Here is a 121,896-nt window from a genome sequence, read left to right on the forward strand (position 1 = left end):
AATCGCCTTTTAGCTTTCCAATCACCTTTTTATCTCACATATATCACATCACAAAAAGTGTTACAGTAATTATCTCAAATAAATCATCCAAATAAACTTCTATCCAAACAAACTCTCATAAATTTATAATGGTGTAAAATTTCATGTAATAACCATATACTTATTATTCTAATTAATGGGTACATATTGATATATTTAAGCCACATTCAATTTACCTTGAAAATGCACACACTAATAATTAGTATTACCATTCTCCTTTGCATTTATATGTCTTTTCAAATTAATTTTACTTTTCAAAAAATTTAACATGTAAATTACATCAGTCCAATAAGTGTCCAGATCCAATGTTAATTAGAGCATACTTTTTTTTTCTAAGATTAAAAATTTGGGCAATACTAAACTATTTCGATATAGTTGCTTGCTCGACAGCTTGAGGTTAAGATTGAAGATTGTGAAATTCGAGGTACGGATTTGTTTGGGTATAAGGAGTGTGTTTAGATAGAAGATTACTAGAGAAATTTTTTGAATAATTACTATAGTACTTTTTGTGATATTAAATTTTTAAAATAAGCAAGTAGTTAGAAAGATAAAAAGAATATTAGAAATCATATATATGACATTACAAAAAAAAAAAATTTCAAAAAAAAAAAACATTCACCATCTAAACGAACCCAAGATGATCTCAAAATTGGGTTGGGTCACTCCAAGTCAATTACTTAAGTTGGGCAATTATTGATTTGGTGGTTTTTACTAGGTTTAACTAGATTGATCGAAAAAATCGATATAATAGATTGTCATTTTTCTCAAAATTTTTTTATATTTTTCATAAATATATTTTCTAATCACTTTTGATCTCGTATATATACAATTACTACAATACAATTTTTTACAAAATTTTAGAAAATAGTCATCCAAACAGGTACTAAATATGTAAAAGTTTGACCAGGAGTGTAGCTTGTTTGTAGATGTCTATTGTTCATTCGTATAATTTTCAGAGTTTTCTCTCAAGCACAATGCTGAACTAAGAATGATGGCACTTTTCACTTAATTATACATCGTGCAAGATATTAAAAAAAAAAACCTAATCAAACTTCTGGTTAAGTAGTAAGTAATTTTTCGAGGTCGAGGAGGTATTGATCCAATAGTTAAACTCGAGATCTCAAGAACCAGAAATTGTGAATTATAATCTCCTGCCCCTTTTTGGATTTTTACATTGTGCCCTTACCTTATTAGGGAAAATTTTTTTTTTAAAAAAAGTAATTTTTTTGATTTAGTTTGGGAAGAAACAAAAGACACCAACATGATATGTTTCTTTCTAATGAAAGATTGTATGTATCAGTGGACTTATAAGTAGGATTAAAGGAAGTAAATAGTACCTTGTCATCATTATACTGAAGTCAAATGCAAGACCAATTAACATTTAGCAGTCAAAACTACTTGTCATTTTATTCAGCAGTGAGTGCCATCAGTAGAAGAAAACGTATTCGTAAAATCCAGCAATAAGCATTTCTTGTGGTCAAATAAGACATATGTCTTCTCTACACCCAGAGGAAATGGATGAATGATGGAATTCAAGTCAAATACTTTGCCAAAACAATTTGCTTAACCAAGAGTAGTCCATTGTAAGACTTTTTCCGTCTCTAGAATGAGAGCGTCTCTCTCTAGTATGAGAGCTGGGCCTCCTCTGCGGTAGGAGATAGGATATCTTTCCAGAATCAAACACATAAACTTTCTCGGCTCTATCTACTTAGTCTTCAGTAGTACTTGCTAGTCACATTTTATCTTCTCCAGTTCAATCTTTCACCCATTAGGCTTGTTCATTAAACTTGTCGATTTTTATTATATTCTAACCTTCGATATCCTCTGGGCTTTGGATCTAGGATGCATAAGGATAAATCTGAAATTTGATTTCCCTTGTGCAGGTCGGTACAACTGCATACTCATCTAGTGAAAGTTTTGGAATACCATAGAAGCATCTCATCATAATCATGGCTGACAAACTCGTGGAAGTGTTCGATAGATTTGATCTGTCCAACAAGAAAAGTTCAGGAATTATCCTGGACAGAGTAGATGAGGATTTAGGTAAGGAAGAGTACAGGAAAAGTCTCTTTGGTAGAATAATGGGGGAAAGAATTGCTAACTTCACAGGAGTGAAGAACGTTGCCAACCAAGTGTGGTGCTTCCTAAGGAACATGGTGGCGGTTGAACTAGGGGCAAATCTTTTTCAATTCACCTTCGCGGATGTGTCGGACATGGAGAAGGTGTTGAATGGAAGACCATACATGATTGACAACCAACTTCTCAATGTCAAGCCGTGGGTAGAAGGCATAGACCGCGGGATGGAAGCATTCCAGTTGGCGCACATCTAGGTGCAACTATGGAATCTGCCAATCCATTGGCTAACTAAGGAAATAGGAGTGAAGATTGGTAGTAGCTTCGAAGATGTGGAGGATATTATCATCCCAACGGGAGGCAGCAAGGAAAGGAGACACATGAAACTGAAAGTAGTGTTTAATACTTCACTCCCCTTGTTAAGAGGAATCGTGGTGAAACTAAATGGGCAGAGCATCTGGGTGGAATTTCGGTATGAAAAATGTCCAGATTTCTGCTATGGATGTGAATTAATCGCGCACAGTGACAAATCTTGCAGCCTCAAAACAAGGACAACCAGGGGATACTCCAAACCTCAATTTGGGGCATGGATGAGGGCCTAAATCAAAGAAGCGTCCCCCAAAAAGAGAACATAGATTCGGCCGGTTAGTCGGTTGGATGTTTCCAGTGAACCAAAAGAGATGATGAACCCTGTTGCCCAAAGACTCCTTTTTGAAGGGGACTACATAATCAATCCGACGAAGGGTTTGAGCACTAGCAGACCTGACAAGGGCAGATTGGAAGGAAACAGGCAAGAGCGGGAAGATGACACTGTATTGTCAGGAAAAAAGAGGGAACGAAAGACACAAATTCAATTTTCAATTACGGGCGGGAAGGATAACAGGTCAGTAAAACCCACTTCTGAAAACATAAAAAAACAAGAAGAATGCACAAGGAGGAGGAGGGAAGTCAAGGATAATATAAGCCCAGGCCCAATAAACAGTGTGGACCAACAAAACTTCCAAAACAAAGAAGAGTTGAACCAGGACTCGATGGAACACATGGACATAACAGAGGAAACCGTCGGGGAAGTAGGAGAACAAAACCTCTCTTTCCAGAACACAGACATAAAGTTTTCAGCAGTAAGCCAAGGTAGGACCAACCACCAACCCGCAAACATAGAAGTGGAAAACAAAGGAAGAAAGCAGATCAAGGTAACAAGGAGAGACGGGAAAGGTCAACAAGTGCGGATGGATAGGAATCCCTTATCAATGATTGACATGAACAAGCAGGGTTCAATGTCAGCTGCCAAAAGAAGATTAACATTGGAAGAGGAAGAGGAGAAGCACATGCAAATTGATAAGGTCATGGCCAAGAAATGTAAACGGAAGCAGACGAGTGAAAATGGGTCAGAAGTTGAGGTCATGGAGGCCAGTCTAAATTGGCCTCCCAAGCTCACATGAAGGTGGTGGCGTGGAATTGTCGAGGCACAGGGAGCTCCTTGACTATTCCCTGTCTTAAGGAGGTAATTCACCTCCACTCCCCTAGTATTATCTTTTTATGAGAAACAAAAAATCAAAAAAAAATTTTGAAAGGCTTTAAAAGGAAAATAGGATATGAGGAGATGGTTTTAGTTGACCCCATTGGTAAAGCTGGGGGTCTGGCAGTTTTTTGGAATAATCATACTAAGATAGTTAATATTTTGTCTACCCAGTTTACCATAGAACTACTTTTGAATTCTGATAATGAAACTGGAAATTGGTGGTGCATTTTTGTTTATGCTAGTACTGATGATAAAATCAGGAAAAATTAGTGGGACTTTTTGTGTAGCAGGAACAAAATCTGGGGTAATAATAAAGTGCTAATTGGGGACTTTAATGACATTACCTCTAATAAAGAAAAATGGGGGGGGGGTAGAACTAGGCCTAATTGGACTTTCATTAATTTCAAAAACTTCACAAACAATATTGAGCCGCTGGATATTGGCTTTGAAGGCCTTCCATGGACTTGGAGTAACCTATGGGAAGGGGAGGATGAGATTAAACAAAGGTTGGACAGAGCTCTTGCAAGTGTAGAATGGTGTGAAAAATTCAAAGATGCTAGGGTGATACATATTGACAATAAAGCGTCTGATCACAATGTTATCCTACTGGATACAGAGCCTAAGTTTAGGAAACCAAAAAGAAGATTTCATTTTGACCCGAGGTGGCTCCAATATAGGAAAGTGGAGGGGGTAATCAAAGAGGCATGGGGTAAACACCAAGTGGGGTCTAGAGGCTTTAGAATTAGTAAGAAGATTAAGCAATGCAGAATGGCACTTTCAGCATGGAGCAAAACGATAAATCTGAACAGCCAAAAGGAAATTAAAAGGATCAAAGAAGAGATGCAAGCAGCAAAGACCGGGGATGGGATTAATAGGAAAGTATCCCTCAATTTACTCTGGAAGTAACTGTCTAAGGCCTATAAGCACAAGGAACTGATTTGGAGCCAAAGAACAAGAACCAGTTGGCTTCAAAATGGGGACAAGAATACAGCATACTTCCATGCCTGTGTGGGTAACAGAAGGAAAAGGAACATAATAACTAGACTTGAGAAGGATTAGGAAGGATGGTGCACAACTGATGATGAAATAGGAACGGAAATTGCTCAATTCTACGACCAGCTCTTCACGTCTTCACAGCCTTCAAATTTTAAGGAGATTCTAAATGGTATTCCTAGGACTATCACTGAGCAGATGAATATGCAACTTACCAGACCTGTAACCAGCCACGGATTTAAGGGGGGGCTGGTGGGGGCTTAAGCCCCCCCAAGCTGCTTGAAAACCCCCTATATATAGGGGATTCCGGTGGCCAGCCCAGCCCAGCCCAGCCCCCCCACGGTGATCCAGATCTACCATCCTCCATGGCTCCATGAATGCTGCAGAGGAAGTGAAGAAAAGCTGGAAAGCCGCTGCCGTGCTGACTGCTGAGGAAGAAGATGACCCATTTCATTTTGAATTTTTTTTTTTGCCCTCTAAATACAAAACGACGTCGTTTCACTTTTAGTGGAATGATGTCGTTTTGTATAATGAGGGGAAAAAAAATACATCAGATGAAGCCCTAAGGCTTCATCTGATGCAAAAGCACGCCGCCAGTGCCAAAGGGCAAACAAGACTCCAACTCCAAGAAGAAGACGCCAGGCTCCAAGAACTCCAAGAAGCTTCAGTTGAGATTCTACCATCCTGCTTCAAGCCTTCAATTCAAGGCTCCAAGACTCCAACTCTCCACCATTCCATTCACATAAATCTTTTAGGTTAGTTTTTTGGTTTAAATTACAATATTCATCTTTATATTTTTGTTAATTATATGTTTAAATTATTTTTAAATTTTGAGTATCTTGATATTAATTTGATTAAGATTAATTTTTATTTAGTTTATGTTAATGTAATTTAAGAATTTGAAAGATTACATTAAAAAATTTAATGATATTAAATTTAAATTAGAAATTAGTTTAGAAATTGTATAGATTTTAGGTTGTATTTAGTTTTTAAAATTTTGATAGTTTTATATTTGAAATTTTAAGAATTAATTATGTGAATTAGAAATTTTGAATGTAAATATAAATTCAAAAATTTATGAGATTGAATTAGAGATTATATGGGTATTTAGTTGTACCTTATTTTAACTTTTTGATAATTTTATATAATGAATTTTATAAATTGAGAAATATAAGTAATATGAATTTATTATTAAATTAAAGAATTATTTATATGAATTTTAAATTAATTGATTATTGAATTGCATAATTTTATTGAATTTAACCACAATTATTTAATTGTGACAGAAAATGGAGAGATTCTTTAAACCTAAACGAGTCCGTAGTGGTGAATCTTCTTTAAACCTAAATGAGCCTAATATTAGTGAACCAGTTCAAAATCAATCTTGTGTGGAATTGAATTTAAATGATATTGTTAGTGATCCGAAATTACGAAAATCAGTTGAGAAATTTGATATTTCTCTTCGAGACCATATCCGAAGAGAGTATTTGACTAGGGGACCTTGCCAACCGATTGGCCATATGTATCCAAAAACATCATTTGGTAAACAACATAGAAGTTTCCAAGATAGTTGGTATCAAAAGTTTGTATGGTTAGAGTATAGCATATCGAAAGATGCGGCGTTTTGCTTTTGGTGCTTTCTTTTCAAAACACAAAATAAGGGAGGTCGATATGCAGAGGATGCCTTTACAAAAACGGGATTCAATAATTGGAAAAAGGCAATGGAAAGATTTAATGAACATATTGGAGCTGTGAATAGTTGCCATAATGATGCTAGAATACAGTTTGAAAGTTTTCAAGATCAAATGCATAGTGTGTCAAATGTGCTACGATCTTGTGGGCGCGAAATAGATATTGCATATCGCACCCGTTTAACTGCTGCTCTGGATGTGACCCGCTTTCTTTTGAAGCAAGGATTGGCTTTTCGTGGAAATGATGAGTCAACTAGTTCTTCAAATAGAGGCAATTTTCTTGAATTGTTTGAGTGGTATAGCCAGCGAAATACTGAGATTTTTGAGGTTGTAAATCAAAATGCTCCTGCAAATAATCAACTAACTTCTCCAATGATTCAAAAAGATCTGGCACATGCTTGTGCCTCAGAGATCACAAGTGTTATAATCAATGATATTGGAGACAATTATTTTTCCCTAATAGTTGATGAGTCTCGAGACAGTTCAGTGAAAGAGCAAATGGGAGTTGTTTTGAGATATGTGAACAAAGAAGGGCGTGTGATTGAACGTTTCCTTGCAATTGTACATGTGTCTGACACCACATCTCTTTGTTTGAAAGATGCAATTGATTCTTTATTCGCGCAACATGGATTATCATTATCCAAATTGAGAGGTCAAGGATATGATGGAGCTTCAAATATGCGAGGTGAGTTCAATGGTTTGAAGGCCCTTATATTACAAGAAAATCCCTATGCGATGTATATTCACTGTTTTGCTCACCAACTCCAGTTAGTTATTGTTGTTGTTGCTAAGGGAAATATCATTGTCAGTGAATTCTTTGTCTATGTCTCTATGATTGTCAATTTAACTGTAGCATCATGTAAAAGGAGAGATCAATTAAGACAAATAGAACATGATAAAATTGTTACACTTTTAGACAGTGGAGATATTATTAGTGAAAAAGGCAAAAATCAAGAAACTAGTTTAGCAAGACCAGGGGATACTCGTTGGGGATCACACTATCTAACATTACTTCGTCTATCCTCTATGTGGGTTTCGGTGATTGGAATATTGGGAAATATACAAGATGATGCCACCACTTCTGACAATAGAGGCATGGCCAGGGGTTTGATTGATAGAATGAATGATTATGAGTTTGTTTTTGCATTGCACCTGATGAAGTATTTATTGGGAATCACAAATGACTTGTCACTTGTTTTGCAACAAAGGGATCAAAATATTGTCCAACCCATGAGTTTGATTGATACTATGAAATCTCAATTGCAAGACTTTAGGGAAGAGGGATGGCAAATAATTTTAGATGAAGTCAACAATTTTTGTGAGTTGAATATGATTCCCGTGATTGATATGGAAGACAGTATAGCAATCCGTGGCAATGCCAGGCGCAGTAGCAGAGGTCAAACCATCACTAATTTTCATCATTATCGCGTGGAAATTTTTTGTGAGGTATTATTTTTGAAATTATTATTTCATTACATTTGTTACTTGTTAACAGATTTTCTTAGTTATTAATTTTATTATTGTTGTGATGTCAGGTTGTTGATTTAATTATACAAGAGATGAATAATCGTTTCTCGGAAGTTAGCACGGAATTGCTTAGTTGCATAGCATGTCTTGATCCAAAAAGTTCTTTCTCTCAATTCAATGTGCAGAAACTACTCCGTCTTGCTGATTTATATCCTGAAGACTTCTCAAGTAACGATTATTTATATCTTGAGTCTCAACTTCGAAATTATATTTATAATGTGCAACGCGATCCTCAATTTTCAGAAGTTGGAGATTTGGGAAGTCTTGCTCAACAAATGGTTAAAACTGGTAAAAATACAGTTTTTCCATTGGTTTATCGTCTGATCCAGTTGGCATTAGTTCTACCAGTTGCGACTGCTTCTGTTGAAAGAGTATTTTCTGCAATGAATATTGTCAAGACTGATTTGCGCAACAAAATGGGAGACGAGTGGATGAATGACTGTCTGGTTGTATACATCGAGAAGGATATTTTTGCAACAATTGAAAATGAGCAAATATTGCAGCGTTTTCAACGGATGAAGACTCGCAGAATGCAATTGCCTCATCTTCGTTATTCAAGTGCAACAACTACCAATACTTCAAGTGTTAATCAATAACAAATTTTTGGGTATGTATAATTATATGTTTTTATTATTTTTATAATTATTGATTCTAAATTTTACTTATTAAATATATTTATTTCGTCACAAAAAAATTTTTTAATACATTTCACCCCCCCAAAAATAAATTTCTGGCTCCGTCCCTGCCTGTAACAAAGAAGGAAGTCAAAATTGCAGTTTTCTCCATGCATCCAAACAAATCTCCTGACCCGGCGGTATGTCCCCTATTTTCTTTCAAAGATTATCGAATATCGTTAAAATAGATGTAATGAACACTATACAAAGTTTCTTGCACACTGGCTTCCTTTCAAAAGCTATCAATGAGACCCTGGTCACACTTATTCCTAAAATAGACACCTCCCTGAACATTGGCTACTTTATGCCCATCAGCTTATGCAATGTTTTATACAAAATCATCTAGAAGATTCTTGTGAATAGGCTCAAACCTCTTCTTAGCTCCTGCATTAGTTATTCCCAAGCAGCTTTTGTTCCCAATAGGCAAATTCTAGACAATGTCATGGTGAGTCATGAGTACATGCATTGGCTGAATTCAAAAAGGGAGGGGAGGGATGGGTACATGGCTATAAAACTTGATTTGTCTAGAGTCTATGATAGAGTCGAATAGAAATTTCTTTATGTCATCCTCTATAAAATGGGTTTCGCCCCTCTATGGATTAGATGGATTCATGGCTGTCTTTCCACTGTGTCTTTTTCTTTCAATGTTAATGGAGTCAAACGTGGATATGTAAGACCAGCTAGAGGGATTAGACAAGGAGATCCCCTTTCCCCTTACCTTTTTCTGTTCTGTGCTGAAGGCCTTTCTAACCTACTAAATAACGTAGTCAGAAACAACCAAATTACAGGAGTTAAAATCTCAAGGCAGGGCCCCTATGTTTCTCATCTATTCTTCGCTGATGATTCTCTAATTTTTTGTAAGGCTAATGGTAATGAAGCAGGACACATAAAGGAAATCTTGGATTGCTACGGAAAAGCTTCTGGACAGCAAGTTAATATCAACAAATCAGCAGTCTTCTTTAGCAAAAATTCAAGCGAGAGAGAAAAGGCTGAGGTGATGCAGAAACTAGGAGGAATCCTACAGGTGTCGCAAGAGAAGTACTTGGGCCTACCATTAGTTGTTGGTAGGTCCAAAATAGTGTGTTCAAGTTTGTTAAAGAAAATATGATGTCAAGGATTCAGAACTAGAAAGGCAAACTACTGAGTAATGCAAGGAAAGAGGTGCTACTCAAATCTGTTGCTTTGGCACTCCCCTCTTATGCTATGTCAGTTTTCAGACTGTCAAAGAGCCTATGCAAAGAGTTAAACGGGATGATGGCCAGATTCTGGTGGAAAAATGACCAAGGGGAAAAAAGAATGCACTGGAAGAAATGAACTGATATAGTGGAAAGGAAAAAGAATGGGGGACTTGGGTTTAGGGATTTACTTTGCTTTAATGAAGCTTTGCTAGCCAAACAAGCATGGAGGCTATTTACTTGTCCCAACTTGTTGGTGAGTAAGGTGATGAAAAACAAGTATTTTCCTAAACCTAATATTTTTTAGTCCAAAGTAAAGGCTGGAGCTTCTTGGATTTGGCAAAGTTTGCATAGCTCATTAGAGTTACTTGAAAGTGGGGTCTGGAAGCATGTAGGCGATGGTGCATCAGTGGATATCTGGGAGGATAGATGGGTAGAATGCTCAAAGACTAGGAAAGTCACCTCTCCAAAGCCAGCGGGATGTCAAACGACCAAGGTCTACAATTTGATCAAGGGGAAGCAATGGAACAAGTACCTCGTCACAGCTCTGTTCTCAAAAGAGGAAGCAGAGGTGATTTTGCAAATACCTCTAAGCTTATTTCAAAAAAAGACAGATACAAGTGGAGATACACCGCAAATGGGTCCTATTCCACTAAATCCGGGTATGCAAGGGCCAAAAACAGAATCAAGGAGATGAATGAGATGAATAGAACGCAAACAAACTCCAGTACAAACAAAGAAAGGTCCAAGATATGGAATCAATTGTGGGGACTGAACATCCAGCACAAAATCAAACACTTCCTGTGAAAATGTCTCCATTGCATCCTCCCCACTAACGAGGAAATTTTTAGAAGGATTGGCAAGGGGGATCCTTTATGTAAGTGCTGTGGGGAAGAGCAAGAAACAATTGAACATGCCTTACTGAAGTGCAAGGTAAGAGAGCAAGCTTGGGCAACCTTTCCTATTTCATGGGACAATATCAGAGATCATAGTTGGAACTTTTGGAAATGGTGGGAGCAGATGCAGGAAGCTAGATCAAGGAATGATGGGAATAAACACATTGAAATCACAGCCAACTTCCTCTGGCAAATCTGGAAGACAAGGAATGAGTGAAATTTTAACCAAGCACTGAAGGAGGGGCACCAAGCATCCAAAAAAGCTATGGAGGAATGGATGGAATATGATGAGGCTGGAAGAGATGTTAAGAGGGCCAACGAAGAGATTTCTCAGCTAGGAGATAGGCATTGCATGCTAGTTGGACAGATGGAACAACATAAAAATATCATGTACACGGATGCTGGAATGAGCTAAGGCAAAGCTAAAGTAGGAGTGAGGATTATTGCTAAAGTTAACAATGGCAGGATACTTGTGACTTGGTCTATCCCACACTCAGGAGCCAAAGATGCGACAGAAATGGAGGCTATAGCCATCCGAACAGCATTGGGCAAGGCCATAGAGGAAAACATGACATTTTTATTGATTCTTTCTGATTGCAAAGCTGCTATGGATAGAATCAATACAGGATGTCAAGGCCTAACCTCAATGGACATGCTAATTGAAGACATCAGACAACTGAGTTGCTCCTTTTGGAAATGTACTTTCTTTTACATTAGGAGAGAAATGAATATGTGTAGCCATGGTTTAGCTAAATTAGCTATTAACCTGATTCAAGAAACTAGGTGGAAGCAATCCTTCCTTGTGTGGCTTAATAGAGAAGCCCACAATGACTTCCGGGCAGTTGCCAGTCTTTTGTAATTTTGTTGTGCAAACATAACCGTAATTATTACTCATATATACAAGTTGACATTTAACCAAAAAAAAAAAGTCAAATACTTTGCCAAAATCGTGGAGAAGAAAAGGGAAGAAGGGAGAAAGGATGGAAAACCTCGGATTAATCTCATTGCCCGAGTCAAATAAAACCGTGGACCCTTTGAAGCCATTGGACCTTTGGCGATCGGATTGATTGCAGGTGTCAATATTTTGGCATCAGGGTCCTTCACCGGCGGATCAATGAATCCGGCATACTCTATTGGATGTGCTCTTGTTGAAGGGAGCTTCAAGAATCAGGCAGTTTATTGGATTGGACCCTTGATTGGTGGTGCAGCTATTGCCGGGGTTTTGGATGATATATGTGGCCTTTGCTGCTGGAAACCCTAGGGAACTGCTGAGGGGGCAGTTTAACCCACATGCTACTGACTTGCTTTACGTTTCTATTCTGCTGGAAATGATTGGTAACTAGGGCCTGTGATTTCTGTCGTAGAAATTTGTCACAGATATGGCAATTGCATTCGTGCCCATTGTTATAGGAAAATGTTCTCTAAGAGGTAAGTAAATAAGCACTCATGAATTTCTAACTACAATATAAGTTCCAGTTGATGTTATTGTAACTTCTTCCCATGCTGCCACGTGGCAGCTTCAGAGCTGAAGTTTAGCTTATTTCTCCTCGGTTGACATTGCTTGTTTCATTGGAGGAAGTTTAGTCAACTGCTAAAGTTTAGCTTAATTCTCCTCGGCTGACATTGGTGAAACGTTTTACTAAGTTACTTTTGGTCAAATGCAATGTACTTCAGGGTGGTTGAAAAGTACATCATTCTTTTACTTAATCTATCAAGGAGAAGCTTGCGTCTGGGATTGGCTCGATGGTGACGTGGCACAAGGTGATTGGTGGCAACTTTGCCTTCATTGCAAGTGACTTTTTTGCCCTTTCACCTTTCCTTCTGTGTTTCCCTTCGCCTTTCCTTCCGTTTGCTGTCGACGTTTTTGGCGAAAGTCAGCGAACTGCTCCACCAACTCTGCCCGCTGCAGACCCACTCCAAACTGCCTTCTTGAAGTGATGGACTTGAGATGACCACTCAGTCCCATTCATTCTTTAGCCTCTCTCTCATACATTGTGCATTCCCGAAGATTTGGTCAATGAGATATCTGAAGAGATCCCCATCAAATTCAACTTCCCTGTTCTCCTCTTCTTCCATCTCCCCTTTGTTACGGGAGAATAGATGGTGAAAAAATCAGTTGAGCCATAGTATTCTTGTGCTATAAACATTCTTTGATCTGATCTAATTTAATCAATTTTGCTTGCTTAGGTTTTTGTCCGAGAATAGAACTCCTCTTATTCTCCCTAATTTTTTTCCCTCATGTGTTGGAAGGTGAGAATCATGTACTCACAGGGTTTGTTTTCCCCCTCGATTTTATTATCCTTTTTTTCCCTTGTGCATATTTCTTCCTTATTTTAACCATTCTTGCCATAACCGTTTTGTTCCTTTTTTTTCGCAGGAAATCTTCGTCGCCCTTTAAGGAGAGGAATGGGTTTTATTTTTTCTCTCAGTTTTATTTCCTCTTTTTTCCCCTTATGCATTATTTTTTCCTTACTTTCTTGCCATAACTGTTCTATTTTTTTCTTTTTTCCACAATAAAACTTCGTTGCACTTTAAGATGGGAAATAAAAAATTTATTAATGTTTTGTCTTCTTGTCTTATTGCCTAGGTTGATCTGATTCAAGCATCTTGAAGAGCAATCGTCCAGGAAGAGAAAAGGAAAGAATAGTTTGATGCCGTTGGCTTCAAGTTTTTCTTCATTTTTTTCTGGTATTTTTGGTATCTTTTCTTCGGCCGAGATTGCCACAAGAAGGATACGAAGTGTTGCTTGAGTGCTTAAAATAAATACTAGGCATTGGACCCCGCGGCTATCGCGGGGTGCCCATATTATAGTGTTGTTGAGTGATGAGGAATATAAAATAAAGTAGAAAGAATCATAAATAGAGGGTTATTATTTTGTTGAATATTAGAGTAGTGATTGTAGATTAAGCAAATATGAGATAGTATATGTAAATGTAGAGCGATGTGAAATTGGTATTTATTGTATCTAGTGTAAGAGTGCTAACTGATGGTTTATTTATGAAGAAGATGTTTGTGCAAGAAATAGATTATGAATAGGAAAGCAAAAGGCATGTGTTTTTTTTATATATACATCCTAATTTGAGAGTGTACTTAGGTTAATGTAAGATTTATTTAATAACATAGATTTAGAGTATTTTGTATCATAGAGTTGGAATAGTGGATAGAGAAGTGATAGATTGGATTGATTTATTTATAAATAGATATAGTAAAATTGGTGTGATTTGTATTGTGTTTTTTAAAATTAATACGATCTACAGATTTGATGGATAATATTGGTTTCAAAAAATTTTGTTTTTTTATTTTAATTTAGTGATAAGTAAATATTATTTAAATTAATGGAATATATATTAATTTTTTAAAGTTGATAGGATGGAAAATTAGGCGGAGAATTGCATTGAGAGTGTTATAATTTATTGTACTTTGGGTGTTGGTAGTTTATGTATTCTAGGATGATGATATTTTCATAATTTGGATAGCTAGGATGAGTAAGTGTGCATTGTTGCAGCAGAAAAGTTTATGGAAAGGATATAAAAGAATGGGAAGATTGTTGAAAAATAAATGGATAATAGATATTTTTTGGCCAATTTTGATATAGTTTGGGTGTTGTGTGATGAGATAAATTAATAATTTGGAATAATTTGATACTATAGCTTGGTAAAATATGTGTTTATTCATTAAGTAGGTTTTTTTTTGTATAAGTAAAGATGATATTGATTTAGTTATGAATAAATGTGATTGAAATAGATGGGAGCTGTATTTTTTTAATTAATAGAATCTGAATAAGTAAAGGATAATATTAATTTTGAGAGCTAATAGATTTTATATTAATAGGTTAGTACTAAATGGATATTATTGAAAGTAAGGTGATGCATATAAATTTTTTTTATAAGAAATGGAAATGATTGCACATGAAAATTAAAGAGTTTAATCACTGTAATTTACAGTAGAATTTTTAAATATTTACTGTTTGATGTTTATGCGACTTATTTTATGGTACTCAAAGTTGTAGTGAATTTTGTATTAATATATATATATAGGTATACGATATATTTTGTAATATGTGTGGATATATATATATATATATATGCGTGTGTGTTTAGTATTTTATTTTAGGAGATATAATGGTTTAATTTTTTATTGTTTATATTTTTTGTGGTTTTGTTTGTTTGTTTGTTATATTTTTATTATTTATTTATTTATACACATGTATATATATATATGTATATTTAATATTTTATTTGAGCTTGTAAGATTGTTTAATATTGTTTTATCGTGTCTATCTTTTCTAGTTTTGTTTGTTTGTTATATTTGTGGTGTTACTATTTGTCTTGTGATTCATGTGTCAGTGCGATATTTGTTTTTGAGTTGTATCATGTATATTTTTGCTATATATATAGGAGTTCGGTTTTAAGTATTTGTATGTAAATTTCTAGTTGTTTGGTTATATTTTTTTATAGTTTTAGAGAAAAGTTTGTCTTTTTTATTTTGGTTTTCAGTGCTATATTTTTAAATTTTGAAATATTATCAAAGTAACATTTTTGAAATAGAGGGAAATTATCTTGTATTTTTAAAAACAATTAGTTGTATAATGCAAGCTAATACAAAGTGGCACAATTGATTTATATTTATTAGATACACACAAAATTTTTGTCGATATATATATAATTTTCAGAAAATCAATATTTTTGTCGATATATATATTTTGCTGAAAATAAATATATATAAAAAGGTACACAATTAATCATCACTTTGTATTGACCACATTTATGTTATGTTACTCAATCTTAAAATGCAAAAGCTTTAAATTAATAATTTAGTAGTTAACAAATATTATCGAAGTAACATTTTTGAAATAGAGGAAAATTATCCTATATTTTTAAAAACAATTGGTCGTATTAGTGGAAGCTAATACAAAGTGGCACAATTGATTTATATTTATTAGATATACACAAAATTTTTGTCAATATATATATTTTTCAGAAAATCATTATTTTTGTTGATATATATATTTTGGAGAAAATGAATATATATATATATATATATATATATATATATATATATATAGATAAAGGCACACAAATAGGATGCAATACTATATATAGATTTGTATAGCCCTAAAAATTCGTGCTGCATTAGGGAATGGAAGGTAGCAACTGGAACAAACAAAACCAAAGAAACAATAATTAAGTGAGATGACATCTAAAGACCATAAGGTACAAAATTGATAGGGAAATTACGAAGAGACTAGCACAAAAGAGGACAAATTCAACACCGAAATTACAAAATAACCGGCGTCGAAGGAGAATTGAAGCAGTGGACAAAAGAGGACGTGGAAGGAGAATTGCACCAGCGGACAAAAGAGACAAAATCAACACCAAAATTACAAAATAACCGGCGAAAATCACTGTAGCAAGGCCTTCGGCGCTTTATGTAGTTAGAGATATATTATAAGAAAAGCAAGAGAGGTAGAAAGAGAAGAGAAAATAGAAGACCTGAGCACGAGCGAAATTGAAAGCGAGGTAATTATTGAAATCAGGAAACTTAGAATAGTGCTGGAGTTGCGGCCAAATCTCAGACTTATCGGAAGTCAGAGAAATTTGCTGCTCCAGCCCAACTGATTTGCCCAATTAAAGATGCCACAAATTTCTTACTTAGAACCCAAGTTGTAAATCTTGAATTTTTCTTATACCTTCGATTTAAATAGCCGCAGTCCCAAAAAAGATTGGGCCTTTTAGTCTAAATTACCTGTAAATTTGCTATCTTGGGCATTTATGACTCATTTAATGTCACCTCAGCTTAATACCACCTATCTTTACTAATTGGTATCCTCTATTTTGTTATCATAAACTTCCCAGCCAGCCCTGCAATGGAGTAAAAATTGTAGCATTCCAACTAAGCGTTTTCTTCTGGGGGATAGATCTTGAAGATTAGCTTCAAGATATAAAGATGGTTTTATTTAGTAGTGTACTACATGGGATTGTGTATACGGTTGTCTTTGTTTAGTTATAGCTCCATTTTCGTGTACTCTGAGATTGTAAAAGACATTGGAACAGCCAAAGGCTTTGTATTTGTAGATGGGATTAGTGCCATTGGAGAAATAGATGACGCTTTCATTTGTGCCACCTTGGATTGGTGGCCACCTGAAAAATGTGACTATGGAACCTGTAGTTGGGACCATGCTTCCCTTCTCAATCTGGTACTTTCCATTTTCCTGCATTTGCAGCTATTTCATGTTTCATGTTTATGTCTGTGTGTGTGTGTGTGCCTTTTTTAATGTTACCTGCAAGCTTACTACGTTGGTATGCTGAAGTTGTTGATGGATTTAGTCCACATGAACCAATGCCGTCTTTTATAACAAGGGGATGGTGGCTTGTTTGAGCTGTATATTTCAGCTTCAAATTCATTTCCGATTAAAAAGATGCGATTTTTATGCTTTAGACGGAGTGTCAGAAAAGTTTTTTGATGGCTGCGAATTTCACTCTGATGCTTTCAGCAATGAAGTTGTAAAAGGGGAAGGAGACAATACTTGTCGCTTATCATTTATGCTCTGTTTTGTTTGCCTTCTTTGATTAAAGTCCAAAAGATCTTGATTGTGTTCTGAGAGAGATGTTAACGAATTTCAAATTGTCCAAAATGATTCTGGGCTATTATATGCCGTGGCCAATTTGAATTAAAACATTAGTGTTTAATGGACTGGTTTGATCTGTTTCTTGGTTTATTTGCAGGATCTTAACAACATAATTTTATTAAATGCAGTAAGAGGTATTAACTTTTTCTGGCTTTTTTGATTACTAAAAACGGCATTCTAACGTTATAGTCCTGTTATGGGAGCTCAAGTTGCTATCTTCCCCTCATTTTACAGCTTTTTCACTATTAAAGATTAGACTTGGGGGCACCTTGCAAGATAATGTCGTATATCAAACTCAGAGTAATCAACGCTGCCATTCATTTGTTAAGAATTCTTCAAAGTTGTTTGGCTTCGCTCAAGGGTGGGTGCCTTCCTTCATCTTGACGGGATGAATTAAACTCCTTTTTCAAGAAATCTCTGGGTACGTAAGAAACACCACCTTGGTTAGTTAGACTCAGGGGCGGATTTAAAGGGGGGCACTGGGGGGCCCCTTAAATTCCTATAATAGTTCTATAATTTTGACATAATTTTAAAGGTGTCCCCAGAATTTTTTTTAGAAAAAATGTGAAAGAATGGGTCACAAAATTTATATCATTCACTTTCCTCCTCTGGTCCCCATTTTCCCTCCCAACAGGGCCAAGTACCAATTTTATCAGTCATTACTTTTGATCCCCACTCCCCAAGTTCCATTTACTCCTCTGGTCCCCCATTTCCTTTCACAACCGACGACCCCTCTTCTTTCACACCCCAACTAACAACTTTTTTTATTTATCACTTCATCCAATCATCATTAATCATTTACTTCCTTTGTCCCCACTCCCCAATTTCTCTTTCCTCCTCTGACTCTTGGTTGTCCCCACTCGCCAACATACATACGAGAGCCACTTTTTCTTCCACAACCAAAACTTGTTACTCTTTCTCTTGATCACTTCATTGATTTAGAGATTGCACCAAAATCAATTGATCTTCTGGGACCTGGGTCCGCCACTAATTTGCAGCTCTTTTTACCAACTTTAAGAGACCATCAAAATCAGGTTCTAAACAATTACTTATTATTATTATTATTTTAAATTTGTTTGCAAATATATTTCTAGAGCATGAGACTATTACTATTTTAAAGAAATTTGAAAATTGATTAGTTAACGTAATAACTAATAAATGGGTTATTTGATAAATATTTTAACTTGTAAAATGGTGATTTTATGGATTTATAATTTATTTTTTATTTTCCTTGATTAGTTTCTTATATTGGAGTTAATGTAATGATGAATAGAGGACCATTTGACATATATTTTAACTTTTAAATTATTCTTGTATGGATTCTTTTGTCTAATTAACTTGATTAGGTTCATATGTAGTGATTAATGATTTGATATAGTAATGAATAAATAAGTCATTTAATAAATAACTTTAATGATTTGACATATATTAATGATTTATCTTTTTATGTTTTTCATGGAATATACATATCATTTGTACTTGTTGGTGAATTTATTTTTTTTACTTAAAAATTAAAAAAAGAGTAGATAAAAAATTTTAGTGTCATTTTTACCCTCACTAAGATTTTTTCCTGGCTCCGCCACTGGTTAGACTGGTAATTATTTGTCATTATTCTCATCGATCTGAAATTAATGAATCACTGCCTTCATTCCAGGGCTGAAATTATATTTGGTTTGAATGCTCTGAATGGGGAGGAGAATAAGGTCCGATGGTTCAGCAGTTGGAGCTTGGGATTCCTCAAATGTTGAAGCTTTTATTCGTTACACTGTTGAAAAGGGCTACAACATATATGGTTGGGAACTTGGTAATATCATTTACCTTTCTATGGTTAGCCTACTGCAGAAATGTTTCTTCTCTGTTTTTATATAGTTTTTTCAAATGATTTAGATAGTTTGAGATTAGTTTCGGATGGTAATTTTTCATCATCTATTTTGGCCAGGGAATGAACTTTGCGGCGGTGGAGTTGGGACAAGAGTTGCACCTGATCAGCATGCTTCTGATACAATTGTACTACACAACAAAGTGCAAGAAATCTACAAGGATGTAGCAAACAAGCCAATTGTTTTAGCGCCGGGAGGATTCTTTGATGTCAACTGGTTTACAGATTTTTTGCGTAGGACCAACAATGCTGTAGATTTGTATTGGAATAGATTGCCTTTCTTTTTTTTTTTTTTTTTTTATTTAAATCAGATGGTGAAAATGATTTGCCTCACCTACTTATATGGCTATAATTTGCTGAAGAAAATGACCTTTTGTTTATTCAGGTTAACCCAAGCTTTCGCCTTTCTTGGATTTCTTCCGGAGCTGGAAACAAAAATGGCCACCCGTGAAAAACAACTGGTAAGGGAAAACGGAAGATTTGTTGTATGATTTTGGCAAGTGAATTTATTCTGGCCACCCGCTCTTTTTATACATATCATTCCTGGTTTCCATTTTTTTCTTGTACAACGAATCTTTGCAAATCATAGGCCATTGTTTTACTTCTTTTAACGATTTGTTACGATTAGATGTTTACCATTTACCTAAGAGTTGGGTTGTTCTTTGTATAAATTTTAACAACTTTTTTTTTGTATAAAATTCAACCACTTGATTAATTGTTCTTTGTAATTTCGTTATGCATTCACCATTACATTTGACCATGAATCAATGGAGTGATTTACTTATCATTGACTACATTTTTAGATGAAAATTTTGACAACAACAAGTCAAGTGGCTACATTTGACAAAGTAGATTAAAGCTCAGAAGCTTTTATTCATTTTATTTGTTCTCATAACTTCCTTCCTGGTAATTTTTGTAAAATAGAGATCACAAAGTGTGTAACTTCTTCTTTGAATAACTTATCACCAATAAAACATAATTAAAACCAAAAACGTTCTAAAGTTTGTAGAAATCAATGTATTTTTCCAACAATACACATTTGTATTTACAAGGTAAACAAAAAGAAACAAATGTAAATTTACTTCTATACAATGCAATTACTAATAAATTCCACAAAAACAAATTATTTTATGTGAAAAATATAACTATGACTACTACAAAGCTATTGTTTCATCAATTACTACCGATGAATTCATTCCAATGGGCGCTGGCTGTGCAGAGCACAGCCCACCCCTACTAGTACTCGTACATAAATGAGTTTTACCAAATCCCTCGAGCTCTCAAATCTACAATTACATAGATACCTGACCGGAACCAATTAACGTATCAAAATTACCTTATTTAGAAACTCAAATAATTAGAGGTTGGTCGAGATATATAAACGTAATATGCATTACATTTTAGCCATCTACAATTTAGCACTTTTTTTTACATAACTTTTTTATAATTTCAAAAGCTACACGTGATCCTCCTATGATAAGAAAGGTGAATAATCTTTACTTGCGGCCTCCTATGATTAAAAAAGGTGACTAATCTTCTTACTTGAGAGGAGGGCTTGGAAGTTGTATGTCAAACGATTATTTTGAAGCTCAGACGGACAAACAATGTTGTTAAATTCGGACCGGATAGCGACTCGATTAAATTATAAGGTTAGGGGTCAACTGGTTCAGACCGTTCTCAAAGATCTGCTGACGTCAGTTTGATGTCATAATTATTTTATATTTTTATAAATTTCAGAAATATTGAAATTAGGTTCTTGATTATATTCAACCAATCATATAAAATATTCCAAAATAGCAACCAAATAACCTAAAAATTATATATAGAAATGTAAATCCAATGGGAAGCACGGTCCAATGGGAATCAGAGGAGGAGAATCTGAGAATTTGGAAGCACGGTCCAATGGGAATCGTCGTCATGAAAATTGAAAGCACAATTTAATGGAAGTTGACCGTCCTAATGACTTTGTATTCAGTGCAAAACTACAGTTTCCAGAGCTGCAGATTAAATAAGTTTTGCGACCATAAACAATAGGTGTTACTGTGGTGGTCAATAATGAGATTGAGACCTGTGTAAGTTGGCCGAAGCCACTATTTACTGGCTATATTAGGTGGAGTCTAACTTGTTTGGATATCATATTATTTCAAATAATATTTCGCTTGCATAATAAATACATTTTTCAACTCACCTTTTTATATTTCCAATCACTTTTCTATCTCAGATACATCACATCACAAAAGGTGCTACAGTAATTATTCCAAATAATATTTCAAATAACACTCTATCAAGTACATATTTAGTACTAGTACTGTTAAGTTTACTTGTGACGAGGAGAATGCTCCTTCCATGGGGCTGAATGAATCAAGGGGTTGTGTCCCATGACGAAACAGCTACGTTGAAGATACAGAAATCTGGTAGCTGTCAATTCCAATTTTATGAAGGTGAATTTAAAATGAGTACTAGCGCAGTTAGAGCATTTGGCAGACCGTCTTCCTTATTCAAGATAACCACAGACAAGATCATTGTTCTTGTATGACTTCTAACACGATGTGCTCCTCCATGGTTTTGCAGATTGTTGTACTTTTTGGACTGTTTTGGTTATTTTTTTGTTGGACAGACCCTTGTTAAGTAGGGATGAACTTCTTCATATGACTCATTCTCTGTTCTGGGGTAGTTGAGCATTTTTTTTTGTTACGTGAGGGAGAAACTAAAATTCATACCCTCACGTTAATGAATCCATCTTCAAAAATGAATTTGCTTCCCAAGAGATGTGAGGGTGAAACTTTTCCAAAGTAACTATTCCTAGGTTATACTAATACATACAATAATATTAGGCCCATTTAGCCAAAAGTGACATGCAACCTGCTCCCAGCAGCAGTGAAAAGTTGGCTCCAAATTGGAGCCTTGAGTTATTTTGAAGTCTGGGATTCATAAAATCGGCAGCAAGGAGATCAACAAGTGCCATATAAACTAAAATTCCAGCTGACGCAGAGTTGAAGATGCCCTCCACAATTAGAGCTGTTGTGCTATTCTCATCATAGATGTTTGAAATTCCTAAACCAATCGCAACTCCTATGGGCGTTGTCAGGGCAAAGAAAATTGCCATTACTGTGATAGTCTTAGCCTTGAATGTTGCCTGCAAAATCAACACAGCATCCAGACGGAAACAAGATCAACTCAATGATATGTTAATTGCTCTATTATCCTATCCCTCCTCAAGCAATAATAAGAAGGTAAAAGTGTTTTGCTTCTGTAATCAGCACACCATGATAGCATAGCAAGAATTCCATGTACTATCAAACTGTAAACAGGGCTGTAGGGTGTAGCCAGTCAAATCGCATTATCCACCTTTTATTTTCTCACTGACCATTCAACATTGTGGGCAGAGATGCTTTGACTGTGAAAATGGAATGTGATGGCTTCCAAAATGGAAAAGGACACTTGGTATTAGCAAGCACCATCAGTGACATCAGTGACCCTTCACTGGTTGGCTAAATTAAGCAGGTCCTCTCTTTTTCTCTCTCTCCTTTTTTTTCTTTCCTTTTTCTCTCCCATTTTGGTTGGGGGTGGGGAGTTTAGAGTTTACTAGAGTTATTGCAGAAAGTTCCCAATTGATTATCAGTTGTTTACTTTTGACTAAAGATGGGAAAAAGGGAGTTCTTTGAGAAGATGCATGACCTACAAAAAAAGAGACGCAGAAAGCTTATCACTTATCAACGTGCTAGTGAGGGCTGTATCTAGCTAATTGGGGTCTCAATAATATATAGAACCAAAAGATACAAATAAAGATTGACTTGCCACTTCGATAGATGAACTTGCTAAAGCTTTACAAATGCCTATTCTATCATATGTACGTGCCTGAACAGCATATGAGGCAGCAATGAATAGGGCAGTAGATTACTGTGCAAATTATAGTACCTGAGATATGCAACCTCCCAAGCCCATGCCTTCAAAAAGTTGATGAAAAGTCAATGCTGCTACAAGGGGTTTGATTGTTTTGGGACTCTCTGATGCGCCCAAAGATATGCCAATGACCACAGAATGCACCACAATTCCCATCTCCAAAACCTGTTCAAAGCACAAAGCCCATCATCATATGTATAGTGAACTACAACTCTGATCTCCAAAACATAGTAGTACTTCCTTTGTTTCAATTATTTTGTATGCTTGAGGATTCATTTTTTTAAAAATAATAATTTGATTATAACGTTTGTACTTCTCTTTTTAATCTTATTTTCACACATTCAAAATTTGAATTTGAATGATAATATGCATGTGATTAAAAAAAAAAGGATTGTATTAAAAGAAGAGACTAAAAAGTGTATAATAAACATTTTGGAATGTTCTATCTTGGAAAATATGACGCTTTCAGGTGATAAAAGAGTATTAAGTTGAACTAAAGTGCTCCTCGTTCAATTTAATGATTGGAATGAATCTAGAAAAGTTCACCTTCATCAATGAAATTAAGTTATTACATTAACTAATTCTGTTTCCAACCAATGAATCACAACCGAACTACAACCAATCTGATGATGCTTGATTTGTGCTAGCTTTTCGTTTTTGTATTATTGATTTTAGAATCTCAAACCTCATCAGCAAATAAGGTAAGAAACTTTAGTGGAGCAAAAAGTAGCATTTTGCAATCTCAATGGCTCGTCAAGTCATTTGGGTGGCCTAAGAAACAATCTCGACCGGTTGAACCACTCATTTCTATCGGTCAAATTATTAAACTGAACAATTAAACCGGATTTTGGTCGAGCTCTAATTGAATTACATAACAATCTGCTTGTCCAAAAACGAACTCGCAAGAGAGGCAAATCATAGACCAGAAGTTTAATAAAAAATAAAAAAATAAATTAGAAGAGTTTCCTCAAAATTCGATCGCACGAAACAGATTAAAAAAAGGAATTGGAGAATCTAAACCTCTACAATCAATTCATATATATTCCTCAAAGAACTTTATGAGAGGTAAAACAAGATTACTATATATTTATATATAATATAAAGAAAAAGAAAAAGAAAAGTGACCTGTGAAACAACACGATGCCGAATCAGGGCTGATGAACTGGACTCCTCATTTGATGACAAAGTAGAGCCATGAGCATGGCCATGAGTTGCATGTGTGTGAAGGTGGACATGAGCTTGATGATCACCAACTTTTTCTGCGTCCCCAGAGACTGGGTTGGCCTTACAAAAATGGGACCTCTGGTAATAGCTAGTAGCAAAAGTATCCACCATCAGAGTCCCAATAGCCGAAAGCATGGCTACAAAGCCAGAAAAAGGAAACCCCCAGGGATTTTCATTCAAACATGGACTAGTCAGGCTCTCAAATGCATCTGGTAAAACATGGACCATCCCAGTAGCTAAAATGACCCCTGCAGCAAAAGCCTTAATCATGAAAAAGATATCATTTTCAGGCGAAAAAGATGGGAAGGTTTTGCTCAAAACTGGGACTGACACCCCAATACCACCAGCAATGAGAATTGTAGCTATGGCTACCAATTTGTACTTTAGAGCCTCTGCTCTATTCTTCCCTCCTTCAGCCTCTGATTTGTCACATGTACATTCAGAAAATACAGAAATAGGGAGGAGAAACACTAGAATGACTAGCAAAAGAGTAAAGCTCTTCATGGCTAGGAAAAGTGTGGTAATGAATGGACTGTGAAGTGAACTATATATATACCTAAATTGGTATAAGTTGTGGGACTTTAGAATTGATAAAGAAAAGATGAGAATGTGATTATGGCGACATGCAATGCAGCAGTGTTTTTGGAACTGAGAAAAGAAGGACAAATGTTCGGCGATTTGGGGCTAATGACGACATTGTGTGTTAATTGAGCCAAGTTGATTGTGATGATTAATTGTGCTGACAACTTTAGTGTGATTAAATCTTTACATGTACTTCTACCTACGTATGTCCAACTAATTTCTTGGTATTAGGATCTGGTGCGAAATTGAATCGTATATAACATTAACATGAGCCACTAATTTAATTTGTCTGGTTTATGATTAACTTCCTGTTCGAAACTTAGGCCATGTTTTGGAGGTTACCGAGGACAGTTCAAGGCTTTGGGAGGAAGTAGACTAACTAACACTAACGTTTTTTTGTTTTGACCATATAACAGGCCCTTAACATCTTAAGTAAATATAAAAAGAAGAACATGCACCAGCGATTATATAGTAAGATGTCTCTAACTTTTGCCCAACAACATTCTTTAACATTAGTTTATTCGGATTCTCTAATAAATCAGGTTAGGCCACAGAATCCTGTGTATGTATCTTTCCCAGAACATACACACACACACACACAAAGTCTGATGGGTCTTCACTTTTATTTGGAGGTGGGTGTTCATCAAGACCTTTTAGATCAGTATTATGACCTGGACAACCACTATTTGACCTGCTTTTTCATTTTTAAACATTTTAAAGATTTTCTCTTTGAGATATTATCAGCTGAGTTTTCTGTACCTAGTGTCCTATGACAAAACAAATGATGCAAAGTCTCCATTTACCTTCTTTTTTTTTCTTTTTTTGTCAATCACGTTTTTATCTATAAAATTCTACACTATTCTAATCTAAGGGGGAGACTCAACTGAATCTAGAGAGACCGATGTATACTATCGTACCCTTCTGAATTTTTTAAGAAGTCATTTAATATGGTAATTGATGTGCCTACCCTACCAAATTTTAAATAACTTAGGCTGGTGGTTCTCCATTTACCTTCTACTAGAAGGGATCTCTATTCTATTTTCTGTTTGAGTGACTGAGAAAATCTCTCACAGTTTCAGCGTATATGTCTAATTTACCACTGTGGTAGTGTCACAGTTGCTTACTTTCAGCGAATGGTGGGGTTTCAATTGAATGTGGAATAGACCCTCTAACATTCTAACTCAGGTGCCCACATGCATGAATGAAGCCAATTAATTCATCAGGACCATAAGTGGCCGATATACTTATTTGCCACTTTTTAGGCTGCATTCGATAAATCTGAAAAAAATTGAAGTCTGAAATTTGAATCTATTAAATTACCGGATTGTTAAATACTAAATTTGATATGTTTGAACATATATGATATTAAGTGATGAGTGAATAATTTATTACTTATTTTTTTAAAACAAATTTTGTCTAGAAATTTAGTGTTATTTAATTGATTCATAGATTCTATTTTTATTTATCAAATACGTCTGTATATGTTAATATATATCTGCCCTCATTGGTTACTGTCTCCTGCTTTTGGTTTGCTTTACCTCTTCAGATTTTGTGAAACCAATTAACGTATGGCGGCAGCATATAAGCATCAAGACTAGAAAAACCCTAGGAGCTAGTAATGTCCTTAAGCAGAAATCTGTAACTTGGATCTTTAACATTCATAAATCATAGATGCTAGTTCAAAATATGCCCACTAGAAAGTGCTCTACATCGTTGTTAGAACTACGCAGTCAATTGATACCCCTTGATGTCCATTTTTTTTTTTTTTTTGAGGAATTGATGTCCGGTATTAGCCCGTCAAAATTCTTTATGTATGACTAGATTCCTTTGAAAAAAAGAAGGGTCAGAAACGCTTGACTGAGGTGCCAGTTCACCTTCATCCATTCAAATCAAGCAACTTTATGCTATGCCAAAAAAGACTAGCTAGATCGGAATTCTGTGCTCTTACTCTAGCTTTTGGCCCTTTCCTCCTTAGATTATTTTAGAGAATACATCAATTATGGTAAAGAAAGAAAAGCGGGTATAATAGCACGATCTTGCTTCTATTCTTGACAGTTCGTCCACAGCACCATAGGTAATTAAAAACTTGTGTTGCACTTTTTATGGCTGTGTGTAGTCTGGGCTCAGCCTTAGTTAATTTCTGGTGAAGGAAAGCTGAATTTGACAAAGATCACGGGGATAAGGGTCGTCTCACCATTCCTTTTTTGTGGTCATTTCACTTGTCAAAATATATCGTGTCCTTTGCCCAATCATGCAGCCAAGAAGGAAAAGAATGACACCTTACCGGACAATTATTATTGTGAAGTAGTACAGGAGTAAACGCTAAAGGAACTGTCCTAAAGATCGTCACCTTCATTCTCTGGGAGAAGCTAACAAATAACAACTTGCTGATTAAAGTTATTTTTGTCGTGAAAAAATATCTAGATATTTACATCCTGTGAAGAAGAAAAGAGTTTGGGGAATTTTTTTTTTTTTTTTTTGTATTTCACATTAGTTACAATAATATAGGGCTTGCTTACAATATGATAAGGTACAACGAATCTGGAAAAAAAATAAAATGGTAACTAATATATTCTATCTCTATCAATGGTAACTAAACTATTTTATCAGTATCAAATATGTAATTGACATACAATTTAAAATCCAAAAATGGATATCTATAACTCACTCCAACACTCCCCGATGCATAGATATCATAGACGTCCAACTTCATACTAGTCAAGTGAGTTGTAGAAGTTCTTAATCGATACAACTTTTAGTGAGTATATCAATTAGTTGATCTTCAGATTTTATAAATGGAAGGCGTATCACTATATTTTCAAGATTTTGTTTAATGAAGTGCCGATCAACCTCTACATGTTTAGTTTGGATTTTGAGAAATGTCAATGGTTGTCTTATCATCACAAAACAAATCTATTTCAAAAGTTGGAACAAGATCGATATCGATAAGCAGTTTCTTAAGCCAAAGAAGTTCACATAGCCTTTGGCCATCTCCCTGAACTCCGCTTCTGCACTAGAAAGAGCAACCGCTCTCCGTCTCTTGTTTCTCCTTGTAACTAAATTGCCACCTACACATGTAAAGTAGTCTCAAGTCGATTTTTGATCGGTAGAGTCTCCCGCTTAATCAGCATCTGTATAGCCTCGAATATTGAGGTGATTATTCTCAGAAAACAAAAGGTTTCTTTCAGGTGAATCCTTCAAATATCAAAGTATCCAAATCATGGATTCCATATGCCTTGCTACACCATCAGCATAAGTAATATCAGGACGTGTATGAAAAACATAAATCAACTTACCAACTAATCTATGATATCTTTCGCTATCAGTCGGCTTCACAGTCCACTGTGGTTGTGACATTTGTTATCTAGATTCATAATTCGCCATAATCTAGCATTGGGAACATGTTGGATTCCAACTTCATTAAGCCAATTATTTCTATCTGGGAAAGATAGGTTCCAACTAATTTTTCTGGATCATTGCTAGCTGCCTTTGCATTGGTTGATCATTGCATTACCAGACGTGATTTTAAGGTGAAACAATAATATTAACACTACAATAGCTAATCCATTGAAAAAAGGATCATCTCAAAATATTAACACCACATTAGCATGGAATAAACACAAGAACTTGTGGCATAAAACTATCAATTGAACAAGTTAAACATTAGTAGAGAATAAGAGGTAAAGTACAGTCACAGGGAGACTGTTCCTTTCTTCTTTTAGCTGACTTGAGAACATGACTGATTTATTGCCGCTACGTAGAAAGCTTGTTCCTCGACCTTTTCCATCATAGCAGAGAACTTTTCTTTTGGATCACACATTATACTATGCAACAAACCTCAAGCTTTGACCTGAAAGTCTTGTTGATTTAAAATTCATTGAATATGGAGTGATGGATTCCACTTGGGTATTACTGTTGCTACCCCAATCCAAATGCCTGAGTTGTCTTTGAACAAGACAAATTTTCAAAGGTGCAGAGGGAATCTATTTTTTTTCATGTGATTTTTCACCAATCCTTTTGGATACACCTTTTTCAAAGTTGATATCTGCGAAATGATCACCTTCACCCCATTTTTTTTTTTTAACGAAACAAGAACTAAATTTAATTATTATGTACAGGCTATACAAAACTAACGTGCTTAAATAATGCAGTGACTACTTACCTTGTATACAGAGGTTTTTTTTTTGGTTCTTTCTTTTTGATCATACAAGCATAGAGTTCATTATATTTAAGGGTAGCTAGTTAATTTATTTAAGGCTACCACTAATTATATGGAAACAATAATCTTCTAAAGAGATGATAATTTTTTTTTCAAACTCTAAGAGACCCAAATTGCAAGAATGTATGGAATCAACACCCCTTAGTGTTTAAACATGCAAATCTTCTGTAGAAACTAATGATTAGAAGACTCAGGCAAATTAGTATTTAGGATTAATTCCCTATTCCAAATAGTATATCTGACGATCACTTGGCCCTGGTAATCATTCATTCACATCAAATCATTTCTAGTGTCTATTCTATAGGATAACACGTAGCTTGATAGCCTACTAGTCTTAGAATTATGGAGCAAACCAGATAGACCCACAGGCTTAGGATTCTCCATCAATATTGTTTGGGTGAACTACACAACAAAACCCTCAAAAGATAGATTCCTCATTTTGCCTCATTGTCAGATTGAATTAATCAGCACAATAAGATTTTTAATTTTCATTAATAATAATTTTTAAAATTTTCATTAATCGTACGTATGATCAACTTAGCAACCTCATATTGAATCCAATTTTGGAGTGTGAGGAACCCTTGTATTGTTACACAAGCATAGTATGCCTTTGCTCAAATCTATATCTTTCTCCACAATCATGAACTTCATTTATATCTGTGGAGATATATTTGTGTGTTCATATGTTTCTATCAAAATATTGCTTTTATTGATAGGGCACATATGCTGTGTTTTTGCAATATGTGCATCTAAAATGACAAACAAATTAGGTCCAAATGCAATGCGAGGTTTCCTAGATTCAATTTATTGTATCACTTTCGCAATAATAGAAAATTGTAGGAGTTAGTTTGATCTAGTTTTAGACAACAGGGGGCCTAATCAAGAATTGCATATTTGTTGAGGGTGGAATTTGTCATAAATCATATTTATTGCGATTGCCTCTCAATTTGAAGGAATCTGGTTGACTCCTGTTCGGGAGGCAACAGACAAGGTACATACATTCACAGAGCTGATGAATTTTCTTATAATAATTAATGTGCTCAATGGTCACCACCAGTTCTGGACAAATCCACATTCCTGCTGTACAAATATCCCAAGTACGGAAAAGAAAAAGTGCAGACCATGGAAGTTGGGCAAAGGTTAATAGGGACTGAAAGTGAAAAGGATAGCTTGAGAGGGAGGTAAATTTTTAAACATGCTTTTGCATACCATTATTACACGAGTACTAATGTTACCTTCACCAAATTAAGGTTTTTTATATGGTAGGAATTAGGATTTTAGGATGTCAAAGCCTGTTTATGGGTGATTATAATCACAAGTCTCGAATTTCTAGCATTTCTTTTCAATATCTCTTTGGAATTGAAATTTCCAGGACTCAAAAAATAAATTTAAAACATAGCATGACACATGGGCATACAAATTTTTTCCGTGATACTCTTAACCAAGATAGCTGATTGTCATGATAGGAAGCACACCGTTATTAAAATGATTTTAGGGCGACAAAGTGTTACTCACGCCTAATTTCTGCGAGGTTAGTGTAATTAAATCTATTTTGGAAAAGGTCGGATTGAATGATACGGAGGAGGAAAATTAAGTGAGAAGTTTCAAATTCGAAATCTCTGATTTATACTAAAAAAAGGGCTTATTTTTGAAGGAAAGATTAGGTTGAATGATAACGAGAGAAATGATTGTAATTTGTAAGTAAATTTTTTTTTTTTCACCTAGGGGTGTCGGGCTTGCAGCTCGACTAATCCCCTAGGGCCCGAGGGTAGGCGCCCAACCTGAACTCCGAGCGAGGTACTCCTGAGACTCTAACCGTGATCGACATATCTTAAAAAGGGGCACCAAATCACTCGAGCTATCCCAGAAGGGACGTAATTTGTAAGTAAAGATTATTCCAATTTTGAGTGTATATAATACTTGGAATGGGAAAGCGCACTTGGAATGGTTTTAGAGTATGATGAGGCCATCACAGGAAGAGAAGGACGGAGGAGCACTCACAAAAACAGCAACACATGTGAGGACAAATCAAGTCACCAATTTGACCATGGGACAATTACTACCAAACATCCCTGTTCAAGGTCACCAATTTGACCATCGGACAGTTTGTACCAACATCCATGTTCAGCAGCAACAAAAATCCTCAAACTTCTAGAATAGGCATTACTCCAAGAAGCCAAGCAGGCCAGCTACAAGCAACTCGGGCTATCAGAGAGGAAGACAGGGAATCTAATGCAAGATCATGCAGAAGCAGTGATGGTTGCTCTAATTAAAGCAGCTGAGCAATGATGGTGAAACATACAAATAGAAGTGGAGAACCGGCTGGGATGAAGCTAAAAAAATTTGTGCGGCTCAGATCACGTCTTGTAACTCGATTTTCACGTCGTGTGGGACCTACAAAAATATTGTTGTATTTTACTCGCTGTTGTTCAATTGTTACACATTGTACAAATAATGTTACACCATGTACAAATGGTGTTACACCTTCCGGAGCGGTTGTCAGCCCCGCGTCCGAACCGACCAATAGCTTAGCTGCTTACACACACAGATTCAGCAGCTAAACTCCAAGGCAAGTCGAACAGCAACATTCATTGAAGATATCAAGTCCCACGGTAGCTTACTGTTTTCACAGTGCTCCTTTTGTTTTTGCACACAGATAGATTAGATAATGCTACATCTTTTAGCATCTATAATGCTTTAGGCACATGGATTCGTGAAGATTTGGTTAATCCTGTCCTTCACTACTAACAGCACATCTTATGTAGTTGATTGGACCTTCATCCACAAATCTTTGGACCGTTGTCTAGATTTTGTACATTTTGTCATCATCAATATAGCTATCGTTTTGTGGAAAAGTATTTCGTTTGAATTAATTATTTTTTAAGGTGTTTTGATGATATAGCTATCATTTCGGGGAAAAGTATTTCGTTTGAATTAATTGTGTTTTGAAGGCGTTTTTAAAATATTTTACTGTAATAATATATATGAAAAACTTTTTACTTTTAATGTTTTTAAGGGTGTTTTACCTACCATTAATCCCCAACTTACCACTCTCTATTTATTTTGCCGTTTATGAAACTTGCAAGAAAGCTTTGTCCCATGAGAAAAGAAAACAATCCTCCAGCACATGCGGCCTTAGGCTTAGTTTGGGAGTTTAGGATAGAAAAGAAAGGAAGGGAAAGCGTAAGTTATGAGAGAAGAGAAGAGATTGTTATGTTGTTTGGGAGTTTTGAGAATTAATGAAATAATTTTGGATATGGAAGTTATTAAATATTTGTTCAAGGCATTTTTAATGACAAAATTCGCATTTTAGAAAAATTAACAAGTTTTCTCCAAACTTTCTCTCAATTTCCTTCCAATTTGGGAGGAAACATTTTGGTCACTATTCATCCTCCCATTTCCTTTCTTTTCTTTCCTACTTAAAACTACCAAACAAAAGAAAATAAAGCTTTCTCTTCTTTCCCTTTCTCTTCCGTTCAAATCCTCAACTCCCAAAGGTGCCCTTAGGGTTTGAGGAAGGAGGAGGGGAGAAAAAGGAAGGGGGAGGTGGGTGGTGGTGTGTTAGGTGGAAAGAGAAAATGTGGTAGCTTTTTTTTTTGTATATTTGTAAGTTATTTTTGAGATATTGTATGAATTGTGTTTTTGAAGTTGTTTTTATTTGTCCGTAATATTGTATTTGAAAAACTAGTTTGTGAAAACGGGAGAATCCAAGCAAAGTTATAAAGATTGTCTATCATACTTAAAAGTACATTACATAATTATGACGTAATGAATATGTATAAGTTCAAATAAATAGTAATTGAACAGAAATGTTTTAAAATTATGTAAATAATTTTTAATAAATTATAATCTAGTCAAAAAGTGGTACACCTTTTTTAAAACTCGTTTTTGTAAGCTTCTCCCTTGCTGGCACACTAGTAGGGTTGCAAACGAGTCGGGTCGAGTCTAGTTTTGAGCTAATCAAGCTGAGTCTCGACTGAATTTTACCAAGCTCGAACTCGACGAGCCGGCAATTTTCAAGCTCGAGCTCAACTCGAATCAAGTCGAGTCGAGCTCGAGCTCGAAAAAAATAAAAAATAATTATTTTATTTTTTAAAAAATAAATGAAATAATATTTTTTTTCTTAATAAATAATAAAATATTAAGGATATATACGTAATTTTATTATGAAAATAAAAAATAAATAAATAATATACGTAATTTTATTATTAAATAAAAATAACAATAAAAAAATATATATATATATACTCAAGCTAGCGAGCTAACGAGCTTAATATTCTGAACTCGAGTTTGACTCGAGCCGGCTCGAACTCGACTCGAGCTTGACTCGAGCCGCTCGCGAAAGGCTCGATTCGTTTGCAGCCCTACACACTAATAAAGAAGTCTATCTAGCATTAAAAAGTGGGTTGTTAAAGTGATGAGAAGTTGTTAACTAACAAGTAGCCTATGTTTTGAAAATTGGATCGAATCGATCGATTTGATTGGTTAATTGCAAATCGGTCATGTCTCCAATCCAATTTAGCAGTTGATCCAAAAGTTTAATTAAGCCAATCAAATCTGATTAAGAATGAATAAAAATAAAGAGGTTAATCTGGAATTCACTAATTTTTATTTTTTAAACAAGAATTTCAAATTTATCCAAATTTTTTAATACTAAAATAAATAAAAAAATAATTAAATCTTCGAATCACAGTTAAATAGACAAACCAATTGAACCGTGAATCGGAAGTTTTTTCAGTTTGTTTCCGGGTCCGGATTTGGAAACATTGCAAGCAACCACCATTCCTATCCTATGCTGGCCTCAATCCACCAGCCCACTAATAGTTTTAAGGCGCCACTTGTTGGGTCAACTTTCTTGAGGAAAGCTGTCGGCCAATTTTGGTATGGGTTTTCTTTTCAAGTAGAAAAAGAATTAAAATTTTGTGCAAACTTCACCTTGCGAGCACACTTGTATAGAGGTCTACCAAACATTAAAAGCCGGGCTTTTAAAGTGTTTAATGCCGGGCTGTTAAAGTGGTATGAAGTTGTGAACTTAAAAGAAACAAACCATTCCTAGATGTAAGGGCAACGGGGCTGGGTTGGGGCGTGGCCTACAAATTCCCTCGTTCGGGCTAATAAAAATTTGTTATATAATTTTATTATAGTTAAATTTTAACAAATAATCAAGTACTAAAATATCAACACATCACCAAATTATTATTCATTGTAATTTCACAATTGAAACTTATAAAAACAATCAAACAAAAGTTATTTGAATACAATCCAATATGATGAAATAAATACAACTAAAGTAGTCAAGTTTAGTTCACTTTTTGCACAATTACAATCACTAATTCATTATTGTTCTTGTGCTTTTTTTTGAGAAAAAAATGTTATTGTATTAAGTGTAATTAGAGATTTAGTATAAATGTATTAGTAAATTTAGTATAACCAATTAATAATTTGTGTTAGTAAACATATATAATTATTAGTATAATTGATAATATCAATTATATTACATATACTAATATACATTATATAATACATATAGCTAATAATATCATTATCATAAGTTTGTAACTAATTAAATTATATATTATATATATAGTCATATATATATATATTTATATATTTATTTTTTAAAGCGGGTGGCGGGGTATATATTTATATATTCCCCCCCGCCCCATTGGCTCCCATTGCCATCCTTAGATGTAAGAGCACCTCAACAAGTTGTAATTTCACATAAATAACTTGTAATATATTTTTATAACAGAAATGTTATATACGATTACTGTTCCTGTGAGCCCCGTGAAAATTAGTTATGTCGGAATTACGTAGCGCATTCTAATCCTTACAACTTAAATTTTTGTCTTGCTAGCAAATTTGGATCCATAAATTGTTAGGAACTACAATCATTCCTGCTCTTTGTCCGTTTTGGTATGAGCTTTCCTTTCAAGTTGCATTAAGTCATGTGTTCAAATAAAAAAAAAATTATTTGGGCAATATATGTCTCATTGATTTCATTGAAATTGTGTTTTGTGAAACTATCTTTTAAGTGGGATTAAATGATAAATCCTTAGTTTACAGTGTATTGTTTGGATCCTCTATTTTGTGAATGAATCCAACATAATCACCCATATTCCTCCTTCGGAAACTCTCTGTCAAGTTTGATAAAAATACAACAGATTTTGATGTAGTTTGTGCTAAACGTAGTCAAATAACCATTTCATTGCATCTTATTAAGGATTTTCTTGGACCTTAAAACAATCTATATGGATGCATTATGCCGGAAGGAAAGGCAAAGCTCAGTTTGCAAACCCCTCGAAACCGTTTTATTCATCGTTCAAAGCTAAACTTCCAAGTCCCATTATATAATTCAAAGCTAAATTACATTACTGCTGATGCCATTTCTGGCCACAGAAACAACTGAAGCTTCATACTTTTTATGCCTCTGTACCTTTTTAAATGCCTTACAAAGTCATAATGCAATCTTGTTATACCATACCATGGCATGGAGCAAATTTTCCTCCTGCAAGGGGAATTACCCATGATATTCACTTTCATATTTCCACATTTTCACTTCTTTAGGTTATATATTTACGTATGTGGCTTTCTTAATTGCCTCTACGTTGGGCAAATTTGGTTAATTTTGCATTTCATTTTTGAGAGTGTTGTATCCGTGAAAAGATCATTTCTTTCGATGAAAAGCGACCCACCTTTCCATATTTCTACATTTAAGATTAGGAATGGCAACGGGGACGGGTGGCCGCGGGTACCCGCCCTGCGAGGGGCTAATGGAGTGGGAGATGGGGCCGGGGGGAGGGGCGAATTTTTTCCCCCCATTTAGAAACGGGGCTAAAAAAAATAAATATATATTTATACAATTATATATATACTATTTAATTTAATTAGTTACAAACTTATGATAATGATATTATTAGTTATATGTATTATATAATGTATATTAGTATATGTAATAGAATTGATATTATCAATTATACTAATAATTATATATGTTTACTAATAGAAATTATGAATTAGTTGTACTAAATTTACTAATATATTTATACTAAATTCCTAATTACACTTAATACAATAACACTTTTTCTTAAAAAGAAACAAGCATAGCACAATAATGAATTAGTGATTGTATGTGTGTCAAAAGTGAAAACTTGACTACTTTAATTGTATTTATTTCATCATATTAGATTGTATTCAAATAATTTTGTTTGATTGTTTTTATGAGTTTCAATTATGAAATTATAATGAATAATAACTTGGTGATGTATTGATATTTTAGTACTTAATTATTTATTAAAATTTAACTGTAACAAAATTATATAATAAATTTTTATTAATCTCGCAGGAGAAACCGGGCGGGACGGGAGCGGGGCACGGTCCCCGCGCCGTTTCCACCCTTATCTTTAAGATTCGACTTGTATCATGGATACCAATAAATAAGAACGGAACCATTGTGGCAAGGAAAGTTTGATTCAACGGGAGTAAAACTAAAAGAGGCAGAAGTTGGAACGGAAATATCATTTAATTGATCGATCCTTAAAAAAAAGAAATAAGCAAAGTTCAGTAATTAAACGACAGGAATAAGTAATCAAGAAAAAAAGAAGAAGAAGAAGAAGAAGCAGTAATCAAGTAATGGAACAAATACATTAATTGAAATACCATATAAAAAAAAAAAAGGAAAAAAAATCACATTAGTTCTTCTAGTTTCTCTGTTTCTTTCCCCGTTTTTCTCCCTTGAAATGTTCGAATTTCCTCTCTTCGTCTTCCTCCTCCTCCGCCTTTTTCTTCCATTCCTTGGGATGAAATCTGTACACTATTCGTCCTCTGGCGGGATCATAACGACTTAGTTCAACTTTGACTACGTCTCCGGGCAATATCAATATCCGATTCGTCCGCATCTTCCCTGAACCATAACCTATAATTGGACCCACATTTCTAATCGGAACGAGGGCCTTTCCTAATAGATACCCAAGAACCATGTCTTCTGCTACCCCCGGATCCCTTTTATCCACCAAATTCAGTAAATTGACCCGGAACATGCCATTGGAAAGCGACTCCGCGATTTGACCCAAATGAATCCATTTTAATTCGTCGGGATTCGCCTGATCAGCGGACCAGCCTGTCCTTTCCTTTCTTTTAGCTTCTATTACCAGTCTGCTTCGAGATGTTAGTAGTGTTAATTTGCCCGACCACCCTCCACCGCCACCGCAACTGCGGGTCGGGTCAAATAGTGAAACAGCGTTTGAGAGACGCTTGATGTTTAGGTTTTGAAGGTTTAGTAGTGTTGGCAGTGTAATTTGGTTGGAAACAGGGTACAGAATTGAATGAGTTTTCGGGGGGGCAATTGTACAGAATTCCATGGCTGAAGACAGAAGAAGAAGCCTCTGCCGGGCTTTTGGCGGCTGAGTTTTCCGGCGACTTTGGTATAATAGCGCTACAGGGAGGAATGAAATAAGTAAATAAACACGAAACTGGTTTCAAATCTGGGGTGAGCAATGGAGCCGACTTGATCTCGACCGTCCATCATTGATTTTGAAATGAATGGTCGGGATTGAGTCTTATAGCGCTGGTTTAATCTCGAACCGTCTGCTGAACAGTACGTTTCTCTTGCCAACTGTAGGAGATCCGCATCCGTGAAAAAAATAGAAAAAATTCCGGGTTTGTTTGGATAGTGTATTATTTGAAATATTATTTGGAATAATTAATGTAGCACTTTTTGTGATGTGATGTATGTGAGATAAAAAGTAGTTGGAAATATAAAAAGGTAGGTTGAAAAATGTGTTTGTGATGCAAGCGAAATATTATTTGAGATAATTTTGGTATCCATTTTGCAACCTTTTTTTATTAAATTAAAAAAAAAGAAAACTAAATTGTTAGATATTATTGTCCAGCACGAATTGTTTAATGAAGTTGAGCTGCGAATTCTATAGGATTCCATGAGATGTGAAGTTTTAGCATGAAAAGCGAATTCATCTGCTACCTCATTAGCACATCGAAGAACCCATTTTACACCAACAATATATTTGCTTCTAATATGGTCAGCCAGATATCCTCAGCTATAGGGGCCACTGGTTGATGACACCTCTTCCTCATCATGCAAGAGATTAATAATAATATTAAGTGCATCACCCTTTTCGAACATAATTGGAAATTTTTAATTAGATCAATTGCCTCATGAGTTGCTAATACCTCAGCTATCTCCACTTGTGCTCGAAAATTCTTAGATTTTTAATCAAATCAATTACTTGCCGAATCACTGCTGCCTCAGCTATCTCCACTTGTATCCCATCAAAAAAAATTTTTGTTTTACGGCAACGACATTTCTATAAGGTAATCTATCATAATCTAGACTGTGTATAAGAAACTAGTAGGTATAAGAATTTGAATAGATTAAAGGGATGCTCTGATCCCTCTTCTGAATTTTTTTCACTATAGATGGAGTTCGAACCTCCGACCTATAGCCTAAAAAGTCTCTCTTTGGTGACCATTAAGCGTACCCAATCAAAGTGTATTGGTCAATTCTCACTTTGCACGGCCAACTTCTATGCCCAACACACTAGAATTAAGTCATCAAAAAGTTCCACATTAAACTAACTACATATAATGTAATGCCAATGGAAGTGGAATATGCTTAATTTTTTTGGGCATTCTTAAGCAAGGATGCCAAACTCCACTACTGTAAAAGAAGGATTATCCACGTATATTTGCAAAATGTTTGTATACTTCCTTTACGAATGTCTCGAAGTAAATATACGAATTGAGGTAAATATTGAATGTGTAAAGTGAAAATAGTCTTGATAAATATTTATATATCTGGGCAAGTTTTATCTAACGACGAGTGGGATGTTGGTCACCAAGCTTGGTGACTTGCGAGGACTCTCGCCTTGTAAATATACATATTTTTGTATAATAGGAGTGCGATTATTGGAACAGTTTGTGAAATGAAATGAAAATAAAACTCGTTAAACTTAAAATATTGGACGAAAGAAAAAATGCTTAATACAATCTCTCGATGATCATTATACTGAGAAAATGGTTTTGAAATTTTTATATCCATTGAGGGAGATTAATTGCAGCCTCTTGATGAACATTATAATGAGGAAACTGTTTTAATATTTTTGCTCATTAAAGGAGACCAATGCAGAGGCTCTTGATGATCATTTAAATTGAGAAAATTGTGGCTCTTTAGTTTTGATATCTTTTGGATTGTTTTTTTTTTTCTATATAAATGACAAGTTTTTAACGAACAAACTAACTTAGCTATTTTGATCCTTTTTTATTAAAAGCCCTTTTGGTTTTGCTATAAAAAAATTCTTCATTCTTATTGTTTCTTAGAGGTATATTGCCCTAACCCTGAAGCAAACTACAAGTATAGCGCGGCAATGAACACCTTAAAAATAATGGTCTTGTTTGGCACTTGAGTTTTTTATCAAATTTGTCTGCTACAAATTTTTTTAAAAACTTTAGCTATAGTAATCTCAAAAAACTTCTTAAAGTTTTTAAACTATACACTTCAAAATTTTCAAATTTTTTTTTAAAAACTTCTACAGTAAGCTACAGTAAAGTTTTAGACAAACACCCAAAAAACTCACTTGCCAAACGGGGCCTAATAGTTGTACACGCTTCTAGAATCATCCACGGATCCCCTATATTTTCTAAAATTTATTAATAAAGTTTCTGCACTCTTCAATTGCCTTGTTCTATTTTCCTAACCGCGATAACTATTGACTTATTGTGGAGCAAGTTTTGTCTAGTGTTTCTTGAATGGGTGGTAGGTCCGATCTAGATATGGTCTTATATATACCAATACTAGTGGGGGATTCTGGTATGATTTTTGCATGGTCCGACACATACCACTCACATCACATGTTAATTGATTTTGTAATTGTTAGAGAGTTGAAACTCGAAAGAATTTGAAATCCGAGGAATCTTTCCCGACTTTGCCATGGTTGGAGAAAGCAGTGGTAAAGGAAGAAGCTTGAGAAAACTCGAAAACCTTCCAGATTTCACAAAGAACTCCACTACTGTTTCCGAATTCTCCTGTCCAAACGTTGCACTAGAGAACACCACGAAGATTGGAAGGAGGAATCTTCAAATTTATCAGGCAATTTGAATGTTCCTAGCAGAACTAGAAGCCTTTCTTTTCGAAATGGCCAAAGCAATTGTGAGAAAAAAAGTAGTATTGATACTTGACTTTTTCCTACGATAGGCACATCAAAAAGAGGGGCAGACCTACCTCCACTTTCTAATTTGCTAGTAGCTTTTTGCATGGAACTTTTTTTGCAGATAAAAAATTACACGTGCAGCTCTTAAAGATAACCGGCCCATTGCTCATATTCTATTATTCTGTGTTCTTAGGGCATATCATAGAAGAATCCTGTTGAATACTTTAGCTACATATATTGCCAATAAGAAAGAAAACATGATGGAAATGAAGAAATCATGAGTCACCCCACTTGGCCATCAGTGACATGCAACAAGCTCCCAATAGAAGTGAAAAATTGGCTCCGAATTGGACTCTGAAATCGGTTTGGAGCTTTGGATTCATGAAATCGGCTGCAAGAAGATCAACTAGTGCCATGTAAATCAGAATCCCAGATGATGCTGAATCCAGAACCCCTTGAACAACCAATGCTGTTGGGCTGTACTCATTGTACCGTTTTGATATCAGGATCCCAATGGCTATACCAGCGGGGGTTGTCAGGGAGAAAAACAGCACCATTGTAGTGATTGTTCTAGCCTTGAATTTTGCCTGTGAAAATCAGGAAAAGGGCAAGTATATATTTGCATCGATGCCAAAGGAATGAGCAGGTATAGATAGAAAAGTTACTAAGGAATTGGCTTAACCAAATGGCGTAACATTTCAGAGCAAGAAATTCTGTTCAAGGATGTTCTCCATTTATTTTAGGCACCAGCGGCAGCAAAGTTTGTGGGAAAAAAAAAATATTACTGTTAAGTTGATCAAAACGAAATGTGTACAAATATTTCAACAAAGCCCTTTTGCCTGCTTGATATGTCTCGACAGAATCTCTAATAATACAATCAATAATTCCACTATAATAACAAATGTATCTTGATAAAAAAGATAACAAAGCATGGCCTATTTGGTAAGACGTTCACTTGTAACTAGATATATCGTCACGGACTCGAGCTATTAAAAGGTAAGTGAAGTATGACGATTCTTTTAACAAATTAAAAACAAAATATCTTGACGTCTTCAATAAGTCCACATATATGATTGAGGTCCATCACATTGCGATAAAATAAGTAATTGAGGTCATACATATATCTTTACCAAATAAAAAATAAAGTGAAGGTTATCTGGACCTATACTCTCCAGACATGATGATGAATCCACTTCGCACTTCGCAAGTGCCAATTAGCGTACAAAGCAAAATATCCAAGGCGATGTTCATCCAGAATTGTGTAACTCCACTTCGCAAGTGCCAATTAGCGTACGAAGCAAATACCTAAGGGGATGTTCATCCAGAATTGTGCCAACTTCGCTGATTGTACCTACTTTTTTCTTCTCCAATCTCCTGAAACTACACTTGCTTTTTTTTTTTTTTCTTTCTCTTTGCTGTTTGATTTTTTCTTTTGTTACCTTTCTACCCCAACTGCCAAATCAGAATTTGAGTCATGAACTTGATAAAGAGGAGAACTCTAAAAGTTCTCGCCTAATTACTAGGTCAATTCCAATAATAACCTTATGAGAGAAGGCTTAACTAAGTGTTGAATTTGAATTGAAGTAGTTGCTCAGAAATGTTGATGGAACTGGCAATGCAAAAGGGCTCCCATTTGCTGTGCTCAAAAGTTATAAATCTTGAGCTGTACTTGAAATTAATATTGCGAGTAGATCTACTGGGGTGAGAGCTCAAGGATTCAATCATCCATTCTTGCGCAAAATGACTTTTGGATTTGTTGCTACCGTTTTGCACAGACATTTTGGTATGGTGAATGAATGCAACTCATTCAAGTAAATATACAGATGAAAGAAAAGCTTGACAAAGCGTACCTGAGAAATGCATCCTCCAAGTCCGATGCCCTCAAAAAACTGATGGAAACTCAAAGCTGCTATCAAGGATTTGATAATTTTTGGGTTTTGAGTTGCACCCATCGATACTCCAATTACCATCGAATGAAATACAATGCCTAATTCCAAAACCTGTAACAAGTTAATTAGTACAAATTAAACAAGTTTTAGTACACCGCAAGGGATAATTTAAGTTAGTAGGATTGCATACTAAAGACGAAATTAAGACCATTCTCTACTAAATTAGTCCCTTGCATTTTGAAGCATCAAAAAAAATATTAGATGGCCAAGATCCGCTAATGGTGATCAACTACAACCAACTACACCTCAAAGCAAGTAAGACGAGTCTTTTCTTCTGGCATTAAAATTTGCTAATTATGTGATTAGTATAAATAGTGCTGCAGTTTACCTTTGATTGTATAACTAACTTGCTCATACTTCTAGTTTTCTTTCTAAAGAGGTATTTACATTTTTGGCAGAGCTCAACGAACATGTGTCATTGAAACCTGAATGACGTGGGTACCCTTTACGAAGACTAACATTGATTGAGGACCAATTATTTTCAGAATAGGTTACGAACAATTAATGAGAAATTATGGCAGAACTAGTACATTTTTTTTTGCGTACGGATATAGATGAATAATTACCACTTTCAATAATTTTCCATCTGAATTAGTGCGAGAAGTATTCATAAAAGCCCAAAATTATCCTCAAAATATACAATTTTAAACATTTAAGTATTCTAACTAAATTGTACAAAGGAAAATTTTTTATTAAAAAAAAAAGACTTAGAAATTAAACTTCCCAACAATATGTCAAGATTTCATAGATTGTTTAAGGACTGTTTAGCATTTTTACCTCAACAAAAGGTTCACCTGCATAGATCTTAGGATGATTCTCCACTCTTAGGTGTTTCAGATAAAAAAAAAAATTTTTTGGTCATTTTCTAGTCCATCTTGTATAAGTATTTTCCATTGTCACTTGAACTTTTGAAGTAAAAGAAACGTTGGATATTACCTGTGATACGATTCGATTCCGAATAAGACTTGACGAATTTGATCTTTCCAACAAAATAGCAGGACCATGAACATGGCCAGCATCTGTTGGGTTAGCTTCCTCGTCGCCATCCAGAGGCTGAGGTTTCAGCATCTCTGCTCTTCTATGGTATCCGGTGGCTAGAGCTTCCATCATCAGGGTTACAATAGCAGCCATCATAGCTATAAAACCCGCGAAGGGAAAACCTCCCCATGGATTTTCAGGAAGGCATGGACTAGTCAAACTTGCAAAAGCATCAGGAAGAATGTGGATGAAGCCAGTTGCTAAGATAACACCAGCAGCAAAAGCCTTTATCAAGAAATGAAGGCCCGTTTCAGGTTGTAAAGCTCTCACATTTTTAAGCAATAAAGGAATGCAAACTCCAATTGCACTTGCCAATAAGATTGAACCTATCCCAATAAGTTTGAATTCAAGTGCTTCATGTTCGATTCGATGACCTTGAATCTGGGATTCACAAGTGCACTTTGCAAAGACAAGTTTTGGTAGAAACAACATGGAAAGATGGACCAACATCACGATATTGTATGGAAACATTCTAGTCTATTGCAGTAATTTTTTTTTGTTTCACAAGACAGATGATGATTATAAAGGGCGTAGAATATACGTGGTGAGAAATTGGAAGACTGAATGAGACAGTTGAGTAAACTATGATTTCCTTCTTTAAAGCATTGTTTCGTTTATTTATATTGAAAGTATGGTATGCTCTGTGTAGATGCGTACAAGAGCTAATGCACCATGTATAATATTTTCAGAATGACTTGCGTGGACCATTTCACTTTTTGGCAGACAACCAGCTGCGTGGACCATGGAACTGTAGATTCAGAGTGGGGGAGCATATCATTGAGAGAAAGAAAAATTCAAGAAAGTACAGAAATGCTGTCAATTGGCTAATGCAGAACCTGTGGTTCTAACGTCTAAGCTCCTTCCTTTTCTTTTCTTTTCTTTTCTTTTCCTTTCTTGTCATTGTTTCATACATAAGAGTATTCTTCCCCTACGCTCTTTAACCGTTGAAGTTCTACCTATGATGGTGTCCTCAGAAATTTCATTGCGTATTTATCACAACAAAAGAAAAAAAAAGAATGTAGTGAAATATGTTTAACAGAAGATTATGGCTTACCAATTTGGAGTTGACTTTAATAGCTAGATCTCAATTTCTTGTGGAGTATTGCTGTGGCATGTTTAACTCTGCTCTAGGCGTGCAACTTTCTTGATGTCACTGAAAAAAGATTAAGGGTGCGGAGGGTTATCAGTGACAATCGTTCCAAAAAGTTCATGGTTAAAATTTAGCCGACAAGGTAAAATTCAAGTTATAGGGACGAGATAACAACATGTAACTTTGACTAATTAACTTGTACGAATCCACATAATACTAGTTAAATATAACATCTCTATTCAAAGAATATATAAGTAGTTAATAGTGAGTTACAATCTGTTGAAATACTCTTATGCTGTTCATGAATGATTCTACTGTCGTTCAGGAATGATTTTACGAGGATTGTTTCTGCTCCTTTCCCTTGAAAAATACCTTGTAAGAGTGTCAATCATTACAAATGTAGTAGCCTCCTTGCGATATTCATTCACAAACCCTATAAGCCCCAAAAAAAAAATCTAAAGATGAAAAATAAAATGTTATGAAATGCATTTAGACCACTCCTAATTGATCCTTCACACGCTTAGAATTGGTTTCTTTTTGCTTTTTCCTTTCTTTGGTATCAAGAAACTTTGTTCTGTTGAACTTCAGAAATAGATGAAAACAAATTAAATAGTTTCTCAAGATAGAATATGAAAGCACATGCAATTCACAAATGATAAGGACATGGCAAATTGGTATTTATCTTTTTTTTTTCTTGAAATAAAAAGTCAGCAACAACTTGCAAGTTAGCAGATAACATAGAAGACATAATTCTCAGCACGGATAACAAAAAAAGGAACCTCTTCTCTTTTTGTGTGACCGTAATAAATTGATCCTCCTGCAGGCTCTTTTGTCGGAACTGATGGTTTGTTTAGTTTCATCTCAAAAAGACTGAAAAATTTTCGAAGATTACATTAATTAGAGTGTTTGGATATAAGGATGGCAATGAGGGCAGCGGGGAATAATGGGGCGGGTGTTGGGGCGGGGGCGGGGGAGTGTAACCCCGCCCCATCCCTCGTCCAGCCACCCGCTTTAAAAAAATAAATATATAATATATATGTATATATTTATATATATAATATATAATTTAATTAGTTACAAATTTATGATAATGATATTATTAGTTATATGTATTATATAATGTATATTAATATGTGTAATATAATTGATATTATCAATTATACTAATAATTATATATGTGTACTAATACAAATTATTAAGTGATTATACTAAATTTACTAATACATTTATACTAAATCCCTAATTACACTTAATACAATAACTTTTTTTCTCAAAAAAAAGCACAAGCACAATAATGAATTAGTGATTGTATTTGTGTCAAAGGTAAAAAAAGTTTGACTACTTCAGTTGTATTTATTTCATCATGTTGGATTGTATTCAAATAACTTTTGTTTGATTGTTTTTATAAGTTTTAATTGTGAAATTACAATGAATAATAATTTGGTGATATGTTGATATTTTAGTACTTGATTATTTGCTAAAATTTAATTATATAACAAATTTTTATTAGCCCCGTGGGTGGAAATGGGGCGGGGCGAGGACAGGGCGAGGGGAGCGGGGGACAGGGCGGGGGCAGGGGGAATTTGTAGGACCCGCCCCAACCCCGCCCTGTTGCCATCCTTATTTGGATAGAGTATTATTTGAAATAATTATTATAATACTTTTTGTGATGTGATGTGATACATGTGAGCTAAAATGGTGAATTGAAAAATGTGTTTATAATGTAAATAAAATATTATCCGCAAAAATTTAGCTATCAAAACATTGTTTAAAAATATCTTCCACGACTTCTTTTTTTTTTTTTTTTTGGCTGACGGAGTGGGTGTCCGGGGAGGAGAGGTCCCATTCCCCCGAACACGTTAACCACGAGACTCGAACCCTTGCGGGCACTGGACATCAGCTCCTAAGGAGGCTTGCTGAAACCAACCGAGCTGCCCATGAGGGGCGAACCACAATTGTGGCAAATTGGTGGGAGGCTGTCAGGCTTGTAAGCTAATTTGGGGAAGATTGGAGAAGAATTAGAGGAAGGGAAGAGGGAAAATTGAGAACAGCAAGAAAGAGGGAAAGATAACAGAAAAGAGAGAGAAAGAAATGAATCTTGTTGAATAACCAATGTCTGATCGTAAATCTGTTACAGGGGCTATTTATGCAATTAGCCCATTAACGTGTTCAATGTATTAAAATTGCAATCACCGCCCTTATTTTAATGCAACGGTGTCGTCTTATGGTTCTCTACTAAAACGCACAACATCCTACACCAAACGACCTGCACTTAGTTTCCTTGGTCCTGACAGTCCCTTCCTCTTAACAAAAAGCTTGTCCTCAAGCTTTGAAATCTGGAAATTGCCTATCTATGAAATGTCTGTCTTCCCATGAAGCTTCGGATTCTGGCAGGTTATTCCACTTCACCAGGTACTGGATGATGGCCTGAGCAGCCCTCATGATGACCCGCCTCTGTAACACCTTCTCTGGCCTCAATAAGCACTGATCTGCTGCGTCCAGTTCAGGTAGAGTGGATTCCACGGCCTGTGTCACTCCCACCCTCTTTTTAAGCAGTGAGACATGAAACACTGAGTGAATGCGAGCCCCCTCGGGCAGTTTAAGTTTGTAAGCTACCTCGCCCACTTTTGCAATGACTTGGAAGGGTCCAAAGTATTTGGCAACCAGCTTCACACTCCTACGTATAGCTACGGATTGCTGTCTGTAAGGCTGAAGCTTGAGGAACACCCAGTCTCCCTCTTGAAAGCTCCTCTCAGACCTATGCTTGTCAGCGAATAACTTCATACGACTCTGAGCCTTAGCCAGATTCTCCTTTATAAGAGATATGATCTGTAGCCTTGACTGAACCATATTGCTCGCAGCAGGTATAATACTATCATGGAAAGGCCCCAGAGGAATGTGGTTTGGCTGGTACCCGTACAACGCTTCAAACGGAGTGAGTTGTAAGCTGGTGTGGAAATTAGTGTTGTACCATAACTCAGCTGTAGCAAGCCAACTACTCCATTGGGAAGGGTGCTCACTGCACATACACCTGAGGTAATTTTCCAAACACTGGTTGACTCTTTCACTCTGACCATCTGACTGCGGATGATAAGAGGAACTGTAGTGTAGATTGACCCCAACCAAGCTGAACAACTCTTGCCAGTAATTGCTAAGAAAAACTCGATCCCGGTCAGTGATGATTGTGTCTGGCAGCCCATGCAGCTTGTAAATGTTGTCCAAGAAAAGCTGAGCTATTTGTTGGGCAGAGTACGGATGGGAGAGCTTGATGAAGTGACTAAACTTAGTGAAACGATCCACCACTACCAAAATAGTGTCAAAGCCATGAGAGGGTGGTAATTGTTCAATAAAATCCATGGTGAGGTGTGACCAAGCTTGCTGAGGCACTGGAATAGGTTGCAACAAGCCAGGGTAGGCAACATTCTCATGCTTGTTCCTCTGGCAAACATCACAGGATCGCACATACTGGATAATTTCGTCCTTCATCCCTGGCCAATAAAACAAGGATTGCACCCTTTTAAGACAACCCCTCTGCCCCTCTGCCCTCCAATAGCTGAATCGTGCAAGGCCTTGATCAGGTGGGTTCGGACCCCATTAGCTATGCCCACATACAATTTTCCTTTGAACTTGAGGACTCCATTTTCAACTTGATAGTCTGGATCTGCATTGGGATCCAACACTAGCTCAGACAGCTTCTGTTGAGCCTGTGCGTCCCCCATATAGCTCTCTAATAGCTCTTGTACCTACCGGGGTTGAGCAGAGGATAAGGCACACATCTGGGAGGTCCTCATCTCAGTTGCTCCTTGGTCATCCGTGATGCCTTCCATCCTCCGCCTAGAGAGAGCATCAGCCACACCATTTTCTATGCCTCGCTTATATTGTATCTCGTAGTCTAAACCAAGCAGCTTGGTGAGCCACTTGTGTTGCAGTGGTTGAGTGAGTTTTTGCTCTAACAGATGCTTGAGAGCTTGGTGATCTGTCCGGATGATGAAATGGTGGCCAACCAGATAGTGCCTCCACTTGTTGACAGCCAACACCAAGGCAAGCAACTCCTTCTCGTATACTGACAATCCCAAATTTTGAGTGGATAGGGCCTTGCTAAGAAAAGCTATAGGGTGGCCCTGCTGCATCAAGACTGCTCCCATGCCAACCCCACAAGCATCAGTTTCGATCACAAAAGGGAGGTCGAAATTTGGCATGCTCAGCACTGGGGCTGTGGTCATAGCCCTTTTTAAGTCTTCAAATGCCAGCTGAGCATTATGGTTCCATGCAAAGCCCTCTTTTTTTAACAACAAGGTCAGTGGTTTACTGATCATTCCATACCCCCTGATAAACCTCCTATAATAACCAGTTAGTCCAAGAAAACCTCTCAACTCTTTGACTGATTTCGGAGGGGGCCAGGACTGAATACACTCAATCTTAGCCAAGTCCATGCTTACCCCAGAGGTAGAGATTACATGCCCCAAATACTCAATCGAAGTCTGAGCAAATGAACACTTTGACCTCTTACAGTACAATTGGTTTTCTGCTAACACACTGAGCACCGTCTGCAAGTGTTGTGCATGGGATTCCAGAGAAGGACTATATATTAAAATATCATCAAAGAAGACCAAGACGAACTTTCTTAGGTATGGCTGGAAAATTCTGTTCATCAATGCCTGAAATGTGGCCGGCGCATTTGTCAATCCGAAAGGCATGACCAAGAATTCAAAATGTCCATGATAAATGTCCATGATGTGTTTGGAAAGCCGTTTTGAGAGTGTCAGCTGCCTTTACCCTCAACTGATGATAACCAGCTCTGAGATCCAACTTGGACATATATTTCGTGCCATGTAACTCATCTAATAGCTCGTCTATGTTAGGAATAGGAAACTTGTCCTTTATCGTCAACTCGTTCAACCTTCTGTAATCTATGCACAGTTTTCAAGTATTATCTTTTTTTTTTACTAGCAACACAGGGGAAGCAAAATGACTGGTGCTATGGGTAATAATTCGCCAGGCAGTGCTGATGTAAAACCCCTTCTATAAGCTCAGGCAGTGGTTCCTCCGGCTCCTTCGTTACGTCTGTTCGCCAGGCTGCACAGCACCTCTGTTTCTCCTGTATGAAGGATCTGAGGTCCTTGCCCCTCACTAGTCCCATTGCAGGCTGATTGATAAAACCTTGTAGATGCAGCAAACTTCCCTCTGCACTAAGAGCAATGCTGAGGGAGTGAAAGTCAAATGTGATGGGGCTGAACTGGCACATCCAATCGACTCCCAAAATAATGTCCCACCCTCCTAATTCCATGATCTTCAAGTCAAATTGGAATCTGTATTCCTGGATCAACCAAGTGACCTTGGGACTCATAGCTCCACTAGTTATGTCAGTGCCATCAGCCAAGGTCACAATAAAGGGATCAACCGTTTGATATGGCAGTTGCAACAAATTGACTACCCTGTGGTTGATGAAGCTATCAGAGCTTCCTGTGTCCACTAAAATTTTAACTGGAAGCCCTCCCAGACTGCCCATCAACATGATAGACTTCCTCTTTATAGCCCCGGAGAGAGCATTGAGGGATACTTCTGCCAACTCGCCCGTCCGTCCTGTGAGTTCATCTTGTTCCCCTTCCGCATCTTCAAACTCATTGTCCTCCTCTTCATCCGTGCCTAGGTAGTTTAGATTGCCCTTCTTACACTGATGTCCTATTCCGAATTTTTCCCCACACCTATAACACAAGCTGTTCTTACGCCTAAACTGCAATTCCTCAGCAGAGAGTTTGTTGAACTCTCTGTGTACAGAATCTGTCTTCTGAGGACTAGGAATAACAGCAGGCAACTTGTAGGAGTTTTGACGAGGCTGGTTGTTCGCCGCATTCTTATACATTCCAAATCTAGATTCCACCGCAACTCTTCCTGCAGTTTTATTTTGCTTGGACTGAATTTCTATGGAGGATTCCTGCAGTTCAGCAACCTCAAATGCCTTCATCAGAGTCTGAGGCTTAAACATCTTTACCATAGGTTTGATATCCTCTTTGAGACCACTAATGAAGCTAGAAACAAAGTAGAGTTCATCTAGCCTGGGGTTCTTCATCAACATTAGTGTCTTCAGCTCCTCAAACTTTTCTTCATATTCCTCCACTGAACCTCTCTGTTGCAACTTGTTGAACTCTTCGACAATGTCACGTGAACTACCTCCTGAAAACCTCTCACATAATAGTTCACTGAACTCTCCCCATAGTATCCCAGGCTTCACTAATTTCACTCCCTGAAACCAGTTGTCAGCCTTTCCCTCCAAAAACATCTCTGCTACATCTACCTTATGATTCTCGGCGATCTGATAATTCAGAAAGTACTTTTGACATTTTCGCACCCACTCCCTAGGATTTCCAGAATTGAACATTGGTAATTCCAAGCGAGGTACATTAGGGGTAAATTGCCTACCTCTGTATTCCTGCGAAATCCCCGGTCCTTCGGTGGAAGTTGTCAATCGCAAATGAGCAGGTGGTGTGGGTAAGATTGGCTCAGCTACGCTCCCATCCATGTCGGTCAAACCTTTCTCCTTCATCAGTAACTTCAACACTGAGCTGAACCTTTGTTCCATCTTGTTGAACTTCTGATCCATGCTCCCCGCTATTGCTTCCAATTTCGCATTGTTTTGCTCTACTTCTGACTGGAATTTCTGCCGCCACTCCTCAGCGCCGGCACTCCGCACCGCCACCATGGATTCCATCAATTCCTGAAGTCGATGCTCCTGCTTCTTGAGCTGATCTTCCAAAGTCCTAAATCTCGTGCTCTCTGCCATTCTGGATCTTCGCGGTCAAAGATCGACCGCTCTGATACCAAATGTCAGGCTTGTAAGCTAATTTGGGGAAGATTGGAGAAGAATTAGAGGAAGGGAAGAGGGAAAATTGAGAACAGCAAGAAAGAGGGAAAGATAACAGAAAAGAGAGAGAAAGAAATGAATCTTGTTGAATAACCAATGTCTGATCGTAAATCTGTTACAGGGGCTATTTATGCAATTAGCCCATTAACGTGTTCAATGTATTAAAATTGCAATCACCGCCCTTATTTTAATGCAACGGTGTCGTCTTATGGTTCTCTACTAAAACGCATAACATCCTACACCAAACGACCTGCACTTAGTTTCCTTGGTCCTGACAGAGGCAAGGTTCGAACCCTTGCCTCCCACCCCACCAAAGCCTTAAAGGCTTGGCGTGGCCATCATCTAGCTAGAGTATGGTAACCATATCTTCAAAGTACTATAATTTATAAGCAAGCATGAACTTTTGGACCTCTCACAGGCGAGACCTAGTCAGTCAAAACTCATATTATACCCATATAATATAATATACTTTTCTGTGTACAATTTATAAAAACTTTCATATTTTAAAAGTACTTCAAAAAAATATTCCTACCTCTCATCTAACCATATAAACTATGTAATAAATCTTTTGAGTATTGAACTTCATGAATAATACTTCAATTTTTTGGAAAAAAAAAACTTTATAATTTGTTTGAGAATAGTGTCATAGCTTACAAGTTGCATACAAAATTGCAACAGTGTATATCATGATTTGTATAATTGTTGTGAAAAAGAATGATGATAAAGAAATGAATTTAATATCTCATACATAATGACAAGAATTAAAATTGTTGTTCATATAACATAATTGCTGAAAATCATAGTAAATTTATCCATATTTTTAGTTTCATAATTTACAAATGTATTAATATCATTCACATATGGATTCATATTTATAAAATCAATATTGAGATCCAGTTCCTAAATTCTCAATTATCGGCGAGTTACCAAAATTTATATGTTAATAACATATTATATATATCATATATCCACCAATGTAATTTTTTATACACTAATCTACTAATGAATAGTGTTATGATTGACAACTTATGTTGCTATAAATTTATTCTCGAACTTTAACTTATTTTTATTTATATATAATGTTGGGAGAAAAATCAATATTTTTGGCTTACTTTCAAAACTTTGGACATTACCAAATTATGTTATCCGACTAAAATTCAATTACTGATATCTGATTTACTAAAATAAATTTTAGATAGTAATTTGATGTTGGTTTTATAGAAAAAAAATCAAAAAATTTTAACCAAATCGTTGATCACCCGCCGATGAATGTCCCAAATCAATTTTATATTTTTATTCTTTTTTTTTTTTACAAATAACAATCTATCCATAAAAAAAAAAAATTACTTCTAAACAAACTGCTTTTAGTCTTTGGAACCTTCTTATTGGTTCCATCATTCTTTTCTTGTTAAAGATAATTTAGAAATCTCTAATTCATAGCATCTATGACATTATCGTGACGAGATATACAATCGGGAGAAGAGCATGAATAATCATCAGTGGAATCATTCTTGAATGATGTAATTCTTTTACAACACATTGCAATTCATTATACACTTGTCATGTTATATTCGGATAATGTTCAATTGGACTTGTGCATATAAGATGTATCAGAAACCAATTGACACTAATAATTGTTCCTACCTTTTGTTCATACTTCCTACCTTTCTCTTGAATTCCGTTGATGATATGAAAAACTCTAATTCAACTTTCAAACTATAGCTTTTCAACCAACCGCAAACATTGAAAGGTTATAATACGAAAAGTTGCATAAGTGAGCTTGTCATGCTCTCTTGTCAGTGTTTCGAAAATCGAAATGGATTGATTCGACAAATCGCAAAATGATCGTGACACTAATCCGATTCACTAATACATTTATAAAATTTATTGAAAAACTTGATCAAGAACCGGTCGAACCAGTCAAAATTAGATTTTTGAACTGATTCATACTAAATTTTTTTTAAAAAATCCATCTAAGTTACTTAATAACTAAAAGAATAAGGGTTATTATCACTTTACCCCCTTAACGTTCGGTGCCACTATCAATTTCTTTTGGTCACTTTACCCCAAAGACTAACGGTCAAACTTAACGGAGTTTGTTACTTAAAGTAAAAAGATAAGTTTAGCCCTTAAAGTTATTATCATTTTACCCCCATAAACTATAGTTTCAACATCAATTTACCCCATAGAGTTATTTTTTAGACAATTTATCCTACCATTAAACCAACTTAGCAAATTAGAAAGATCAGAAGGGAAAGGGAGAGGGGGAGAGAGAGATAGAGAGAGAGAGCTCAATTCTTTTTCTAGAAAATACAAATAAGATAGTATTAAATACTTTTATTATTTTAAAATTATTTCACTTTACTGTTTACCACCAGATTTCAATTCTAATCCCAACAACCTTAAATTAATACGATAATGTTAGACTTTTTTTTCTTTGCAAAATCTAATTTTCTGTCTCCTTCTTTCCTATCTTTTTTTCTTTTCATAGTATTAATAAGTGTAAACAAGAAATTTGAGAAAATTCTTTTATTTTTATATTTTTTGATCTCTTAAAGTGAAAAAAAAGAAGAATAATCATTCTAATTTTTTTATTTTTAATTATATATATATAAGGGTAAATATATTTAAAAATTTTTGACCATAGTAGTTAGATTAATGATGAAGTAAAATGCCAAGAAAATATGTTAGGAATTAAATCAATTATATCACTATAAATTAAAGGAATAAAGTAATACTAACAGTGTAGTAATGCTATTGAATAAAAGCGTATTTTTGTCCAAAATTTCTTAATATGTTGAGTTGAATTACTTATGGGGGTAAAGTGACTAAAAGATAACGTTAGGGAGTAAACTGATAGTAGTGATATAGTTTAAAGGGGTAAAGTAATAATAACCAAAAAAAAAAAAATACAAAAACTTTTGAACACGTTGAACCACTGAAGTTTAAAAAACTAGATACTGTAGACAAGATGCCACTCTTCATTTTTTTTTTATTGTCACCTTTCTGCTTGATAAATTCGACATTTTGTTGTGAAACGATCTTACAATTTTCACTTGCATTGTTTAACAATACTGTATTTCTTTTTAAATCCTCAATCTCTTAAAATGTTGATTGGGTATCATGAATTAATTTCTTATTTTGGATTTTCAAACTTCCTTTCAATCTTAAGATTCCTAAACAAAATATACAAATTTATTCATTTATTGTTTCTTTTGGTTTGACTGAAGGGATAATAACTAGACGGCCAAAAAATTGAAGGGAGGAAATTTCATACTACTATTCATTTCGGTTCCTTTGAAAGGTCCATCCTGGTGCCCGATGCCCTGACAGAAGAATCATAAAAGTTAGTTGAATGTAACTACTCAAAGGTCAGTGGAAGGACGAAGCCATTAAATATCCCAACCCCAACTGCCCCTTCTTTGAAGAATTTTGCAAGAGCCCTTTTATAGATAGAGAAATGTACACTGAAATAGCCAACAAATTCAAAATTAAACATAAATTAAAACCCTAGTCTTCTTCCTCACTCACTCACTCCTTGACTTCAACACGCACAACACACACAAGAGTGAGTGGTATGACCACCACCACCACCGCCACCGGCACCACCAGCGGCTAACTTCAATTTCTTCAAAAGTAAAATATGAGTCTCTCCCTCTTTCCCCTCATTTCTTGTTAAATTTTTTTTTTATAATCCTTTTTTTTTGGTGATTTTTTTACTTTGTTTTGTGACTTTGTGGACAATTAGCCAGATAAAATGGAACTGACGAAGCTGTTGATGCTTCATCTCGGATATGGTTTGCTCTGCTTTCTGCTTCAGTTCGGTGCTTCCAATTCAGTGAGTGATTTATCTGTCTCTGTTTTTTTCTTTTTTCTTTTTTCTTGAAGAAAAGTTTACATATTTAACATATTTAATTAAATAACATAAGTTTATGTTGGTTGGAGTTCAGGAAGATGTAAATTTATGTTTTGTTAATTAATTGAGTTGTTTATTTCATATTCTTTTTAGGTCTCAAATAGCTCAGTTGACGTGCCTTTGGTTTCATCATCTTCACAGGAAAAAACGGAAGGTCTGGTTTTCCTTACTCCTTGAATTTTGAAATACTGTGTTCTGGATTTTGAATTGCATTAGTTATTTTCAGATTTTTTGTTTCCCTATTGGTTACCATATCAGATTTAGTTGACTTTTGAGCGGCTGGTTTGGGAGTTATCGATAGAAAAGAAAAAGATAACAAGGGAAGAAATTCTCAACTTGTTCAGGAGTTTAATAAAGAAAATGTAATGATTTTTGGACATGTGGGACATTAGTAATTTGTGAATTGGTATTTGATGGTCGAGTTTGGCATTTTGGGAACTTGGATCTGTGTTACTACAAGTTTTGGCATAAATTTAGGTGTTTGGGACAATTGTGACTTGAGATGAGATATTGTGAACTACATAAGAGAGTTGAAGCCATCGTTTGAAGTTTCTTGACTTCTGCCTGCAAATCATGGAGCAATTTCAGTTTAGGCATAGGTGGACGAGAATTCTGTCACCTCTTTTACTGAATCTTGCAATATTTATTACTCACGTAAGTTGTGTTTAAGTTCTTCATTTTGTTTGCAATCAGCATTCTGCCGTTCAGGCTGGATGGTCTACTGGAGTCAGAGAAAGTGCTTCAACTATTTCGAAAACTCTCAATCATGGGATGAGGCAGAGACCCACTGCATAAGCTATAGTGGACATCTTGCAGCAGTGACTTCATTGCAGGAACTATCATTTGTTCAGAAGTTGTGTAGTCAGGACAACACTGGATGTTGGGTTGGTGGAAGACTTTTTAATACCAGTCTTGGAGCTTGGAAGTGGTCAGACAATGCATCTTACTGGAATGAAACTGTTGCTCCTAGGATTCCTTTGCATTCTAGTCATAATTTGGTGGATTCATGTGCATTGGTAACCAACGGAACAGTGTACCTTATGGCTCAAAGTTGCAATACCACTCATGCCTTCATATGCATGCTGGAAGCAGGTTTGTAATAGCTTTAGAAATCTATAAAAAGTTGTGTCTCATCCTCATCTACAGTTGTGTCACTGTAACTTGCTTTCCTTGCTACTTTGTTCTTTTTGTTTTGACATCTTAGCAACTATATTGCAATTATAAATTTTACTCCTGAAGATCCATCACTAAATTTTTTATCCATTTGTAATTTCAGAGGACAAATGTCACCATTTCCACTGTCACTCAGAATATCTTATTATCCTTGCTGTGGTGAGTGGGTTGATTCTCTGCACTACTTTGGCTGTTGTTGTATGGCTTCTCATATTTCGACGGAGTAAGAAATGGAGAAAATCTCGCAGACTGTCAAATCCGGCTGAAGTGGCATTAGTTCCCCCATCATGGAAAGTGTTTACACGTGATGAATTGAAATCAATTACCAAGAATTTCAGTGAAGGAAATCGTCTTCTTGGTGATGCAAAAACAGGGGGTACATATAGTGGACTTTTACCAGATGGATCAAGGGTGGCTGTTAAAAGGTTGAAAAGGTCTAGCTTCCAGAGAAAGAAGGAGTTCTACTCTGAAATTGGAAGGGTTGCCAGACTTCATCACCCAAATCTGGTGGCTATCAAAGGATGTTGCTATGATCATGGAGATCGGTACATTGTCTATGAGTTTATTGTGAATGGACCTCTGGATAGATGGCTACACCATGTTCCTAAAGGGGGTAGGAGTTTGGACTGGGCCATGAGAATGAAAATTGCCACCACACTTGCTCAAGGAATTGCGTAAGTAAAATTGTTGAAACGTTATTTTTTCCCACTAAAAGCCAAGTTGAATAGAATTTTGCTATTATAGATTTTCAGTTACTGTTTCATCATCAACTCTTTGTACTTGACCTTTGAGGATTTCTTATCCTAGCTTGGGGTCTCCTTATGGTGGTTCTAACCTAATTTAAATCATCGTGTTTTGTAAACTAATCATCTTTACTTGCCTCATTGTGGAATTTCACTGATGTTTCTTCATGTTAACTTTGCAATGGAATCTATCTTGGGTACATTATGTTTACATCTCAAACTTTGTTTGTACTGTTTTTTGTGATTCTAAATTCTTACTTAGGGAATGTAATGTGAGTAGCAGATATTTTTGTTCAAGTTGGTTGCTTGATATTGGTCCTAGTCTCGAGGACTTCAATTGATGCTTTCCTTTCCAGAAAGGGGAACATTTAATAGTTTCAATGTTCTGTTACGTGTTCTTGATAGGGAATTGTGCCAACTGGTTCGACCTTTTGTAGGAATTGTTCAAACTTTCCTGTCCTTCACCCAAATTTCATATCAATTTACATAAACTTTCTATTATCAGTGAATTATTTTTAAAGACAATTGTGAACTCTTTTTCTAATAACTAATACTTAGTTCAGGAATCTGGAAAGGGGAGTTAGTTTTAGCTGGAAAATATTACCAGAAAGGTAATTGCTGTATGATCATGGTAAAATGATGTGTCTAAGTAAAATTTCCAGGAGAGAGATCCTTCAAATTATGGACAACCTCAGAGAGAACAATTAAAGTTGCCTAAAAAGGATTTATCACTGGAATGAGACTTAAATTAGAAGGAAGAAACTCTTAAATTTCATGCTTCTTGTTCTGGAACATAACACCCATTGCGCAAGTTTTACAATTAAATGCCACTGAAAAACAAAGCGCTACTCCCTAGATTTCATTGGAAATTTAGGAATTGTTTGAATCACTTAAAAGCAGCTGGGTGGATTACTGGTAACACATCCTTTAAGTCTTTCCTTCTGTAGGTTAGGCTGCTTCATGTGTTTCGAAAAATAGTTTTCTTCACTTGGGTGTTTATCCCTGTTTAGACACAATGTTGATTAGAGGAAAGCTAAGAATTAGTCTAAATTAGATCATTCTAGTCAAGCCAATTCTGAAGTTTGTGTTTTCTTGATAATCTAAAGATTATGAATCTTTTGTTTGATGGCTAACAAGGATTTTCTACAGTGACAAAAGAATTGTCCTGCATTGGATATTTAGAATCTGTCTAGCTCCCCACCTTTACCAATTTGGAAATGTAGTTTAGGCCTTTACAAGTTGCTTCCCTTTCTAGTTTAGGCATGAATGTTGCGGAAAGAGTACATTTATAAGGTTCTTTTCATCTTGTCAAAACCATTCAAATTGGAGGAAATTTTGACTGTTCAAACTAGGAACCCTTGATAGACTTCATAATTTTGGATTATCTAGTATGCATAGACTTTTAGGTCAAGTAGTATGAATGATCCATGGATCATTATTCTGCCAACCAAATTTTAGAACGAAAGAATATTCTTCCATCCTGAAAAGTAGCCTGCTCTCTTTCAGTACCCAAACTTAATTACCCCATGTTTTATCATTTCATTACTACATAGGCAATCGACCTTTTCAGTCAAGTTAGAAATGTAACTGTATTTTCAGATGAAGAATTGAGGCTTGTTATTGAGCAAAGGGAATGTAGATCAACCAATCCTCCAAGCTTTCGGCCACTTTTCTGTTTGCAAAGATGAGGAAAGAAAATGAAATTGTTGCTTCGCTGAAGTAATATTGGATGTTCTAATCTTGTAGGTTAATGCTCAATGACTACTTTTGTAATTGGATTGTACAATATGTTACACTCACATTGCAAAGCAAGTTATCTTTTTCATTTGCATTAAGTCTTTGTTTTGGCTTATTAGTTTTAATATGATTCATTATCTCAATCATAACAGGTTCCTCCATGACAAGGTGAAGCCCCAAGTTGTGCATCGGGATATCCGTGCAAGTAATGTTCTTCTTGATGAAGAATTTGGTGCTCATTTAATGGGTGTTGGCCTGTCAAAATTCATCCCGTGGGAAGTGATGCATGAAAGAAGGGTTATGGCTGGTGGAACTCATGGATATCTTGCTCCTGAGTTTGTCTATAGAAATGAGCTTACAACTAAGAGTGATGTTTACAGCTTTGGGGTGCTTTTGCTTGAAATTGTTAGTGGACGCAGACCAGCACAAGCCGTTGATTCTGTTGGCTGGCAAAGTATATTTGAGTGGGCCACGCCCCTGGTGCAATCTCATCGGTATCTAGAGTTGTTGGATCCTCTCGTATCATCTTCTTCTTCTCAAATTCCAGAAGCTGGAGTAATTCAGAAAGTAGTCGATCTCGTATATTCTTGCACACAGCATGTTCCCTCAATGCGTCCCAGAATGTCACATGTTGTCCACCAGCTGCAACAGGTGGCCCTGTCTCCCACCTCGAAATAAGGTCAATCACTTATTCATTCTTGTTATATCCTTTTTGGTGATTCTTCGAAATCGGTAGTCCTATGATTTATGAGGGCAAATTTTAGATGAAAAGGGTGCTTCTACTGGTCGCATACTGGAAGCCCTATGCAGATTTGCCTCGGAACTTTTGTTGTAACTCCTGCTAACATAGCTTGCTAGTTGGTGAGAAATTTTACATGTGTTTGTACAATGCAATGAAAATATTAGCGCTGTAGTATTCCTTTGTAAATACTATGTCAGAAAGTGGATGTTGTTAACCGTACTTGTAAGAAGTTCCATGATCCACCACCAAAAAGCTTTAGCATGTTAGTATCCTGGCAAAATGTATGACAGCCCTCAATGTAACAGTGGTCATTGGTCACGAAGGCTGGCTCAATATGGTACATATATTGTCATTGCAGCAGAAGAAAGGTACTTGAGGCTAATCATGTACTATTTACATTACTCACTTGATAATTACATTGGCGCAGTTTATAAGAATATTATCAATAGAAACATTAATTACAACAGGGCAGTCTCCAGAAAGGCAAGGACAGCCGTACTGCTTGCCCATACATCATCATCCAATACATGTTCAGCAGGAGAATGGCTAATCCCGCCGCGACATCGGACAAATAGCATGCCGACCTGTCACAGAGGTAGCTAAACTTTGAATGCAAGCAGGAAAATTTGTTAATAATCACAGCCTAACGGGCCAAAGCACAAACCTTAGTTAGATGTGAAATTGCCATTGCATCCTGCCCAGCACCACTCATTAGTGCAGGCACGTCAATTGCAACCTCACCTTTTATTCTCTGAAGTGCGGCATAAGCTGCAGAGCTTAGCTGCGAACTCAATTCCTTGTCACAAACTACTGCATTTGCATCGTGCTGGAAATGATGGAGGTTAGAATGCCTGAGATTCCCCGTTTGCAGCACAAAGCAACGTACTACTACGAGAAGAAAGCAAACGTATATGAGAAGAAAACTCACCTTACGGTCAATTTTGCAGAAAACCGAACGCCGGTCACAAATTTGACGCATTCTCTTAGATAGTTCATATAGAACAGCTTCTCGACCCATATCATCAATTGCACGAACATCCACAGTGAAGGTTACCTGCAGCCAGAATTTCAAAAAAAATGAGAGCATTACGTCAATGAGCCAGCAACTAGCTTTGACCTGGAAAGCCCAAGAAAACTTTCAATGAGTTCATTTTGACAGGCCCCCTTTACCAGTAGTTTATTTTATAACATAACGTGGTCACAGAAATTCAAATCATCTCCTTGATAGCTTTGACTAATAGGAAGTCAAGTCAGTCTAAGTAGCATGCCTTTTCCCACAAGGGTTTAAAAAAGCGTTACCACAAAAGCTATATCTGTTTAGCAGGGATTAAGTAGGCTTAACAGCTATACGGAAAAGGCTCAAGTTTGAAATCCCCATGATGATTTAGGCTTCATTTAGGGTCATAGATTATGGCCAAAAAATCATTTTCTAATGAAAAGGTACATTCATAAGGAGCTTGTTTCACATTAAGAATCTGGTGTTTGAATAATGCGCTCTAATGAACTTGGTTATATGATTGGAACCAGCCATGATCTTTACATTTTACCAATTATTCATGAGGAACCAAAGCCGCACATAGGGGTCAGTGGGAGGGAGATGAGAAACGATCGTTGCCAACATGACAATGCCAAATGTGTAACTCGATGCAGAGTAATTTCATAATAGTCCACTAGGATACCAAATTACTAAAGCATAAATTGTATTTTTCTCTTGGGATGAATTTTGAGTGTGATTATATGGATTCAGTGGGACAAAGAGGCAAGGACAAGATGAATAAATCTTTTGAAGAGGAAGTCAGGCATGAGCTAAGGCCATTCACGAAGTAGACTATATTGAAGCCTATAAAGGCAAAAAAGCATTGGGAGTTCTCAGACTGAGAAGCCAAAAAATGGGTCTCTTCAAATTGCTGATGGAGTTGGTGTCACCATTACCACCTAAGATGGTGAAATGACAACTTCTCAAGTTGAAACTGGTGCAGGTGAGGGGGAGGGAAGGGTGGAAAATTGGTCCAATAGGAAGGTCTGACAATTTTGGGATACTATTGTTGGATGATCTTATTGGGCTTGTGAAATTAGACTACTTCAACAACAGTTGAACTCTCTTTAAGCACTCAACTAGGACATTAGCAAGTAAAATATTGACTGAGTTCCAAGTTTCAAATGTTCAACCCATCAAAACCAAATTCTTAGCCTTTAATTTCTTAATTTGAATCTGGAAAAGAGCTTCTGTGAGTAGAAATTATAAGATTATGATCAGTACTTGTATCATTTATCATTTCAGAATTTAATTTATCATTTCATTTTTGATGTACACAGTAGAGACTGTTTCTTGAGATGCAGAAGCAGAAAGCTAATGACTGTTTAAGACCCATAGTTCTTTTCTCAAGGAACATGCCATTTGGTTGCTCTTACAGGCTTGGTAATGGATCACTGGAACATTCAATACAGGGCTATTAGATAAAGAGTAGGGTCAAGATATCCAAATTATGGCAACTTCAGTAATGGAGGTATAAATGTAATTTGCACATCTATTCCAAGGACTTAAGCTATGTTGGAAATGGTTCTCAGAGCAATGTTGTGCTCTGACACAAAGATAAACATCTACATGTACAAAGACAAAGACGGAGCAATCTTCGAGCAAAGTGCATTCAAGGTTCAGTATGAGATGAGTAAATGAGTCTACAAAAAAGAGTTTGACAAAGTTGAGGTTTTAGCATCTAATGTTGCCAAGCCTTCTAATAAAAAAATACTTTCTTTCTTTGTTGAGTTTGTTCGGCAAACAAGTCTAAACAGATTTTTTCTGTGCTCTCATAAAAAGGGAGGATTTGTAATAGTTCTATAAAAGATAAAAGGAAGAAAAGTCGGAATCCTTACCTAATTGAAAATAGATTGCCATTAGTCTTTTTTTTTCAGCATAAGATATGGGCTACTTGCCTGGCCTGGAATAACATTACTTGCACTTGGCCAGCTTGAAATTTCTCCAACAGTGCACACAAGAGATCCAGAAAGAGACTGCACCTCAGAAGCTCTACATTCACCATCATAAGAAAGATATTGCTCGGGTTGTTTACAGAGGCCCTCCAACAAAACAATTATTTCAGCAGCAGCAACCATGGGATCCTGGCGCATGTTCATTGGAACCGTCCCTGCATGCCCTTGTGAACCTCTCACAGTCACCTGCAAGTTATGTTACTTTAGGAGAAAATATGCAATGGAAGTGTAGCCTAAATGAAATAGATATGTAAGTAGTGGTTGGTCAGTGTCTTAAGCAGGCTCAAGTTTAACATCTTCAGAATTTAGAAAGGTCCAGGAATGGAAATGAAGCACTTATAGAAACGTAAATCTTAGGAAACATCCGAAATTTCAAGTGTGTTGCGCTAATGCTAGAAATGGACGATCTCCTCCAGTAATGAACCTTCTACATTAAATTTGAAAAGGCAAAAGGAAAGTAAGGTTGCCTCGCTAAACTTTCTAGTCATGCAGTTAAAAACCACGCAGACCAGATGAAGTGCATAGGAAAGAAAAGACAAGAATACCTTCAGTCGTGTCTGTCCAGCAATGCCTTTAACTGAACCAAGAGGAAGACCAATAGTCTCCAGTACAGGTCCTTGTTCAATGTGAACCTGAGATAACAGTAGAAGTAAGAGAAAGATGAACAAACCGGTATTAGATATTGAACACGCAGTTTTACTTTCTTAAAGCTTTATTTCAGGGAAATACGATTGGCCAGTACCTCAATATAGCCCCAAACAGATTCTGGATCATACTTGAGCTCTAAAAGGTTTTCTTCTGTAGTTTCTATAGAGTTTTCTCTTAATGCATCTTGCACTGTCACCCCACTATGATATTTTTGGATCAGTCTAGAAGAACCAACAAATATGTGCAGTAAAATGCACAACTCCACCCTACCTCTTATCATGTACATGTAGTGCTGAGGCTGGTAATACGCCAGCAATAGCTGCACTCCCTAAAAATGTAGACTGGAACCTAACTCCTTCCTCATCACTGAATGCAATAATCTGCAAACTTATAGTAAAACCAAGATGCATCAGGTCAGGTCAAGGGTTGTTGAATGGTAATTAAGTTGATAACTTGAGATGTTGATATGTAACAAAAGAATACGAAACACTACTTAAATTGGAATCAGCTGTCAAAGGAACATTCTATTCCTCAATGATACTTGTTGAGAACTGAGAGAATGGGAGGAGAGCAGAACAATGAGATCATTGTGCATGTTATAAACACGCAATAACAGATCCTTTCTTAAACATTGAAATTAAAGGGGTATGTGCAATGTTTTTCTCATATCATGGCTGCTCAGATGCTCAGGGAAAATACACTTATTGGGCAAAATATTCATCTCTTTTCATTTGATATACAGAACATAACTTTATTCAACAAAACTCTTGGTTTAAGTCACAGAATAAACTTCAGAACATAATGCCAAGTTTCTCTATAGACACCAGTCATATCCAAATTTATCCGTATGTCTGTATGTATGTGTATATTTCTTTTGACATCGGATATTTTATTCCTTTCACTGAATACAAATGCTTAAAGATGACCAAAAGAGGCTAGAACATGAGGCAGTAGAAATGACTTGATATGAGAGTTTTCGACATATAGATGCATAGATTCATGAATAATCATTTAAAATAACTCGTACAAGTTATTCATGTAGTTTGAGTATAAACAACTGAAAACTACTGCAATTAGTAGGTCAATTGTCTCTTAGTCAGTTTTAAATGAGTTTGCATAGCCATGGGTGTTAGCAAGTGTGTTTGCTCATATGTACTCAAGTCTTGAGCATGTCAATCTTTCAGATATGTGCTAGCAAGTGTTAGCAACTGGAAACTACTGCAATTACTAGGTCTATTGTCTGTTAGTCAGTTTTAAATGAGAGTGCGTAGCCATGGGTGTTAGCAAGTGTGTTTGATCATATGTACTTGAGCCTTGAGCATTTCAATCTTTCAGATATGTGCTCACTTTTGTAGCTAATTACAAGCATTGCAAGCATTGTAAAAAATAGATCTTTGCAGCTTGGGTTCTTGAGTGCGAGAATGTATATGAAAATTTTTTTCCTGGTTTATTGGCCATATCTGAAGAGGTGTTCCATAAAAATTTAAACATCCATATTGGCGAAGTGTCTTGTGCACTGCAGATGTCCTTCTTGGACAACAAAGAGAGGAAGCATCTGCTATTTTGAGGCATATCGCTTAAAATCCATTAGTACTGAGTTTTGTTGGCAAAGCGCTGTCCTAGAGGTTCACATTGAACAAGGACCTGTACTGGAGACTATTGGTCTTCCTCTTGGTTCAGTTAAAGGCATTGCTGGACAGACACGACTGAAGGTATTCTTGTCTTTTCTTTCCTATGCACTTCATCTGGTCTGCGTGGTTTTTTAACTGCATGACTAGAAAGTTTAGCGAGGCAACCTTACTGAAGCATTGCAAGCATTGTAAAAAATAGATCTTTGCAGCTTGGGTTCTTGAGTGCGAGAATGTATATGAAAATTTTTTTCCTGGTTTATTGGCCATATCTGAAGAGGTGTTCCATAAATATTTAAACATCCATATTGGCGAAGTGTCATGTGCACTGCAGATGTCCTTCTTGGACAACAAAGAGAGGAAGCATCTGCTATTTTGAGGCATATCGCTTAAAATCCATTAGTACTGAGTTTTGTTGGCAAAGCGCTGTCCTAGAGTTTAGACCTTCTAATTTAATCACCAATGTATGCCTAAATGGAGAAAGTAAAAGTCCAGGATCAAGCATTGTCCTGTTTAGGCATATCAAACTGATTAATCAACAAGGATTGGATACTCTATAGCAATCACTACTATCTATGCCAGAGGTAAATATAAAATATTTTTCTTTTTTTTTTAATTGGATTAGACCAGGTACTCAAAGAATGGTAGAAGAGGAAATGGCAAGTATTGCCAACCAAGCTTTGATTTGATTATGTGAACAAAGAAATTATGGAAAGGAGTAGCTGTTTTCATCACATTAAAAATGTTGGAAGTGGAGTTTAGTCGTGTCTTTCTGTTTTCTATTCAACTTAAATATCGAACAAAATGTAAACTGTTCTCGACTTTGATAATCTACTCACATATCTCCCACTTTCTCCAAGGTACAATCATCAACCAAAGATATCTTGGAAGGAAGTCTTTAAACGGCACCTCAAATGCAATGGCAACAGATGTGGAAGAATAGTATGCATATAAGGATTCCATGAATGATCTATACTGAATCATAAAGCCTAGCCAAAAATGGGTACCAAAATCACAAGACATGAAGCAACTCTTGCTACTTAACTCGCTGAACAGAAAGCAATTATCTATGTTGCAGCTTGTAACTCACCTCAACTGGCCGCCTAAGTCTTCCCATCCTATTGGTCATATTCAACACCTTCAATGCAGATAATGCACAAACTATACCAAGTGAGCCATCAAACTTTCCAGCGTCAATTACAGTATCCTGTGAAAGATAAGATATATCAACCACTAGTTTCCTGTAACAGCCACCAGGAAAAAAAAAATCAATGTAGTATGCCACAAAGCAAACTAGATAGTTGCTTCACCAAATGAGAGCCAATTAATAAAGCCTTTTCACTTGGATTTATTCCTTCTGTTCGACCATGCACATTGCCCATTTTGTCCACCCACCTGAAATTTACAGAAGGTCAAATTCAATTTCTAAAACCTTATGATAAAGGAAAATCAAATAAGGTCTCACGTTTTCAAACCAACATCCTCCATCCACAGACGAATGAGGTTTCCTGCTTTGATTGAAGCTGGGCTCTGAAAAGTCCTCTGTAGATACTCATCCGCATCACTAACCTGCATGGTACTGAACAAGGTTATAGTCCATAGTTAACAACTTTTGGTGCTATAAATGCAGCCATTTGCACAATACATAATTAAGGCAAAATTGCATATTGATATCAGAGTGGAGTGGCGTTTTATGGTCTGAAGCTTTTATGACTTTGCAACAAACAGGTTGATTAAGTTACAACACGCCCCATGAGCCTCCAAAGCTTTAGATATGCATCAAATTTTGTGAGATCCAAAACTTCTAAACACTTAAAACAAAAAGACAGATTCTTATAATTATTACAGAACAGAGAATATCATTCCTTTGATTCTCATAAAGCTACTATTTCACAATCTTGCTGCCGGAAAATAGAAATGCTCAACAGACTAATTGCAGTTCACATAAAAATTTGTGTTTGATAGTTCTTGCCTAGTTTGCACCAAAAAGGGCTGATTGACCATTGAGGTTCTTTTATTTAGTCATTGCAAGTTGAAAGCACTGCAATTTAGACATCTGTATGGAATGTACGTGCATGGTAACCGGAAAGGGGAATAGCAGGTAATATAGGGAAATAGGGCAGAGCTGAGGGGCTCAACATTCATACTTCCTGCCACCCATAATTTCGGGCGAATGACTAATGAGGAAGGGCCCCAAGACAGATTTCCCACTTAGTATATCATGCACTGTAAGTTCTGTTGTTTCCAATGAATTTGCACAGGTATTGCAATATAAAGAAAGTTTATCAACTCAGGAGCATGATACTTATTAAAGCATAAAGTTAAATGTGCAACATTAGCTAACCATTTTACTGGAATATTCCAGCTACATATTTGAGGTAAACTAAAGTACCAAGGTAATGCATCTACCAGAACCCACTTCCCCAGTGATCCAGATTTGCTTTCCAATCTAAGCTTACCCAATTTTTCTTTTCACTAAATACAATGCCTTCTTTTATCTAAAGGGCCTTGCATGTTCTAGTTATGCAACTTTAAAGTAAAATAACCCTGCTGCTACATTATTCTCGTCCTGGTATACAATCACATGAGATAACTCATCCCAAAAGAAAGAAATTAAACCGAAGAATTTATTTCACCTAAACATAATTATCATTTTACTGAGTAATGATAAGAACCTGCATGGGAGCAATTTAAGCAACAGAAAGAAGTTGCAGTTGATACCTCTCCAAGTTCATTTAGTCTTGCCACTGCCTCCTCCATCAAAATTTCTGGAAACAAATCATACTTTCTACCTTTGTCCTCTTCAAAACCTGAACAAATAAAATTCCGCTACCAGTGAATGGTTCGGTTAAATGCATAAGGAGGCGTGTAACCAACCTGACATCATAAGTTGATCGTCTCGAGTCAAAAACAACCAATAAGACCCCCTTGACTTTTGGCAGATGACAAGAAGGAAATGTAAATTCTCAACCACAGTAATTTAAAACTTTTGTCCCCGGTATGAAATGCAGCAGATGACATGAAAAAGCACTTAAAGAAAGTACGTTTCTTCTTAGATTCCAGCTAGTATTATTTACCATTAAAGGGTTAGAAACTTAAGATGCTATTCAATTTCCTTGAATGCAGATTGCAGAATAGTATAAGAAATCCTTCAGCTTGGCAGAGGATTCAACATTGACACGAGTCTACATATAAGGTTATGATAAACAATAGTGAAAAGAGAATGTATTGCATTAGAATCATTTGAAAACCTATTGATAACAGTTGCTGAAATCAAACACAATGAATGGATAATCAATACAGAATTAGCCAAAGTTATATATGTTTTGTGCATCAAACATTAATCAATAGTAATTAGACTTTTATACAAGAATAACATAGTTATCTAACCATTACTACTTACAAATCATTGTAATTTAAATAATTACAACAGAACTTCGCATAGTTATCTAAATATTTTTGTGCCCTAGAGAAAAAGTAACTATACAATGCAAGAAAACAAATCCAAATGTTTTCCAAGAAATAAGATAACTTGACAAAGACTATTAGCACCACAAGCCAATCAATCCTACAAATGATAAGGACTAAAGATAAGAACATCACCACAAAAGTTATATCAATTAGAAACCTGCAGCTCCAATGACCAAAAAAATAGAATAAAATTTTAAAAAAAAAAAAACGGAATACTTGCTACAAACCAGCAAAAAATTCACAGTGGCATCAGCTTCTTGTAAAACTCAACTTGCATTTTCTTTAAAAGGGCTAATAAGACATCCCAAAGGGTCTCTAATTCAGACATAGTTTACTCCTTAAACAGCACAAATGAAAGAGAAGGAAAATTTACCCTGGCGTATATGTGAAAAAGCACAACTTGGCGTCAGTAATAACACCACAAAGAAACAAAAACTCGGTAGCCCTTTCCTAATTATGATCAATGCACGGGGATTTAGGATGGTCTGGCCCAGAAATGTGTGGAAGGGCAAAGAGGCCATGGCTGCTTTCTTTCTTGAAGATTGAAGAAAATCAAGAGAAGCAGAGCAAAGCAGCCGCGGAACTCAGACGTCAGAGTGGGAAAATTGGTGACATTGGGTGGCATGGCAAGAAGGGCAAGATGGGGAAAACGACAAGTGACGTGGCCACTTGTGGTGTTCTGCTGGCATTTCTCTGGACGTCTGTGACTCGTGATATGGAAAGTGGGCTCCATCCTACATTAAAGGATCGAAACCACAAAAAATAATAAGTATAAATTTTTTGTGTTTTATTTGAACATATTGGAAAAATTTTTAAGAAATTGGAAAGAAATTTTTTTTTTTTTTTTAAAAACACTTTTTCCGCTCACATGTATAACACAATAAGAAGTGCTACAGTAACAAATTTTGCTGAAAAACTAATTTAAAGGACTCAATTTTTTGTGGGATATGCAAGAATAATTCTGCTTTTTTAAAATTCCAAGCTTATACAATAATACTCTTATTTCACTAGTATTGGAACTTAATTTATTTTCTTTTCCCAAATTTGTGGAACATTGCAATTTTCTCTGTTATGCACAGGCAAGCGTGTAAAATTTTTTTTTGAGGATTGAGATAATTAACACTAATAAGATCACATTTTGTCAGCAATAGGACTTGATGTTAGAAATCTAGAAAAAAAATGTTCTTGTTGAAGTTAGCATCTTTGGCTTGTTTGGATTGTCATTTTTCTCCATAAAATTTTTACGTTTTCTGTGAACATATTTTTCAATCGTCTTTTTACCTCACACATATCAAATTTCTGCAGTTTCTTTTTTACAAAAAAAAAAAAACAGCAATATTCTCATTGGAGTCAACATCTTTAGTATTTACATATTTTCCTCAAAACCTGTATAATATAGAGCAATTACTTTTCATGAGTCCTCCTTATGCTCCATCCACTCCATCACTCCTTTCCAACCCCCAAAAAAAAGAAAAAAGAAAGAACTAAAGAGGCCTGCACATCACAAACTTGTAAAGTGATGAGTGTCACTAACAAAGTAGTAATCTTTTTCAGTGTATAATATACATTTGGAAAGCATATTTCCCCATGGAGGTTTTTGGCTGGTCTGGTGAGGAAACCTTTTTTGCCTGAATACAGGTCAATTTAGAACTATTTCTGGTAAGTGGCTCCAAAACACCTTCTGATTACTATCAATCGGAAAGTACATGGCATCCACTTGTGATTATGGGTTAATAAATATGCTAATCTCACTCACCCCACATTTGATTAAATGAACTAAGCTAAAATGTCTTAAGCTTTGCTTAGCATAGAATTAGAACATCCCATCCTCCCACTTGGTATTATTTATTTGTTTAGTTGCAACTTGCAAGTGCTTGATACATGCGTATGTACGTAGGGACCATGCAAGTAAATAAACTCAGCAGCAATTATATAGAATAGGGCGAATACCTTATTCAGTTTTAATGGTAAATCTATCGAATACCTTGTAGTTCTGCATTTCTTTCTTTGTGAAGATGTTACTTGATCCTAGTTTTCGTGCTATGAAATTTAAATTGATTCGTTTCTATTGTCTGATTCCATTTTAGTTACATATGTGCAATGTTAACAAATCAATTTTCAATTTTCAATTGTCCGATTGGTTTGACCATGAATCAACCTTCTTCCCTAGATGATCTGTAATAAAATCGTTTTGATAAAAAATTAGTCAAAATCAGTTAAACTAATGACTCGATTCAACTGATTGGCCCGGTTCTCAAACTTTTCTTTCTTAGTGTAATCAAAATTACTCGTTTTCCTAAATGATCTTTAAATCAAGAAATTTGCATCTCTATCATTTTATCAATTTAGTATCAGTGATTCCAACTTGTATTAATTTAGTTTTTCAAGTAGTTTTGAAAAATAAACATATTTTAGTCATGGATTTACATTTTTATATATAATTTTTAGGTGTATATTTGATTGCAAGTCTAATATTTTTGGAATATTTTATATGATTAGTTGAATATAACTAAAAACTTAATTTCAATATTTCTAAAACTTATAAAATTATAAAATAATTATGACATCAAACCGACGTCAGCGGATTTTTGAGAACAGTCCGATCGATCCGATCAGTTGACCCCTAACCTTATAGTTTAATTGAGTCCCTATCCGGTCCGAATTTAACAACATTGCTTGCTAGTATGAGCTTCAAAATAATCGTTTGACATAGGACTTCCAAACCCTCCTCTCAATTAAAGATTAGTAACCTTCTTTAACCATAGGAGGCCGCAAGTAAAGATTATTCACCTTTCTTACCATAGGTGGATCAAGTGTAGCTTTTGAAATTATAAAAAGATTATGTAAAAAAAAGTGCTAAAATGTAATGCATTCTACGCTTTATATATCTTGAACAACCTAATTATTAAATGAGGTAATTTTGATACTTTAATTGGTTCCGGTCGGGTGTCTATGTAATTGTAGATTTGAGAGCTCGAGGGATTTGGTAAAACTCATTTGTGTACGAGTAAATTCATGAGTGCTTATTTACTTACCTCATAGAAACAATTTAATAATCTTAGAGAGCATTTTCCTATAACAATGTGCACGAATGCAGTTGCCAACATATCTATGGCAAATTTCTACGACAGAAACCACATGTCCCAGTTACCAACCTTTCCAGCAGAATATAAAGCGAGTCAGTAGCATGCGGTTAAACTGCCCCCTCAGCAATACCCTACGGCTTCCTGCAGGAAAGACCACATACACCATCCAAAACCCCGGCAATACAATCAGGGGTCCAATCCAATAGACTGCCTGATTCTTGAAGCTCCCTCCAACAAAAGCACATCCAAAGGAGTATGCCGGATTCATTGATCCGCCAGTGAAGGGCCCTGATGCCAAAATAGTGGCACCTGCAATCAATCCGATCGCCAAAGGTCCCCAATGGCCTCAAAGGGTTGTATTTGACTCGGGCAATTAGATTAATCCAGGCGGTTTTCCATCCTTTCTCCCTTCTTCTCCACCTTTTCTTCTCCACCGTTTTGGCAAAGTATTTGACTTGAATTCCATCATTCATCCATTTCCTCTGGGTGGGTGTAGAGAAGACATATTTCTTATTTGACCGCTAGAAATGCTGATTGCTGGATTTTACGAACATGTTTTCTTCTACTGATTGATGGTAGTCACTGCTGGATAAAATTACTAGTGCTGACTGCTAAAATGTTAATTGGCCTTGCATTTGACTTTAGTATAATGATGACAAGGTACTATTTTACTTCCTTTAATCATACTTGCAAGTCCACTGATACATACAATCTTTCATTAGAAAGAAACATATCATGTTGGTGTCTTTTGTTTCTTCCCAACCTGAATCAAAAAAATTACTTTTTTTTTTTTTTTTTAAAAAAATTTCCCTAATAAGGTAAGGGCAGAATGTAAAAATCCAGAAAGGAGCAGGAGATTATAATTCACGATTTCTGGTTCTTGAGATCTCGAGTTTAACTATTAGATCAATACCTCCTCGACCTCGAAAAATTACTCACTACTTAACCAGAAGTTTGATTAAGTTTCGTACAATTAAGTGAAAAGTGCCATCATTCTTAGTTCAGCATTGTGCTTGAGAGAAAACTATAAAAATTATACGAATGAACAATAGACAACCACAAACAAGCTACACCCCTGGTCAAACTTTTACAAATTAAGTACCCGTTTGGATGACTATTTTCTAAAATTTTGTTAAAAATTGTATTGTAGTAATTTGATATATGCGAGATAAAAAAGTGATTAAAAAATATATTCATGAAAAACAGAAAATATTTTGAGAAAAATGACAATCTATTATATCGATTTTTTCGATCAATCTGGTTAAACCTAGTAAAAACCACCAAATCAATGATTGCCCAACTTAAGTAATTAGCTTGGAGTGACCCAACCCAATTTTGAGATCATCTTGGGTTCGTTTAGATGGTGAATGGTTTTTTGAAAAAAAATATTTTGTAATGTCATAAATACGATTTCTAATATTTTTTTTTATCTTTCTAACTACTTCTTTATTTTAGAAATATAATATCACAAAAAGTACTATAGTAATTATTAAAAAAAATTTCTCTAGTAATCTGCTATCTAAACATACTCCTTATACCCAAACAAATCCGTAGCGCGAATTTCACAATCTTCAATCTTAACCTCATGCCGTCAAGCAAGCAACTATATCGAAATAGTTTAGTATTGCCCAAACTTTGAATTTTAGGAAAAAAAAAAGTATGCTCTAATTAACATTGGATCTGGGCACTTATTGGACTGATGTAGTTTACGTGTTAAGTTTTTTGAAAAGTAAAAAGTTAATTTGAAAAGGCATATAAATGCAAAGGGGAATGGTAATACTAATTATTAGTGCGTGTATTTTCGATGTGATTTAAATATGTCAATGGTACCCATTAATTAGAATAACATGTATATGGTTTTTATACGAAATTTTACACCATTATAAATTTATGAGTATGTTTAAAAAAAAAAATTTTAAACAGTTCACCACCTTGAGGGCCATGACCCTGCTCGGACAGAGATTACTGTGGCTTGGACTGTCGTCTCTGAGGAGCTTTCTCGGTCTTCTGCAACAGAAACTTCTGCTTTTTAACTCTGCTCTCGACCCTCCTCACCTTCCAGTTGTTTAACAATTTTCTGTTTCCTCGTATGTTATCTTTTTTCCCAAACAGATGGCCCATTGAAGATCTGGGGCAAATAAAGTTGGAAACATTAGGGATCATAACGGCCTTCCGGCTGGGATTTGCAGTATAATTCTCAGCTTCTCTGAGAAAGAAGAGAAAATCCCACAAAGATTTATGGGTAATACTCTTGCTTTGTCTATTTTTGTCTCTTCCCCCAATCAAGGCTTCCCTTGTTTCCATCCTTGTTTTCAGTGGCCTCCTTTGGAAAAAGAAATTATTAATACTGTGCTCTACTTCCTTAGATGCCTTTCCTTGGGAAAAAGGTATATATGCCTCACCCCATATTGTTGGACGTTATGGTTTAGATATGCTTGGCGATGCGTTGTAGTGTATAATATGTATGCAAAAAAGAAGTTGTCTTTCTCAAAGATGCGACAATATGGCTAACTTAAATACTTTGGATTCTACAGAAAATCCAAGCCAAAAGCGCCTAACTTTGTCAAGTGAAATGGATGCTGGTGCTTCTGTTGATAGGATTAGCAGTTTGCCCGATTCAGTTCTCTGTTACATTCTTTCTTTTTTGCCAACAACAAAATATGCTGTGGGAACAAGTATTTTATCTAAAAGATGGAAATTCCTGTGGACTGGAGTCCCCTACCTTCTTTTCGATGATGATCGCGTTCGTAAAAGCCCAGAAAGAGTGAGAAAATTTGAGCAATTTGTTAATAAGGTTCTGCTTCTAAGTACTGTGCAGAATATACTCAAGTTCCGTCTTTGTTGTGGAAATGAACTCATTGAGCCATTCTATGTCAATGCATGGATCAGCACTGCAATTATCCGGAATGTCCGAGTGCTGAAAGTTGTAGTTTTTTATTATCGTCGTGCTGATGTTGTCATTGAATTGCCTAGTTGCCTATTTACTTGCAGAACATTAGAGGATCTTGAATTGTGGGATAATCTAGACATCAATACACCAAATTTGGTTTGTCTTCCTAGACTAAAACGTCTAACGCTTTCTTACGTTCAATACAGAAATGATGAATCCGTCGGTAAGCTCATATCTGGCTGTCCAATACTAGAATTCCTGGATATTTCCAGATACGGCTTTGATAATGTGACAGTTTTTGTAATATCTTCACCTTCACTGAAACAACTCCGTTTTCGTGGTAACGATGACTTTCCTGAAAATCTTCACTACAAGGTTGCTATAAATACCCCAGCACTAGAGTCCCTTGATTATTCCAATCACATATGGCAGCACATTGACGTCAACTTTCAGAACATTACCTCTTTAGTTAGAGCAAAAATTGATGTTGAGGCTTTTCCTGGTGATGATCCACCTCAAAGTGGTTTTTGCAATTCACTTGTGGAACTGGTTCAGGCACTACACGGTGTAAAGATTCTCACTTTGTCACAGGAGACAATGAAGGTAAGTTACCAGTTCTTTCTCTTAATGTTGAGGACAGTGTACCAGCTTCTGTTGTAAACTTACTGCAAAATTATCGTGTCAGGAGCCTACGCGTTATATTCACTAGGCTTTGATGTTCGTAGTCGTCTATGTTTCCCAATGTCTTGTGATTTATTCGCTAAATTAAATATTGTAGCTAAATGCACAGATCAAGTTAAATAAGCGGGCTAGCTGCGAGCTAAATGATGTTTTATGTAGGCTCTGAGCTATGCCACCACCCGCTTGTCAACAAGGAGATTTGAAGGACTAACCAAATTGGTAGTAAGAGCTGGATGCTGTGAATGGACTTGCCTACAGGATTTGGTTGAAGTGGCAGTAAATTTAGAAGTTCTTGATTTCACAAAGGCAATCAACTTAGATGCTTTTGATATGCATAAGGTTAGTTTGGAATGAGAAAATTACCCCGAGGAAAAGGATGAATCTTTGTTATGCTTTCTTTTTCAAATGTGTATAGATGTTTTGAAGAGTTGCTTTTGTGGTAATTAGAATTGGCATAGAGAACACACTACAGAGTCATGCTGGAGGGATCCCATAGAAGTTCCCAGATGCTTGATAACGAGCCTGAAACAAATTTCATTTGAAGAACTTGAAGGCTTTGAAGATGAGCTTGCAATGATAGGCTACATTCTGAAGCATGGTAGCGTTCTAAACCGAATGCATCTAAGTTCTAAAGTCGGCGGCTTGAGCACAAAATTTCAGCTTACTCAGAAGGTACTACTGTTCCCTAGAAGATCCCCCACATGTCAAATTGCATTTTGCGGCAAGCTGGACCACGGTCCCTTTTCAGCAAGTCATAGTCCAATGGGGGAAACATGAGGTGAAGTTAAATTTTGACTCTTCTGATGCAGAATATTTTTAAATTGGAAGGAATGAGAATTTAAGAAGAAGTTGCATTTTTTTTCAAAGATATTTGTGACAATTTCAAATTTCTAAGCTGGAAACTGCTGCGGGAAATATGTTTTTCATCGAAGATTGTTTCAAATGCTGATATACGAAAATGGGATATCAATGTGCAAATGTAAGATGGACAAAAAGGAAAGTTAATTGGCCAATTTTTACTGTCTTTTTGAACCTAGGAAGCAAAACTTCTTCTTAAGCATGTCCTGAATGGGTTTTAATCTTTGATAGATAGCCATCCTTATTTTCTTTTAATGGTCAAGCTTTACTCTTTCAAAACCGTAAATCTACAAGTCTCTTGAATGGTGCATTCTTCTATATCCAATTCTTTGGTTGCATGTGGCTGAATTAGACAACTGAGAAATTGAACTGGGATTTCTGTTCTTCTTGCCAATGTTCTGAAATCATTCTTGCTTTCATCTCCTAGTCTTATTCGTATGAAGCCAGCATGCGATACCTTTTTTTTTTCTTTGGCAGAAAATGAAGCAACATTGGTTGATTGGTGCAGTAAGGATCATATCCGGTGCTTATAACTTTCACCTACAATGAAAGATTCTGGATGAAGCTGGGTTGGAAGAATGTGGATGAAGCTTTTTGTACAAACTTTTTGCCAATGTTTGGGATATCTTTTTGTAGCAGAAAGTGAGGAGGCTGAAGCAAAACTCTTAACCTTGTCATTGCAGAAAGTATGAATTTTATTATCAGTATGGAAACTCTTAATGGTAGTGTAAAGGCCTAAAACTTAACTTCGGCAACAAAAGTGACCGTTGTTGGCAAGGTGACTGGAATCGAAGCCATCCAAACTTTTTGTAACATTAAAAAAGAAAAAAAATAGTATTGTTGGTTATAAATGCGAATTCCTGTTTTAAATCTTTTCTCATGAAAATAACAAGTTGAAAACAGAAGGGCACATGCAATTCTAAGATTGGAGTCGAAAGAAAATTTTCCACTTTCATCAAAATTATTACTCACTAGTCCAGAAATTCAATAATTTGAGGGGGTGGCATCTTGTTCTATCAATTTGAGACTATTATTTTCCCCATGCCTTAGCATGGTTTATTTATTGTGAATTTGTACAATCATGAATAATTTAAATAAAAAAATTTAGAAATGATCGTACACATTCATTTATATTAATTTAGAAAATTAATGTGTTTTAAATGTTTATCTATCATACTAATTTTTAAAAACTTCTTTACATATTTTACTATAATATAGAAGTATTCATCAAATATTGTAATGCATGTCAAAAAAATCGATAAATATTATTGTTTTTTAATAGACATTCTTTTAGATAATTAAAATTTTTATAATGACCATAAACCTAGAACTACATATTTATACTTAATTAAGTACAAAAGATCCAACAATTTATTTTCTTCATCAACAAATATTTAGTAACCAATAATATTGGTAAATCTATCCATATAACAGTTAAAATTTTTTTATTATGCTAAGCTAATCCATATGATTAAAAACCATACGAGTTCAGCAAAAGAGATGATATTGTGGGAAGAGAGTGGAACTATAACAACAAATAATTCAAATTTATTTAAAAAGATAAAATTATTAGAGGAGTGAGAAGCTGTAATAAAACTAAGAATTAATCTTTTCTATACTGTCAGTGTGTACATATACGGATGGATTTAGATGCGTGTTATATTATCTCATCTTGAATTTGAATATCAAATTTTGCATATATGGTGTGCATCTAGATCAATTAATGTATACACTAACATCGCATAAAAGATTTACTTTAAAACTAATTATAAGAGAGTCGGATACAAATATGGGCAAAACGTATACAAATATGGATAAAACGTCTATTAAATCTTTTCATTTACTTTAAAACTAATTATAAAAGAGTTGGATACAAATATGGGCAAAACGTATACAAATATGGATAAAACATCCATTAAATCTTTTCATTTACTTTAAAACTAATTATAAGAGAGCCGGATACAAATATGGGCAAAATGTATACAAATATGGATAAAACGTTCATTAAATCTTTTCATTTACTTTAAAATTAATTATAAAAGAGTCGGATACAAATATGGATAAAACGTCTATTAAATCTTTTCATTTACTTTAAAACTAATTATAAGAGAGTCGGATACAAATATGGGCAAAACGTATACAAATATGGATAAAACGTCCATTAAATCTTTTCATTTACTTTAAAACTAATTATAAAAGAGTCGGATACAAATATGGACAAAACGTATACAAATATGGATAAAACGTCCATTAAATCTTTTCATTTACTTTAAAACTAATTATAAAAGATAATAATTAAGCAATCCCTTGGCTTTCAACTATAAATTTGCATACAGAACTGAGAGACTCATTCCTGAGTTCACTTGTTGAAAACTCATGGGAGATAAGCAGATGAAAGGTCGGGAAAAAATTGAGATGAAAAAGATAGAAAAGGAGGATGATCTGTATGCTACTTTTTACAAACTAAGAGATGAGCTTTTCATGGAAGCAAGTGAACTTTGCACAACATGCAAAGTTGACATTGGAGTCATAATTTTTTCTCCAACTGGTGAGCCACACTCTTTCTTCCATCCAAATGCAGACAAAGTTTTCAATCGATTTCTGGGGAGAGACATGCCTAGGGACGATGCAGATCAACTTGCTGAGGCCCTTGCTCGAGCTAGAGTTGAACAGCTCGAGCAACAACTTCATGAGCTTGAAGTTCAACAAGAGATTGAAGAAGAACGAGCCAAGAAGTTGGATGAACTTTTTGCCCAGGATGGCATTGTTGGTTGGCCTGGGGTGCCAATTGATCAAATGGACATGGAAATGGTAACAAATCTGGAGGCAAAGATAGACAATCTGCTTCTCCAATTGGAGGAACATGCCAAGAAGTTGACAGAAGAGGCTTCTTCATCAAATGTTCCCCCCAGCAAGATTTGATTCTTAGTCTAATCTTCTGGATACATTTGTGGTGGGATCAAAATAAGCATAGCCACATTTCTTTCCCTTCTGTTGGATCAAAATAAACATAGCCGCATTTCTTTCCCTTCTGTTCACCCCATCATTAGTGTTATTATTATTGCTATTACTATTATTGTTGATGTAGCTTATGCACTTTTTACCGAAAATATATCTGAATGCAGTTTCTGACTCAGCTGCATTTTTCTTGTTACCAGCTTGGCTGCATCATATTTTAAAAGACTTAAAGACACTAGCATCAAAGATATTCACATTTAACCTCTTACAGCAAGCCATTAATAACAGCACAAAAAAAAATTAAAAATCAAAACTTGTGTAGCCAAAAAAAAAAGAACCACCTTCAGATTTTTTACCTGCAACGTATAATTGAAACTTTCCAAGCATTAAGAGAAAAAGGGACAGCAACAAATCCTAATCCAAAACTTAATTCATATTTTTGGACTGGTGTGATATCAAGTGTTCCTCTTTTCATCAATATAATTTCATGGTAGAATTCTTTTTCATAAACTTGAAGAATTCAGAACGAAAAACACAACTCAAGAGGAAGTAAACCGTATCAGAGAAAAAAAGGGCTTTTGATGAAGACTTTGAAGGGATGGATCCGTTAGTGATCTGGGCTTCTAGGAATCTGGATAGCGGTGACAAGAAGTTTGATTGGACGAGGAAGACAGATTCAAAGGCTTATCCTTAATTTCAGTAAAAAGATTCCTAGTTTCTTTCTTTCTTAATGAAAAGACAGGCTATTATTTAGAATAATTACTGTAGCACTTTTTGTGGTATGATGTATGTGAGACAAAAAGGTGATTGAAAATATAAAAAGGTGGGTTGAAAAATGTATTTATGATGCAAGCGAAATATTATTTGAGATAATGAAACTATCCAAACAAACCAATTTTTTCTTTGTGTGGAAGAAAGTAATAAGTTGCTAAAAAGAAAAGAATAACTATTAGCAAATTGGACAAATTCTCCGATTAATTTTCACAAGAGTTTTATCTGCAAGTAATTTATTTATTTATTATTATTATTTTTCAAATATCAACTTCAATATATAGCAAGTAATTTATTTGGTTTGCAGACTTCTTGTAGTTACTAGTTAGGGATAGTTTTTGACCAGTCAAGTCAAATATTTGTACCAAGTTTCTTACGCCAAATGCAAGTAGAGATCAAACTTTTTCTTGCCAACCAAATCTACATAACAGTGACTTTTACTTTTCGTCTTGTTTTGGATAGGTGATGGGAAAGTGTGATGTATATACGAGATAAAAATAGTGATTAAAATATATATTTATGAAAAGAAAGTAAAAAATTTGTAATAGAAAATTGCAATCCAAATACCACCTTACTTTCTCACGTAATTTTCCTTCCATTCAATCATAGCAATGTTTGTTTAAAATTCTGTTCATACAAAAAAAGCTCCAATTATTTTTTTGTGAAATAGAAATAAAATTTTCACTAATTCTTTTTTAAATAAATGACAACATAAAATTCTAACAGAAAGAGAATATACTTGATTAAACCTTATTTTTCCTTTGGAATGTACATGATTTGTTTTTCAAGATCCAATTTTGCCAAAAGGAACCATTACTTGTGTCTATCTTATTTAGTTTGAAGTTAAATATCTTAATTATATTTATCATTCATCCCAAGATTAATTGAATATTTTTTTTAACATTTGATCACATATGTTAGTTATCAACTTCACAAATTTGCTACCATCAATGTTGTAATGCATGTAAATGGCTTCACATATCCAAAAAAAAAAAAAAAAAAATCTTTGTAAATATCAATTAATTAGTTCAATTTTAAGCATTTATTGCTTTTTCCATTATTATCAACATTTTAAATCATTCAGCGGATTGATGAATGTACGTAATTTTCACTTTTTTCGTTAATTATCGAGTGTAACTATATTGCAATTAAGTACAATTTCTTGTATTTTAATTTTAGAATAATAGAGTTATTGTCCTTTTTATATTTAATAGATTTTTGGTTGAATCCAATTTTATTAATTGTATTTTTATTTTGTTGGATAGAAATAGTTTTTTTTTTTCTATATAGTTAAATAATCATACAACAAAACACAAAAGCAAAAACAAAAAGGGCAAAAATAGTCTATATCCAGCCGGCCAGCCCACTTGTCCTTCCCCCGCGGCATCCTTCAGAAACTCAGGAACCCTAACCCCTCCTTCCTGTTCTCCTCTCTCTCTCTCTCTCTCTCGCCTAGAAACCTTAAGACTTCAATTCAGTGGCGTTTAATTTGTCCAATCCATCGATTGAATCGAATTTGAATTGACAGTTGAATGGGGAAGAAGAAGAAGAGAGCTCAGACATCGAAGGTGTGGTGCTATTATTGCGATAGAGAGTTCGAGGACGAGAAGATTTTGGTGCAGCATCAGAAGGCCAAGCATTTCAAGTGCCATGTCTGCCATAAGAAGCTCTCCACCGCCGGCGGTATGCAAATCCACGTCCTCCAGGTCCATAAAGAAAACGTCAGCAAGTATGCATTACTATTCTCTTTATCGATCACAAAACACCGAAGTTGAAATTTGATAGTTGTGATATCTTTGGGCAGAAGTTTATCGCTTTTTACTTGGTGCAGCTTTCAGAAGTGGTTAAATTAGATGCTTTTAGCCAATTTTGTTGCAGTTTTGTAATGATTTTTTTTTTCATGTTTGTGATTTTGATATCTTGGTTGTTAAGGGGTTCGAATGCTGGTTGTTGTTAGTAGCTGATGGGGCTAGGTATGAATTTGAAGATGCTTTTTTTCCCTTTTTGGGCTAATTTTTTCAATTGTCTAAATGTGATTAATTGGAAAAGGATTAGTAAGTTTGAGCATGCCAAAGGCCATGAAAAAAAAAGTTTTAAATATGTGGAGTGGGACTCTAATGCTAGTATGAGCAATCTTGTGCATGGAAGCATTACATTTGTGGAATGTGTGAGAATTATATCAGGAAGTTTAAATTAGTTGCTATGTTTAATTATCTTTAGTGGATATTCTTGTGGTGTTGAAGTATTTGGAATTGCATTGGCCCTTATTCTGCTTGACAGGTTAATGAAGCAAAGTAGTAGATAAATTTTTTTTGTTGGTAAACTAGATAGTTTAAGCTTAAGAGGTGACTGGTTGAATGTCTACAATCTGTTGCAAGTTTATTAATGTAATGACCTCATACACTAATCTGGCTCATTAGGTTGAAATTGGTGGTCATATGTGTATATTGGTTCTTTGTTATGTCACTTGCTGCACTCACCATTTAATTCAGAATTAGTTCTTTTTAGAAGTTACACGTTCAAACCCAGTTTTTGAACCGAGGTTTACTGAATTAGCGATCATTTTTAGTTTAGTGAAGCTTGCAATATAAGCCTAGCTGGAAATATCATGCTTAAGGCCCGTATTTAGTGGATGTAAGATCTAGTATAGTGTTAAACCGGTGAAGTGAGAGATAAGCCAGAAAAATTGTTTTGAGGTGTTTGAAGGTGCGTGTTCTTAGTAATTAGGATGATGGTTGGTAATTTTTGGAAAAGTGAACAGACAAGAAGGTAATTGGCCGTTGTTGCGAAAGATCAGAAGCTTTTGTGCCTTGCATTGAGATCCAATTAAACCAGGTTGACAGTTACAATCACTTGTAACGTTACTATTATCAATTGAACAGGGTTGGAAAAGGTGGAGACAGTTGTGGTCAATAGCTTTTCTGTTAACGGGAGAGAAAAATATTACTTAGGTTCTCAAAAATAGCTACTCAAGCTTGTGTTTTGTTCAATGATATCTGCCTCAGAACAAGAACTATATGATCACCCCTTTCATTCAAGCTTACTTCGGTTCTCAAAAATAGCTACTCAAGCTTGTGTTTTGTTCAATGATATCCGCCTCAGAACAAGAACTATATGATCACCCCTCAGAACAGGAACTATAAAGGAAGATGAAATTGATAAAACATCACTGGGTGGAAAATGATGAGAATATAGGAATATACAAGTGCAAATATAGTGGGAAACAAGCACTTTATCATAGATTCACTCGCTTCTTGAATTTTATGATCACATCTTTCTGATGAAAATTATGGGAACTGCAATGAGATGAAGTGTTAGAAGATGATAGCTTGTGCCTGTATGGTAATCATTATAATCTGCTTCGTATCATGTGTAGAGTTTATTCTTCCTTAGGCAAGTCAGAGAATAGAAAATTCCTGAAATTGAGCAGATGTAGATTATCGAATCAAGAGTGGGATACTAGGTGGTGCACTCCATGCCTGGGTATTGGCATATATTTTTCCACTTTTCAACCGACAAAAAATGAGGAATTAGTTAGTCTAGTTGAAATTTGAATTGAGAGGCAAGCATGTAATATTGATTGCCCAATGCGAATTTCCTTTGCTCATTCATGTTCTCTCTTTGTTTATCACTCATTTATTATATCAATTTTTGGCTCTGCACTCACTTGTAGAGTGAGTACTAACATCACTGTTAAAGATCTAGAACTGAAGTGCTAAAACCTTTTTCTGTTTTTATTGGTGAAAGAATTTTTGCTTACAGCCAACAATATTTTGCAGGGTTCCGAATGCAAAACCTGGTAGGGAATCCACAGATATTGAAATATATGGAATGCAAGGAATTCCACCTGACATTCTGGCAGCTCATTATGGAGAAGAAGGTACTGTTGGTATATGATTAGTTGTAAAATGAATTGATGATTACAAATATGAAAGGGTTATAGTGCCATGGGAGTGTAAGTTAATACAATAATCATATGTACTTTAACTTTGGTAAGGGATGGATTAGTAGCAGACGTGTGTTATGGTTAATTGTAGATGTAGTGAAGATTAGAAACCTTCTTCTTCTTCTTGGTTCCCATTGAAACTTGAAAACAGAAATGCTTGAGGGCATTACATTGTCATAAGGAATTGTTGTTGACTTTTCGTATTCTCAATAAATCTTCAGTTCCTCTAATGTTTTTTGTGGTGGTTTAATGAGTGATTCCCTTACATTCCTTCTTTATATGCATTTTTCATGTTACAAAGCAGAGAATAGCCTTTTATCTTTTGTCATGTACTATGGGCAAATGCTGTTTATTTGGCCCTATGGAAAGATGTTAGGAGAAGCAAAATTGTTATGTTGGTCTTGCAAAAGCCTGCCATTCATCAAGTAGCATTTTCTTTTATTGCTCATTGTGCAGATTATGTTTTTGGTTACTGTTTCTGACTCCTGTTCATCTTGCAGATGATGAGGCACCAGCTAAAACTCCCAAGGTGGAAATTCTACCAACCCAGGTTGGTGGTGTGGTTCAGGGCTCATTAGGCGTGGGTTTTCCTCCTCAGTCTAGTGTTGGAGTGATGCCAACTCTGTATGTTTCTGTTATAACATTCACTGGAGTGTCTGTTGAAATATATGTCTTTGAAATAAATCTTTTAACTATTGTGCTAGAATTTAGTCTTATGTTCCTATATCTTACATAAACCTGTATCCATTCAAAATTATTTGCCGTCTTCTCATCACAGTAAGATTTTGGAGTAACAGCCCAAAGAGAATGGCAGACTGATACACTCGCCCTGCTTATTCTGTAATGACATTCATGTTGACCAAGTGCTGTAATACTGTATTTGTTACACAACATTCAATTGCACACCTACTATGCTTTGTGCTCGAGGAAATGCGATTTGTCCTACTTGTTCTTTTGTGGACAAGCGCTCCTCAACTTGTTTAATTAACTTTGTGCCCCATTGTAGTTAGATGAATCAAATTTATGCTCAACTATAAGCTCATTTTGTAGGCTATGCCAATCTTAAAGCACAGCTTGTTCAGTTAAACTTCTAGAACTTTTTCTTAGTGTTTTTACATACTAGGATAATGTGCAATAGATATACCTGCTAGAGAGGGAGGGAGGGAGGGAGAGAGGGGGAAGGGGAGGGGTAGAGGGAGGGAGGGAGGAAGGGGGGGTGGGAGAGAGAGAGAGAGAGGGAGGGAGGGCATGATTTATAGTAGATATGTGTACATAAATGTACCCACATAAATATAGTCAGCACTGACTTAGCTTTGAACCTGAACTCCAATGTAGAAATATTCGTCTCTTTTATCTAACCATATTAGGCGTCAGGGCTTGTGCTATCAAATTTGAAAATTTTTTATCAAGCCTAGCTTGAACTCCCTTAGATTTTGACAATTATCATTGGAAAATCAAGCCAAGTTTCAGCTTCACTTAGAACTCCATTTGACTACTATGAACGTTTGAGCTAAATAAAAGTTATTTAGATCTTTAACCTACCTCTGAAACTCATTTTCCTCTAGTTTCTAGCTCTATGGCTATCATTTTTCTGTATTTCTGAAATTTTTTCACGTTATGCATTCCATTTCTTACTTGTGTTAACTTTGCTGTATAATGCAGTTACAATCCTGCAGTACCAATCCCTCCTGCTGGTTGGCCAGTTGCACCACGCCCTCAACCTTGGTATCCACAACATTCAGCTGTGTCAGTTCCACCATCAGCACCATTGGGGTTGCCACCACAACCTTTGTTTCCAGTGCAGAATTTAAGGCCTCCCTTGCCGCCCACTGCACCACCAGGGCTTCAAGCATCTGTTCCCGTTGTGCCTCCAGGGCTTCCTGCTCCGCCACCTATTCCTGTATCTCAGCCATTATTCCCTGTTGTTCCAAGTAGCAATGTTCCTGCTCAAAATTCAGCATTTTCTGCACCCATGCTACCAACAAGTCTTCCTTTGAGCACTTTGACCGAAACAAAAAATTCTGTGGATGGATACTTGAACAATAATGCTTCTGTTACAAATACTTTTGCGACCCCTGGGATTCCAGGTTTGAGATAATCTCTATCTGTTTATTGCTCGCATTCGTGTTTATCTGGATTAAATTCTTAGTCAAAATCTACTACAAATACTTTTGCGACCTCTGGGATTCCAGGTTTGAGATAATCTCTTTCTGTTTATGGCTTGCATGCTTGGTTATCTGGATTAAATTCTTAGTCAAAATCTACTATTAGGTCTTCTTCTAAAATTGTTGACGAAATGTTTGTGGTCCTTCTATGTGCTAGCAATATGATATGTTCTTTTAGATTCTGGGATTTTGAGTATTATGGAGATTTTTGGGCATCCATCCTTGCAACTCAGGGAATCTACAATGTACCAGTTGTGCTGGTTTATAGGCTTTATCCTGATTTTTTGGACCATCTGTGGGTGAATTGTTGTGCAACATCTCCATGTAGTAGTTTATTTGTTCTTTCTGATAACGAATTTTGTAAAATAAATATATAATCTTTCTTGTTATTATGGTATTTTTGTTACTTGGCTATGTAGAGTTTTTCCTGGAATTGTGGTGGGTTATGCCAAATGGCTCTTCCGATACTGCGATGGTCATGTTGCCCCTCACTTCTGTCCATAGAAATTCATGCGAAATCTGTGAACAGGTTTTTGGAGTTTTTATTCCGTATTGGGTCTTGCTTCCTTGGTCATTTGTTTAGTTGAATTTCTATATCAAGATGTTTGTCTTTTCTTTCACATTATCTGCAGCATCCATGCCCAGCTGTAATTAGAAAATAAATCATAGATTGTCTTGATAACAGATTTTTGATTTGGATGTATTGATGCTATAATTTTCAGCTTTTTTTTTTTTTTTTTAGGAGAGGAAGGGGGGGGGGGGGGGTCATGCATGTATGCTTTAGGCTATTTTGATGACAGATTTTTTTGTCTTTTTCTGGTCTTTGTGATGCTTTAGGCTGTTTTAATTTGGTGTTTGATTTATTGTTTTTCCTTTGAATTGCAGCTGCAATGCCTGTGAATTCACATTCATATGCTTCTGGTCCAAATACTGGTGGCCCTTCCATTGGACCACCACCGGTAATTGCAAACAAAGCTCCAGCTAGTCAGCCAGCAGGAAATGAGGTCTACTTAGTTTGGGATGATGAAGCTATGTCCATGGTTAGCAGGCTTTGCTGTGCTGCTGTAGTTGTAGAATACACAATTCTCTCTTCTGTTGTTGCTTTGTTGGTGTAAACTCATTGACTTATAAATTTGTGTAGGAGGAAAGAAGGATGTCCTTGCTGAAATATCAGGTGCATGACGAGACTAGCCAGGTAAGTCATAACTACCCTGTACGTCCTTACTAAGATTCTTTCATACAGATGTGGACATGAGTTGCTCCCATATCCTGATGGGTATTTAGTGGTTGTTCAGATTCAGTTGTTAACACATTGTTTTCTAAAGGTATTTTTTTGTACTTCCTGCCCATCTTTATCCCCCTTAAAAATGAGAAAATTGCTGCATATTGGAGCAATTCTGTCGAGTGTGTATTTACTTTTCAATCCCATTGATTCATGGGCTGTATTTACCCTTTTTTGGGTAATTCTGAGCTTGGCAAGCAGTCCTACCAATTTTGTGGTCATCAAAGATTCAAGTAGGTATTTTCAATATCTTTGCTGATAATTAATAACTACCATTCTGACAAGCATGCTGTGATCTACTTGAGGAATCTTCGGCATAGCAGTGTACAACATTAAGAACAGCGTGTATGTATTTGTTCTTTAGAAATTTTAATTTGTTTATTTTATTACTCTCCCTATGCTTGATCATGAAGTGTGGGGTTTGGGTGGAAAGATTACCTCCACCCTACAGAGTTTTGCCCATTCATGTCAATGATACAAAATACTTAAGTGGCCGAACAGTGAATTCAAACTTGGCCCAGGTCAGCTTCTTTTGTAAAGTTCGGTATTCATTGCACCGAAGCTAGCTAAATTTATATGAGTGGTTCAGCATGTAATCTGTTTTGATGATGTTTCTGTACTGATTTTCTTTTTCCGGATAATGTGTTCCAGATGAGCTCAATTGATGCTGCAATTGATAGAAGGATATCAGAAAGCAGGCTTGCTGGTCGTATGGCATTTTAGGTTTGGTGGCCTAGTGTTAGAAGTTGGAGACCTTTCTGGTTGCAGCTCAAGAGTTAATCGAGTCTTAAATTAAGACTTGCTCGAGCACCTCAAGTGATTACTTCCTGCTCGGTCTAAAACTCTTTCTTTTCGTGTTGTATGCTTAGAAGTGAAGTGAGGTAGGATGATTCTTTTAACCTTTAGTTGAAAAGTTTCAAAAGATTCTTGTAACTGAGTTGGAAGGTTTTGTAAGGGGTCGGCGTTGTTTTGTAAATTGAGGATCTCAATATGATTTGAAGCAGATGCGATTTAATGTTATTTGGGGAATTCGTAGATCAGTTATGCTTTCTTTTTCAAATTGTACTATTTTGACCATTTCATTTGGGGTTGCGTATGGGATTCAGAACTGTATGTCGACTATCGGGTAGCTTGTGGCCCTCATCTTCTTCTGATTGAAATGCATCAAGCCTTCAATGCGGGTATAGAGTCAGAAGAATACTACTATCATGCACCAGGCCTTGCATTGCATGAATGATAAAACGATCCTTCCGAACTCTGTATCCACAATGAAGGCCTCTGATGCATCTTAATCAGGTCATGCGAGCGAAAGGGTTATAAACTACTCAGTAGTTTCGACACATGATCGCGTTATGTCATATCTGTAATCACCAACACAAACACACTGATTGCACTACTTTTGTCATATATATGCTTCCCACCAGGCAGCATTGGCAGGCAGCAGGCCCCTTGCTGCTCTCTTTTACAAGTTTAAACTTCTTAAATTATCGTCTTTGTATGAATTAACTATAAGGCAGCTAGCACAAACCATCGAACGTCTCGCCAGTTATAATATGAGAACCATTAAATGGGAAGCAAGGCTATCATCACTGCTCAAGTGGTACGAATAGGAGGAGAATGAATGGTTAGAGTAAGGCAAACGTTCATAGAGAGAAATGAAATCAATTCCTTGCTAGACCAGTTCCACGAGAATACCATAACTTTTGTAGCATTATTTCAGCACGTATCTTTCCACCAGCTTTATGAATGTTAATATTTTTCAACCACAGACGATATTATGAAGTGGCAAATGCAGTACAATAAGAGTAAAGATTTTCGCTGAAATACAAAGTACAAGACGAAGGCATATATATGTACATAACACAGAACACGCGGATACACTACAACATGTTGCAGTTCCTCAACTGCTTGAGGAGGGGCCGAAGTACATACAGATGGGTGGATTAATCCTGAAGATTGATAGGACTGCTGAGGGAATAGTCCAAATACCATCACCACATATCAAACCTGAAGCAACAGCGCCTGCATAATCTTCAGCATCCTTCCTGTTTAGCCTCTCCCAGACAAACAATATTACGGTTCCAACAAACATGTCGATTGCAAAGTAGGCTCCAATATAAAATGGTACGGCCATTGCCATTGGTATAGGGATGAACTGTGACACCCTTTTAGGGGTGACATCCCTCAAGAAGTTTACAGCAACAGCCACAGCAAAGAAAAACAAGCAGAGTTCCAAGCAATGCTTGGGCAGTTCCGAAAAGCCTTGAATCCCCAAAATAGCCATTTCCCTATATATGATGGCATACGGTGCTTTGTATGGACTATCAGGAGAACCTATATCAAAGGCTCTCCAGAACAACCAAAATGTAAGCGGTGCAATGACACAGCCCATGGCTGTTCCAACTAACTGACTGACAAACATAGATCTGGCTGATGACAAAGTTAGATAGCCTGTCTTAAAATCTTGCATCAAATCAGCTGCAGTTGAGACAATGGACATCATAACTCCACAAGCTGCCAGCCCAGCGATAACGCCACCATTACTTCCAACCAGTGAAGCAAAAATGAAAAGGCCAATCTTGCCATATGTTGAAGCCAAGTTCCAATCTGTTAGCCCAGTCCCATAGGAATTGCAGAAGGCAAGGGCAGGAGCAATTATGTATGAGCAAAGGACCAAATACCATTTAAGCGGCGGAAAGATGATTGGAATTGTAGCAGTGGATATTGCAGCCAAGCCAACATATCCAGAGGCAGCAAACCAAAATGGAATCCTGTCCTTCAGGAATACTTCATCCCGCTTCTTCTCCTCTAGTAATCTTTTGGAAGTCTCACTATCTGTTCAAACATTAATACAGCATACAGGTACATAATATAATGGTAGTCAAGGAATGTGAACACACGTATGAATTTAGTACCGAATTGGGTAACCTCAGTGGGGTTTTTAGTCCTCAAAAGGGAAGGATGCAAGGAAAGAGTAGGAAGAATTGTTATTTCTTCAACTTTCTTTTTATACACTTGAACTTGCAATTGCAGAGTTCATTCCACCAAAAATTTAACAGGCAACACAAAAGGGTAGTAATAAATGTCAAAAGAAAATGACACAGCAATATAAATGAGATAAAATAAATAATCATTGACCACCACTCCTTACCTAAAACCTCTTTGAAAATGGGAAGGTCCTTTTGTCTAGTGCTAATTTTGCACGTTTCCTTAAATGTGATGGCAATTATTTTAATTAAATTGTAAAGCCCATCACCCAAAATTAGTGAAATAGCAACGAAGACCTGCAATCATAATACGCGCATGAGATTGTCACACCAAAAAATCCAGTTCAACACGCATGAAAAACAATCTCTCCCAGTTGAGATAGGAAATTCTGCTGCATATCATAATCAAAATGGGCTGTCTGACAATGATGTGAAGTATTAAATAGCTTGATCGCTGGCTTTATCAATAGGAAAAATAAGGGGGTTTTTGAAAATTGAATTTTTGCCTCTGTAAAATTTCATTCTTTCTCCATGGATGAAAGCATAAACAATACCCAACTTCTAATTTTTTTTTTAACAGAACTCCTCTAATGGATCAAAGAAGCTCGTAGTGTCTCACTCTGCCAAGTAAATTTATGTTCACTGCTTTTGTTGTACCATCCCCAAGTCCTCATGAAGCCTTAAGAAGTCAGAGACACATACTTCCCCCATGCAAAGCTACCCATTTGATGCTCTTCACAATTCTAACCAAGGAAGAGAGAAAAATAGGTCTGCTGGGTGCTTTATTAGAAGCAGGGCATGTCAACTATGAAAACTGATCGTTGTAGAGTTACAGATCAAAGAAATTCAGGCTTTTCATGTGTTAACTATGGTGTATAGTGTTGGACTATGTCAGTATGAAGAAAAAGGGTACTCTAAGTTATTTACTAATCAGTTGCTTATGCTTTGATATTATCACAGGAATAGCTATGCTTAAAAACTCAGTATTCGTGATGCCCTTTACACCCACTTATCTTTTGGCTCCTCAAATATGTCCTCAACCTCTTTTCTTATTTTGTAAGCTTCCAAACAATATCATAGCAGAGGCAGAAAAAAAGGAAGCTTTAATTGCATAGAGAACATTTATTAGCTGCAGCTGTTAAAACTGCCTTTACTTGTTAATGTCAGTCTAAACACATAGCTAATCTTTCTTATGGAATTTGTAAAGAAAAATATTTTGAGGTACCTTGTAACCATATAGACCTTTGAAGTCATTGGCGCCAAGATCCGCCGGGTACCAGTCACCAGCATGCCGAGAAACGAAGGGCCAAAGAAAACCCCACGAGATAATGGCCCCCAAGAGAACAGAACAGTTGACAATATGAGGGCAGATCAGACCACATCCTATATAGGTAGGACTAAAGTCAAAATAAAACCTGCAACACAGGAGCAAGACTCAAGCATCAGTAATATGAGCTACGAGTAATCCACACTTGTGATCCAGAGTTTACCCTTCATATGCCCTGTGCAAAGAGTTCTTGTTTTAGAGGTTACCAATAATATCAATCATGAAAACAAAGGTTACAGTTTTTCTAAGATAAAAGCAAGCTGAAGTACAGCATCCCTCTCTATTTCAGTTTTTCTTTTCTTTGCCATTTTCAGCACAGAAAGTTCATAGGATCCTTTCAGCATCATTTGATCAAATCTAAAATTGTACAAGACTACAAGATAGCTCAATACATTTATGAGCAGCTAGTACAGCCCTCTCAGGGTAAATAGTTATCCACTCAACAACCAAGATATATAACATTACCACCACATATCGAGACCAAAACTAACTCACCAAAAGGTTAGCTTGGCTTCCACCCTGATTTGTAGTATCAAGCAACTAAAATGTTGTATGTCTATGCATTTTCAGTCAGAAATATTTATAGCTTGACAACTAGCTCTTGTATAAAAATTGCTTTAGCAGAAAAAGAACATCTCTAAGGCACTTGCACCATGTTATGAATTCAACATCAGGAGAATCGATGAGAATAAGAAATTATGTGTTTCTTACAGGAAAATTACTGCTAGTAATTGCTACACCTCTCAGAACTCACAAAGGAGAGGCAAAGAGTAGAAGTTGTATTCACTTCCTGGTCTAAAAATTGCAGCCATTTGGACTCAAAATCAACTATATCTAATATTGGAGGAAGAGAAACTTACGTGTTTTTGTATAATGCCAACCCCAGGCTGGGAAAATTGTCAAATCCACATGAATCCCCAACGCCACTGAAGAACCATTTGAAGCAGCTCCAGAAGAAGCTAATGCTCAAATATTTTCCAAGACAGCTCACTTGTTTACTGGAAAGCTCAATCCAATTTGCCATTTCAGAAAATAGTACTAGAGATTGAAAAACAAACTTTACAGAAAACAAGGACCATACCACACCATGCCTCAGCCTATCTTCATTACTATAATTTTAATTTGATGACTTCGGTGCACACAAACAAGAAAAAGCTTTTCTCAATGTCTTAGACGTTTTACAAACAAGAACAAAAGGCACCCAAAAACTAAAAATGCAGTTGCTTACCTTGCAAGTTCAGCTCCACTGCTTGTGTGGAAGCTATTGATCAACATTGCCGTGGCAGTTCCACTAGGGTATGTCAACTTATAATCCAAGACCATAACCTGAAATTAGGGCCATAGGAGATTAGAAAGAATGACAGAAAAAACAAGTAACTGGGTGAAGAATTAAGGGCTCCAGTACCAATTGCAAAGAGCACTCTAAATCTAGAATGGCAGTAATAATGATGCAAAATGGAAACACAATTATCAATCCCTAACAAGCATGATTGGGAATAGGAAAGAGGAAAGGACCAACTGATATATCTTCAGGTCATGAAATAAACAAGAAAGCCGTGTCAATTTACACAATTACAGACTGAACCAAAAAAAAAAAGCCTATAAGTTAAACACATAGCCTAGCGGCAAGGGATGATTTGCATTCCTAGAATCGGTGGAGCAAGACAGAATTATCAGCATTGGAAGTCACCTTACGAAGTGGGACAAGACTGAAAAGGCCAAGGAAACTAACAACAAACGTGAAACCCATCATCCACAACAATCCTGGATTTTTAACATCTTCTGCCCGGTTACCAGGATAGTCCTCACCAATCAGCTTGTACGTTTTCTCATCCATTGAGAGCATGTACGACCCAAAACCCCCTGCCATAGCCAAGTAAAAATAAGGAACAATAAATCATGTGGCATGAGCACAATATAGTTAGGGAATTGGACAAATCAAGTAAACAGAGAAAATGGAGAAAAAAAAAACTCCAGTTTTAGATAACCTAGACATGTTCATGACACTAACAATGACATCAGAGAACTAGTTTCATTTTAGTACTAATTCGAAGACTCTCCCAAACACAGGCAGCTGAGGCTAGAAATACCTACACACCAATTCTCAATAACGAGAAGCTAACTTTTGTCACTGCACAGAAATTACTACTCGCATCCAAAAACTGCCAGACAAAGAAAAAGAAAAGGAAAAAAAAAAGAATTATGCAAGTTAAAGATGAGAGCAGTACAGGAAAGTGGGGTTAGTAGTACCACTAAAAGCGAGGCCATAACAAGCAACAACGCAAGTCTGGATAACGGTATTCTCCTGACGGGTGAAGGGGTGAACCGAAAGGCCTAATTTGGAAAGAAGGGCGGTCCAGGACTTGACGAAGAAGAAACCAAGCAAACCGGCGGCGACATTGAGGGAGGGAATGATGCCGACGGTGAGATTGAGCTTGTGGGTGATGATACAAAAAAGAACACCCAACAGGGCACTGACAAGAAGGCCCCGGAAGGTAATCTGATGTTTCCAATCCGGAATGAATTCTTCGTCCGGCAGATCCTTATTCTTGGAATCATCATCATCATCTACCTGCTGCAGCAAAGGCTCTGAAATCTCCACAGAAGCAGCGGCCTTCTCCACCGTCCCCATCTGTTGACTTATTAATCTCTGAACCCTCTACAGTGTAATAGGTTACCAGATCACCCCAACCCACCACTATCACTATTACTATTAGTATTACTACTTGCTGAGCTTTGGATGGAAAAAAAAAAGGGCTACCTTTGACTCTTTTTGGCTAGGTTTTTGTGGGTGGCAGATAAGATGCAGATGAGATTCTTGATACTCCACCTCGTAATATACTATTACTACCTATCCTATCATGATTCTGTTAGTCGGTTTTTTGCCCCCTTATTATTATTATTAGTAGTAATCAAATCAAAGGATAGTACAATGAGATTGGTGGTGGTGGTAAATGGCAATATTGGTAGTTTCTGGGCTGATGGGATGGGTGGCAGGTGGAGGAGAGAGGTGATTGGTGGAGAATTTGGACGCACAAAGAAGAAGGCTCAAGCGTCTGACGTCCTTTGGGCAGTTGCGCTGGCGTGATGCGTGCAATTTGCACGTTCCCGCGTGTTTGGTACCCTTCCATTGCATTTGGAGAGAAATTTTCTTCATTATATCCTAATAAAGTTTAAAATTATTTTTTAAATTTAATGCAATTTGTGATATATTATATTTCATTACTTGTATTAGTTATATCTAAAATTTTGTGTGAAATTGACTAGATTTTACCCTCTAAATTACAAGGGGTATTTGTTATTTGGCTAAACCTCAAGATTTGATTGATGGATTAGTCAAGTTTCAAGAGAGGTACATGTAGTTAATCGTTGAAAATTAGCTGACTTGAAATATGGATATATTTGTGCAATAATGTATGCAAGCCATGCTTGTATTGCTTGTTTTCGTCGGAAAATATTGTCGTTTTCCGTGATCACATTTCCCTATGACCTTTTTCCCTCACATATATCAAATCGCTACAGTAATTTTTCCATGAAAAATGACGGAAAATGCAATCCAAACACGACCTTTATGTTTGGTTGCACTAATCATTTTAACTAATTATTTCTTGTAATAACAGGTGGATAGACGCTTCATTGAGATTTAGATTCTGTTTGATAATCCAATTCAGCACTTAATAAATTTAAATTTTAACATATTATATCATTTGATAATTAAAAAATTGAACATCTGAATTAATTAGGTGATACCGAATATTTTAGGCAAAACTTATTCCCAAAATTAAGTGATAAATTATTCACTTATTAATGAATGTGATATGCACTCAAGTGTATTAAATGTAATATTTAACAATTCAATAATTTAATAAATTTAGATTTCATATTTCAGATTTCAGTTTTATTAAATATACCTTTAGAGCGAGATTTTAGTTCAAATTGTCACAAGCGTGATTTTTTTATGGTACCAAATGGGATACCCACGTGCCAAAACACAGCAACATTATCGTGGGAAAGAGATTGGACTTTTGCAAAATCTTTTGAAAAGAATATTACTTTGACCAAAAAAAAAAAGTTCGCATGAAAAAGATATTAAGGTGTTATTATTTTGCTATTTAGGAGACTAAATGTCCCAAATCACAAATACTACAGACCTAGGGGGCCTCTTGGTAAATATTAATCGAAACCTCGTTTACCTTTTTACTCTCGACTCTCGAGGGGCCATACCTATAAATTTCCATATTTGAACATAGAAAGTAGAAACCACTCCTATTTGTAAAGTTTCAATTTTTATTCGTATCTGCTTCTGCTTCTGCTTCTTCTTTTTCAATATCTCTATCTGGGTATTTTCAGCTTTACAGAACCCCGTTAGAAAATACTGTTCAATATAGAAAACAAAACCTTTAAGATTGTTCAGCGATTGCTGTTAGCTATACAAATCTCCGGTGAGCAATAGATTTAATTTTGGTTCATCGGAAAAGTGTATAGAATTTTGTGGTGCTGCCATAATTTGTATGCAAAGGAGGCTTGATTGACTAACAGGTTATAGTGCTCTAATGTTTTGCTGGCAGGGAAGAAAATTTGACAATATGGTGTGTTGTGCCCTCAGATAACTGTAATGGTCTTCAGGTGTTGGGAAGTTGTGCAACAGGGTTGGAGCAGGTACACTGCTCTATACTGATTGGATTTGATTCTTGATTCCCTGAATTTCCTTTTTTTTTATTTTCTTTTATCTGGAAAATGGAAGTGCAACTTACTGACAGCAGATTTGCAAAACTGTAGAATCACCATTCCTCTAAGGCCATTTAGTTTGAGGGATGTTGTGGAGCTGGGACATGAATCCTCTAAGTCATTATGCTGTTTATGGGGATTGGTTTGTCATGGTTGCTGCTTTTGTTTGATTTCTTAAACTGGGGCTGTCAATTATTCGATGTGTCTCCTTCTTTTGTGAAGTTTTTTCATAATCACTGAGATTTTTCAGACGGGTAATCAATCCAAGAGATAAAAAAAAAGGCTAGTTTGACAGTTATCTTAACTAGTGCTGAATGCACACTCAATGTGTGTGCAGTAAAGAAATACATTATATTTATTGTCATATATTTTATATAAAAATTTCATTGTTGAAACAAACTTTAATCTTTTAAATGTTTTATAAAATAATTTTACATTGGTAGTTATAATATTTAGGAGTGGTTATGTTGAAAATATATGCTTAAATAGGTAAAAGCAAAAAATGCTCATGGGGTAGTTATCTTGAGAACATCTATGTAGGTAGTTAAAGTAAATGTAGCTTTTATTTGGACAAAAATGAAAGTTTATAAAGTGGCAATAAATGTTTACTCGAAACCCCTGTTTTTGTATAGTATAGATATAGATATGTCCCAGGAGGTGAAGGGCATTCCCCCTCCCCTCCCCTCCCCCCCCCCCCCAACCCCCAAAAAAAATGAAGGTGGAGGAATAAGAACAAGATTTATCTTTTTTCCAAAGTTTCCATTTTTTTCCTCTCTTTTCCTAATACCCTGGTTGGTTCCAGGAAAGGGCTGAGGAAATGGAAAGTGATACCCTGAAAACCAATTTCCTGTGTTTGGCAATGAAAGAGAGGGAATTGATATTTGCACACCTCATAGAGAGAAGAAATCTCAGGAAATGGTAGGGAAACTGAAAGCTATTTTTGCCTAAAAATGGTTTCATCACCAAAACATGAGGAAAACGAAGGAAAGGAAACGCAAATGGATAAATACGCGGATCTCAATCTGGGTAAAATTAGATTTCGGGTCAAATAAAGCCAATAAAAAAGAAACAAAGAACACCCTCTCTCATCTCCCACTTCTTGCCGTTCTCACCGATCACTGTCTCCCATCAAATCTCTCAACTGCAATTTTGGCCGTGAGCGGTGGGCTGAATCTCCATTCTCAAGAAAGAGGTACTAAGAAAGTGCTAATGGGAAACCTAAATCAAATCTGAGCTGGTTCAAAGCCCATGGAATTGCCACTAGGATGACCATGCCCCCTCCATATATACAAGTTAGCTCTTTTATTTGGAGCTTTTATGCCTTTATTTACAATGTAAGGTTTGTTGACGTACTTAATATTCCCAGAATGAATGGAAAAATTGTGCAACCATGTTCTAAGATCAAAGAACGTTAATTCACTTCTTCCTGAGATTAGATTTCTTATTCTTCCGACCAGAAGACCACCTATTCTTGTACAAGTTTCTCGGGGTTTCTGGTTGTTTAGAAAAGTTTTTGAATCAATTCATGCTTTGCCAATTCATAAACGGATTTCTACCGGTATTTTACATAAGAGCTCATTATGCAAGTAAAGTTTCAGTGGCATGCATAACCCTCTTTTAATTTTAATGTTCAGGTTGTTTTATGACCATTAATGCCATGCCTTTTGTTTATCATTAGCTAATGAATTCATATGATGCATGATAAAAACTGGGGAATTTGGTTTGGGTTTCTTTTTTTTTGGAACTTTTCTGAGCATTATTTGTTACATTTTCTCATATACTTGGCCATATTGATGTTTTTGTGGTGTCTGATGCTTTTGTCGTTGCAATTATGTTGCCTCTACAGAGGGGAAGTTCTCATTTTTCTCAAGTCTGCAGTGCCATGTTTGGTGTGTTTTGCTGCAGTTATCTTTCTTGTTTAGCAGTGGCAGCCCTGAATACAAGAAAATGTGCTTCCCTTCTTTTGGTTTAGAATAATAAAACACGGCTGCCCATTTTCTTTAAATAAGATAACTTTGTACACTTGGTTGGCACTGTCTTGTAAAATAATTTATTGAATTGGATTTGGGATCCAACTTATAAGATAATTTGTACATCTTGATAGACGGCAATTGTGGTCCTTGGTTATTGATTAAGCTTGCATTGACATTATAGGTTGCCAGCATAATCTATTCTGTTCCTACCCAATAATTAAAACCCAAAAGAAAAATGCAAGGGCGGAAAACTTTGATGGATTTGAGCAGCCATTTTGCAGTCAAGTAGGATGTCGGATTGACGTGTAATTCTTTTTAATGCTATTTTGAAGCCCTAAAACTATAGAACAGGGAAGAGGGATTTGGTTTCATTATTTATCTGCAGCACTTGTATGCTTGTGAACATGTGTTTTGGGTTGGTATTGGTGATATGGGTACTTGCTGGTTTTGCTCATTCTTCTTGACATCTCCCTTCTTGATAAATGTTAATTGAGATTAATGTTAACTAATGAGTTTGAAAGTTGTTGAGGGTGATATGTAATACTTTTAATTTAGCCAACTATGATCAGGTGGTTCAGTTCTGATGAACTCACCAGCCTCTGTAAGAAGTTATACTTGCCCTTTTTACATTTGTATGCAAGAGATCAACACTTTGCATGCTTCATTTTTCTGGCTGTCCAACTACAGATATTTTCTTTTATAGGATTCTGGTAGGGATAGTCAAAATAGCATCAAATCTATAATTAGAATTAGTTTTTTTTTTTGTTTTTTTGGCAGTTTTATATAATTAAATCTCTTGGTATCAGTCTGGTTGTGGAGTCATTGGTGTATAAGATGATGAAGTACCTAAATGATCACCATGATATGCGATCTCTGGGTATCATTCTAAAGCTAGAACAGTGTACTATCTTATTGCCTATGTTTGGTTGTCCTTTATGTGCAATCCTTAAGTCCATCTGTTGGTATTAGTCAGTCATTGGTTTGTTTCAAAAGAATGTTCTGTTTCATTTATGCAGAATTGTGACTTTGCAGCACCTTTTGCATTTTCTTTACACTGCCTTTGCAGTACCTTTGCATTTTCATTTTCTTTTTGTGTGTGCAAGCTATTAGTAGTGAAGCATATAGCGTAATACAGTGTCAATATTACAACGTGGTTCTTGTTGTATTAGGATTTTTGGCTTGTTGCATTCTAGTGTAGAAGACTTGGTAACTGTGAATTATGTTTTTTTTTAATGCTTAGTTTGTGATATTAATGGGCTTCTCTGAGGTTCATATGTGATGGATATTGAGGTTTTATTAAGATATAATAGTTGTAGTTCATTTTAATTTTGCCTAGACTGATTTTTTTCATTTCAATTTCACTTTTCTTCCTTCTTTTGTACTTTTTAGTAGCCGTGGAAATGTTTTTTGGCTGCTGGTGACCCATTTTCTTATAAGAATAATATTGCATTGGTCTATGATGGATACATTTATTGCCAATTAGATGTAGTAATTGTCCTGAAATGAAACTATTTCTTTGTGTGGCAACTGGCAAGTGCTGGAGGCTTAATTGAAAATCACACTAGGTGTTTGGAAAGCTGGGTTTTTTGAAACTATTTCTTTCTGTGGCAACATTTGGAGCCTGAGGTGATCAAACAACCAACGAGTAGTAATTTTTTGAAAGTACACCTCACAACTCAATTTCTAAATGTTTTGTGAACTCAAATGACCAAATATCCGAAGTACAATGTTGTTGAATTTTCAACATAATTGGTTATTGTTTAATTGAAATGCATCTCTTTTTTAGTTTTGTTTTCTACTATCATTTCCTTTTAGAAATCCATGATTCAAACAAAACAATTACTTTCCTTGGAATCTTTTTCCATATCCTTAGCACTTTCCTTTGTTTACCAAACATGAGAAAGTATTAGGGTTTATGAAGGACTTCAATTTCCATTTCCTCACCTCACTGGTTTCCTGGAACCAAACAGGGCCTAACTGTTGGGCTGCAAAAAGTTCATTGTTTTGATGTTTTTGTGAAAAGATAGTCAAGTGGGACTCCTTTTGTACTTTGATTTTGTACTTGTACTCGCATAAATTTGCTTTTGTTTTCCTTGGTGGGCTCTTGATATTCTATTCTTCTTGTTATTTCTTGGAGCTGTCTGCATCTGTAAAAGTCATAATTATGCAGGATTTTTATTTGATTGGTAAATGATCTCCATTAAAGCCTGTGATTGTGTGAATTCATCTTTACCTATTTGTCTGCATTTTCCTGAAAATGTATGCAAAAGTATAATTAGTTGCTTCTGAAATGGATTGAAACATAATCAACTTTGGCTCTATGTGAAAGGGGCTATGCTCAGGAACCTTTATTGTGTAGTTTTTTATGTCATAAACTCATGCAATTAGTCATGTTTTACTGGAATGCAACATAACAGTTTAAATTTAAGATTTGTATCTTTTTTCTGTTGCCGTTATTCTGTTTTTTCTTCAGTTGTATGACTGATTTAATTCCTTTTTCTTTCCGAGGCTAGCTCCCAATGGATGCAGACCTTTTTGATGATATATTAACGGACAATGCTGTCAAGACTGGTAAATATATTTATTTGATTGTTACTGTGAAGTTCTAGTGCTTTCTCTTAGTGTCTTAATAAGACCAGATACTGACTTGGTTGGGAATAATTTGTTCAGCTAGGGCTGGTGGCAAGTTTCAACCTAAGGCCAAGCCATGTGGCCCCCCACGTCCAATAAAAAAAAATTCAGGTCCATCTTCATTACCTTCCTCTGAGCCAGTTCGGACTAATGATGTTTCTGAGAGCACAGCTGATGAATGTCACGAAAAGGAAAAACCAGCTGCTTCAGGTGAGATTTCTTTTCTTGGAGTTGGTTCATCTTTCAAGAATAACAAGCCCTTAATGTTTGTGTGGCATAATTATATTTCTGGAATAAATAGGAAATACTGGTGAAAAGGTTCTTCTCCCAATAATTCTGATACCAACAAATTCAGTAGCTATTAGGAATGAATGTTTTGCCTCAAATAGTTTGCTTTCCAAGAAATTCATTTCAATCGCGTTTGGTAGATAAGTTTCAGCTTTTATTAACCTATTTATTCTACAATCAGATGATGCAAGATTGATTATTTCCAATAACTAGGCTTCTTACAGTTGATGATAGGAGCTTTGGAGTTGTAAATTGTACATCACAACACCTTGACAGTAGTGAGAATGGCAACCCAATTGCTTCTTTGGGTCCTGTTATGGACATTTTCGTGCCTGATAGCAATGAAGATTGGCATTCTTGCTTTGAAAAAACCATGGGAGAGGTGAGTTCTGCAATTTTCTTTCATTTCATCTAGTTGATTTTATTTGCCTGATGTATGGTCTTTAAATTTCAGAATTCCGACATATTCATCGGCTTGGAATCACTTGGTGATTTTCTTCCTGATTCTGCAACTGTTTTGGGTAAGGAAATATGCTTTTGCCTTTGAATACTACAAATAGAATAGAGAGTGAGTTTTTAAACCTTTTTTACCCCCTGTACACTCTGGAGAAAGCTGAAACTGGCCAAACAAGTGTTTAACATGCATCCTACTAATATTTTTTGCAGATAATTCTATTCCTTCTTCTGAGGCACGAAATGTTCATATTTCTGACAGTGAGAATACAGAAGGAGGACTAGCCGATCCCCTCATTCCCAATATTTCATCACAAAGTGAATTTTCAACAGCTCAAGATCCTTTAGCTGGCACTGATCGTATTGTTGGTACTAGTGGCGGTTGTTCAGATGATAGAAACTTGGACACAGAGGTAAGGACCTAAGACTCTCCCTGAACATATGATCTGTTCCTATTATTTGTGACGTAGTCATGCCTATGACTCGTATCTTGCATTATTTCCTGTTTGTATATCGTATGCCACGTCATAGTATATGATTCCACTGTACAGTATTTGGACATAAGGTCTATTGATACGGAAAAGAATTAACCATTTGTAGTATCAGCACTGTATAATGTTTTTTTTTGTTCATGTTTAAGTAGGATTTAGGATGATATTGCATTAACTTGTGTCTTTGTTTATGCTTACTTTCTATTTATTTTGTATCATGTCCTGATCTTAGCTATGCTTCTTTTATGGCTGCTGTTACTGCCAGAGCAACTTCTCCTAAATGGCATAATCATCCTCAAGAACACTTTATTTCCAACTGTTCATGCCACTCCTTTCTCTTTCTCCCAAGTGTAAGCAGATGGATATTCCCTCCACCGCCATCTCTTGAATTTCTGCCTTTTATCTGCCTGTCCTTTCTTCTAGTCCCACACCAAGACACATATAGCGGAATGCAAGTTTCGTATCAATTATCTTTTAAATGTGGAGGAGTCATTTGATTAATTTAGCGTTTGCTTTTCTTGCTTAAATTTGAGATGCTTTCCCTTTATTCTTCTTTGTGACCCTATTATTGTTCATAGTTCCTGTCTTTATTTTTTTTTCCAATTTTTTCCTGATTTTAATTTTCTTCTTTGCTAATTCCTTTTTTTCCCTCTCCTTTTCCGTTTGAGTTCCCAAAAATTAAATTTGTTGGGAATCTTGGGAATTTCACTGGTGAACTTGTGAAAATATTAGTATTATTGTTTGTTTAATTTTTAAGAAAAAAAAAGTCAATAGGATCAAGGAGAAGTGAGTGGCCTGGGTTAATTTTTTACAGGGAAAGAGAGAGTGAACGAGATACAGAGAAAATTGAGTTGAGACTTTTTAGGGCGATTTTGAAATTCAAGACAAAATTGCTTTGGCAGGATATAACTTGCTCTGCCAATGACACCTGCTTTCTCTTACTGAATATCAGTATAGGGGGGGATATTCCCTACTAAATACATATAAGTGAAGGTGGAAAAATGATTTTGCTGTCAATGATAATTATCTGACATTCATAAAATCAAGATAATGATTCTAGAAATGCTAGTAGTAACTATATGCTACTTATTTCTATTTACTTCTATATAGAGAAGCCCAATAGCGTTGTCCTATTCCTTTTGCTTTTTATATTTTATTTTTTTGCATGCATTGTTCCCTTCAAAGTAGTTACTCATTAACCACCACTATTTAATGTAATTATGCCATTACTTTGTAAGTTATTCTTTTAATACTTAAACTATAATTAATTTCTATAATTTATCTGTCTCCCCATTGTCGTTTTCCTTCCTTTTAGTTCCCAAGGGTGACATATTTATAAACCAGATTAGGATTGACTGGCTTAAATCGGTTGACTGCAGGAAATGGAGACTTATCAATTGGACTCTCTAGATATGTCTGAGCTAACAACTGGCTCTGGTATGCAAAATTCTGGCATGAGTATCGAGGAGTTTTGCATTTCATCCACATTTAATAAGTTCTGTTTTTGCAGGTCGGCGAAAATTCCAACCAAAATCAAAGATGCAGGCTCATAGACAGGGAAGTGGATCTAGTATTCCCGATCTGGATATGGTTGACCCTGTTCTCTGTCAGCAAGATTTGGAGTCTGTTCCCTCTGAAGTTGATGTTGTGGATCGCAGATCAGTTCCTGCATCACCAACAGATGATATTCTTGATGTCTCATCTGCAGGACCAAATCAGACTGCTCCAGCACAATTAACATCTGAAGTTCTGTTAGATGCAGAACCGAGCAATCTTATGGGGGCTTCCTATCAAGAAGATGGCATTTTTGTAGATCACTCGGAGGCTGTTCTTGAAATGCCTGGAAAACTGGTAACTGATTTAATTTTTTCTGTTCCTAATGCATTATTTGGGATCCTTGTCTTTTCTACATTCATTTTTTTGGTACTTCTACACACGCGCAGGCTTCTCGTAGGGCAAAGAGTGGAAAGGGTAAAACTCATACTGCATTAGATCATTCTCCCAAGAAGCAATTGGCTTCAAAATCCAGCGAGACAAATGTTGGTGGTAGATCACTTAGGAGAAGAACTAAGCGTAAAAACGCGCATAACCTTGTAGACGAATCTGAGGATGAGGATCTTGAGGATAGGGATCTACCAGCTGAGTCTCTTAGTAATTCTGTTCTAAACGAGGATGACAACACTGATGAGGAATTTCAATTGGAAGATGATTCACAAACCAAAAAGTCGCAGAAAAAATCCAAGAAACCTACTTTTGATAAGGAAAAACCAGCAAGAAAGCGAAAGAAGGATACTGAAGCATCAGAGCAGGCAGTCAAAGCAGCACCTAAGAAGTTCTCTCACTCTACTAGGAGGAGAAGAGGTAGTTACAGCCTCACAATTCAGAGTTTAGTTTATTGACTTCCGATGAATATTTTTGTTACTGGGAACTTGTTTTTGGCAGTTGACAAGGCTTTATTGGAAACTCCAGAAGATGAAATTGACTTCCAGAAGGTGCCTCTTAGGGATCTTATATTGCTTGCAGAGTACAGGGAGCGGATGGCGGTATATTTTTCTCTCTGGATATTTACTCCTAGTTTGCTTTGACAATTTTGACCCCCTTAATTTTCTTGCATATTCACTATGGAACCTCTGATACAGAAAAAGGAGGCAACAACAACACCAGGACCGCTTTCAAATCAGAGGTAAATAACTTTTTGTCTCTTATCCAAATTTAGAATCACTTTGGGTGAATCATATGGATTCCTTTTCTTAGCTGTCTACTTTGTATTGTTTTGAAGATGCTAACTATGCATTTGTCCTTGTTATCTTATGTCCATGTTTAATTCATTTGTATTTTGGTGTTTCTGGGGACGTGGTTGCTACACTTTAAATGGACGTTAGGAAACATAATTAATCATAACTAAAAGTGTATTGAACTACTTATACAAGTCAGTGTTGTTATATGCCTGAACCATTATGTACATAAACTTGAGTGCATATATGCTTCAAAAGCCATACAAATTTATGACATTTTGCCACATCATTGTAGACAATTTGTTGTGGCTATTTACGTTTTGGAGTTACTTATAGTTTCTTTCCTCTAGCAATGGAAATTGTTCTGCACGTGACAATGAGGATGGGGCAGCTGGTACTTCTGAACAGTATGGTGAAGATGAGGCCTTTGCTTCAGAACAAGGCAGAGAAGCTAATGATGAACAAGAAAGTCCTCAGGTCGAAGAAAATTCTGGCTACTTCAACTATCAGACTTACATGGACAAAACTCCAATAGCAAGATGGTCAAAGCAGGACACAGAATTATTCTATGAGGTATAGCTAAATTGGATTTAATATACATTAGGCTAGGTATCTTCTCAAAATTCAGAGTTGAGCAAGTCCCACATAGGACACAAAAGTTTATGCAAAATCAATGAGAGTTTTATTTTAATATCTTGAAAGAATTTTGTTGCAGACGTGTGCTTGTTCATATTCTTTTATGTATTTCATGAGGTAATCTTTATTTATCTTGTTTACTGCAACCCCTATTGCCTGAGATGAACTCTGGAAATAACTTGTTTTAAACACAATGTCCATGAATGCGCAACATCTACTTGTGTGGAGCTTAAGGATGAAAGAAAGGTAGAGATGTACTGGGCCCTTAGAGGGACAGCAATTTGAATGATGGTGCAGTGGAGTGTATGATTTTCCCATTTTATCTTTAGATTAAATGGCTGAAGAGATTAGAAAGACATCTCAGTTTAGCAGGGTCAAATGCTTTGTATGGCTTTCGTTCAAGTACAAAACTAAATCTTTGTTTTAGAAATTTCACATTAAACCTAGGTCAAATATGAACACAAATATACACGCACATTACAGATTTTGTAATGGATATTGAAGTCTTGGAGTCAGCTTGCATTGTTAAACTGAAGATGCATGCTTTAGATGCAAATCTCAACTTCCTCTTAAACCCTGTCATATATATGAAGTAAACCCGAGTTTCACATATAATCTATATAACCTAGTTGGTCTCAAATGCGAACTGTTTAAAGAGAATTAAATCAGAATGCACCCATAACAGAATTGAGTTTGCCTTTGGCAATTCTTGTTTTGGACTTTTGATTAATATTGGTTCGTACAATGGTTACTGTCTGTCAATTCAACTGGATTCTCAGCTTGAGCATAGTGAAGTCCTTCCTGAATAAGGCTTTAAAAGTACTTGTTTCACTTGAAAATGGATGAAAAATGATGATTTATGTTCACTACTCATTTCACAGCTGTACCAGCAAGAGGTATGTCTGGCTGAAGAAATTTTGACTGTCATGTTTAAATTTAGAGGATGCATCCCTGAGTTTTCATAGCTTAAGTTTACTATTAATTCAATTTGTAATATCCTCATTGGATTTAGATGAAAAGCATAGGAACAAAACTGGAAAAGTAAGATAAACAGAAGGAAAAAATGAACGATCACTTGTACATTCTTGACGATAAAAAAGGAATGAATTCTACTGTTACTTCTGGGATAACACTGGATTTAATTTGGAGTTACAAAGTTTCTGTCATAGATGCAATTTTGTTTGAAACTTTTGAGTAGCTGAATATAAAGTGGCAAAGTTGGTTGAAATATTGTTACAGCTGCTTTTTTTCCAAGTATACCGTTTTGCCTCCAATGCTTCATTTTTTTCACCTTGTTGCAATATGGTGGCCTTAACTCAAAGACCCTTTAAGACCAATTAGGTAGCTATGAGCTTAGATCTCTTTTAAATAACTAGGAAATATCAGTAATCTATTTAAATTCTCCATTTGGCTAGTTCTAAGTGATGCAATTTTTCTTCGAGGAGAATGTTCCTTGCTTTCAGTTTGCTTTTCTTCTCCTGTATTAATGTTAACCTAGTTGTCAATATAACATGGGAATTTCCAATCTATTGTTGGAGCTGTTAAAAGCTATTTAACCTAAAATGTTGTTTTCCCCTGATGTTGATTGTTGTGACATTTATGTGACACCTCAGAAATTCCAATTGTATTCTTCTACAGGCTGTGCGACAGTTTGGAACAGACCTTTCGATGATCCAACAGCTTTTTCCTGGTAGGACACGTAGGCAGATAAAGTTGAAATACAAGAAAGAAGAGCGACAGCATCCTTTGATGCTTCGTGAAGCTCTTAGTACACGTTCTAAAGGTAAGTCTTACATATATGCATATACATATATGTGTCTATATATACATGTTGTATCAGGATGTAAGGTATCAATAGGGGAGATTTGTTTGGGATTCTTATTAGTTGGCTAATTTGCTAAACTCAAATTGAATTCTAGAGGGCAGAAGCATAATTTGCCTTTTTCTACTGGGGAAACTAATTAAATAACTGTGATATAAAACTGAATGTGTAGTGAACCAAGAAAGTTTGAGAGACAAATAGTTACTTCATCGATAGGATTGAAATAGCATTAAAGACAAAGGAGTAAAGTATAATGAAGTACTTATGTTCAAAAAATAACCATAGTTGCATCCTATCAAGTTATTGGCAGTTTTTGAATGGAAGGATAAGAATGTGGGTAACTAATTGATATTCAAGGACACAATCATGCGAGAGCTTTGCATTCTACTTAACAGAACATTGGCCATAAATAAAATAAAATGGAAGAAAAGCCCTCTAGCTGTCATTTTAAGACAATATTTGATGAGTATACAAGCAGAAAGACATATACATACATGTCATGTACTTAATCTCCGTAGATCTTTTACAGCATGTTTGTAACTGAGGATATCCAATCTCTTCACTTGCCCTAGTTATGGAGTAAATATATCAGGGCAATTACTTATTCTAGGGCTACTAGGAGCTTTGAAATCATGATCATCTTCAATTCTTAGACTTGATTACATTATTCCAGTGCTATTGCGTGTGTTTGGATAATAGATTATTTGGGATAATTTTTTAAAAACATGCTATAGCACACTTTTTTGATGTGATGTATGTGAGATAAAAAGATGGTTGGAAATGTGTCAATAATACAAGCAAATAAATTTTTACAAATAATTCACTGTCCAAACAAAGTAATTATTAGAGCGTTGGAACTGAATTGGTAAATAAGAGTTATTGCACTTCTAGTAGAGTTGCTCCTTTGATGCTCAGGCTAATAAGTTTTGGCCTTCTTGAAGAGCATTTCCAAGTTGAAATGGCATTTTTTGCGGAAGCGTTGGGTAAGACATTTTTTTTTTCCCTTGCAGATCATTCCCATTTTGAACTAGTGATAGAGCGTCTGAAGCAAATGGCTGCCGAGGAAAAGCAAAACTCCAGTACAGCTGATTCAGTTAATTTGATGGGAGAGGAGGAAGCGGAAGAGGAGACACTTGAAACAAATGAAATGGTCGTCACTGTTGTCTTATATTGTGTTTTTGTTTACCTTTTTTTTTTTTTTTTGTTCATTTGAGTTTATCAAGAAACTTTGACGAGGCTTTTAAGGTTGCGATGGCATGGTGATTTTTACAATTTTTTGTCTCCCTACCTGAAAGAGTTCATTGAGCAAGTAAAAAAGAGATCCCATGACTTACCCTCCACCTCAACCCAAGTGAACTAAGTGTGTTTTCATCTTTGTTGCCATTATTTGGTCCCTGCATTTGTATGATCATTGTGTTGGTATTTGTTTTCTGGTGAAACCTGGTTTTTTTAATCAAATGTTCTGTTTTCATTTTGTGCTACCTGATTCTCATTCCCACAATCTGTCGATATATATAGGATGAAGAAGCAAAGTCTGAACAAATTGATGGAGGAGTGCTTGGCAATATGGAGCCGGATATTTCAGAAACTGAGAGTCCTGAGAAGTCTTATGATAGCGAAGAAGAATTGCTACGTTGGAGTCAATATAAGAGCGAAATTTAACGGGCAGATGTAGTTGGCTAATTTTGTAGAAGCCAGTCAGTCAATTTTTTTTTTTTTTTTTTGGTTTCATTCCTAATGTGCTATACACTAATATTTTTGAGGGTAGATATTTTGTCAGAATGAAGACCTGAGGATTTTGTTGCTCGCAAATCTTTGAGCAATTTCTTTTTTCTTTTTATTGAGGGAATCTCCCCAGCCATTCTTCTTGTTTTGGCTGGCGTAGGAAGGTCACAGATGCGGCCTCTCAACTACATTTTTCTCTTTTTCCTGGCAGCCTCTTTGTTATCATCTTTCCTGATATCTGCTTACGGGTTAACAGCTAGTCTGTGGCCCCTCATGGTATCACTTTTGTATGATTTTTCCCCTCATTTGTACTTCCAATTTTTCGGTCATGCTTCATTCGATTGAAGCTAGTTTACAGGATAACCTGCATCTATTAGTTCTCAACTCAAAGGATTTGATCAAGAAATGTCATAATGATCAAGAGTATAGCTCATGATTGTGCTTTTCTTCTTGTAATGAATATCTGCATCTTTCACCATGTTCATTTTAAGTTCCTCCACTCAAGCCCCCCTATCTTTACTGCTATTCATGGTTCAATATCTAAACTGGCAGTTTTTATTGTTAAGTAGTACTAGAAGTTATACCCATGGCAGTTTTCATGTGGGTCTGTCTTGAGGATCTACCTTTTCTTAGGATAGCTGTCTTCTGTATGCAGTGAACTCTTTCCTTTCACAGGTTTTGCCTCAAAGATTTGCATAAATTTTAAACTGGCAAGTATGTTGCAGACTTGCAGCTATGGAATCTTCCCCTAACTGCACTGAAATCTTAAATTATCAACTGCATTGTTCAAGATTTCCCTTGTATTATGTTCTTTATCCATTGAAACCGCAAATTATCATCATGTTCACTTTTTGTGCATACAAGGCTGACCGAACGAACGATATTCGGTGGATCAGAGAAGAGGAACTACCTGTTGCAACCTAAGTAACTTCTGCCTGTGATCTGTGTACATTCAATTATAGAAGAATGGTCTCACTATTGATTACACAAATTGCAATCTCAATGGATTGATTTGACTAGTAAGACTCATTCACATTATTCGATGGAAGTTCAAGTTCGAGTTTGATTGCGTGGTGTCTCACTGTTCTAACAAGTTTTGGAACAACATAACTTTCATTTCTTCATAAAATATATGTTCCAACCCCTGGGGTTGGCTAGATGGTTTTGAGGTAGTCTATTTGGTTTCGATGTCACTCGATCCCTTTTAATACTTGTGTGTTCTTGGGGACGCGGTATACAAGTATAGGGAGATTAGTCTGACAAAGTTGGGTATTGATAAAAAATAATAATAATAAAATAAACTATCCATTCCAAAAAAAAAAAAAAAGAATTTTTAGACCATTTATTTAGTAGGTCAATTTGATAGTCCTTGGTCCAAGCTCGTGGCCCATTAACCAAACCCTTAGCAAAATCCCCAGAAATATCTGAAATTACCGCTATATCCCACTCTTCCTTAAACCCTCAACCCTCAGGATTGAGGAATCTTCCCTCCTTCCTGAATCCTGCTCCTGCTGCAACTTTTAATCAATAACCCAGAGATTACCAATTCAGCACACTCGCACACCAACTTCAACATATTCTCTCCTCCTTCACAAAGCACACGAGCAGGGCGAGATATCAAAAACCTTGTAAGAGCCTCGTATAGCTGCTAAAAAAGGGTTCATTACCAAAAAAACTGAAATGAGAACAATTAGAGCTTTGAGGATACTAACCTCATCACTGTCCTCAAATTCCCAGAAAACCCTTTTCAATTCACCTTTTTTGCAGCGGTTTTATGCGGTAGGAACTCAACCAGATCATCTCCCCACAAGCAGTACAGAGGAGGAAGATGATACTACCTCGTCATCATCAGTGTTTGATAGCTCAGAATACGACATGGGTTTTAGTTTAAACGGTGATTCAGAGGCTGGGAAGATTAAGAATCCTACATGGGATGAGAAGTATAGGGATAGAGTGAAAAGCGAAGTTTTTAAAGAAGAGATAAAAAGTTCAAGAATCGTGAAGAAAAGTGAGGAGAAAAAGAAAAATGCTGCTGTGCTTGCAATGTCGCTTCTGGATGCCGCTATTAGGTGGCAGGATAAGGAAGATGAGGACGACGACGAAAATAAGGAGGTGACGGTGGAGGATCAGAAGTCTTTGGCTGTTGGAATCATAGGGGCTCCTAATGCTGGGAAGTCTGCTCTTACTAACTTCATGGTGTGTTAGTTGCTACTTTGTTTATATTCCCCTTACTCGTGTATTTTGGAATACAATTTAATGCTGAGTTTTTGGGTTTTCGTGTTTCTGTGATTTCATTTCACTGGGGAGGTCATGTATGTGTTACAAGGAATAAGATACATGCTACTATTGATTAGTAGGGCTGTCTTCTTGGATATTCTGATGGATTTTGGATATATGTTCACATATTTATAGATTAGATTATTTTGGTGGGTTATGTTGTCTCCATAAAGTTGGAGTCCAGTAGTTTGAGGAAGTCCCTGGTAAATTGTTTTATCTATTTTGCCAAAATTTTCTGTACTTTTTTCATGAATGATGAGAGATGAGATTCTTCTGGGGGTGCAATTCGTGCATGTTAAATTCAGCTGGCAATCCTTTAGAATTACTTATGCTTGGTACACGCTTTCTCTGTGAGTGTGTTTTTGCGTCTTATTACACATTCTTTTCTGTATGCCTGTTTGCCTGGCTTATTACCTAAGTCTTGGTTCTACCTGTGTATGTATGTTAAGCTATTTTTTTTGTATGAATGTTGGCTTAAAACTATATCACTTCCTTTTCCAATTTTGTGAGGGGACTGTACGACAATGATGGTTCAGTTTTGAGTAAGCTTAGTGGTTGAATTTTACTTCAGAGCCCCATATTTGCATTCTTTTCCCTGCTATAGGTAAACTTCTTACTGACTTGATTACTAGACTAATAGAAAGAATAATAATCTCACCACTTCTCTTCGGCAGTAATGAGCGCATCTCTTTTTGTGCACCTTGAAAACAGAATAGTCCTGTTTCAGCTTTGCCTTATATTTCCAAATAATTACCATGGTGTGCTTGCCAAATGGCGTTTTTGAATTTACAATCTTGCATCAGTTCCTTGGAGCAGAGTAGTCTTTTATGAGGATGTATACTTTAAGTTTGGCAGTCTAATTAATCTGTACAATGGCTTCATCTGATTCTATTTTCCTTAGAGTGTTTTCTTCATTGCACCTTTTTTTTCTTTGTGGGGGCAGGGGTTGAGGAAGGGGTTTTGGAAATAGAGAGAATGCTTTACTTGTGAGCATTTGAAGCCTTCGACTTTAGGACAGTCTGTGTTAGAATTTTTAATGGCCATTCATAATGCGAATTTTCGCACAAAGAAACCAGAAAAAGTCATGGAAATGAGCATCTGTTGTTGTTTTGATCCTCACCTTGCCAGTGTTTTGCTATTGCATCATATAGTTCCTTTGCTCCCTCAGTATTTCATAAGAGAGGGATGAACTTCATACTGTTATTCAATTTGCTCATGCAAATATGCTGCTTGTATGGTTTCTCCTTCTGCCCAAAACAGAAAATGTAAATCAAATGAAAGACCAACAATAGTTTAATTTATTTAAGAAGCTAATTGTACTTGTAAACTTACCATATGTTTATTTTTTTCTTTTTATTTGTTTCAGGTTGGGACAAAGGTTGCTGCAGTTTCAAGGAAGATGAATACAACGACGCATGAAGTGCTGGGAGTAATGACTAAAGGACATACACAAATAGTACGTCCCCTTTTGCTTAAGTGGATAAATTGGTTTATCATACTTGTTTCATTCACAGTATTGGTATTCAACACATCTCTTTAGAGCTGTGTTGTAAGTAGCCATGATGTTTTTCAAACACTGAAAGAGGGCAGGGGTATACGAAAGAATAGTTTTATGACATGTGCTAATGTCATTATAACTCTTTGAATAGCTCAAGTTACAAACTAAGAATCTTAATATTGGTATAGCATATGGATAACTCGGGTTAGTTTGGAAATTCAAGTGTTGGACCTTCTTTGCGATTTCATGCTTGCTATGAGAATGTACATGGACTTCCCATCCAAAGGCTAACACAGACAGACACATTGAGCTTGTTAGTTAAAGTGCCTCTTTGTATGAATGACTGTTGTAGCATCTGATTGGTGCTGAAGTACTTCTTTGGCTATAGTTGGAATTCGTTTTGGAAGCATTTCATGCATTTTGCACTGTTGGACAATTAATGACAAAATTTTAGCCTGCTCTGAACTCATTACATCTTAGTGAAGTATACTATATGGTGCTGCTAGTTTGGGGTTGTGGTAGCAAGCTTTTCATGGTTGTGGAGAGCAGTTTCCTTCTCTTTGTGGTTTAATACTATATGGTACATTTGGTTAAAATTGAAAATACAAATGTGAACATAGCTTAATTATATCTTCTTTTCCCACAGGTGACAGCTTTATGTATATACCCCAACATAGATGGTCTATGTTTATGTGGTCTCTTAAAGTTTCATCCTAGAAAAGATAATCACATTGTTTTTTCTTGTCTCCTCTTGCAGTGCTTTTTTGATACTCCTGGGCTTATGTTAAAGAAAAGTGGTTTCCCATACAATGATATGAAGGTTCGCATGGAAAGTGCTTGGAGTTCAGTTGGTTTATTTGATGTGCTGGTAATCATATTTGATGTCGATAGACATCTTAAAAGGTAAGTTTTATTTTTTGCTTTTGGTTTGTGTTTTGAGCAATGTCATTTGCTTTTCTTTTCTCAAACTTCTTTCCTGACCTTTATATATATATACAAATGTATTTGTGTGTTTGTGTGTATGGCATGGTTCTGGGTGCTCTTGACACCGTACCTGCCATATATTAGGACATCTCAATGCATCCATGCTCTTGTAATTCTTCTAGTTTTGTTACTTTATCCACTCAGATAGTTTATTTTGTCAACCTTTTGAAAATCTTGGTGCTGCCGCTTTGTCTTTTTTTTTTTTAATGAAAAGAAGGTTTAGGTGTTGTTTCTTTTGGAACACTTAAGCTGGTACTCTGACCTATTCTTCCATCACATTGAAGTCCTTACTGATAGGCAATGCTTTGGAACACCATCTGTTTTATTTCTTAGAGGTGTTCCTTTTCATGGGAAGAGTCAATTTAGTATTAGCCATCACTGTGTATGGTAATGCACATGTAGTGCATTACAGGAGTTCTTCCTTATTATTTATTTATTTATTTATTTTGTTTGTTCGCCAGCTTCAGTAGTTTCTGTTTATACTTCCTCTTGAGAAAACAAGGCAAATGTAATGCTTTTCAAATTTAATGGTTCAGAGTCTCAGCTCAGTCATCAAACTTGCTCCTTATTGAACAATTATGATCATTTGTGCTAAAAAAATAATGATAATGATCAAGTGTGTAGTTTTATCTGTGCACAGGCTTCTGCATCTTAAGTTTACATGTGCATATTTATACAAACTACTTCTGTTGATGCAGTTATAAAGCTATGGATTTATGCCAAATTTTATTACACGTATGCAATTTTTTTTAGCTGAAAATTATCCCATTTTGGAAGACAATTGATGCAAGATTTAGTTTGTCGTATTCTTCTTTAACTTTTGTGAATCGAGAATAGTTGGGTGGTTCTTATCACTTGATCTGTGTACCATGTGTAGGCCTGACTCGAGAGTAATAAGATTGATACAACGAATGGGTTCTCAAGTTAATCCAAATCAGAAGCGTGTTTTGTGCATGAATAAGATAGACTTGGTTGAGAAAAAGAAAGACTTATTGAAGGTTGCAGAAGAATTTAAGGATCTTCCTGGATATGAAAGGTAAGCAGGAAGCTCTTACATAGTCATGCAGTCTGTGTATATGCAATGTGGTGTCTTAACATTTACTTGAGAGATCAAAATAGAAAGGGAAAGCCGCTAACTACTTGCATGTTTTGTGCTGACTTCTCCATACTAGGTACTTTATGATCTCTGGACTAAAGGGATCAGGAGTGAAGCAACTGACTCAATATTTGATGGAGCAGGCATGTTTTATTTCTCCTCGTCTTTTTTCTGTTTTTCTGATTATCATAAATTTTTCAGTATTTATGATGTTAGCCATCTATCTCCTTTCTATTACTAATATGACTGAGTGTACACAACCTTATTGCTACTTTTTAAATACCACAATAAGGATTTAGTGCAATACTACTGACCTTACTTGAGGAGTTATATTCTCTATGAATTTCTGTGGCACCTATTCCTGTACTTAGCAAATGGTGGTTGATTATTGTTTCTTTTCTTAATTCAAGCATTCATTACGACTACAAGATTATTTCTTAATCTGTAATTATGTGATAGTGTTAAAAAATCATTTGTACTTACAGATACATATCTTTAAATGTAGCTATGTTACACGTATAGATAATTTTTCTCTTAAACCCCAAAGATCACATAGAAGTTTTGTTCATTTGTAACTTTATATGCTAGTAAGGTTTGTGTTTGCTGTGTATCTGCCCTTCAAATATTTTGGTTTGTGTTTCTAGTAGGAAAAGAAGAAAAATTGACCAAAGAGTTGCTCTAGCTCCAAACAGTATCAGCTCTTTCATCTTTGCATATGTCCATCACTGTGGCCTCTTTCCCCAACTAACCTCTTACAGTTACCTTCACTCTTTCAATATGCTAAACATGGAAGCATCTATACATCTATCACCACTTGAGTGCTTAGCACTTAAAATAAAAAAGTCATAATAATAATCAAGTTACAATTTGCTAAATTTGAAGGGAGAGTAGGAGTTTATTGCTAACTCTGGGTACGCCAGTTCAGAAAGTATGGAAGATAAATAAAATCTTCATGCATAAAGAAGTTTTTATTGGGAAAATAGGTATACAAATGAAGTGCATGTTGCGAGTGCTAATGAATTTGGTGACGTATTTTGATGAAATTTCTCATCTGAAAGAAAGTTCCTTCAAATGCTAAGCTTAAGATATAAAGCTTCCCAATCTTCTGATTGACAGTACTTCTTGGGTAGTTATACAATAATTTGTATGACCAAAGGGCATTGACTACTTTTCCCTTTATTCTGACTTTGAAAGGAAATGCTAATTCATCATTTCCTATATTCCATGTGATTGCTGTATTCTGCATTTTATGTAGTAAAAGTCTCGATATTTGGCCTTCCTACTCTGTTTCTTATCTTCTAATGCTGGTCTTCCCTTTTTTGGCATGATTAGGCGGTCAAAAGACCATGGGATGAAGATCCATTCACTCTTACAGAAGAAGTGATGAAGAACATTTCACTAGAAGTGGTACGGGAGAAATTGTTGGATCATGTACATCAGGTAATGCCTAAAATTAGATTTAACAAATTAAATTTATTTATTTATAAGGTTCATTTGAGTTGAGACATTTATGTCGTCAATCAGGAAATCCCATACAACATCGAACATCGGTTGGTAGATTGGAAGGAGTTGAGAGATGGTTCTCTGAGGATTGAGCAACATTTTATCACTCCCAAAATGAGTCAACGCAAAATTCTTGTGGGAAAGAAAGGTTCCAAAATAGGGTAATGATGTTTGATGCAACTTTTCTCTGCCTGTTACTTTTGGTTTCTTTTGGTTTTGGTGATAATGAGACAACTCGGACTCAACAGGTTTGTTTTAAGACTTGATTCAAAGCAATGGAAGCTTACTGGAACATAGATGAAATCGTTCAGTGCATTTCTTGAGTGCCAATTTGGTGCTATTATCTTTTATTTCAGTAACAATGGGTCGGTTTCTTCAATGATTTCCGTTATTGCAAACACATAATGCTCGCAATTAAACTTAATTTTGATCCATTAAGGATGGATTCTTGGCATCTTTTATTGTTTTTTGTTTTGTTATTTGGTGACTTATGTCTTGTTTGCTATGTTCAAAGATAGTAATGGGCTAGCAATAATTTGTTTTGTCAAAGTTATTCATATTTGTACTTGAGTGCTTAAAATAATCAATGACCCTGAGGAAAGCTCAGATGGTTTAGTTTTTGAGCATCGAGATTGTTTTGAGTTTGCTTAATTTCACCTAGGACCTGATTGGTCTGTTTCCAGTGGTGTTTGTGTTTGTTTTCATCTTTTTGTGATTGTTTTCTTTTACACCAAGCTGTTTTCTTGTCATTGCAAATTAATTGAGCAGTGACATTTTATGCTGCAATGCTCAGCTATTTTTATTCCTGTTTGTTTTATGATTAAATAACCATTACTTATTTTATGTGCTCATAAGTTGTAGTTATCTACTTTTGGCGCAGAAGAATAGGCCTTGAAGCGAATGAGGAGTTAAGATCCATATTCAAGAGAAACGTCCATCTCATCCTTATGGTGAGACTTAAATCATGAGATCAAACAACAAATAATAATCAAGGCTAAAGAGTATATATCTTTGGAGCCTGGTGGGTTCCATAACTGAAGAGGCGCGCAAATTAGATTGCTTGACTCATCACAGCAAGAACATAATTATATTGCTGGAGTGCTATGAGGTGATGCCAATCAGGTTTCCCTTGGGTGTGGTGAATGGTTACAAAGCTTTGAGGAACCCACCCTTCAAGCATTACGTGCATATATTCAAAGAGAGGTTCTCTCTTTCCCTGGCCCAGTGAGCCTGTTATATTTGGAGATCAGCAAGCCTTGCTGCGCTGATACCCTTTCTTTTTTGGCCAGTGTTGTGATTATGTAAGAAACACTTGAAGCATCCCCTGCTATTGGCTTCTTTTTGCTGATGGTTTTCTCTCTTGAAGTTCCATGTTAGTTTTGTTTCAGCAGGAATTTTCTTTTTCAGGCAGCTGGTGTTTTTTTTTTTTTTTTTTTTTTTTTACATAATATCCTATACTTAGATTATTTGACTTATTGTCACACAAATGTACAAAACCAGCCAAAGCTATGATGATGCTACTGAATTCTTTTCTCATTAAAATGATATAATTCTTTGGGGTATCATCTCTTTGATCAGGTATTGGGATGATCTTGACTCTCTTCCTAGGATTCTCACTATTAAAAAGCTTGCAGCTTTCGTTGCTAGTTTACATTATTTCAAAAAGACAAGTATGGAAGTAAGCCCAAGTCTTGTACTTTTTGATGAGAAACTATACCGTGCAGGTGTGCCTCGAAAGATTATTTACTGTGTTTTGGTAGGCAATTCACAGATTATTTACTGTGTAAAGCATATGACACCCTATACTAGTTGGCGATGCTCTAATTACTATGCCATCGAAACACGATAATTGTAGAACATCTAGAGATATTTCTGTATGGTATTATTTTTTTGCCTTACTGGAGTGGGTAAATTCTGTAAAATAATTTTTGCATATCTTCTGCTCAAGAAAGCTATATCATGTGAAGAAATTGTTGGTAGGCCATTAAAGGTAAACTAAGAATTTTAACTTAATCTCTTGGATTTTGGACCCTACTAGGTTTGCCATGTGTTTGAGTTTCAAATAAATTCCCTGCTGAAATAATGCATTTTTTCTTCTAGGTATGAAGCAAATTAACTCTACATAAGTGCAGTTTAAGCAAATGTCTCTTGATTGCATTGTAGTATTTTTTTAGGTGCAGCACAGTTGAGCATTTTATACAACTTCTGTTGGCCAAAACAAGAGATGCATGGAATAATACCTGTTCTGGTTTGTCACAGAAACAGCAAAGTATTACTACAGAAAAACAAAATGGAGATGGAAACTAAATGGTTACTACATTTATAGTGTACCAAATGATTGTAACATTGTACTTGTCTTAATGTCTTTGGACACTAGGTCCAGTCTAAATAGTGGATTCAGAATTCTCCCATATGATCATTAATGCATTTTGGTACAAATGAAAGAAGAACACTGTTTCAAAATAAAGGGTGATTGCATTAAACACATGCAAAAGTACTAAAGTAGACCTCATACAAGTTACTACATCAATAACTAGTAGTATTACATTGTTACCAACTTATTCACATCACTGAAAGTTAACTAGAAACTAGAAATGCATCTTAATTGGAAACTACAAATGCATGCTTCTAACTAACTAACCCACATTTAAGTGGTTTGCTTCAAAAAAAAAAAAACTAACCCTCCCTAATATTGGTGATAATTAGCCATGAGTTTGTACTACAGTAAAATAGCTTGGTTATCTCATGATTTCTGCAACAGTACTAGGATTACTGATGGGATCATAAAAACCTAAACTACCCACTGAAAGACTGAAAGGGAAGTGTCAACTGGTCCAGAAGTGCAGTAACAGGTGTTGCAAGCCTAGGCTCATAGCCAAAACCATGCAATTCACCAGCTTGATCTCCGTAACTCCTATAGCCATGAATGTGTGGACAAGAAGGAATCCACTGCCATCTTTTCCTGCAAAAATCAAACATTAATGCCTTTTCAGATGCTCGGATCAGTATAACAATAAATTCTCCATGACCAACACAATTGAACCCTTGACCATGTTCAACATCTGAAAATTGAAGGTATAATTGCTGTGGCATTCTTTCAATCTCCACCCACATTGTCCCACAGTCTTGCAAGGACCAAAGCCTCAAACTTTTTGGCACATTAAGCTTGCTCTTCTCCACTGCTGCAACTAGAATGAGCTTCCCTTTGCTCTCAACCAAGCTTGGAGAACGCAGAAACCTTCGCATGGGAGCTTGAATTTTGCACCATTGATTTGCAATGATATCATATGACAGAATGCTAAAAGGGCTATAGTTCATGCAGTAAAATCGGCCATTAGCAAAAACCATTTGTCCTGATTCAAGGCTACAAAGCCTTGGGAGGGAAGAAGTAGTACCCCAGATGGAGTAGAATCCTCCACCATCAATGTGAAAGTTTTCAGTGCTTAAATTCTTCACTGCATAGGGGGATATCATGTCATCTCCTGCAACAGCTAGATCAATGGATGTGTTACTGATGGTTAAACCAATAGAAGGGAAAAGCCTTGGCCTTAAAGTTGAAGGCAATGGAGTTAGAGACCCAGTGAGTGGATTAGACAGAAGAATGCTCTTTGAACCAGCCTCTTCAGACACCCAGCAGATTAGGCCACCTGAGGATGAGGCTGGGGAAAAACCTGGTGGAATCAAAGGGCAGGAAATTCGGTGCCACTTGGTCTCATAAGGGTCGAAAAGGTACCCTTCACAGTTGATTCTATCGGCTCCATTTCCACCATTAGTGGTCTTGTAAATATTGCTCTTTAAACTCTTCTGCTTGAAGAATATGAACCAGTGGCAGCGTGGAGAAACTTGCAAGTATAGCTCGAGAAAGCTGTTGGAGAATAAGAGCCCATACCATCTCTTACAGACTGCTCTAGCTCGAAAGAAAGCTGGTACAGGAAGAAAGGCGATCACCCTATCAATCAGCCTTTGTGGGAGTCTGCTCCATATCCTACTGTCCATCCAGGGAGTGGTTATGCAATTTGCTGCAGGTCCAGGAATACTTCCAGTGTTGCTACTAGTAATAGTAAAGTTGTAGGGAAGAGGAATGCTTATTTGGGCATGATGAAAAGTTTCCATGTTGATGGAATTGGGGTTTTTAGGTCTCTTAACAGTTTGGCTTACTGTTGGTGACCGAATTATGAAAACGTTCTTTTAGTTATCAAAGAACAACAAAAGGATGTGATCTGAGCTAATGAATAATCGATTTAGCAACCCTTTTTCACAACAAAAGTAGAAGGATTGGTTGGTGAATGTTTTGTCTTTTTAAAAAATGAAGACCATTCTATTTGGAAAGTTAAGGTTGGGAGGAAAAGTATGGTTTCTCAAAATCAGTGGAAGTGAAGAGGAAGTAGAACAAGATGTTTACACAAGTCAACAAAAGGAAAAGAAAGATAAGCATCTAAGGAACAAGTCTGTTTTTTTGGAGTGACTGCAGCTGGGAATGGTGCTTTTGGTTGGAGGGCAAGTCACAACTCACAAGTGTGTATTTATAAAGGATGGAACAGTGTGTTTTTTGATGTTTTCTTTATTGTCTTGTTCTTTGTTGTTTGTCCTCTCTTGTGTTATCCCTTTGCTGAGAAAAGGGCATGCAGTGAAAGTCACATTTACGGATGCATCCATCATTTCAGTGTTTTCTTGTCAAGGCCGAGGAAGGAAGGAACGAGCACCTGAGCTGACTCAAGGTGGCTCAATGCAGGCACACAATAATCAGAGAGATAGAACAAAAGAACTAAAATAATCATAGCCATGCATTGAGCTCTTCGAAGTCACAAACTTTCCCACAAAGTTGCCCAAGATTACTGATCAACATGCTTACAAAATTAATTCTTCCCCAAACAATACTCATAGGGCAGAAACAATTACTGTCTTGATTGGAATTTGGATTTTAAAATGGCAATTAAAATAAATCCCTTTTTGAATTAAAAAATCAGTTCTTGTTGGTTCACTAAGGAAGAAAACTTTTTTTTGGATAAGTGAGATAAGAGTTAAAACACAGTGTAATAATCGCATTTGTCTATTAAACATCTTTGCTAAAAGTTTTTTGATAATTGGCATGTCTTTTTCTTTTTCTTTTTGAAATTCAAAATAAGATGCAAAGAAAGAGAGAAGGGGGGGGGGGGGGGTCATTTCATTAGCAACCTTTTGAACTTTGTCGCATGTATTACTTCTGTTTAAACTTGCACTTGGGTTCTTCTCTAAATGATAAGATATATCTCAGTTATCATAAAACTTTCTTTAAGCATATGATAATCTCCCTCATCGTCAATAACATCTTTTAGACAGTTAATAGGAGAACAGTTGGCTATGGAAGATCCATTTCATTGTTCAAGTCTGATTAATTTAGAAAACCCTTCAACAAATGAACCTCATTTACTTCAAAACCTTACTCACATTTGGTTCTTCTCAGAAGGAAAAAGAAATGTTTGAAGATGTTGGGAGGAGAAATATATCAAGTGCAAGGTTAATAGATGGTAACCACAACAGCTCTTAACTAGCCTAGAATTGCCTCAAAAAAAAAAAAAACTAGCCTAGAATTGCCTCATTTATCCAAATTTCCAATTGTTGCTTGGGTATTGGATGATTGCATGATTTCTACAACTTACAACAACCTGCTCCTAGCTAGAGAGCCACAACAATAGGGTACGTACGTAGTGTTCATTTTCTTTGAGTTCCGTGATTTAAAAATTTGTTTGAGTAGATTGAATCAAACGCCATTTGATATGATCATATTCCTATCCCAATGCAGTTGCCAGATGAAAAAAGAATTAAGAGTTTCAGATCATTTGTCCAATCCCACCTCCATGAGTGAATGAATGAACGATTTTTTGCACAGTTTGGCGTGTACTACAAAAAGCAGTGAAATCCACGAGATCTTTGATGATGATAGTCTT

At 36.0% G+C, this 121,896-nt stretch overlaps 12 protein-coding genes and 1 pseudogene across 22 annotated transcripts; 8 read left to right on the top strand and 5 right to left on the bottom strand.

The window, feature by feature from the left end:
- Positions 1–6,348: 6,348 nt before the first annotated feature.
- Positions 6,349–8,441, top strand: LOC113710348 (uncharacterized). Its single transcript, XM_027233303.2, has 2 exons — positions 6,349–7,764; positions 7,854–8,441. Exons 1-2 carry the CDS (start codon positions 6,349–6,351, stop codon positions 8,439–8,441), a joined length of 2,004 nt encoding a protein of 667 aa, XP_027089104.2.
- Positions 8,442–16,561: 8,120 nt separating this feature from the next.
- Positions 16,562–19,588, top strand: LOC113710712 (heparanase-like protein 3; annotated as a pseudogene).
- Positions 19,589–21,868: 2,280 nt separating this feature from the next.
- LOC113709493 (zinc transporter 4) lies at positions 21,869–24,804 on the bottom strand. Its single transcript, XM_027232268.2, has 3 exons — positions 24,126–24,804; positions 23,016–23,165; positions 21,869–22,233 (listed from the first exon to the last, which is right to left on the bottom strand). Exons 1-3 carry the CDS (start codon positions 24,726–24,728, stop codon positions 21,928–21,930), a joined length of 1,059 nt encoding a protein of 352 aa, XP_027088069.1. The 5' UTR covers positions 24,729–24,804; the 3' UTR covers positions 21,869–21,927.
- A 15,530-nt stretch (positions 24,805–40,334) lies between these two features.
- On the bottom strand, positions 40,335–43,735 carry LOC113709731 (zinc transporter 5). The gene is made up of 3 exons (XM_027232581.2): positions 43,076–43,735; positions 42,041–42,190; positions 40,335–40,777 (listed from the first exon to the last, which is right to left on the bottom strand). The coding sequence occupies exons 1-3, from the start codon at positions 43,646–43,648 to the stop codon at positions 40,466–40,468; spliced, it is 1,035 nt and encodes a 344-aa protein (XP_027088382.1). The 5' UTR covers positions 43,649–43,735; the 3' UTR covers positions 40,335–40,465.
- A 10,654-nt stretch (positions 43,736–54,389) lies between these two features.
- Positions 54,390–59,659, top strand: LOC113709768 (C-type lectin receptor-like tyrosine-protein kinase At1g52310). 4 transcript variants are annotated; one of them, XM_027232625.2, is made up of 6 exons: positions 54,390–54,500; positions 54,878–54,967; positions 55,139–55,199; positions 55,739–56,137; positions 56,322–56,892; positions 58,851–59,469. In XM_027232625.2, exons 2-6 carry the CDS (start codon positions 54,887–54,889, stop codon positions 59,374–59,376), a joined length of 1,638 nt encoding a protein of 545 aa, XP_027088426.1. In that variant the 5' UTR covers positions 54,390–54,500; positions 54,878–54,886; the 3' UTR covers positions 59,377–59,469. The 4 variants fall into 4 exon arrangements, with proteins under 4 accessions (XP_027088426.1, XP_027088424.1, XP_027088425.1 ...); XM_027232623.2 differs by having other exon boundaries at positions 54,491–54,765; XM_027232624.2 differs by having other exon boundaries at positions 54,499–54,765; positions 54,882–54,967; positions 58,851–59,659.
- Positions 59,660–59,765: 106 nt separating this feature from the next.
- Positions 59,766–68,793, bottom strand: LOC113709770 (allantoate deiminase 2). 2 transcript variants are annotated; one of them, XM_027232627.2, is made up of 12 exons: positions 68,552–68,793; positions 67,429–67,517; positions 66,173–66,276; positions 66,018–66,102; positions 65,798–65,914; positions 63,350–63,459; positions 63,174–63,279; positions 62,977–63,063; positions 62,375–62,617; positions 60,369–60,494; positions 60,105–60,266; positions 59,766–60,024 (listed from the first exon to the last, which is right to left on the bottom strand). In XM_027232627.2, exons 1-12 carry the CDS (start codon positions 68,697–68,699, stop codon positions 59,899–59,901), a joined length of 1,503 nt encoding a protein of 500 aa, XP_027088428.1. In that variant the 5' UTR covers positions 68,700–68,793; the 3' UTR covers positions 59,766–59,898. The 2 variants fall into 2 exon arrangements, with proteins under 2 accessions (XP_027088428.1, XP_071922637.1); XM_072066536.1 differs by having other exon boundaries at positions 66,173–66,286; positions 68,552–68,690.
- Positions 68,794–73,119: 4,326 nt separating this feature from the next.
- LOC113710574 (probable FBD-associated F-box protein At1g32375) lies at positions 73,120–76,400 on the top strand. Of its 2 annotated transcripts, XM_027233660.2 has the most exons (5): positions 73,121–73,506; positions 73,799–74,757; positions 74,995–75,174; positions 75,283–75,613; positions 76,171–76,400. In XM_027233660.2, the coding sequence occupies exons 1-4, from the start codon at positions 73,503–73,505 to the stop codon at positions 75,610–75,612; spliced, it is 1,473 nt and encodes a 490-aa protein (XP_027089461.1). In that variant the 5' UTR covers positions 73,121–73,502; the 3' UTR covers position 75,613; positions 76,171–76,400. The 2 variants fall into 2 exon arrangements, with proteins under 2 accessions (XP_027089463.1, XP_027089461.1); XM_027233662.2 differs by having other exon boundaries at positions 73,120–74,757.
- Positions 76,401–78,003: 1,603 nt separating this feature from the next.
- Positions 78,004–78,776, top strand: LOC113709408 (agamous-like MADS-box protein AGL28). The gene has a single exon (XM_027232164.2). The coding sequence runs from the start codon at positions 78,070–78,072 to the stop codon at positions 78,613–78,615; it is 546 nt and encodes a 181-aa protein (XP_027087965.1). The 5' UTR covers positions 78,004–78,069; the 3' UTR covers positions 78,616–78,776.
- A 1,969-nt stretch (positions 78,777–80,745) lies between these two features.
- Positions 80,746–87,855, top strand: LOC113709700 (protein SUPPRESSOR OF FRI 4-like). 2 transcript variants are annotated; one of them, XM_027232544.2, is made up of 7 exons: positions 80,746–81,151; positions 83,202–83,302; positions 83,869–83,992; positions 85,031–85,455; positions 86,419–86,573; positions 86,675–86,728; positions 87,467–87,855. In XM_027232544.2, exons 1-7 carry the CDS (start codon positions 80,955–80,957, stop codon positions 87,536–87,538), a joined length of 1,128 nt encoding a protein of 375 aa, XP_027088345.1. In that variant the 5' UTR covers positions 80,746–80,954; the 3' UTR covers positions 87,539–87,855. The 2 variants fall into 2 exon arrangements, with proteins under 2 accessions (XP_027088345.1, XP_027088346.1); XM_027232545.2 differs by having other exon boundaries at positions 83,869–83,918.
- A 641-nt stretch (positions 87,856–88,496) lies between these two features.
- LOC113710711 (probable metal-nicotianamine transporter YSL6) lies at positions 88,497–94,261 on the bottom strand. 2 transcript variants are annotated; one of them, XM_072065527.1, is made up of 7 exons: positions 93,380–94,261; positions 92,820–92,992; positions 92,358–92,455; positions 91,990–92,127; positions 91,028–91,217; positions 89,967–90,099; positions 88,497–89,650 (listed from the first exon to the last, which is right to left on the bottom strand). In XM_072065527.1, the coding sequence occupies exons 1-7, from the start codon at positions 93,759–93,761 to the stop codon at positions 88,716–88,718; spliced, it is 2,049 nt and encodes a 682-aa protein (XP_071921628.1). In that variant the 5' UTR covers positions 93,762–94,261; the 3' UTR covers positions 88,497–88,715. The 2 variants fall into 2 exon arrangements, with proteins under 2 accessions (XP_071921628.1, XP_071921629.1); XM_072065528.1 differs by having other exon boundaries at positions 93,358–93,537.
- A 1,172-nt stretch (positions 94,262–95,433) lies between these two features.
- Positions 95,434–108,846, top strand: LOC140003814 (uncharacterized). Of its 4 annotated transcripts, XM_072066041.1 has the most exons (16): positions 95,434–95,571; positions 95,698–95,788; positions 100,344–100,401; positions 100,501–100,671; positions 100,974–101,131; positions 101,204–101,270; positions 101,416–101,615; positions 103,073–103,130; positions 103,204–103,544; positions 103,637–104,054; positions 104,136–104,236; positions 104,333–104,376; positions 104,779–105,001; positions 106,703–106,847; positions 107,897–108,036; positions 108,405–108,698. In XM_072066041.1, the coding sequence occupies exons 3-16, from the start codon at positions 100,350–100,352 to the stop codon at positions 108,546–108,548; spliced, it is 2,262 nt and encodes a 753-aa protein (XP_071922142.1). In that variant the 5' UTR covers positions 95,434–95,571; positions 95,698–95,788; positions 100,344–100,349; the 3' UTR covers positions 108,549–108,698. The 4 variants fall into 4 exon arrangements, with proteins under 4 accessions (XP_071922142.1, XP_071922143.1, XP_071922140.1 ...); XM_072066042.1 differs by lacking the exons at positions 95,434–95,571; positions 95,698–95,788 and adding an exon at positions 96,948–97,149 and having other exon boundaries at positions 100,963–101,131; positions 108,405–108,846; XM_072066039.1 differs by lacking the exons at positions 95,434–95,571; positions 95,698–95,788 and adding an exon at positions 96,986–97,191.
- Positions 108,847–110,158: 1,312 nt separating this feature from the next.
- On the top strand, positions 110,159–117,534 carry LOC140014787 (GTP-binding protein ERG-like). Its single transcript, XM_072066216.1, has 8 exons — positions 110,159–110,807; positions 112,255–112,344; positions 113,144–113,289; positions 114,248–114,406; positions 114,543–114,609; positions 115,799–115,906; positions 115,991–116,130; positions 116,850–117,534. The coding sequence occupies exons 1-8, from the start codon at positions 110,292–110,294 to the stop codon at positions 116,935–116,937; spliced, it is 1,314 nt and encodes a 437-aa protein (XP_071922317.1). The 5' UTR covers positions 110,159–110,291; the 3' UTR covers positions 116,938–117,534.
- Positions 117,535–118,464: 930 nt separating this feature from the next.
- On the bottom strand, positions 118,465–120,475 carry LOC140014822 (protein UNUSUAL FLORAL ORGANS-like). The gene has a single exon (XM_072066328.1). It carries the CDS (start codon positions 120,080–120,082, stop codon positions 118,766–118,768), a length of 1,317 nt encoding a protein of 438 aa, XP_071922429.1. The 5' UTR covers positions 120,083–120,475; the 3' UTR covers positions 118,465–118,765.
- Positions 120,476–121,896: the final 1,421 nt, after the last annotated feature.

The sequence above is a fragment of the Coffea arabica genome, chromosome 9e (assembly GCF_036785885.1).
Source record: "Coffea arabica cultivar ET-39 chromosome 9e, Coffea Arabica ET-39 HiFi, whole genome shotgun sequence".
Lineage (NCBI taxonomy): Eukaryota > Viridiplantae > Streptophyta > Magnoliopsida > Gentianales > Rubiaceae > Coffea > Coffea arabica.

Excerpts from the sequence above, each read along its gene's own strand:
- LOC113710348 (XM_027233303.2), top strand. The coding sequence starts at position 6,349 with ATGGAAAGATTTAATGAACATATTGGAGCTGTGAATAGTTGCCATAAT. Across the intron at positions 7,765-7,853 it reads GCGTGGAAATTTTTTGTGAG|GTTGTTGATTTAATTATACA; the intron begins GTATTATTTTTG and ends TTGTGATGTCAG.
- LOC113709493 (XM_027232268.2), bottom strand. The coding sequence starts at position 24,728 with ATGAAGAGCTTTACTCTTTTGCTAGTCATTCTAGTGTTTCTCCTCCCT. Across the intron at positions 23,166-24,125 it reads GGCATCGTGTTGTTTCACAG|GTTTTGGAGATGGGAATTGT; the intron begins GTCACTTTTCTT and ends TGCTTTGAACAG. Across the intron at positions 22,234-23,015 it reads TGGGAGGTTGCATATCTCAG|GCAACATTCAAGGCTAAGAC; the intron begins GTACTATAATTT and ends TTGATTTTGCAG.
- LOC113709731 (XM_027232581.2), bottom strand. The coding sequence starts at position 43,648 with ATGTTTCCATACAATATCGTGATGTTGGTCCATCTTTCCATGTTGTTT. Across the intron at positions 42,191-43,075 it reads GGAATCGAATCGTATCACAG|GTTTTGGAATTAGGCATTGT; the intron begins GTAATATCCAAC and ends AACTTGTTACAG. Across the intron at positions 40,778-42,040 it reads TTGGAGGATGCATTTCTCAG|GCAAAATTCAAGGCTAGAAC; the intron begins GTACGCTTTGTC and ends TGATTTTCACAG.
- LOC113709768 (XM_027232625.2), top strand. The coding sequence starts at position 54,887 with ATGGAACTGACGAAGCTGTTGATGCTTCATCTCGGATATGGTTTGCTC. Across the intron at positions 54,968-55,138 it reads AGTTCGGTGCTTCCAATTCA|GTCTCAAATAGCTCAGTTGA; the intron begins GTGAGTGATTTA and ends TATTCTTTTTAG. Across the intron at positions 56,138-56,321 it reads CATATGCATGCTGGAAGCAG|AGGACAAATGTCACCATTTC; the intron begins GTTTGTAATAGC and ends TTGTAATTTCAG.
- LOC113709770 (XM_027232627.2), bottom strand. The coding sequence starts at position 68,699 with ATGGCCTCTTTGCCCTTCCACACATTTCTGGGCCAGACCATCCTAAAT. Across the intron at positions 67,518-68,551 it reads TTTTTCACATATACGCCAGG|GTTTTGAAGAGGACAAAGGT; the intron begins GTAAATTTTCCT and ends TTATTTGTTCAG. Across the intron at positions 63,064-63,173 it reads CTGTTTGGGGCTATATTGAG|GTTCACATTGAACAAGGACC; the intron begins GTACTGGCCAAT and ends CTGTTATCTCAG.
- LOC113710574 (XM_027233662.2), top strand. The coding sequence starts at position 73,729 with ATGCAAAAAAGAAGTTGTCTTTCTCAAAGATGCGACAATATGGCTAAC. Across the intron at positions 74,758-74,994 it reads TGTCACAGGAGACAATGAAG|GCTCTGAGCTATGCCACCAC; the intron begins GTAAGTTACCAG and ends TGTTTTATGTAG. Across the intron at positions 75,175-75,282 it reads ATGCTTTTGATATGCATAAG|AATTGGCATAGAGAACACAC; the intron begins GTTAGTTTGGAA and ends TGTGGTAATTAG.
- LOC113709408 (XM_027232164.2), top strand. The coding sequence starts at position 78,070 with ATGGGAGATAAGCAGATGAAAGGTCGGGAAAAAATTGAGATGAAAAAG.
- LOC113709700 (XM_027232544.2), top strand. The coding sequence starts at position 80,955 with ATGGGGAAGAAGAAGAAGAGAGCTCAGACATCGAAGGTGTGGTGCTAT. Across the intron at positions 83,993-85,030 it reads GTTGGAGTGATGCCAACTCT|TTACAATCCTGCAGTACCAA; the intron begins GTATGTTTCTGT and ends TGTATAATGCAG. Across the intron at positions 86,729-87,466 it reads TGCATGACGAGACTAGCCAG|ATGAGCTCAATTGATGCTGC; the intron begins GTAAGTCATAAC and ends AATGTGTTCCAG.
- LOC113710711 (XM_072065527.1), bottom strand. The coding sequence starts at position 93,761 with ATGGGGACGGTGGAGAAGGCCGCTGCTTCTGTGGAGATTTCAGAGCCT. Across the intron at positions 92,456-92,819 it reads GTCTTGTCCCACTTCGTAAG|GTTATGGTCTTGGATTATAA; the intron begins GTGACTTCCAAT and ends CCCTAATTTCAG. Across the intron at positions 92,128-92,357 it reads AGTGGAGCTGAACTTGCAAG|TAAACAAGTGAGCTGTCTTG; the intron begins GTAAGCAACTGC and ends TGAGCTTTCCAG.
- LOC140003814 (XM_072066039.1), top strand. The coding sequence starts at position 97,123 with ATGACCATGCCCCCTCCATATATACAAGTTAGCTCTTTTATTTGGAGC. Across the intron at positions 100,402-100,500 it reads GGACAATGCTGTCAAGACTG|CTAGGGCTGGTGGCAAGTTT; the intron begins GTAAATATATTT and ends TAATTTGTTCAG. Across the intron at positions 101,616-103,072 it reads ATAGAAACTTGGACACAGAG|GAAATGGAGACTTATCAATT; the intron begins GTAAGGACCTAA and ends GGTTGACTGCAG.
- LOC140014787 (XM_072066216.1), top strand. The coding sequence starts at position 110,292 with ATGAGAACAATTAGAGCTTTGAGGATACTAACCTCATCACTGTCCTCA. Across the intron at positions 110,808-112,254 it reads CTGCTCTTACTAACTTCATG|GTTGGGACAAAGGTTGCTGC; the intron begins GTGTGTTAGTTG and ends TATTTGTTTCAG. Across the intron at positions 115,907-115,990 it reads TGTTGGATCATGTACATCAG|GAAATCCCATACAACATCGA; the intron begins GTAATGCCTAAA and ends GTCGTCAATCAG.
- LOC140014822 (XM_072066328.1), bottom strand. The coding sequence starts at position 120,082 with ATGGAAACTTTTCATCATGCCCAAATAAGCATTCCTCTTCCCTACAAC.